Source organism: Oncorhynchus mykiss, chromosome 18 (genome assembly GCF_057628025.1).
Source record: "Oncorhynchus mykiss isolate SJ-2025 chromosome 18, ASM5762802v1, whole genome shotgun sequence".
In the NCBI taxonomy this organism is placed as follows: Eukaryota; Metazoa; Chordata; class Actinopteri; order Salmoniformes; family Salmonidae; genus Oncorhynchus; species Oncorhynchus mykiss.
In genome coordinates, this window is record NC_143039.1 from 49,454,227 (window position 1) to 49,572,224 (window position 117,998).

The 117,998-nt window shown below is 42.7% G+C and overlaps 5 protein-coding genes and 1 long non-coding RNA gene across 14 annotated transcripts; 3 read left to right on the plus strand and 3 right to left on the minus strand.

Moving 5' to 3' along the window:
• Positions 1-4,866: 4,866 nt before the first annotated feature.
• Positions 4,867-21,557, minus strand: LOC110496279 (BCL2/adenovirus E1B 19 kDa protein-interacting protein 2). 3 transcript variants are annotated; one of them, XM_090208698.1, is made up of 11 exons: positions 21,423-21,557; positions 21,051-21,115; positions 20,752-20,879; positions 20,529-20,602; positions 20,192-20,431; positions 19,660-19,866; positions 19,355-19,457; positions 19,118-19,249; positions 6,508-6,594; positions 6,117-6,215; positions 4,867-5,583 (listed from the first exon to the last, which is right to left on the minus strand). In XM_090208698.1, exons 3-11 carry the CDS (start codon positions 20,811-20,813, stop codon positions 5,559-5,561), a joined length of 1,029 nt encoding a protein of 342 aa, XP_090064824.1. In that variant the 5' UTR covers positions 20,814-20,879; positions 21,051-21,115; positions 21,423-21,557; the 3' UTR covers positions 4,867-5,558. The 3 variants fall into 3 exon arrangements, with proteins under 3 accessions (XP_090064824.1, XP_021427755.3, XP_021427759.3); XM_021572080.3 differs by having other exon boundaries at positions 21,051-21,108; positions 21,423-21,549; XM_021572084.3 differs by lacking the exon at positions 21,051-21,115 and having other exon boundaries at positions 21,423-21,555.
• Positions 12,492-18,999, plus strand: LOC110496280 (guanine nucleotide-binding protein G(s) subunit alpha). Its single transcript, XM_090208699.1, has one exon. It carries the CDS (start codon positions 17,937-17,939, stop codon positions 18,759-18,761), a length of 825 nt encoding a protein of 274 aa, XP_090064825.1. The 5' UTR covers positions 12,492-17,936; the 3' UTR covers positions 18,762-18,999.
• Positions 21,558-23,671: 2,114 nt separating the features above from the next.
• LOC110496281 (exopolyphosphatase PRUNE1) lies at positions 23,672-46,588 on the minus strand. 2 transcript variants are annotated; one of them, XM_021572085.3, is made up of 8 exons: positions 45,727-46,588; positions 38,060-38,164; positions 35,766-35,971; positions 34,554-34,738; positions 34,161-34,319; positions 32,263-32,357; positions 28,075-28,233; positions 23,672-27,492 (listed from the first exon to the last, which is right to left on the minus strand). In XM_021572085.3, the coding sequence occupies exons 1-8, from the start codon at positions 45,976-45,978 to the stop codon at positions 27,007-27,009; spliced, it is 1,647 nt and encodes a 548-aa protein (XP_021427760.3). In that variant the 5' UTR covers positions 45,979-46,588; the 3' UTR covers positions 23,672-27,006. The 2 variants fall into 2 exon arrangements, with proteins under 2 accessions (XP_021427760.3, XP_021427761.2); XM_021572086.3 differs by lacking the exon at positions 38,060-38,164 and having other exon boundaries at positions 45,727-46,249.
• Positions 46,589-55,461: 8,873 nt separating this feature from the next.
• On the plus strand, positions 55,462-69,589 carry LOC110496820 (ubiquitin carboxyl-terminal hydrolase MINDY-1). 6 transcript variants are annotated; one of them, XM_036952850.2, is made up of 11 exons: positions 55,714-55,903; positions 56,242-56,578; positions 56,670-57,652; positions 58,321-58,378; positions 60,296-60,360; positions 64,867-65,025; positions 65,133-65,235; positions 65,669-65,811; positions 66,079-66,276; positions 66,590-66,742; positions 67,298-69,589. In XM_036952850.2, the coding sequence occupies exons 3-11, from the start codon at positions 56,966-56,968 to the stop codon at positions 67,376-67,378; spliced, it is 1,647 nt and encodes a 548-aa protein (XP_036808745.2). In that variant the 5' UTR covers positions 55,714-55,903; positions 56,242-56,578; positions 56,670-56,965; the 3' UTR covers positions 67,379-69,589. The 6 variants fall into 6 exon arrangements, with proteins under 6 accessions (XP_036808744.2, XP_036808746.2, XP_036808747.2 ...); XM_090208701.1 differs by having other exon boundaries at positions 55,719-55,903; positions 56,507-56,578; XM_036952849.2 differs by having other exon boundaries at positions 55,462-55,903; positions 56,242-57,652.
• Positions 69,590-73,490: 3,901 nt separating this feature from the next.
• LOC110496283 (phosphatidylinositol 4-kinase beta) lies at positions 73,491-106,232 on the minus strand. Its single transcript, XM_021572087.3, has 12 exons — positions 105,841-106,232; positions 96,782-98,148; positions 80,089-80,316; positions 79,645-79,878; positions 79,411-79,520; positions 77,757-77,861; positions 77,455-77,578; positions 77,224-77,337; positions 76,856-77,007; positions 76,469-76,601; positions 76,113-76,233; positions 73,491-75,974 (listed from the first exon to the last, which is right to left on the minus strand). The coding sequence occupies exons 2-12, from the start codon at positions 98,132-98,134 to the stop codon at positions 75,793-75,795; spliced, it is 2,856 nt and encodes a 951-aa protein (XP_021427762.3). The 5' UTR covers positions 98,135-98,148; positions 105,841-106,232; the 3' UTR covers positions 73,491-75,792.
• Positions 106,233-112,366: 6,134 nt separating this feature from the next.
• Positions 112,367-114,609, plus strand: LOC110496934 (uncharacterized). The gene is made up of 3 exons (XR_002469626.3): positions 112,367-112,501; positions 112,664-112,864; positions 113,093-114,609. It is a non-coding gene; the product is annotated as an uncharacterized LOC110496934 (long non-coding RNA).
• Positions 114,610-117,998: the final 3,389 nt, after the last annotated feature.

Here is a 117,998-nt window from a genome sequence, read left to right on the forward strand (position 1 = left end):
GCTGATTAAACAGCATGATCATTACATAAGTGCACCTTGTGCTGTGGACAAAAGGCCACTCTAAAAGGTGCAGTTTTGTCACACAATACAATGCCACAGATGTCAAGTTTTGAGGGAGTGTGCAATTAGCATGCTGACAGCAGGAATATCCACCAGAGCTTTTGCCAGAGAATTAAATGTTAATTTCTCAACCATAAGCTGCCTCCAACATTGTTTTAGAGACTTTGGCAGTATGTCCAACCGGCCTCACAACCGAAGACCATGTGTAACCATGCCAGCCCAGGACCTCCACATCTGGCTTCTTCACCTGCAGGATCGTCTGAGACCAGCCACCCGGACAGCTGATGAAACAGTGGGTTTGCACAACTAAAGAATTTCTGCACAGACTGTCAAAACCCGTCTCAAAGAAGCTCATCTGTGTGCTCGTCGTCCTCACCAGGATTTTGACCTGACTGGAGTTTACTGGGCAAATGCTCACCTTTGATGGCCACTGTCACGCTGGAGAAGTGTGCTCTTCAAAGATGAACCCTGGTTTCATCTGTACTGGGCAGATGGCTGATGTCAATGTTGTGAACAGTGCCCCATGGTGGCGGTGGGCATAAGCTACGGAAAATGAACAGAATTACAATTTGGCAATTGGAATGCACAGAGATACCGTGATGAGATCCTGAGGCCCATTGTTGTGCCATTCATCCACCGCCATCCATTCATCCAACTCATGTTTCAGCATGATAATGCACAGCCCCATGTTGCAGGGATCTGTACACAATTCCTGGAAGCTGAACATGTCCCAGTTCTTCCTTTCCCTGCATACTCACCAGACATGTCACTATTTGAGCATGTTTGGGGTGCTCTGGATCGACGTGTACAACTGCGTGTTCCAGTTCCCGCCAATATCCATCAACTTCACACAGCAATTGTAGAAGATTGGGGCAACATTCAACAGCCCACAATTAACAGCCTGATCAACTCTATGCAAAGGAGATTTTGTGCCGCATGAGACAAATAGTGGTCACCAGATACTGGCTGGTTTTCTGATTTCTGATTTTCTTTTAAGGTGTCTGTGACCAACAGATGCAGATCTGTATTCCCAGTCATGTGAAAACCATTATTTTTCCTTATATAAACTGTAGCTCAGTCAAATCTTTTAAGTGGTTGCATGTTGCGTTTATATTTTTGTTCAGTGTAATTTAAGCAATAATAGTTAATGATGATTAATATAAAACCGGTTGCTTCCCAGCTAGCACACTTGGTTCCTTGGAAGTTGTGGGAACGCAAGTCTTTGGCTTCTCATTGGTTCTGAGAACAAATCCATAAGTTTCCTGACCAGTAAAACTGATTGTTTAAAAAAAAAAAAATGTGACTGTTCTGGGAGGTTGCAATTAGGTTCTGAGAATGTTTTATTATGGTTCAGTGAAAGTTTTCCTGGGAGGTTTTAACGTTCTGAGAATAGAAACGATAGGTTATTTGCAAGTAATGAAATAACATTCTGAGAATGTTTCAATAATATTTAATAACACAGCTTAGGTTAACTGTTTTGAACTCCAACAACAGATTGGATGCTGAAGTACACGGCTATTCATTTGCTTAACCATGCAAACACATATTTTGTATTGTGGCACGGCATCCGTGAGATTCTGTTCTCTATCCATGGAATTACTCTACTGCACCAGCAGGATGCAGCTAGCATGCCACGTTCATTTTAGTCTGTTCAAACAGACCCCATTTCAAATGAAACAAGCACTCGTTAAGATCAGGTTGGGACAATTTAGTGGGCGCAGTCAACACACCTGAACATACTTAACAATGTACACTGAGCATACCAAACATTAAGAACACCTTCCTAATATTGAGTTGCACCCCCTCCCCAATTTGCCCTCAGAACAGCCTCAATTCGTCGGGATATGGACTTTACAAGGTGTCGAAAGCGTTCCACAGGGATGCTGGTCCATGTTGGCTCCAATGCTTCCCACAGTTGTGTCGAGTTGGCTGGATGTGCTTCGGGTGGTGGCCCATTGTTGATACACACAAACTGTTGAGTGTGAAAAAGCCAGCAGTATGTTGCAGTTCTTGACACAAACCAGCGCGCCTCGCACCTACTACCATACCCCGTTCAAAGGCACGAAAATGTTTTATCTTGCCCATTCACCCTCTGAATGGCACACATACACAATCCATGTCGCAATTGTCTCAAGTGTTAAAAATCCTTCTTTAACCCGTCTCCTACCCTTCATCTACGCTGATTGAAGTGGATTTAACGAGTGACATCAATAAGGGATCATAGTTTTCACTGGGTTCACCTGGTCAGTCTATGTCATGGAATGTTTTGTGTACTCAGTGTATATGTTTTTAAGTAATATTCATAGAAAGTTCTTTGAACAATACTAACATGTTGTGTTTTTAATGGAAAGTTTTTTTTTAATTCTGAGAGCATGACTTTAAATGAAACCATGAGGAAACCTGCAGAAAAAGTTATGCTGAAATACTGAAATTCCCACGGAAGAACGTTGTTTCTTAACGTTCCCTGAGCAATTTGAGAACATTACTTTAAATAGAACCACGAGGAAACCTGTAGGAAAGGTTATGCTGAAGTACTGAAATTCCCACTTAAGAAGCATATGGTTCACAGAACTTGATGTGCTAGCTGGGTTATCTATTCATCCCCGATACACCAGCTTTGTAGGAAATTTGTCTGATACACCCTTTATCTCAGTTAATTTCGTTTTATTGCAAATGGATGAATCAATAAAGACATCATCAGTCAATGATATCATCACCTGTTATTTAAACACACACCCTTATCAGCACTGACAGAGCATTACAATAAAATATATTTTAGATAGTGTATTACAATAATGAACCTCATTGTCTAAATGAACAGTCATCTGGATATGGAAGATAAAAAAAACTAACACAAAGAATTATCCAATAATGTCATATGAGCAGGGATGCAACTTTCAGTGGGGACATGTCCCCCGAACATTCTGAAATTGTATTTTTGTCCCCCCCCCCCAGTTTTATTATTGGAATGTGATACAAAACAAGGAAACGTTGTTCTTTAGGACCATGCGGAATCCTCTGAGCGTCAGGGTAGGCTGGCCTTCTAGGCAGAGTTGATGGCCTTCTAGGCAGAGTTGCAAAGAAAAAGGCATATCTCAGACTGGCCAATAAAAGTAAAAGATTAAGATGGGCAAAAGAACACAGAAACTGGACAGAGGAACACTGCCTAGAAGGCCAGCATCCTGGAGTCGCCTCTTCACTGTTGACGTTGAGACTGGTGTTTTGCGGGTACTATTTAATGAAGCTGCCAGTTGAGGACTTATGAGGTGTCTGTTTCTCAAACTAGACACTCTAATGTACTTGTCCTCTTGCTCAGTTGTGCACCGGGGTTACTGGTTAGAGACAGTTTGCTCTGTTCTGTGAAGGGAGTTGTACACAGCATTGTACAAGATCTTCAGTTTCTTGGCAATTTCTCATATGGAATAGCCTTAATTTCTCAGAACAAGAATAGACTGACCAGGTTCAGAAGAAAGTTATTTGTTTCTGGCCATTTTGAGCCTGTAATCGAACCCACAAATGCTGATGCTCCAGATACTCAACTACTCTAAAGAAGGCCAGTTGTATTACTTTTTAATCAGAACAACAGTTTTCAGCTGTGCTAACATAATTGCAAACCGGTTTTCTAATGATCAATTAGCCTTTTAAAATGATAAACTTGGATTAGCTAACACAACATGCCATTGGAATACAGGAGTGATGGTTGCTGACAATGGGCCTCAGTACGCTGATGTAGATATTCCATAAAGAAATCTGCTGTTTCCAGCTACAATAGTCATTTACAACATTAACAATGTCTACACTGTATTTTTGATCAATAAAGGTGTTATTTTAAAGGACAAAAAATGTGCTTTTCTTTCAAAAACAAGGTCATTTCTAAGTGTCCCCAATCTTTTGAATGGTAGTGTAAGAGAATTTGTCCCAATACTTTGGTCCCCTAATATGGGGGGACTATGTACAGAAAGTGCTGTAGTTTCTAAACGGTTCACCCGATATGGGTGAAAATGCCCTCAAATTAAAGCTGACAGTCGGCACTTTAATAGTCATTGTATCCATATCAAATCCAAGTGCTGGAGTGGAGAGCCAAAACAACAAAACGTGTCACTCGCTAGGTTCCCATCCAACTGGCTACAGAGTTTCATGCTAATACTCTAGAATCGGCATATAGAAAATGTGTTCATTTTCCCACCAGTCACCACTGGTGACACAAAATAGACAGTGGGCGATAACGTAGTGCACACAAAATGTACATTTTCGCTTAAGTTTTCATGTACGCATAAAAATAAAAAATAAATAATATGTTTCCATCGCATTTTCAACTCTGCTGATAGTTTTGTCACAGAAACTGTTGCATTTAATAGCAAATGTGCCCACTCTGGTCTTGGTACGTGCTCTCTAGCCAACAGCTTGCAGAGACAGTGTGGGTAGGTTGTGCTGGGTCTAAAGGCTCTGCATGGTCAATCCGTCATCTGCAGTGGCCGTACAGCATTTACATATTTGCATATGGTCTCTGCAGAAGTCAGGACATTCATACTTCTTTCGCTTTGCGGAAATGTTGTGAACGGAGTTGTCAAGGACGTGAGTTTGTGTTAATACAGGACCCCATCCCGCCCCCATCTACTGTCAACCAATAATGTCAATACGGAGCTATACGGAGCCCCCTGCACTGTCACAAATTTTGGGAGGCTCACGGCGATGCGGTACGGAGATCAGTTTGGCCTCCACAAGCCTTCAGAGGCTCTGCAATTGCTTCACATCCTCTGTAAGAATCACATATGCAGAGCCAGCATAAATTGGCTTTAAGTCTACATGATGAGATTATTATGGATAAGAGGTGAGAATATTTTTATTGGTCAAAAATGGCAGTCAAGCACTGATCATCATGTCACCAGAATAAGACCCTCAAAATGTATTGGAAAGGGGCATAAAGATCACATTGCACTTTCACCACCCTGTAAAATCCATCACTTCATCTGTAGCCTAATAATCTGCATGGTTTCCTGAGTTGTAGCGGGAGAACCACGCCCCATTACATCGCGTGACTCCAAGTTACCTTCGATATGATGGTTATTATATCAATATTTGTGCATGAAGGCGTTTCCACTGCCATTTCTCACATTATTAATTTTACTGACACAAAAATATCCCGACATGTCGAACGAACAAATGATCTGTCTGTATTTATAACATTGCAGCGAAACTTCCTGTTTCCATCAGCTGTTGTTTTTTTGTTTTTTTTATATGGTATGATTTTACTGCATAAAAACTGTGGATGGAAACGTGGTTACAGTCTCGATACCTTTGGAGCTCAGTGTTTCTTCTTGTGGTCCTCCAGTAGATGCTTTGGTTAAAGTTGTCTCATAGGACAACTGACGTGCGATTGGGCAGCCAGGTTCATCCTCCGTGTCAAGTAATTGGTTGACAGATTTGAGCCTTTTTTAGTCCACTGTTTTGTCTTCATGTACCTTTGCACTGTGGTCCAGATCAACCTTTTCAGCATATCACCTGTCCATATTCTCGTCAAACCTGTGTGAATGGAAATATATTGAACCGGACTGAAAAACAATAAATACATAAACGCAGCCAATACATGTTCACGAATCATCATAATAGAAGGGTCTCACTGTTTTCTTTCTGTTTGAAATTAATACTTTTATTTGCTCAATGGTAGCCCAAGAGTGATGAAGAAAAACTAGATATTCGTCACATAATAAACATGTGAGGTGATGGGCTTTCCCATCCCCTTTCATTAATGTAGCTTATTGTGAATGTGTGATGGTGCTTTCAAGAGTACTGGGAACTCTGGAAAAAAAACGAGGTCAAATAATGACGTCAGTGATCTTAAGGTCGGAAAGTAGGAGCTGTAGAAAGAGACCTTAGTTCCCGACTTGGAATTCTGAGTTGACCACTCAAAAATATTTTTCCCAGTCGGAGCAACTTTTTTTTTTTTTTTTTACAAGTTCACAGTTGTCTTAAACGCACTGAGGTCGTAAGTCAGAGATTTCCGAGTTCCCAAGTGTTTTGAATGTGGCATGAGAGAGTCTGATGGTGTCACTCACTGTCTGACGCAGTCGGGGATCTGCACACGCTCAATAGGGATGTGCTGGGACAGCTCCCGAAGGCTGTCGATAAACTGAAGCTTGCGACTGAATTTGGAGCTGTGAGGAGGACGGGATCGGAAGCCATTCGTTTTGTGTGACGACACAGAGCCAACATGTAGAAAAAAATAAAGATACAGTAGTGGGCAGCATCGTTTAAATAAAATAAATATACAATTAAGATTTGTACTATTACAGCTACAAGATCAGGGCGGCTGCTCAAACAGTGCTAAGGCCATTGTTCTATAGATGTCCCTTTTGCTTCATGGAGTAACAGGGCCCATTGACTCAACAACAACAACAGCAACCCTGACCGACTGGACTTGGTGTCTCAGGGGATGGTGGCCCTCACCTGATGAAGGGCTTGATGATGGTGATCAGGGCCTTGATGTACCAGGTTGGGTGTACAATGTACAGACCTTTCAGATTCTTCCTCAACCTACGAGAGAAACAGAATCAAGTTTAAGAGTAAAGGTAACAGTTGTTCATTCAATCTGTCAGTATATCTTCTGTAGATTTACACTACCACTCTCACATCACCATGATTGACAGTTTAAACCTTTCCATAAAACACGTATCTCTACAAAAGGTTACTTTAGTCCCTCCAAAAGGTTATTTGGGGCCCAGTCTCTGTGACTCCCCAGACAGGCGCAAGACAGGGTCTACCAGACAGGGTCTACCTCACTCACCAGTCAAAAGGTTGGACACACTTACTCATTCCAGGGTTTTTATTTATTTCGACTATTTTCTAGATTGTAGAAAAATAGTGAAGACATCAAAACTATGAAATAACACATATAGAATCATGTAGTAACCAAAAAAGTGTTAAACATATAAAAATATATGTTATACTTTAGATTCTTAAAAAATAGCCACCCTTTGCCATGATGACAGCTTTGCACACTCTTGGCATTCTCAACCAGCTTTATTGGTATACAGAAGATAGCCATATTTGGTAAAAGACCAAATCCATACTACAGCTCAAATAAGCAAAGATAAACAACAGTCCATCATTACTTTAAGACATCAAGGTCAATCAATTCGGAAAATTTCAAGAACTTTTTAAAGTTTCTTCAAGTGCAGTCGCAAAAACCATAAAAATCTATGATGAAACTGGCTCTCATGAGGACCGGCACAGGAAAGGAAGACCCAGAATTACCTCTTCTGCAGAGGATAAGTTCAATGGAGTTAACTGCACCTCAGATAAATGATTCACAGAGTTCAAGTAACAGACACATCTCAACATCAACTGTTCAGAGGAGACTGCGTGAATCAGGCCTTCATGGTCGAATTGCTGCAACGACTAAAGGACACCAATAAGAAGAGACTTGCTTGACTTGGGCCAAGAAACTTGAGCAATGGACATTAGACCTGTGGAAATCTGTCCTTTGGTCTGATGAGTCCAAAATTGGGATTTTTGGTTCCAACCGCTGTGTCTTTGTGAGATGCAGAGTAGGTGAACGGATGATCTCTGCATGTGTGGTTCTCACCATGAAGCATGGAGGAGGAAGTGTGATGGTGCTTTGCTGGTGATACTGCCAGTGATTTATTTTGAATTCAAGGCACACTTAACCAGCATGGCTAGCACAGCATTCTGAAGCGATACGCCATCCCATCTGGTTTGCGCTTAGTGGGACTATCATTTGTTTTTCAACAGGACAATGACACCAAACACACATTCAGGCTGTGTAAGGGCTATTTGACCAAGAAGGAGAGTGATGGAGTTCTGCATCAGAAGACCTGGTCACCACAATTCCCCGACCTCAACCCAATTGAGATGGTTTGGGATGAGTTGGACTGCAGAGTGAAGGAAAAGCAGCCAACAAGTGCTTCGCATATGTGGGAACTCATTCAAAACTGTTGGAAAAGCAGTCCTCATGAAGTTGGTTGAGAGAATGCCAAGAGTGTGCAAAGCTGTCATCAAGGCAAAGGCTGGCTACTTTGAAGAATCTCAAATATAAATATATTTTGATTTGTTTAACACTTTTTTGGTTACTAAATGATTCCATATGTGTTATTTCATAGTTTTGATGTAGAAAATAGTCAAAATAGTCATTTTCTACAATGTAGAAAATAGTCAAAATAAAGAAAAACCCTGGAATGAGTCGGTGTCCAAACTTTTGCCTGATACTGTACATGGGCCAAGTCAGACAACAGGAAGTGAGAGGGGAAGTTGGCTAGACACGGTCAGGTGTCAAAACACTAGCTCTATTGGAGAAAACATCACAAAGAATAATGCTGGTTTTCCAGACACAGGTGAGCCCTACTCCTGGACTGAAAAGCATGCTCAATGTAGAACTATTGAAAGAGCTTTTTCATCCACAAACACTTAATCTTGTCTGGAAAACCATCCAATCCTCACCACTCATCCCCTACCCAGATGGTCATATGCCATCGCAATCTTTGCTCTCTCTCCCACTACTATCTCCTCTTCTATCATATCATCTCTCCCTTTGATAAATAGTTCTCTGTCTTCTCTCCTGACTCTGCCTCGACCCTACTATCCTCCCTTTCCGCATCCTATAACTCGCACTGTCCCCATTTCTCCTGGCCGGCTCGGCCCTCCCCTCCTGCTCCGTGGCTGAGTGACTCATTGCGAGCTTACAGAACAGGCCTGTGTGCAGCTGAGCAAATATTGAGGAAAACTAAACTTCTGGAGGACCTATCATCCTGTCACTCCCTCCTCTCTACCTGCTCTTCCTCTGTATCCATTGCTAAAACCACTTTCTATCACTCTACATTTCAGCTTCTGCCTCTAACCCTAGGAAACTCTTTTCCACCTTCTCCTCCCTCCTTAATCCTCAACCCCCTCCCTCCTCCCCCTCTGCGGACGACTTTGTCAACCACTTTGAAAAGAAGGTTGACAATACTGTATATGCTCCTCCTTCACTCAGGCTAATGAGTCAACTGGTCCCACTCACACAGAACTACCCTATGCCTTGACAGCCCGCGACTAGTGTCCGGCCGCCCGACAACCTGCCCGCTCGACCACATCCCCTTCTCCCTTCTCCAGATCATCTCTGGCGACCTTCTCCCATTCCTCACTCCCCTCATCAACTCACTGGCTTCCCTCATCAATCCCTCTGACTTCAAATGGCCGGAGTCGCTCCACTCCGCAAGAAACCAACATTCAACCCCTATGACGTCAAAAACTACAGACCGGTATCCCTTCTTCCTTTTCTTTCCAAAACACTTGAGCCCACTGTCTCAGACCAACTCTCTCGCTATCTCTCTCAGAAAGATGTTCTTGACCCTGACCAGTCAGGCTTCAAGACGGGTCACTCAACCGAGACTGCTCTTCTCTGTGTCATGGTGGCTCTCCGCACTGCCAAAGCTGACTCTCTCTCCTCTGTTCTCCTCTTTCTAGAGCTATCCGCTGCCTTCGACATCATGAACCATCATATCCTCCTCTCCACCCTCTCAGGGCTGGGTGTCTCAGGCTCTGCACACTCTTGGATTACATCCTACCTGGAAGGTCGCTCCTCAGCTTGGATATCTCAGCTTGGAGGTCGGCCCACCATCTCAAGCTCAACCTCAACAAGACAGAGCTGCTCTTCCTCCAGGTGAAGGCCTGCCCGCTCCATGACCTCTCCATCACGGCTGACAACTCCACAGTGTGACCCTCCCAGAGTGCAAAGAACCTTGGTGTGACCCTGGACAACACCCTGTCGTTCTCTGCAAACATCAATGCAGTGACCCGGTCCTGCAGGTTCATGCTCTACAACATCTGTAGAGTACGACCCTTCCTCACACAGGAAGCTGCACAGGTCCTAATCTAGGCACTTGTCATCTCCCGTCTGGACTACTGCAACTTGCTGTTGGTTGGGCTCCCCGCTTATGCCATCAAACCCCTGCAACTTATCTAGAACGCTGCAACCTGCCTCGTGTTAAACTTTCCCAAATTCTCCCATGTTGCCCCGCTCCTTTGCACATTCCACTGGCTTCCATTCCTAAACCCCAACCCGAGTTCTCCGTTCTGCCATCTTTGCTCTTTTGGCCCTCTCACCCCTATGGGGGAAGCCCCTGATATGTTGTTGTTGTCCCACCTAGCTATCTTAAGATTAATGCAGTAACTGTAAGTCCCTCTGAATAAAGGCATCTCCTAAATGACTCAAATGAAAATGTTCAAAGAAAGGGTCCTAAACCATATCACAAAAAAATGAGTGTCTGAACTATAGGCAACCTCTAGAAATCCCTGCAGGGTTTTTCTTGGATAATTCCTTACACATATTTGTATAAAGGGAAATAGGATATAAATAATATAAATATAATAAATAAATATAATAATATAAATATAATACATAAATATAATACTATAAATATAATAAATAAATATAATAAATAAATATAATAATATAAAGGGAAATCAAGTTGAGACGTTAATTTCAACAACATACAAAGGTCAGTGTGATGGTCTTATCAGCTTTTTTCCTCCTGCAGTTCACTTGAGACCTTTACTGGATCCAAACATTTAGCTCAATTATTAGGATTAGACCCAGGTCAAGGTTTACAGCATCAAAGCTTTCTGGAAATATGAGGGATTATGTTAGTAGCCAAGCTGTTCACAAGCCTTTGGACACTGTTGTAACCATCCTGAAAAAAAGAAGACTCTTTCCATTAGGGCACTCAATGTACAACGTTTTAAAAACGTTTTCCAACGGAAAATGACTATGCAAGTGTTTTTTATTGGACAAGTCCATGTAGTCCGTTCTAGTTTCAGTTAATTTTCTTCCGTTTTGTGCCTAATGGAAAAAAAACCTGGAATCTACTACCTCTTAGCCTGAGAACTGTAGGTTGGCTGTGCGGGAAGTAAGGAGGAAACTCAAAATGATGCTTTGGTTTTGATGCCATCCTCTGGCTGAAGAAGGAGTGCCAAAGCAGGCTCTCGTAATCTTGCTAAGGATGCTAATGCCCAATGTGACACTATTATTGCCAGCTACTTGCTGTGGGTTACTTTCTATACTGTATAAGTACATATGGTTGCTATACTGCACATTCAAACTCTCATACACCATTTTTTTAAGTGCTCATGGTATTATTTGGGAATATTTACTGAAGGTTTAACTTTATTTTACTGTCTGCTGTTTTAAGTCATTTATTTATTAAATGTAAAATAGTAATTACATAGCAATTACCTAATGAGGTGCAGACTTGTATTAGATCAAGACGAGTCACAAACGTGATGGCTTGAGACTTGTCTTGGTAGCTTCTATTCTGTTTCACTACACGAGAGCGCAACAGTGGTGGACACGACTAGTCATTCCATGTTTTTTCTTCATTTGTACTATTTTATACATTGTAGAATAATAGTGAAGACATCAAAATTATGAAATAATAAATATGGAATCATGTTGTAACCAGAAAAGTGTTAAAAAAATCTAAAAATATTTTAGATTTTTCAAAGTAGCCAACCAAATCTAAATCAAATCCAAATCAAACTCTATTTCTCATTTCATGTGCCGAATACAACAGGTTACAACCTTACCGTGAAATGCTTACTTACAAGCCCTTGACCAACAATGCAGTTCAAGAAAGAGTTAAGAAAATATTTACCAAATAAACTAAGGTAAAATATAATAAAAAGTAACACAATAAAATAACAATAATGAGGCGATATACAGGGTGTACAGGTTAGTTGAGGTAATTTGTACATGTAGGTAGAGGTAAAGTGACTATGCATAGATAATAAACAGTGAGTAGCAGCAGTGTAAAAACAAATGGGGGGGATGGGGGTGGTGCAGAAATAACAGTCTATGACTTAGGTGACTAGAGTCTTCTACAATTTTTTGTACTTTCCTCTGACACCGCCTAGTATATAGGTCCTGGATGGCAGGAAGCTTGACCCCAGTGATGTACTGGGCCGTACGCACTACCCTCTGTAGTGCCTTACGGTCAGATGCCGAGCAGTTGCCATACCAGGCGGTGATGCACCCAGTCAGAATGCTCTCGATGGTGCAGCTGTAGAACTTTTTGAGGATCTGGGGACCCATGCCAAATCTTTTCAGTCTTGAGGGGGTAAAGGTGTTGTTGTGCACTCTTCACAACTGTCTTGGTGTGTTTGGACCATGATATTTTGTTGGTGATGTGGACACCAAGGAACTTGAAACACTCAACCCGCTTCACTACAGCCCTGTCAATGTTAATGGAGGCCTGTTCGGCCCGTCTTTTCCTATAGTCCACGATAAGCTCCTTTGTCTTGCTCACATTGAGGGATAGATTGTTTTCCTGGCACCACACTGCCAGGTCTCTGACCACCTCCCTATAGGCTGTCTCATCGTTGTGGTAGCACTGTTGTGTCATCAGCAAACTTAATGATGATGTTGGAGTCACATTTTCTTTTTTGCTTATGGCCTTATATAGCTGGTTGAGCGCGGTCTTAGTGCCAGCATCGGTTTGTGGTGGTAAATAGATGGCTACGAATAATATAGATGTCACACCCTGATCTGTTTCACCTGTCCTTGTGATTGTCTCCACCCCCTCCAGGTGTTGTTTATTTTCCCCAGTGTATTTATCCCTGTGTTTCCTGTCTCTCTGTGCCAGTTTGTCTTGTATGTTTGTCAAGTCAACCAGCGTGTTTTTTCCCGTACTCCTTTTTCTCTTCTTTGCTAGTCCTCCCGGTTTTGACCCTTGCCTGTTTTCTGGACTCCATTCCCGCCTGCCTGACCATTCTGCCTGCCCTGACCTCGAGCTTGCCTGCCCTTTGGTACCTACTGGACTCCGAACTGGTTTTGACCTTTTGCCTGCACAATACCATTGTGTCTGCATCTGGGTCTCGCCTTGTGCCCTTATAACAGATGAGAACTCTCTTGGTAGATAGTGTGGTCTACAGCTTATCATAAGGCGTGCAATACCTCAAGACTTCTTTAATATTAGACATCATGCACCAGCTGTTATTGACAAATAGACACACACTCCCAGCCCTCGTCTTACCAGACGTAGCTTCTCTGTCCTGCCCATGCATAGAAAATCCCATCAGCTCCTTATTATCCGTGTTGTCGTTGGCTGAAGATATTACAGTTAGATATTACAGTTTTTAATGTCCCGTTGGTAGGATACTCTTGATTGTATAACATCCATTTTGTTTTCCAATGATTGCACGTTGGCCAATAGAATGGAGGGTAGTGGGGGTTTACTCACTCACCTACGAATTCTCAGAAGGCAGCCTGACCTCCTCTCCCTTTTCCTCCGTCTTTTCTTCATGCAAATAATGGGATTTGGGCCCATTCCTGAGAAAGCAGAATATTCTTCCCGTCTAAATCATTAAATCATTTTTTTGTCCAGTTCGAGGTGAGTAATCACTGTTCTGATGTCCATAAGTTATTTTCGGTCATAAGAGACGGTAGCAGCAACATTATGTATTGTAACATTATGAACGCAAAAAAACTAACACAATGTCACGTGTGCTCCCTCTCCGGCCTCTAGGTCACCAGGCTGCTCATTATGGCGCACACCTGTCACCATCTTTAAGCGCATCTGCACATAATGACACTCACCTGGACTCCATCACCTCCTTGATTATCTGCCCTATATATGTCACTCCCTTTGGTTCCTTCCCCAGGCATCATTGTTTCCTGTTTCCTGTCTGTGCGTTGTTCATGTTTTTTGTTTTGTATTATGTTTCGTTCATTCATTAAATGATTCACTCCCGGAACTTGCATCCCAACTCCTAGCGCACACGTTATAGAATGAAGCCTCATCAAAGCGAAGCATCAGGGAGTGTTTTTTGTTGTTTTGGAGGTGATGTCGGGTCTGTCTGTCAGAACCGAAGCTACCTGGAAGGCCTCAGCCGGTTTGTCGGATTCCCATGCCTCGGCGGGTTCAACAGGTTACCCTGCCTCAGCTGGCTCGACGGGTTTCCATACCTCAGCAGGATCGACAAGCTTCCAAGCCTCTGCAGGTTCGATCGGCTCCCATGCCTCAGCTGGCTCGATAGGTTCCCATGCCTCAGCTGGGTGAACAGGTTCCAGTGACTCGACAGAGGCAACCGGGGAGGTCTCAGCCGGCTCATCAGGCTCTCACGCCTCAGCCGGTTCGTCAGGGTTCTGGACCTCAGCGGAGGTGACCGGTCTGCTCCTGATCCCTGGGATCGTCCCTGTGGTTGGTGTCCTGCGGCTGCAGCCACACGCCAGGGAGGGGGTACTGTCACGTATGTTCTCTCTCCGACGCTCTTGGTCGCCATGCTCCCGCGCCTCAGCCGGATCGACAGGTTCCCGTGCCATAGCAGAGGTGACCGGTCCGCTCCTGATCCCCGGGATCGCCATTTTGGTCGGCGTCCTACGGCTGGAGCCGTGCGTCGGGAGGGGGTACTGTCATGTGTGCGCCCTCTCCGCCCTCTATGTCACCAGGCTGCTCATAATAGCGCACACCTGTCACCATCATTACGCACATCTGTGCATAATGACACTCACCTGGACTCCATCACCTCTTTGATTATCTGCCCTATATTTGTCACTCCCTTTGGTTCCTTCCCCAGGGGTCATTGTTTCTGTTTCAGTTTCCTGTCTGTGCGTTGTTCGTGTTTCTTGTTTTGTGTTATGTTTCGTTCATTCATTAAATTATTCACTCCCTGAACTTGCTTCCCGACTCCCAGTGCACACGTTATACACAATAGCACAGTTGATAATAACCAGCTTCATGAGGTAGTCACCTGGAATGCATTTCAATTAACAGGTGTGCCTTGTTAAACGTTAATTTGCGGAATTTTTTTCCTTCTTAATGCATTTCAGCCAATCAGTTGTGTTGTGACAAGGTAGGTATACATAAGGTATAACATAAGCCCTATTTGGTAAAAGACCAAGTCCATATTATGGCAAGAATTTAAGACTTGAAGGTCAGTCAATTCGGAACATTTCGAGAACTTTTAAAATTGTGCAGTCACCAAAACCATCAAGTGCTATGATGAAACTGGCTCTTGTGAGGACCACCACAGGAAAAGAAGACCCAGAGTTACCTCTGCTGCAGACGATAAATTCATTAGAGTTAACAACCTCAGAAATTGCAGCCCAAATAAATGCTTCACATAGTTCAAGTAACAGACATCTCAACATCAACTGTTCAGAGGAGACTGCATGAATCACCAATAAGAAAAAGAGACTTGTTTGGGCCAAGAAACATGAGCAATGGGTATTAGACCAGTGGAAATCTGTCCTTTGGTCTGATGACTCCAAATTTGAGATTTTTGGTTCCAACCGCTGTGTCTTTGTGTGATGCAGAGTAGGTTAACGGATTATCTCAGCATGTGTAGTTCCCACAGTGAAGCATTGAGGAGGAGGTGTGATGGTGTGGGGGTGCTTTGCTGGTGACACGGTCTGTGATTTATTTTGAATTCAAAGCACACTTAACCAGCATGGCTACCACAGCATTCTGTAGCAATTCACCATCCCATCTGGTTTGCGCTTAGTGGGACTATCATTTGTTTTTCAACAGGACAATGACCCAAAACACACCTCCAGGCTGAGTAAGGGCTATTTGGACCGCAGAGGGAAGAAAAATCAGCCAACAAGCGCTCAGCATATGTGGGAACTCCTTCAAGGCTGATGGAAAAGCATTCCTCATGAAGCTGGTTGAGAGAATGCCAAGAGTGTGCAAAGCTGTCATCAAGGCAAAGGGTGGCTTCTTTGAAGAATATCAAATATAAAATATTTGTTTAACACTTTTTTGCTTAGTACATGATTCCATATGTGCTATTTCATAGTTTTGATGTCTTCACTATTATTCTACAATGTAGAAATGAAGTAGGTGTGTCCAAACTTTTGACTGGTACTGTAGTTAAATAGTTACATAGTAATTACCTAATGAAGTGCAGACTTGAGTTAGATCAGGATCAGTCACAAATGTGATGGCTTGAGACTCGTCTTGGTAGCTTCAATTCTGTTTCACTACACGAGAGCGCAACAGTGGTGGATGGTGGATCAGGCTATCAACTACTAACCTGGCCATGTGACTCACAGCACAGGGAGAGCTGTGACCACACTGGCCTGGATAGGAGGCCATTTGTTAATGCAATATTCGCTCAGAAATTGTGCAATGGATTTCACTCTTTTTTTATTTTATTACAATTTTTTCTCAGGGGTTGAGAGCTCTCGTTGTTTAGATTTGAAAATCCAAACATTGTAATGGAAGGGGGCTGGCTATATGTGGCTGTGCCTGTGGGTGTTTGAGTGAGAAAGACACAGAGGGGGGCCAACCAGAAAAAGCACAGCCTCCTCCATTATCAACGCATTGTGCCAACAACATCAAAGAGCCATTCCCGACTCTGAAGTCAGGAGGACTTCAAGAATTAGGCGTTAACCAGACTAATTAGCAACTGTGCTGACTTGACTTTGAGTAGGGACGCTACTATATCATTAATAAAAACAAATTGCCTAGCTGAATAAAATAAAACATGATGTTATATAATGATGTTGAAGTACTTTGCCTTGGTGACATGAAGGTCCTCTGATGCCACTGTTGTTGTATATTTTTAATGTTCCTGCCAAAACCTCTGCTATGAGGTCCTGTTTGTTCAGTAAGACCCACACAGGAAGGGTCCCAAGTGGCGCAGCAGTCTAAGCCCTGCATCTCAGTGCTAGAGGCTTCACTATAGACCCTGGTTCGATCCCGGGCTGTATCACAACCGGCTGTGATCAGGAGTCCCATAATAGGGTGGTGCAGTGCACAATTGCCCAGCATTGTCTGTTTTTTTATTTTTTATTTTTTTACACCAGGTATATTGACTGAGAACACGTTCTCATTTACAGCAACAACATGGGGAATAGTTACAGAGCAGAGGAGGGGGATGAATGAGCCAATCGTAAACTGGGGATTATTAGGTGACCATGATGGTTTGAGGGCCAGATTGGGAATTTAGCCAGGACCCCGGGGTTAACACCCCTACTCTTATGATAAATTCCATGGGATCTTTAATGACCTCAGAGTTAGGGGAGGGTTTGGCAGGGGAAGGCCATCATTGTAAAATAAGAATTTGTTCTTAATTGACTTGCCTAGTTAAATAAAATGGACCATAGTATACTACAAATCAACAGGTTTTAGGTGGAGTGTTTGCCCTCATTTGTGTACAGCCAGATCTTATCAGAGCAAGATGGACATTAATTAAGCGCCACACCCTGGGTCTATTCATATTCAACACAATAATTCTGCTTCTACACAAACTTCTAACACAAACAACACGTTTCCACAAACAGAGTCATATTTCACCAGATGCTGCGTAGGGGAAATTACAAGGTTGGGAAATAAAGGATATAAATCTACAATTTGCGCAATGCTGCTACAGCAAGACATTCGAATCAGGGAGGAGCTTCGTGTAATGATCGCATGTGCCCATTTTAGTGGAATTGTGTAAATATTGTTTCAGAAGTTTACTTTTTAATGATCTTTCTTCCACTTGCTTTACTGTCGTTGTGGTGAAAGGAAGAGCATATAGCCATGGCTGCACTTTGACAGAACTGCAAAGTTTTGAATTCTGGGCTACTCGTGAAAATCGGTCGGTTCTAGAAAATACCGCTAAAGTTCAGTGTGGCTCCACAGTACGACATCGTGGGAATCTCGATTCGAAAACTCATTGCCTGCATTTAGACTTACTGCTGAATGTTTACATTTACACTACACTTGAGGACTTCATTGCGGATTCACAGTGAAAACGTTCTAGGAATCAACCTTCTGAGAGTGGCAGAGGATGCTTTCAGTGTCAGACCCCCAGAGTGACATTTTACGGGAGGATTATTCTTAATTTCTGGGGTTTTTTCTTAGGCAAGCCTAGGAATCTAGTATTATTGAATTAATATGGGTTGCCTGTGCAGTAAAGACCAACGTATTGAGAAGGCACGTAAAGACTCAAACAAAAGGATTAATAAACAGCTGCAAGAAGACAAGCATAATAACCAAATGACTTGCCCGCGCCAGTTGCTGCTGTTAGGAGCTGATGAATCTGGGCAACGCACGATAGTAAATCAGATGCGCTGTTTACATGTGGAACCCACTGCACAGGAGAAAATGCATTACATACAAAACAACAGTAAAAATGCTTCAGGGATGTCCGAGACATTTTTCGAGATGGATGGTATCCATTTTCATGTATCTAATGTTAGAGGTCAGAGGTACGAAAGCAGAAAGTGGATGCGGTGTTTTGCTGACGTGTGGGATGTTATTTTTGTGGTGGACAGCAGCAGCTATGACATGGTGATTCAGGAGGACAGCCAGACCAACGGGCTGCAGGAGGCCCTGAACCTCTTCAAGATCATCTGGAACAACAGGTGGCTAAGGACCCTTCCAGTCTGGGTCTTACTGAACAAACAGGACCTCCTAGCAGAGAAGATTTTGGAGGGGAAATCAAAAATGGAAGAGTATTTCCCAGAATTTGCACACTACACTATGCCGGAATTTTCAACACCAGTACCAGGGGAGGACCTTCGTGTCACCAGGGCAAAGCACTTCATACATGATGAGTTTCTGAAGATCAGTACAGCAGGCCAACCAGACGAAAGGGACTGTCATCTGGTTTTCACCTGTGCAGTTGACACGGAAAACATCCGGCTCTTCTTCCGTGTCTTGACAGATAGCCAGCTTGGTAGATTTTCGACACTGAGACACTTATTTTTCACCGACTGAGACAAATGTCAATGATTTGATTACTTGAGACTTAATTACCTTGGCATAAAATAAAATAACTTGAGATTTGACTTTGGCAGTGTTCCAGGCCAACTACATTGCAGTTGCCAGATCTCACAATGCCTGAATAGGTGTTGAACATATCCACTAACCACATCATATAATATAGCACTCTGACTGCAATGTTGATGACTGCAATTTATTCGCCCTGGAACATGGCCTACGACTTGTAGACTCCGCTGACATGAGATACTTTTGAGTTCAAATATTTTTGTACTGTTTTGTTACTCACTGTGGCATATAGTTTTCTGAAATAGGACCGCAAACCAAAGCCAATTTGAGTAAACAGAACTAACCTTCTGTCAACGGTGGTGTAACACTCTCTGAGCCAGCCAATGGTGGGGAGCTTGTCACGCTGGGCCATGGCACACAGGTACACAATGACGTAGTTCTCCGCAACCATCAGGTCCAACGTTCCCACAACGTACCTGCAATGTTTAGTGGTGCTGTGGTTAGGAATGTCGACCTGAAAAGTGGCCAATTCAGATAGTGTTTTACTAAGACTGTGGCTTCTCATCGATTAGCTCTCAGACCTGAACAGGTTGTCCATGACATGCTGGTAGTTCTCCATGTTGTTTTCAGGGAGATAGCAGGAAGAGAACACAATGATGTCATTAGACCCTTCTCCATAGTAGCCTGGAAGGAAAACAACATTTGGATGAGGCAAAAATGAACATGCAAAAAATAAGTGAAGATGCTCGTTCTGTCATCTGAGTTGATCGCACAACAAACGGTCACATTATCCGAATTCCACGAGGCTGAGGAAAACTCACATTCTTGCATAATGTCGGTGAGGTAAGTGCGACAGATTAAGTGAGTGCTGGGGTTCTGGACTCACCCCCATGTGACAAGACTCGAAGGAAAGGTTCCAGTACACTCATGTTGACCAGACTCTCCTGAAGCGGATCTCCTGTGCGGAACCGGCGCCACCTAGTGCCCTGGCTGTCCACTTGGTCTTGGTCAAGAGAGCCCACTCCCATCTGCTCTGGTACTGACCCACGGGCCTTATGGCAACGGGATGCCACTCCCAGACGAAGCAGGTCATCTGTGAATGGGAATAATGTTTCAATGGTCAATTTCCCATACCGTACTGTAGATAACAAAATGCATAGATGGAGAGTGGTTGTGTACTGTCTATAATATATAATATCTATGGCGTCAAGATCACCTAATGCAAAGCATATATAAAGGGAATAGCTATATATTATGAATTGCCCAAAATAGCCTATTTGTGTCTATCCCATGGGAAAAATATAATCAAAGTAAAAGTTGTTCAATAAGTTCATTGGCTGATCTTGGACCTGTGAGTGAAGAAACGGACCAAAGATAAAGGCTGTTAGACTGTCCTGTCCACTGCACCCAGTTCTCACCCTCCAAATCCATGTCGTGCACTGGAAAATGGAGGGACTCGCTGTCCGAGGGCGTTTCCATGGCATCCAAGTCGATGTCCAGCCCCAGATCGTCGTCATCAGGGGAGGGAGAGAGGGCAGCTGTGGCATAGTCGTCGGACACCGCCGAGTCACTGCGATCCAGCGTCAGACTTAGGGCGGGAGCCACCAGACGCTTCTTCCTGGATCGGGGCCCTGTCAGAGCCAGGCTGCTGGGCGGGGCTACCATGACATTTAATCATCATGATTTGCATTTATATGGAGCTTTATAACAGTGACTGTGATGTTACAACGTTGCCATTTTGAATTGAAGTGTTACCTGGCCTGTCATCAGCAGCTAATGTGCGGTTCCCCGAGACTGCATCTGTGCCTTGAGCATTCCTGGGAGGTGACCTACAATGTTTAGATAGGTCAACAATTACATTTCTATGGAATTCTTATTAGATATAGGTGTTTCATTGTGAAAAAAAACACTTGTTTGGATATTTGGTATGTTGATAATATAACAAGAACAATTCAGTCTGATGACCATAACCTCTGACCTGGGAATGTAAATGTCCTCCTCCTCCTTCTCCATTTCTTGCTCTTCCTCTCTTGGCTCCATGTTGTTGCTGTGCAGGTTCTCAGTGCCAAGTTTCCTGATTGGATGTTGTCAAGAGTAACAGCAGACCTTTTGGCCCGGAGAAATGAAAAGTCCAAACCGCTATTACAACTCAGGAGCAACTTTAGCTGTGACTTCATATGTTTATTTGAGGAGAATAAAGAGTGTAAAAAAAAGAAATGATGATGAATGTCATGGACATAGGGTAACAAGTAAACAAATAAATACTGTAGCACCTACAGGTTCGTGTCGGATCAGTTCTGCCAAATGATCGTATACTGAGGGATTTGTTCCTGTGCTGGCCTCTAGTGGAAAACACACAGTGTTCATTTGTATTGAGTGCAATCAAAGTAGTGCGGTATAAAAGCCAAGGCTTGGCAACAACCACTGTCTGTCACCATTTTGTACTTTCTTTTTCAAAGCTTGTGTCACAATGAAAAGGTAGAATCACTTGTAGAATGTAAGACCCTTACACCAGTGCGAACACATTCAATTGCACCAATATCACCAAGTTTGTCTTGGTTAGATTCATGTGAATACGTGGTAAACAAAACTTGAGACAGGAACGCATGTGCACAGACACAATACAAAGCAACAAATGTGTAACGTTACCTTGTTGGTGGTGTTTGGTTGACAGGCCGACAAAACTTTTCAATGCCTTTGTTAAGTTAAAAGTACAGCAACTGTACCATGAGTAACCTTTGAGTGAAAGAGGTAAACGTTATGGTTTTGCTGATCTCATGACGGAGCCTCAGATTGCACTGACACAATTGCCACACCTGAGAGTCAAGGTGTGGTGTATTTATTGCCAGTGCAAGCCCATCCCGGTAACCGAGGCAACGGGAATGAACTGCACAAGCTCCGCTTTAGGGTGAAAACATGCATGTACATGCAATGCTTGTTCAGAACTCATGCAGTGTAGGCTATTGGGCTGTATGACATCACAGAGAATCAAACAAAAGAATCAGCACTGAAACTCGTCGTACATGATTGAGGATTTTTTTTTTCATTGTTATTTATACTATAAAACACATACAAACATCCTAATACCTATTCGGAATCTCAAATGTATGGCCTACTGTAGATTTGAAAGGTCCATAGAAAATTGACCTAAGAGATTTTGTACCCAAGGATGTTTCGTGCACCTGGTACTTCCTTGGCTATCTACACATTATTTGCTGGCTCGGCATTGCACCACGAGTACTTATCTTGTAATTTTGAGAAGTTACATTTTTCATAGTAATCACATCCCTCTTCAACATTTCCTCATTCAGTCACCACAAACTGCCTATGTATCTTAAATATGTTTAGAAACAAGAGAAATTGCCAAGCATTCATATACTGATAAACATAGGGGTTGACCTTTGGAGTTGACAAAGCCCGTTTGATAGCTTAGATCTTTGCTTTCCATCTGCAATGTGTGATATAGTGCCTTCAGAAAGTATTCATACCCCTTGACTTATTCAACATTTTGTAGTGTCACAGCCTGAATTCAAAATGGATTACATTGATTTGGTTTCTCACCCATCTACACACAATACCCCATAATGGCAAAGTGAAAACATGTTTTTAGACATTTTTGCAAATGTATTGAAAATAAGTATTCACACCCCTGAGTCAACACGTTGTAGAGGCACCTTTGGCAGCAATTACAGCTGTGAGTCTTTCTGTGTAAGTCTTTAAGAGCTTTCCACACCTGGATTGTACAACATTTGCCCGTTATTAAAACATTCTTCAAGCTCTGTCAAATTGGTTGTTGATCATTGCTAGACAACCATTTTCAGGTCTTGCAATAGATGTTCAAGTAGATTTAAGTCAAAACTGTAACTCAGCCACTCAGGAACATACAATGTCTTCTTCGTAAGCAACTCCAGTGTAGATTTGGCCTTGTGTTTAAGGTTATTGTCCTGCTGAAAGGTGAATTCATCTTCCAGTGTCTGGTAGAAAGCAGACTGAACCAGGTTTTCCTCTAGGATTTTGCCTGTGCTTAGCTCTATTCCTTTTCTTTTTTATCCTGAGCGGTTGTCCTCATGGTGAAACTCCTGAGCGGTTTCCTTCCTCTCCGACAATGGAGTTAGGAAGGGCACCTGTATTTTTGTAGTGACTGGGTGTATTGATACACCATCCAAAAATTAATTACTGCACCATGCATAAAGGCATGTTCAGTGTCTACCAATAGGTGCCCTTCTTTGTGAGGCATTGGAAAAACTCTGGCCTTTGTGGTTGAATCTGTGTTTGAAATTCCCTGCTCGATTGGGGGACCTTACAGATAATTGTATGTGTGGGGTACAGAGATGAGGTAGACATCATGCTAAACACTATTCAATGCAACTTATTATGTGACTTGCTAAGCACATTTTTGCCCCTGAACCTATTTAGGCTTGCCATAACAAAGAGGTTGAATACTTATACTAATTTCAGCTTTCAATTTAAAGTTTATTTTTATTTTTTAAACATAATTCCACTTGACATTATGGGGTATTGTGTGTAGGCCAGTGACAAGAAATCCCAATTGAATCCATTTTAAATTCAGACTTTTAACACAACAAAATGTGGAAGAAGAAAACAATCAGGTGTTGCGATGAATGCTTTCTGAAGGCACTGTCTATGAACACAATGACATGTTGAGACATGACCAGGAATGGGTGGATGCACACACAGCATACGGTGGGGAAATGGTGAGAACACACCCTAAGAGAAATTAGACACTGCTGACTGGTGGAGTTCGAGATAGTTAGTGATAGGCACCAAATATTCCAATAGTGCCTTGTAGAAAGGTTAGCTTTAGGTTAGGATTTTGAATCAGACCAATAACCCAGAATCAGTTAGAAGCCTGAATTAAACCTGACGACAACACAAACTCTTCAAATCCATTTTTTTTAATAAAAGTGCATAGTTGAACATTTTCTCTTATAATCTTGTCATACATGTGGTTTCGCATTCAGGAACCACATAGCAAACACTTTTTTCACATTGCGTACTTGAATAAAAGAGAAGTTGAATCCCGATTGTCCTGCATAAAATTCACAAAACTACAGAAAGGAACTGCATGTAGAGGGGTTGAGGAGGGCATCTTTGGATTAAAGTCGTGAGAAACTGGAAAAGGGAACCAGTTTGGGTTAAAGAAACAACATTGTGAATTACTTGTTGTCATTCAACCTGTTGAGAAGCTAAACAAGTCCAGCAAGCTAACATTTCCAACCTTAATTAAAGGCCTGTAAAAATTAGAACACCGCAGTGACAAGAGTGTTTACTAAAACATGTAATCATGACAAATGGTGTGGGAGAAACAAACTCGTTTTAGTGTTCACATGAATCTGCAGAGTCACTGAGCCATTACACTGTCCACCACATAAGCTACATTTCCCATGAAGCATTTCAACAAAAAGTATATTTGGAGATAAAGAAGAAGGACAAAACATAATTAGCACAAGGGATCTTTTTACAAGCCAAGCATTGCCAGATCCTTAATACCTGAGGCTCAATATAATAATCTTTCAGAGTATGTTTTATAGAAAACTCACTATCAATACCATTCTAGCCTAGACACAACATATTCTTTTACTATAAACTATGTGACAGAACACACCTTCTCGCTGTGATGTAGAGAATAAATCAATGAAACTACATGGTTGACTTATATAATCAAGTGGTATAATCAACTATGCTATCTTCATTAAAGGGTTCAGCACAGGGCTAGTCAACATTCTCAGATGTTTTCTGCTGTCAAATACATATTAAATCAAATCTGGGAATTCTAACAAAGCAGAAGTTCCAGCTAGACTAGCAGGATTCCAATTTAGTCCGTGCCGCCCTCCATAGTTCTCAGAGTTTGAAGTTCCACGATGCAAAAGGACTGGATAGGTGAGTGTATGGTAGAACCTTCACATACCCTATCGAACGAGGTAGGAACCATCATCTTATCACTTACTTAGACCTATCGAATCCTTGTGATCTGGGAACACTGAAATGGTAGAGCTAAAGAAAGAGACTAGTGACTGAAATGGAATCGGGCCACTGTCTAATGTGTTTGTGTCTATGCATTCATCTGTATGTGGGTTTTCCTAGGGGTGTTTGCACATCTCTGTGGTACAGTAAGTTCAAACCTACTCCTCGGGCCCAACTACAGACAGCGAATGAAGCAGACATCTGCACTAATGCAGTAATGTTTCCTCAAATGAACCGCCACAAGGCTCTCTGGGGTATGCGACACAGATTCCAGATCAGATACCATCATCAGAGCAATTCATCACTAGCCCAGATCTGTTGATGCTGTATAGTCAACTCTGATGATAAGAGTTGGCAAGAGCACAAACAGATCTGGGAACAGGCAAATGTCGGGTAACTCAAAAATACAAAGGGGGGTATTAATAGAAACGTATCACCGTTTTTTGTAATGCAGGAATAACATGCTGAACAAAATTCAGCAAAAGATTGTATGCATGAAGTCAACCTCTGCATTACTTAATTTGTTCTCAAAATGTTATGATGTCATTAGGACGACATAATCAATGGTAATTCCCTGAATAAATCTAGACGATAAGCTAGACGATAAGTTCCACATAAGATTTGTGTATATTTGGGCAGCTGAAGTAGCTTTGAGATCTAAATCTCAGAAAAACCCGCGAGAGCGAGAGAGAGAGAGAGAGAGAGAGTAAATTTAGCACAGGTAAACGTTTATTGGGATGAGTCTTGTCCTTGAGGCAAAACTATGTGATTTCCGGTAGATGGGCTAGCCTCACACTCAAAAATGTCTATATTGTACAAATTCATGAAAACAAAAAGGGTTTTGGTCTTAATTTAAGTTTAGGTTTATGCATTAGGGTTAGCAGTGTGGTTAAGGTTAGGTATGACTTTGTGGCTGTGCCAGCTAGTGACCACTCTGCAGAGATGCCTCCAGAACAAGATTCATGACGGGAAAAAAAGGAAACCTGCAATTTTCGAAGATCTGACTGGGGGCAGGCAGTTCATATGCATGAATGAACAGCAGTTGCATCCGGCATCTGGTATGTATCTCTCCACCTCTCTCTCTTTGTGGGGAGGGTGTGTGTTCTTCCCTTCGTTCTTTTCCAGATGGATGCCGACAATGAGGAGAACTATGGACTGAAACAACCCTGATAATAATGTCATCATGACATCACGCTAACCAAGAACTCCAGACACACACACACACACACACACACACACACACACACACACACACACACACACACACACACACACACACACACACACACACACAGACGGACGGACGGACGGACAGACAGACTGACAGACACACACGCGCTCACACACACATGCCAGTAGATATCACGTGCTCAATCATCAGCTCAATAACTCCCTACTGAAGCTGTACATAGATAAGTTGCACTAAAAAACAGCAAACTCTGCAGTTTTCAAGGACCAGGACTACTGAAACACATGCTGCAAAAATGGATAAAGTCATTCTCCAGGGCAATATTCTCCTCAAAATAAAGCTTCACTCAAATGCCTGTGACATTGAAATAGGCCTTTCAAAGATTCATTACATTAGTCCATCATGTATTCTCCAAATGTCCAATCTACTCCCCCTACACTTGGAGATGGCACTAACCAATGAGGCAGTCCCATGTACTCAGATGGGATACAGAGAGAAAACACAATTGAACCTTCATTGTTGTCTGGAGTCTTCGAAGGTACAAGTCATGCTTTTTTCATCCGGTTGCCAGTCTTTTAGAAGGATGTTCTATCCTTCGTAATGGTGTTATTAGTCCTGACTTGAGTAAAGCATCCATAAGAACTTGGTGATCAGTTTGATGGCCACAGCAGTCCAGGGTTGTGTTCATTTGGGCACACCGTAGCAAAACGTTTTGCAACGGAAAACAAAAACAAGCATTTCTTATTAGATAAATTAAGATGGTACCTCCCTGCTTCACTCCGTTTTGGGCGGTTTTGTTCCTCCTGAACACAACCCTGTTTCCAGTCAATCACCGGAGCTGCTGATATAAAACCTTGGATTGCTATATAACCAGTGAGTGAGTTACTGTACATGGCCCCTTGGATTGTCATTATAATCCGCTATGAGATGTCCCTTATGAAACATACAATTGATTGATATGCTTCTGAGTTTGAACACTCCTTATAGTCTTTTGGTTGGGTTGCAGTGCACGCGGACAGAGAGCCTGGGGCACTAGGATTTAAAGGCATCAACAGAAGGTTATTGATCACCTGGCCAGCTGACATCTTTATTACCCCCTGCTTCCCCTACCATGCAGCTGAACTTCTCCAAAATGGCTTCCGCGCTGATCTGGGGCAGGCCGGCGTCCAGTGGACAGCCCTCCACCAGACTGTTCATGGGTGTGGCCGGCACCTGGAAGTCTTCCTCCATCCCAGAGTCCTCGGCGCCCAACAGGCGGCGACGGTGGTGCCGAGAGGCCGAGAAGCAGTGGGGGCGGGAGTCTCCGTCGATACCAGGCGACCCCGTGGGGTCAAAGTGGTTGTCCAGCTCCTCAAAGTCCTCCGTCTCCCCGCAATGCACTTGCTTCTTGTCCCACTCCTTCAGGAAGTCCTTGAGGATAGGTAGCACTTTCTTGCGGGAGGCCAGCGCATTGCCTTGGAGATAGGACTTGATGTCATTGAAGGGGCTGCTCATTGGAGAGGTGCACAGAGAGGGGTTCCGGGCCTTTTCTAATGCTTGGCTCACCTACAGCAGAATGTGAAACACACTTAAAGGTGTATTGCTATTTCATAGTTGCTGTTTTAACATGGACTAATAATCTGAAATTGTCGTGCCTGCATATGCCTGAGAGGAAAAACACACTAATAAGTAACAGCAACAGGCAGCCTTGAATACTTTGATTTATCTCACTTACAGACATGCTTCATATCACATAATAATACTATTTCTTTTCACACCAAGGAATAGTTTCTGAAGGCCAAAATTAAACTAACAAGGTAGGTAGGTAGGTTGGCACACAAAGTAGACCAATTTGTTAAGTATATTTAAGCAACAGGGAGGAAAGATTCACACCAATAATCAAATGGACACTTTACAATACACTGAACTTATATAAAATACTTTTCAGGGTCAGGAACAGAAATGTGCCGCACAAAATTGGTAAATTCTGCAAAGTCTATTAGAGGGCTAGGTGGAACTATTACCTATTATAAAACCTACCCCTATCAAATCTTTACTATTATATTACTAACCCTATAAATATAAAATCATCTCACATCGTAGGGGTCTAGGGATTAATATAAGTTGGCATGGCAGTGCAATTCATACCTCCTCCCTATAGAGGGTGCTGGAGCTGTAGACCGCCAGCTGCCGATGGGGCTCGCTGCGTTCATTGAAAGAGATCGTCATGGCGACCACCGCACCAAAACGATGTTTGTGACAGAACTCACAAAGCTCCCGTTGAAGGCTCTTCCGCTGTAGGAACATCTGTTGAACGCACGGGACGACATACCACAGTAAACAACAAAACTATACCATATAGAAAACAGGCATGGGTTCAAATACTATTCAAAGTCTTTCAAATATTTGGAGCGTTTGCTTGGTTCCATTCTAAAAGGCAAGCTCAATCAAGTACAGATACAGTATAAATGACTTCAAATAGTATTTGATCCCAGGTCGGTTATGGCATTTTGGGTCATGTTTACTTGTCATGCAAATAGCCATGGTTATTGTCATAATTGTAATTTTTGTAAAAAATATATATATTTTGACCTTGTAATGCATCTTTGAAAATAAGCTACGACATACATAATGAATACAACAGCTTTGGTGACACACCTGTCTTAAAAACAAATGGTTTTGACCGCTTGGAACCTTCGCAAATTAAGTTTCTCCCCCTGACCAGTGGTGGCAAAAGTACCCAAGTGTCATACTTGAGTAAAAGTAAAGATACCTTAATAGAAAATGACACAAGTAAAAGGGAAAATCCCCCAGTAAAATACTACTTGAGAAAAGTAGAAAAGTATTTGGCTTTAAATATATAAATGTATCAAAAGGAAATATAATTGATAAAATATACTTAAATAATTTCAAATTACTTATATTAAGCAAACCAGACGGCACCATTTTCTTGCTTTTTTAATTTCCGGATAGCCAGGGGCACGCTCCAACACTCAGACATAATTTACAGATAGCCAGGGGCACACTCCAACACTCAGACGTAATTTACAGATGGCCAGGGGAACACTCCAACACTCAGACGTAATTTACAGATAGCCAGGGGCACGCTCCAACACTCAGACATCATTTACAGATAGCCAGGGGCACACTCCAACACTCAGACATCCTTTACAGATAGCCAGGAGCACGCTCCAACACTCAGACATCATTTACAGATAGCCAGGGGCACACTCCAACACTCAGACGTAATTTACAGATGGCCAGGGGAACACTCCAACACTCAGACGTAATTTACAGATAGCCAGGGGCACGCTCCAACACTCAGACATATTTTCAGATTGCCAGGGGAACACTCCAACCTTCAGACATCATTTACAGATAGCCAGGGGAACTCTCCAACACTCAGACGTAATTTACAGATAGCCAGGGGCACGCTCCAACACTCAGACATCATTTACAGATAGCCAGGGGAACCCTCCAACACTCAGACATAATTTACAGATAGCCAGGGGCACGCTCCAACACTCAGACATAATTTACAGATAACCAGGGGCACACTCCAACACTCAGACGTAATTTACAGATAGCCAGGGGCACACTCCAACACTCAGACATAATTTACAGATAGCCAGGAGCACGCTCCAACACTCAGACATCATTTACAGATAGCCAGGGGCACACTCCAACACTCAGACATCATTTACAGATAGCCAGGGGCACACTCCAACACTCAGAAGTAATTTACAGATGGACAGGGGCACACTCCAACACTCAGACGTAATTTACAGATAGCCAGGGGCACGCTCCAACACTCAGATGTAATTTACAGATGGCCAGGGGAACACTCCAACACTCAGACATCATTTACAGATAGCCAGGGGCACACTCCAACACTCAGACGTAATTTACAGATGGCCAGGGGAACACTCCAACACTCAGACGTAATTTACAGATAGCCAGGGGCACGCTCCAACACTCAGACATATTTACAGATAGCCAGGGGAACACTCCAACCTTCAGACATCATTTACAGATAGCCAGGGGAACTCTCCAACACTCAGACGTAATTTACAGATAGCCAGGGGCACGCTCCAACACTCAGACATAATTTACAGATAGCCAGGGGAACACTCCAACACTCAGACGTAATTTACAGATAGCCAGGGGCACGCTCCAACACTCAGACATAATTTACAGATAGCCAGGGGCACACTCCAACACTCAGACGTAATTTACAGATGGCCAGGGGAACACTCCAACCTTCAGACATCATTTACAGATAGCCAGGGGCACGCTCCAACACTCAGACATCATTTACAGATAGCCAGGGGCACACTCCAACACTCAGACATCATTTACAGATAGCCAGGGGCACACTCCAACACTCAGACGTAATTTACAGATGGCCAGGGGAACACTCCAACCTTCAGACATCATTTACAGATAGCCAGGGGCACACTCCAACACTCAGACATCATTTACAGATAGCCAGGGGCACACTCCAACACTCAGAAATCATTTACAGATAGCCAGGAGCACGCTCCAACACTCAGACATCATTTACAGATAGCCAGGGGCACACTCCAACACTCAGACATCATTTACAGATAGCCAGGGGCACACTCCAACACTCAGACGTAATTTACAGATAGCCAGGGGCACACTCCAACACTCAGACGTAATTTACAGATGGCCAGGGGAACACTCCAACCTTCAGACATCATTAACTGATAGCCAGGGGCACGCTCCAACACTTAGACATCATTTACAGATAGCCAGGGGCACACTCCAACACTCAGACATCATTTACAGATAGCCAGGGGCACGCTCCAACACTCAGACATCATTTACAGATAGCCAGGGGCACACTCCAACACTCAGACATCATTTACAGATAGCCAGGAGCACGCTCCAACACTCAGACATCATTTACAGATAGCCAGGGGCACACTCCAACACTCAGACGTAATTTACAGATGGCCAGGGGAACACTCCAACCTTCAGACATCATTTACAGATAGCCAGGGGCACACTCCAACACTCAGACATCATTTACAGATAGCCAGGGGCACACTCCAACACTCAGACATCATTTACAGATAGCCAGGAGCACGCTCCAACACTCAGACATCATTTACAGATAGCCAGGGGCACACTCCAACACTCAGACGTAATTTACAGATGGCCAGGGGAACACTCCAACACTCAGACGTAATTTACAGATAGCCAGGGGCACGCTCCAACACTCAGACGTAATTTACAGATAGCCAGGGGCACGCTCCAACACTCAGACATATTTACAGATAGCCAGGGGAACACTCCAACCTTCAGACATCATGTACAGATCGCCAGGGGAACTCTCCAACACTCAGACGTAATTTACAGATAGCCAGGGGCACGCTCCAACACTCAGACATCATTTACAGATAGCCAGGGGAACACTCCAACACTCAGACATAATTTACAGATAGCCAGGGGCACACTCCAACACTCAGACGTAATTTACAGATGGCCAGGGGAACACTCCAACCTTCAGACATCATGTACAGATAGCCAGGGGAACTCTCCAACACTCAGACGTAATTTACAGATAGCCAGGGGCACGCTCCAACACTCAGACATAATTTACAGATAGCCAGGGGAACACTCCAACACTCAGACATAATTTACAGATAGCCAGGGGCACGCTCCAACACGAGTCTGGTGACATTGTAGAGTGACTGAAGAGTATGACTGAAAAGGAAAGATTCTAATAGTGGAATAGAATTTTCCCAAAGGAGTCGGAATTATGACTTGGGGAATGATCTGCAAACCCAAATTTGTTAAAGAGTTAGTTACTCAAAGGCAAAGTCGGCCATTTTAACGCATCGCTGTTAACGGGGAAGAGTAAAGGTACACACACACACACACACACACACACACACACACACACACACACACACACACACACACACACACACACACACACACACACACACACACACACACACACACACAGTATGATGCTGAGAGGGTGATGTTAAAGGTAGACTCAGCAATATTAATTTACCATGAGGAGCACGGCAACGTCCGACACAAACAAAGACTGCGCGAAGCAAGAGGCTGCAATGGTCAGCATTTGTTGTCACGCAGCTATCACACTGCATTAGAAAGATGCAAACTCCTGTGCAGATGTTTAACAGTGTATGTGTTGGTGCTGACGAGTGCAGCCCCTTGCCTCACACTCTCTGGCTGCACCTGCTCTTATGGTGACCTAATATCGCTGAGTATCAGTTTAAAGCAAGGTGGTGACAGAGTGGATTAATTCAAGTATCGGCATGGTTAGACAGTACGTACATCTAGTGTCATGTACACAGAGCTGACTGCCAGTCTCAGGTCGCCTCCGGAGACAGCCTTCATGTCCTTCAGCAGGATCTGCTCTGTAGAAAGACCTGTAACACAAGCCAATGTGACACACAGTATTACAATGGCAGCATGTAATTGGGTAATGAATGACACTTTGTGGTTCAATCTGTGTTTGAAATTCACTGCTAGACTGAGGGACCTTACAGATACTTTTGAGGTAGTTATTAAAAATCATGTTAAACACTATTATTGCACACAGAGTGAGGCCGTGCAACTTATTATGTGACTTGTTAAGCAAATGTGTACTACTGAACTTATTTAGGCTTGCCATAACCAAGTTGAATACTTATTGACTTAAGACATTTCAGCTTTTCATTTTTAATGAATTAGTACAAATATTTAAAAAAACATAATTCCAATTTGACATTATGGGATATTGCGTGTAGGCCAGTGATAAAATCTCAATCTAAATGTAATACATTTAAAATTCTGGCTGTAACACAATGTGGGGGGAAAAGTCCAGGGGTGTGAATCCTTTCTGAAGGCAAACAGCCCTGAACCCTCCATGGTAGAAGTTAACCAGACACGCACACACAGAGCAGATACGTCAGACTGTGGTACAATTATCAACAACCTCGACTAACCTGCACCCCCTGCACACTGACTCAGTACCGGTACCCCCTGTATATAGCCTCGTTATTCTTATTGTGTTACTTTAAAAAAATATATATTTTTTAAACTTTCGTTTATTTGATAAATATTTTCTTAACTCTTCTCGAACTACATTGTTGGTTAAGGGCTTGTAAGTAAGCATTTCACGGTAAGGTCTACACTTGTATTCGGCACAAGTGACAAATAAAGTTTGATTTGATTTGGTTGTATAAGTGATAAACAACAACACTCTATTTCTATGGTAAATTACCACAACGCGGGGTGTAAATGTAGTCAAATACAGTCAAGTATTGGATGTGGTCAAGTATTTGATTTTTTAAAAATCTCTGACACAATGTATGTAATGGCGTCGAAATAAGGACGCATAAAAAGAACCCAATACCTACTTTAAAATATGGTGGTGGATCTTTCATGTTATGGGGCTATTTTGTTTCCACTGGTCCTGGGGCTCTCGTTAAGGTCAACGTCATCATGAACATTACCCAGTACCAGTATAACATAACACATAGTAAGATAAACCTGGAATGAGGTCAACACAAGGGAGAATGACTGTCCCCTTTCATTGAAGCCCTGGAAAGTCCAAGGCCGACCGAGGTACTGCAGGAATTGTTAGCAGAAAACAGGATGCCCCATTAAAGTGAATTGAAAAATGGCAATCGTCATGGTCAATCTTTGTGTAAAGAAAACATTACTTAGAAGACAATCATGGTACCAATATCACGGTACGCAGGTTGGCCTTCAGCTTGAGAAGGGGCAACGCTGAGCTAGCCTGCAACGTCTCTTCTTGGAGTAGCTCAAACTGCACATGTTATGTCTCCATTAGACGCCATCTTAACCGACTTCATTTGGCCTGAATGCGCTATTGAGTCTGCACATAGGAATGAATGGTGTCACGTGATCGATGGCTTTGTCCAGTCATTGGGTCAAGAGAGCAGAGGTTCCTACCTAAAGGGTTTGACATATTTTTCTTTTTTTACTTCTAGATGGACACTCCACAACATTCTTTTGACGTTGTGTAATTTCTCACACTTACTCTACAATACTCTTTAAAATACGGGTAACACTTTATTTGAATGGTATGTCCTAACAGCGTCATAATACTGACATAATAATGTCATATTGTCATGACAACCTATGTCCCTGAATGTCAAGTAACAAGGCAGTGTCATTTTGTCCACCTGTCAACACTTTTCCCATGGCGGGTTTTTCTTTGTTACCTGAGATGTCAAACTTGGCGCTCTGTAGGGACTGGAAGAGGGCACCCCTGGGTGGCAGGTCTGGGAAGCGCGACTCCAGTAGGCAGGCCAGAAGGCTGTCCTTGGGTGTGACCTTGCCCGCCTCTGGGGCCATGTTGACACAATCCAGCACAATGGCCCCTGTGTGGGCACACTGCCAAGTATAGGTGAACTGAGCTAATGGTTACCGCTGGCAATGACAAACAAGCGCAACTACCATTTTAGTCCAAATTCCTCCTGCCATATTTCCACTGCCTAGTTCTGAGGTATGCATTGTTTAAAGACCTGGAGACATTGTGACCCTCAAGTACTGGAGTTTGGCACGTGTTATAGAGAATGCTGGACATGAGAGAATTATTGCTGTGGCAACCTTACCGTATAATAATTGGGCCACCTGTCTGTCTAGCACTTCAGGTGCCTTGTGGTGAATGTACTCTGTCACCAAGGTGGCACAGGAACCCACGGTTTCCATGGTGACTGAACAGGAAGTGGAGGGTGTCCTCTCGAGGTGGTGGTGATCAATGACTTCCACAACTGCCTCCTCCAAGTCAATGTCGGCACTACGGGGAAAAGTTGGAGTTGAGTGAATATTGTGAAATACATTGTGTCATATATCCTTAACTATGTGTTTTCTGCCTCCCGAGTGGCGCAGCCGTCTAAGGCACTGCATCACAATGCTTGAGGTGTCACTACAGACTCGGGTTCGATCCCAGGCTGTGTTACAGCCGGCTGTGACCAGGAGACCCATGAGGCGGCGCACAATTGGCCCAGCGTCGTCCGGGTTAGGGGAGGGTTTGGCCGACCAGTGTTTCCTCCGACACATTGGTGCGGCTGGCTTCCGGGTTAAGCGAGCAGTGTGTCAAGAAGTAGTGTGGCTTGGCTGGGTCGTGTTTCAAAGCACGCACAGCTCTCAACCTTCGCCTCCCCCAAGTCCGTAGGGGAGTTGCAGCGATGAGACAAGACTGTCATGAAATTGGGGAGAAAAATGGGTAAAAGGTATCACAAAAAAAACACGTTTTCTTAATCTGGGTCCGGGAAACTGGCCCTCCACATATCAGGCACTTTCCCACAAAGTTATCCTGTGTTGTCAAAACTATTTGATACTGTAGGTATCATTGGTAGAAAGTCTGAGTGAGAAAAAGGCAGAGATAGCAAGGGAGAGAATGTCAGAAAAGAGAGTGTGTGTAATGATTGTCTTCCTCTTCTGATGAGGAATAAGATGGATCGGACCAATGCGCAGCGTGGTAAGTGTTCATGTTATATTTATTAGAATAGAAACACGAACATGAAAACGAAACAGTCCTGTAAGGTGCAGCAACACAAAACAGAAAACAACTACCCACAAATCATAGTGGGAAAACAGGCTGCCTAAGTATGGTTCTCAATCAGAGACAACGATAAACAGCTGCCTCTGATTGGGAACCATACCAGGCCAAACACAGAAATACAAAAACATAGAACAACAAAAAGAATGCCCACCCCAACTCACGCCCTGACCAAACTAAAATAGAGACATAAAAAAGGAATAAGGTCAGGACGTGACAGTGTGAGAAAATAAATAGGAAGAGTCATGTTGCAACCCCTGACCTAGGAAGCACGTTGTGGTCCACTAGGGAGAGAACCAGCCTCTTGGCTCTATGGAGCCCTGCCAGGTCCACCTCGTCACGGAACACCAGAGCCTCTGATGGAACCCCGCTCTCCTTCAGCAGGAACACGTTGTCTAAACGTAGGGGGAACTCGGCCCTCGGGATGTTCAGCACTGGCACCACAGTCTTACACGAGCTGCCAGACGTCTGGGAACAAAGGGGGATGGAAGAAGAGGAAGGGAAAAGGAGGATAGGAGGAAAGGATGGAAGAGGGAGACCAGTTCAAAACAGACATCTGACACCAACACACCTTCCTGCTGAGGTTAGCTGGGATTCCTCTGCAATGTTTTTGTCCACCTTCTCAGACCTTTGGCGTATCTTGAATATCTGAGGCTGTGTGAATATTTCATGAGTAGCGGGGGCGTATAGGCTAGCGAGCAGCTATAGGCACGGGTTAGGGAGGGCAGATGGATCAATGCAGTAACGAAAGATAAGGAGAGACCGGTGGCTGGTGGCCAGGGCACAGACACTGTTTTTATGCTTGAGTATGAACCGAGTGACTCTGAAGGTTGTCTGGTCCTATTTTGGAGAATTCTGGGAATTTTGATTACGCTTGGTCAAGCTATTCATGGACCTCAGACCTAGAAATTAGTCACTCTGAGCTGGGGATGCTTCAGGACTTGGCCCAGCTCTCTCAACACTATTAACAAGTTAAATTAGGAGATATATGAATTACTGCATAGCAGGACATATTAATTTACAAATTTGATTTCAAACAACCACAACATAGAGTCTATGGGTCTTCATACTAGAAGATTTCCAGAAGGTACAGTACATCACCAAAAGTATGTGGATACCCCTTGCAATCTCCATAGACAAACATTTGCAGTGAAATGGCCTTACTGAAGAGCTCCATAACTTTCAACGTGGCACTGTCATAGGATGCCACCTTCCCAACAAGTCAGGTCGTAAAATTTCTGCCATGCTAGAGCTGCACCGGTCAACTGTAAGTGCTCTTATTGTGAAGTGGAAACATCTAAGAGCAATAACACTCACTACCAAGTTCCAAACTGCCTCTGGAAGCAACGTCAGCACAATAATTGTTTGTTGGGAGCTTCATGAAATGGGTTTCCATAGCAGAGCAGCCACTCACAAGCCTAAGACCACCATGGCAATGCCAAACATTGACTGGAGTGGTGTAAAGCTCTCAGCAATTGGACTCTGGAGCAGTGGAAACGCGTTCTCTGAAGAGATAAATCACGCTTCACCATCTGGCAGTCCAACGGATTAATCTAGGTTTGGCGGATGCCAGGAGAACGCTACCTCTCCCAATACATAGTGCCAACTGTAAAGTTTGGTGGAGGAGTAATAATGGTTTGGGGCTGTTTTTCATGGTTTGGGCTAGGCCCCTTAGTTCCAGTGAAGGGAAATTGTAACGCTACAGCATACAATGACATTCTAGATGACTCTGTGCTTCCAACTTTGTGGAAACAGTTTGGGGAAGGCCCACGTGCTCAAAGTGAGGTCCATACAGAAATGGTTTGTCGAGATTGGTGTGGAACTTGACTGGCCTGCTAAGAGCCCTGATCTCAACCCCATCAAACACCTTTGGGGTGAATTGGAACGCCGACTGCGAGCCAGGCCTAATCGTCCAACATCAGTTCCTGACCTCACTAATGCTCTTTTGGCTGAATGGAAGAAAGTCCCCGCAGCAATGTTCCAACATCTAGTGGAAAGCCTTCCCAGAAGAGTGGAGGCTGTTATAGCAGCAAAGGGGGCACCAACTCCATATTAATTCCCATGATTTTGGAATGAGATGTTTGACGAGCAGACATACTTTTGGCCATGTAGTGAATGTATTTGTGGGTAACAATTTACTAAAACCCCCTGTTATATAAGGGCTACATAACACGGTCATAATCATGGCATAACTGGTGTCAGCTTATGATAACTGACGTTATGTCGTGATTATGAGTGTTATGTAGTCCTTATGACTCAAGTAAAGCAGGGGTGCCGAAACAAAATGAAATCTCAGTAGTGAGACACCCCAAAAATACATGGCTGATAATTGCATAAGATCATTCTGGAAGCCTCTTGCGAGGGCCAAGTTTGTCAAGGGCACTAGGACCCCACTTCCAGCGGCCCCGAAGTAAAGTGTCAATTACTTGTTACCGTATAAAAAACCTAAACATATGAGAAGGGGAATAGATACTTCAGGTATGGTAACTCATTTTCGACCTGGGTTGAGGGATTCACTAATGAGAGGCGGCACAGGCTAGAAGCTAGCTGACTCACTGTGGACAGAAAGTAGGCGAAGGCGAGGGACGACACCATGGAGTCGAGGTCACAGGCCTCGTTGCCAAGGACAACGTGGATCCCAGAGCTGCCCTCTGAACTGCCCTAAGGAAGTAAGGAAGTAAGGAAGTAAGGAAGTAAGGAAGGAAGGAAGGAAGGAAGGAAGGAAGGAAGGAAGGAAGGAAGGAAGGAAGGAAGGAAGGAAGGAAGGAAGGAAAAGAGAGGGGGAAGTAAAGAGAGTGGGAAAATTCCTTGTCAGATTTATACATTGTAGATTTCTAAACCGTTTTTTTTTTACACAGCCAAGGCTACACTAGTCAAAATGTAAAAAGCATTGGCATTGGCAAACCATCGCCAGAATGCTAGATACCTGCCTGCAGTCAGTTAATGAATAGCCAAGAATAGCCTAGTGAAACAAATCCCATGTTGACAGACTGGAATGGTAGACCTATATTTAATTCCGGCTCACAGTAGTTAGTTAGCATCTTGCCTATGCTATCATTTTTGGACTGCTGTTTTTAATCTACTTAGGCTATGATAATCAAAGAACATCACCTACTTTAAAGTGGCACTCCAGTCCACTTTTGACCTAATTTAACAACTGATTTACTTAACAATAGGCACATCTCAATAGGCTGTCCAGATAAGTTGTGACATAGCACAAGACATGCTCCTCTATTGCTCCTCAAGAAGGAGGGCCGATGACATCACAGATTCCCATCAAACCAACTCTTTGAACGGCCCACTCCTTGAAGTTTGCTGTCGTGTCAAAAAAACAAAAAAACAATTTTGCTCAAAACGTATTTCTTTACCCTTTTGTGTGTGTGTGCTGCATTGTATTTATACCTGGGACATAGCTTTTCAACAGTAAATGTTCAAAAACCGCTGAGGTACGTCTTTAATAACAATGAGTGAATGTGCAGCTACAACTATGACACAGCCTTGTTGGACTCAGCGAGATCATTTTGCCATCGACTGGTAGACCCACTGTGATAAGGAGTGTGATTAGTATCGCTTTATCTGGGACATAATGATAGAAACGATATTATGACTGACACCGGGGAGACGGCCTTGCTGTGATGGGATGATGGCAAAGCTGTGACAGCACTAATTACCCGTGTGTGTGTGTGTGGCAGTATGGCAGGACACAAAAAGCTAAATCAACCGTCTGGCTTTAGCTAAGTTCTTCTGAAGCACTCTGCTATACATTGATGAACACTTTCATTAGCTAGTTCCGTTAGTTTATGGACCTAACTGCTGGAAACCTGTCATTTATCTGTAAACCAGGAGAAGAAGTCCAAACACTAACTATTTGGTAGGGATTTATATGCTAACAACTACTTGGTCCTTTAGGGCCACCTTCCTGTTCGGGTGGCGCTCGGTGGTCGTCGTCACCGGCCTTCTAGCTGCCACTGATCCTTTTTTCCCCCTTGTCTGTTTGTTAGATGTGCATCCTATTGACTTCAATGGTAAATCAAGAAATATGTCCAGGTCTGCCTTCTGGACAGATTTTACTCTCCATCAGTATGGGCTGTAGCTTAGTGTGTGGATGGAGAGAGAGCCATTTCGCCCCATGTTAAGTGCCCAATGTAAGTGCCCCGAGGGCGGCACTAACGGGAAGCCAGTGTGAGTGTACGACAACATGGCATCATGGGCGCCCAGCCTCCCCTTCCCTCTTATCTCCCTCTTACCAGCGTGCACGGCACCTCCCATCAGGCGTAGCAGTGGACAGACCCCAGCAGGCAAACAGGAGCCAAGGGAGGCTATATTTAACAACAGTGTGTGTGTGTGTGTGTGTGTGTGTGTGTGTGTGTGTGTGTGTGTGTGTGTGTGTGTGTGTGTGTGTGTGTGTGTGTGTGTGTGTGTGTGTGTGTGTGTGTGTGTGTGTGTGTGTGTGTGTGTGTGTGTGTGTGTGTGTGTGTAGAGCTCTTCAACCGTGAATCCACAACAGCCACATGGTAAACAGAACGATTCAGGTCGACATCTACTACAGCTGTAGTAATCCACTATTGCCGTATCCATTCAAAGACGAGGCTAGAAATATAAACAAGGGTTAGATAAGAGGTGAACAACTTGGTTGGTGGGAAAACTTAGGCCTGACACAAATACGGAGGTGTAGAGGAGGAATGTTATGATAGTACCATGATTATGACAGGATGCTCTGATTCTGCTCTTCATGCATGTCCTTGTGCACCTGTCTTGTGTGCCATTCGCAGATCAAGTGTAGCCAACGGTGTTAATGGGAAACGCAAACTGTTTTGCAACGGGCTTCATATTCAACTCACTCTGTTGCCGAGAAATGTCAATTACTGTTACATAATAGGGCAGTTTTCGAACAGTTATCCCCATATCCCATGCTAATGTGAATTCGACCACGTTCACAGAGCAATCCATTTAGGCCTGCATTTGAGTGCAGCATTCAAGCCAGGGATCACTTTGAGCCAGGTTGCGTGCTTCATTGGGTTGATATCGATGAGCCAATAGTGTTCCATTACTGCTGAAACACAAATCAAATGCAGTAAGGCACGCTGGCTACTCTCACCCGTTCCCCTTTCTGAGAGCCCCATCATAGCTCTCATTCCATCTGGTTAATGTAAAACCGCACCACACTGAGGCGTTCTCTCTCCAATCCACTTAGCACAGGCCTCAGGGACTCAGAGAGATAAGGCTGAACCGTGGAATTGGTGGATGGAGTAGCAAGTTGTTTGGAGAGAGGGAAGAGAGACAAACCCCTAGTTTTCCTCATTCTATGCTTCTTTTCTCATCCTCATCATCAGTATAACTTTTCAGCTAAATAAATTCCACCTTGATTCCCCTTTTGTTGGGAATAGTGTTATTTTAGGTAGGAAATGGGTATGGTTTAACTTTAGGCAACGGTTATGAACTTGGGCAGGTTGACATTCCTTAGATAGGCAAAACAAAAAACATGTATAAACAAAATGCTAAACAGGGTGGTTCGAGCCCTGAATGCTCATTGGCTGACAGCTGTGGTATATCAGACCGTATACCACAGGTATGACAAAACATTTATTTTTACTGCTCTAATTACGTTGGTAACCAGTTTATAATAGCAATAAGGCACCTCAGGGGTTTGTGGTATATGGCCAATATACCATGGCTAAGGGCTGTATACAGGCACTCCACGTTACGTCGTGCTTAAGAACAGCCCTTCCTTAGATAGGCAACTCCCGTACGGGAGTTGTAGCGATGAGACAAGATAGTAGCTACTACAACAATTGGATACCACGAAATTGGGGAGAAAAAGGGGTAAAAAAAAACGTAGACTTAAAAACTGCAAATCAACCAATGGAAAAGTAAAATGCTTTATTATCTAAAACTGTAAAGTGTGTGGGCCACGCAGAGAGTGCAATTTGAGGCCTTGTGGCGGAAAGTGATACAGGCGCTGGAGATGGGGGTGTGTTCTAGTGGGCAGGTGTGATGTAGTTGTTTGTATGTGTATGTTTTGTATTGTTTATAAGAGATAAATTAAATCACAACAACATAATTATGGCACACACAGTCAAGGAAGGAACTACCTGACAGATATGTACTGTTAAGGTCGACCGATTAATCGGAATGGCCGATTAACTGGGGCCGATATCAAGTTTTCATAACAATCGGTAATCGGCATTTACATTGCACTCCACGAGGAGACTGCGTGGCAGGCTGACAACCTGTTACGCAAGTGCAGCAAGGAGCCAAGGTAAGATGCTAGCTAGCAATAAACTTATCTTATAAAAAACAATCAATCTAAACATAATCACTAGTTAACTACACATGGTTGATGATATTACTAGTTTATCTAGCTTGTCCTGCGTTGCATATAATCAATGCGGTGCCTGTTATCTTATCATTGAATCACAGCCTACTTCGCCAAATGGGTGATTTAACAAGCGCATTCGTGAAAAAAGCACTGTCGTTGCACCAATGTGTACCTAACCATAAACATCAACGCCTTTCTTAAAATCAATACAAAAGTATATCTTTTTAAACCTGCATATTTAGTTAATATTGTCTGCTAACATGAGTTTATTTTAACTAGGGAACTTGTGTCACTTCTCTTGCGTTCTGTGCAACAGAGTCAGGGTATATGCAGCAGTTTGGGCCGCCTGGTTCGTTGACAACTGTCCTCAAAAAGACAGCCAACTTTGCCAAACAAGGGATGATTTAACAAAAGCGCATTTGCGAAAAAAGCACAAATGTACAGGTACCTAACCATAAACATCAATGCCTTTCTTAAAATCAATGCACAGAAGTATATATATTTTTTAAACCTGCATATTTAGTTAAAAGAAATTAATGTTAGCAGGCAATATTAAACTAGGGAAATTGTGTCACTTCTCTTGCGTTTATTGCTCGCAGAGTCAGGGTATATGCAACAGTTTGGGCATCCTGGCTCATTGCGAACTACTTTTCCAGAATTTTACGTAATTATGACATAACATTGAAGGTTGTGCAATGTAACAGCAATATTTAGACTTATGGATGCCACCCGTTAGATAAAATACGGAACGGTTCCGTATTTCACTGAAAGAATAAATGTTTTGTTTTCGAAATGATAGTTTCCGGATTCGACCATATTAATGACCTAAGGCTCGTATTTCTGTGTATTATTATATTATAATTAAGTCTATGATTTGATAGAGCACTGAGCGGTGGTAGGCAGCAGTAGGCTCGTAAGCATTCATTCAAACAGCACTTTACTGCATTTGCCAGCAGCTCTTCGCAATGCTTCAACCATTGCGCTGTTTATGACTTTAAGCTTGTCAACTCCCGAGATTAGGCTGGCAATACTAAAGTACCTATTAGAACATTCAATAGTCAAAGGTATATGAAATACAAATGGTATAGAGAGAAATAGTCCTATAATAACTACAACCTAAAACTTCTTACCTGGGAATATTGAAGACTCATGTTAAAAGGAACCACCAGCTTTCATACTTTCTCATACTCTGAGCAAGGAACTTAAACGTTAGCTTTTTTACATGGCACATATTGCACTTTTACTTTCTCCTCCAACACTTTGTTTTTGCATTATTTAAACCAAATTGAACATGTTTCATTATTTATTTGAGACTAAATTGATTTTATTGATGTATTATATTAAGTTAAAATAAAAGTGTTCATTGTTCATTCAGTATTGTTGTAATTGTCATTATTACAAATATATATATAAAAATCGTCCGATTAATCGGTATCGGCTTTTCTTAGTCCTCCAATAATCGATATCGAAAAATCCTAATCGGTTGACCTCTAATCTACTGTCTCGGTCTATTGAACATACCGGTAGCCTTGTCCCACCACTGAAAACGAAAGACTGCTGCAACCAATAACATTAAATTGTCTTCAAGTGTTTGATTATGGAAAAGATGAGCATGTTGAGGGCCCCCCAACCTGTGAGTGTGTGGGCGTGAGACAGGACAGGCATACAAAGTGTTAAGCTCCCCAGGTAGAGTAGTCAGGGACAACCCCAGACATAAACATCAACACTTAGTCTCGAGCCATGTGAGGAGGCCATAATGTGAAGTGACAGTGGCTAAACTAAGGCTGCCCAGTGCCCATCAGAACAGAGACCTTCTGTGTGGCAGTATTCAGATATAACCTGGCCTAAGTGGTTGATGTGGACCAAACAGAAGCATCTGACCAGAGGGCAGGAACATTAAATCTAACAGACGACAAGAGCCAGGAAGTATGCCACGAAGCTTTGATTACGCCCATTTAAAATGGGAACTCATACTTAGAGAAGGGGGGAGGATGCTGGGAAAGAATAACTTTTAAGTGAATGAATCAAAAGACCACTACAAACTACAACTAGGACACTACAAACTACAACTAGGCCCCTACAAACAACAACTAGGCCACTACATACTACAACTAGGCCACTACAAACAACAACTAGGCCACTACAAACTACAACTAGGACACTACAAACTACAACTAGGCCCCTACAAACTACAACTAGGCCCCTACAAACCACAACTAGGACTCTACAAACTACAACTAGGCCCCTACAAACTACAACTAGGCCCCTACAAACCACAACTAGGACTCTACAAACTACAACTAGGCCACTACAAACTACAACTAGGCCACTACAAACTACAACTAGGCCACTACAAACTACAAGTAGGCCACTACATACTACAAGTAGGCCACTACAAACTACAACTAGGCCACTACAAACTACAACTAGCCCACTACAAACTACAACTAGCCCACTACAAACTACAACTAAGCCTACATCCAGGCTGTATCACAACCGTCCGTGATTGGGAGTCCCATAGGGCGGCTCACAATTGGCCCAGCGTCGTCTGGGTTTGGCTGGTGTAGGCTGTCACTGTAAATACGAATTTGTTCTTAACTGACTTGCCTAGTGAAATAAAGGTTAAATAAAAAATGTACAGTGTCTTACGGAGAGGGTTTTAAGAAGGAAATTCAATTCAGCCCATTACATGTTTTGATTAGTCTCACGTTATGTCCCGAATGTGTTCTCTGATTCTCTCTCGGGCCATATGATATCCCACCACAGCTGTTCTCTGACGGAAGGAGAAAAAAACTAAAGTAAAGCAGGTTAATGGTGACTCCTCAAGAGTAATCGCCCGACCCCTTGAAATTAGACACATTCTCTTTAAATCTTTGCTGTGCCTGACAGCCATAGACAGCAGCATTCCATACCAAGGCTGCAGGGGAAGGAGGGAGGAGGGATGAGATGTCTGCCATTCAGGCATAGTGACAGAGGTGTCACCTAATATCACTATTAATAATGTCACATGCACAAGAGTCAAGCTGTTGGACCACAGGAATTTGGAAGTGAGAGCTTTAGCCCAGACTCCAGCCGGAGAAAGAGAGATGTGTGCGTGTGCCCACATAGCCTATATAAACAAGGGGTACCCACCAGACATGGCAACTTTAGTCTTGAATGTACACACAGGCAATACAGTGTGCAGGAGATGCCAGGGTGGGACAAAAAAGGGAATAGCTTAAGAGGGTTTTCCCCACTATGTCAGGTTCTTTGCACTTGACTAAAATGTCATATAAATCATTAACCCTCTCATGGCATTGGTCATCTGACTCTACTGTGGCAACCCCTTGCAAAATATGCTGAAAACATACCAACGATGCAATATGTGACAATGGCTGTTAATGAAGTTTCAGTGGGCAGTATTCTTTCTACCTCCTCTTGCTCTCTGACAATTCTAGCTCTTCATCCACACACCACCTCCTTATGAGTCATGGCGCTCTGTGTTTTGTGTGTCAGACCTTTTACAAGAAAAGATTCATCATCTTCAGGAAAAAATGATTTTTGGAATCTTGAACCATACTGCAATTAGTCTCTTTTCAATTCAGCTATGTTGTAACTTGAGAGAATGAATCAGTAAACTCTCAATTTTAGTTGACAGGTTGTTAGGATATCCATACATTATGAATAATATAATAGTAATAAAGTAGTAATAGGCTAGCTAATTCAATTGTAAAAGCAGCAAAGTCTTGGAAAAAAGTGACCAGCCTCTGTGACAGTAATTTAGACAATTGGAATATGTAAATTAATTGCATGACAGACAGCAGAGAGCACGCGATGAACAAGGCTAGTCATTAAACAGAGGAAATGAAACATTTGTAAAATATGCAATGCAATGTATAATAAACGTATTCGTATGTGTGCCTACCTTTAATGCAGCGCTACATCTCTGTAGAAACCCCTCCATTTTCACCAGCGTTGTGCACTCCCGGGATATTCTGCCAAACAGAATGTTTACAAACCCGTGTCCTCTGCATATACAATTTGACGAATATTCATACACCACGTTTTGAAAAGCAGAAGCTCCTGGAGGGTACACAGTGTCAGTGATGGGTCGTTCGCGAACGAACGGCTCTTTTTGAACGGCTCTTTTTGGTGAACGTCGGGGACCGAATCGCATCTGTGAAAGAGCCGTTCATTTGGCTCCCTGATTTGAATAATGTTTATACTTCTTTTTGAGCTCCAGACAACGATTATCTGCGGATGATAGGTTATAAAAACATGATTTGAAGATTGTAATTCATCACTGCAGAAACAATTGATAGTGAGGAGAGAGACTTTTTCTGGCCCACACATTGTTGCATTGCGTTCCTTTTTTTCTTATATTTTTTTGCAGGCCTTGTAATAATTTGGAAAGGTAAAAATGTAATTGGTCTCGCATGTCATGGACTGACATAATGGCAGGCAACGTTGTCGGCTTCACATTAGAGATTTTCAGAGGAGGGACCAAGTGACTATTATTTGAGTCACAAGCAAGTCTCAACTCACAAGGTCCGAGTCTCAAATCGAGTCACAAGAATAACTGGTCAAGACTCTAGTAAAGTCTAATTCGTGCATTCTAAGAGCAAGTCAAGTCGAGTGGTCATGTTTTCAAGTCAAGCCTCAAGTCAAGTAAAAAAAAAAGACATGCATACATGCAAAGAATTGTTCAACTATAAATATTTGTGTATTTATTGAGGCTAGCAGACAGCCCTTTTCATTATTTGGTCAACTTTCGACTAGCCTATGTAATTGTAAAATAGGGACCTTGTAGCCAGGGGCGGAGCCAGAAGGGTGTCCGGGGTGGCACTGGACACCCCTGACATCTGATTGGCCACCCCAATATTTAATTCGCTACTGGCAGTAGCATTTGACATCTCATTTCACCTCTTGTTGAAAGAAGCATTATTTTGCCGTTTTTAAATTGAGGAGAATATTAACGTTGGTTGCAAGATACAAAATAATAAGAAGAATAAGAACATACAGAATAAGAAGAGGGAATATTTCCACAGCTCCACAAGCTCTTTTCGCGATTGGCGAAAGCATCATATTTGAAGTACATTTTAAGGTTTAGCATCGGGTTTAGGTTTCCTCAACAACTTTTACGAAAGTTGAGTCGCTGTGTAAGTTAACGGTAGACCTTTGGTTCCATTAACAGACAGTTAATCAGATAGGTTAAATTGGGAACCGATCTCTCTTAACATTATGTTTACATCTGTGCTAGTAATACACAGATACACAGAATACAGTACAGTATACAAATGTTTAGCTAATATGGGGTAACTAGTAGGCTACAGCTGTCAGTGTTCAGCAAGTTAGCATTCAGTAATTTGAAATCCATTAACTCAGTTAGATTTTCGTACTTGAACTCAAAACAAACATGTGTTATTATCAATCTGTTAACGTTACTCAAAAGAGTACCACAATTTGCAGATAGCCTGTTTGCTATCGTAAAGGTATAAGAAATTATAGCTAGCTAAGTTACTTACTGCAAAGTAGGGCTAGCCATGATCAAACTAGTCATTTGGGCGGGTAGTTCATTTTAAGGTACAGTTATGATAATGGTGATTTGTAATTAAGATTGAGATTGGACTAAAATGTGGAAAATTGGATTATAATTATGTAGCCGATGTGAAATCAAATCAAATCAAATTTATTTATATAGCCCTTCGTACATCAGCTGATATCTCAAAGTGCTGTACAGAAACCCAGCCTAAAACCCCAAACAGCAAGCAATGCAGGTGTAGAAGCACGGTGGCTAGGAAAAACTCCCTAGAAAGGCCAAAACCTAGGAAGAAACCTAGAGAGGAACCAGGCTATGTGGGGTGGCCAGTCCTCTTCTGGCTGTGCCGGGTGGAGATTATAACAGAACATGGCCAAGATGTTCAAATGTTGGCCTCCCGGGTGGCGCAGTGGTTAAGGGCGCTGTACAGTGTGCAGCGCCAGCTGTGCCATCAGAGTTCCTGGGTTCGCGCCTAGGCTCTGTCGTAACCGGCCGCGACCGGGAGGTCCGTGGGGCGACGCACAATTGGCCTAGCGTCGCCCGGGTTAGGGAGGGCTTGGTCGGTAGGGGTGTCCTTGTCTCATCGTGCACCAGCGACTCCTGTGGCGGGCTGGGCGCAGTGTGCGCTAACCAAGGTGGCCAGGTGCACGGTGTTTCCTCCGGCGCATTGGTGCGGCTGGCTTCCGGGTTGGATGCGTGCTGTGTTAAGAAGCAGGCTTGGTTGGGTTGTGTATCGGAGGACGCATGACTTTCAACCTTCATCTCTCCCGAGCCCGTACGGGAGTTGTAGCGATGAGACAAGATAATAGCTACTACACGATACCACGAAATTGGGGAGAAAAAGGGGTAAAATAAATAAATTAAATAAAATTCAAATTAAAAAAAAAAAAAAGATGTTCAAATGTTCATAAATGACCAGCATGGTCGAATAATAATAAGGCAGAACAGTTGAAACTGGAGCAGCAGCACGGTCAGGTGGACTGGGGACAGCAAGGAGTCATCATGTCAGGTAGTCCTGGGGCATGGTCCTAGGGCTCAGGTCAGTTGAAACTGGAGCAGCGGCACGGCCAGGTGGACTGGGAGTCGTCATGTCAGGTAGTCCTGGGGCATGGTCCTAGGACTACCAGAAAGAAAGAGAGAAGGAGAGAATTAGAGAACGCACACTTAGATTCACACAGGACACCGAATAGGACAGGAGAAGTACTCCAGATATAACAAACTGACACAAACTACTGCAGCATAAATACTGGAGGCTGAGACAGGAGGGGTCAGGAGACACTGGGGCCCCATCCGAGGACACCCCCGGACAGGGCCAAACAGGAAGGATATAACCCCACCCACTTTGCCAAAGCACAGCCCCCACACCACTAGAGGGATATCTTCAACCACCAACTTACCATCCTGAGACAAGGCCGAGTATAGCCCACAAAGACCTCCGCCACGGCACAACCCAAGGGGGGGGGGGCAACCCAGACAGGATGACCACATCAGTGAATCAACCCACTCAGGTGACGCACCCCCTCCAGGGACGGCATGAGAGAGCCCCAGTAAGCCAGTGACTCAGCCCCTGTAATAGCTTTAGAGGCAGAGAATCCCAGTGGAAAGAGTGAAATGGCTAGCTAGTTAGCGGTGGTGCGCGCTAGTGGCGTTTCAATCGGTGACGTCACTTGCTCTGAGACCTTGAAGTAGTGGTTCCCCTTGCTCTGCAAGGGCCGCGGCTTTTGTGGAGCGATGGGTAACGATGCTTCGAGGGTGACTGTTGATGTGTGCAGAGCGTCCCTGGTTCGTGCCCAGGTCGGGGCGAGGGGACGGACGTAAAGTCTATACTGTTACACTTAGATGTAACCATAAACAGCCTTATTTTTGCATAGGGTCAATTAAACATGATAAGAAAGGGAGAGATATCAGATTCATTTTTAAAGAAGCACAAACAGGCAGATCAGGTGCAAACAGACTCCATCCCTTGCATCACCACCGGACACGAGAGCAGCTCCCTACCTGAGGCTAGTCAGAGTGGTCAGACTTCACAAGGACCCAGTCTACCACCACCAGGTCAGAGCATCTACCAGGCAGTCAGTCACATGCCCAGTTCAGAATTTAAGTTTAGCTTCAGCTTGTAATAGATGATTTTGTCAGATTTAAGCCTCACTTTAAAATGTTGGTTGTTGATTCATGTGTGTTCTTGTTTTGATGGCTGTGACATTTTTATGTTGATTATACACTAATGGTTCTCGTGTTATTTTAATGTAATAGATGTATCAAGGGATGACACAGAGACCTCTCACTCTGAGCAAGACAGTGAGCCAGAGCTGCCAGGTGATGTCATCGAGCCCCTCCCAACTGCATCAAGCACCACATGTGCTGTTCCAAAAGGACCCAATGGTAGGCCAGGTCTATACTTTAAACTACACATTTTAGTTAGCAGCTGTTCGTATCTAATCTTGTGGATCCCATAACTATTCATTTCCATAGAGATATGACACATTATTTAACGTGTATTTCAGACACTTCAAGATCCAGAGAAGAGGGTCCTGTACAGCCGTGTTTGAAAACATTTGCCAAAACTCAGCATGGTACTAGGAAAAGGGCTTTCAACAGCTCCTGGTATAAGGACAGTTTATGGCTTGAATATTCTGTAAATCAAGATTCAACTTGTTGTTTCGCCTGTAGGCATTTTTCTCGGCCCAATACACCTGAATCTGCCTTCACATCACAGTCATGTTTCTCTGTTCAATACACCTGAATCTGCCTTCACATCACAGTCATGTTTCTCTGTTCAATACACCTGAATCTGCCTTCACATCACAGTCAGGTTTTTGTAACTGGAAAAAGGCGCTGTTTAAAGATTCTGGGTTTAAGCTCCATTCGAAGGCAAAGCATCATATCAACGCTATGTATGCTTGGAATCAGCTTAAAAGGGCTATTGACAGCAACTCATCAATGTTAGATGTCATAAATGAGGAAAGGAAAAAGAAAGTGGAGGAAATCTGTACTTACATTAAAACAATTGCAGATGTGCTCCTATTAACTGCCACTCAAAATAAAGCGCAGAGAGGTCACAACAAGGGTAATGTTTTGACAATCTTAGAAGAAATAGCAAAGCATGACCCTCTCATAGAGAAAAGGATGAATGCATGTGGCAATGCTAAGTACACAAGCCACCAAATCCAGAACAAAGTTCTTGAGGGCTTAGCTGAGATGGTACAAAGTGAAATAATAAGAGAAGTAAATGAAAGGGAAGTTTTCAGTGTAATTGCAGATGAAACCAAATATTTCAAGAAAAAATAAAGTCTTTATTTGTGAGGTACTATCCATGAAAGCTTTTTACATTTTCAGTCAGCTGAAAGCTTAGATGCAGCAGGTCTCACAAAAATTATAATTGATTGCCTTGAAAAACATGGCCTGGACTACAGAAATAATCTTGTGGGGCAAGGCTATGACGGTGCCGTCATGAGCGGAAAGCATTCTGGTGTGTCTGCACGGATTAAAAACAGTGCAAGGTTTGCATTTTATGTGCACTGTAATGCACATTGTTTGAATTTGGTTATTGTCGATGCTGTAAAATCAGTGCCTGAAGCAGTTAACTTTTTTGCTCTCCTGCAGAAGCTTTATAACTTTGTATCTGGCTCGTACGTTTATCTCAAGTGGCTTGCAGTTCAGAAAGAGCTGTACCCACAGCAGCAGCCCAGGGAACTACAGAGACTTACGGTGGGCATGCAGATGTAACAGTATAGACTTTACGTCCGTCCCCTCGCCTCGACCTCGGCGCGAACCAGGGACGCTCTGCACACGTCAACAGTCACCCTCGAAGCATCGTTACCCATCACTCCACAAAAGCCGCGGCCCTTGCAGAGCAAGGGGAACCACTACTTCAAGGTCTCAGAGCAAGTGACGTCATCGATTGAAACGTCACATTGGCTACACAGATACATGGAATGCCATAATCTGAAGGACAGGCTTCCAGCAGTTCTGAGAGTGCTACAGGATATCACACTTGAAAATTGTGTTGATAGATCAGTGGAGGCAAGGGGCCTTCTTTCTCAGATAGATTTACTTTTCATAGGGCTTTTGGTTACCTTTTGTAAAGTGCTTGGTGATGCCAAATGTCTTTCTGACATGCTCCAATCAAGCTCTCTTGACCTAGCAAGGGCTGTGGATCTAGTAGGTGCCTTTACATACACATTACAGGACTACAGAAGTGAGGGTTACTTTGGAGAACTATGGAAAGAGGTTGAAGAGATTGCAGAGCACTGCAAAGTAAGTGTACAAACAGTGTGTAAAAGACAGCCTAAAACAAGCTTAGGATTTCACGACTCACTGATGATGAGCACTGTAGGACAGAAAAATAGAGACCAAAGTGATGGTGAGAGCTTCCAAAGAGCTATCTTTTATCAGGCGCTTGACAGTCTCACAGCTGAGCTGAAGAGGTGTTTTTCAAAGAACAATTGCGAGATAATGCAAGGGGTCCAGTCTCTCAACCCAAAGAGTACAACATTATTGAATGAGAAGCCTCTGTTTGCCTTTGCTCAGACCTTTGAGTCAGATTTAGAGGACCTCAAAACATGAGGTTCATCAAACCAAGCGGCTTCTTGATAGGAGAGAGAAAAGTGGAAGGGACAGACCGTCTACTCTCTATGACTTTGTTGTATTTCTACTTTGTAAGATTTCTCTTGTTACACCAGTCAGCAGTGCTTCTTGCGAGAGAAGCTTCTCAGCTTTAAAACGGATTAAAACCCACCTTTGGACAACAATGGTTGATGACAGGTTAAGTCACCTCGGAATTCTCAGTGTTGAGTCAAGGAGGGCACACTCCCTCAAAATGGATGGAGTTTGTGAATTTTTTTTGCCAGTTCTCATCAGAACCTCAGAAATATGCTGTTTTAAATCTACCTAGGATCATTTGGCTCTTAGGAGGTCCCTCTGGTCATGATTAAAACCCAGACTGTGTACTAACTAGTACACTGACATTCTTAAATTATAAATCCAAAGGGTATCATGTCACACAGATTTAATTTGGTCTTGATTAGGCCAATTCCAAAACTTTTCTTTGCTATTCGTTAACATAATACACTGCTCAAAAAGGGAACACTTAAACAAAGGGAACACTTAAACAACACAATGTAACTCCAAGTCAATCACACTTCTGTGAAATCAAACTGTCCACAACACTGATTGACAATAAATTTCACATGCTGTTGTGCAAATGGAAAAGACAACAGGTGGAAATTATAGGAAATTAGCAAGACACCCCCAATAAAGGAGTGGTTCTGCAGGTGGTGACCACAGACCACTTCTCAGTTCCTATTCTTCCGGGCTGATGTTTTGGTCACTTTTGAATGCTGGCGGTACTTTCACTCTAGTGGTAGCATGAGACAGAGTCTACAACCCACACAAGTGGCTCAGGTAGTGCAGCTCATCCAGGATGGGACATCAATGCGAGCTGTGGCAAGAAGATTTGCTGTGTCTGTCAGCGTAGTGTCCAGAGCATGGAGGCACTACCAGGAGACAGGCCAGTACATCAGGAGACGTGGAGGAGGCCGTAGGAGGGCAACAACCAAGCAGCAGGACCGCTACCTCCACCTTTGTGCAAGGAGGAGCAGGAGGAGCACTGCCAGAGCCCTGCAAAATTACCTCCAGCAGGCCACAAATGTGCATGTGTCTGCTCAAACGGTCAGAAACAGATTCCATGAGGGTGGTATGAGGGCCCGACGTCCACAGGTGGGGGTTGTGCTTACAGCCCAACACCGTGCAGGACGTTTGGCATTTGCCAGAGAACACCAAGATTGGCAAATTCGCCACTGGCGCCCTGTGCTCTTCACAGATGAAAGCAGGTTCACACTGAGCACATGTGACAGACCTGACAGAGTCTGGAGACGCCATGGAGAACGTTCTGCTGCCTGCAACATCCTCCAGCATGACCGGTTTGGCGTTGGGTCAGTCATGGTGTGAGGTGGCATTTCTTTGGGGGGCCGCACAGCCCTCCATGTGCTCGCCAGAGGTAGCCTGACTGCCATTAGGTACCGAGATGAGATCCTCAGACCCCTTGTGAGACCATATGCTGGTGCGGTTGGCCCTGGGTTCCTCCTAATGCAAGACAATGCTAGACCTCATGTGGCTGGAGTGTGTCAGCAGTTCCTGCAAGAGGAAGGCATTGATGCTATTGACTGGCCCGCCCGTTCCCCAGACCTGAATCCAATTGAGCACATCTGGGACATCATGTCTCGCTCCATCCACCAACGCCACATTGCACCACAGACTGTCCAGGAGTTGGCGGATGCTTTATTCCAGGTCTGGGAGGAGATCCCTCAGGAGACCATCCACCACCTCATCAGGAGCATGCCCAGGCGTTGTAGGGAGGTCATACAGGCACTTGGAGGCCACACACACTACTGAGCCTCATTTTGACTTGTTTTAAGGACATTACATCAAAGTTGGATCAGCCTGTAGTGTGGTTTTCCACTTTAATTTTGAGTGTGACTCCAAATCCAGACCTCCATGGGTTGATAAATTTGATTTCCATTGATAATTTTTGTGTGATTTTGTTGTCAGCACATTCAACTATGTAAAGAAAAAATGATTTAATAAGAATATTTCATTCATTCAGATCTAGGATTTGTTATTTTAGTATTTCATTTTTTTTGAGCAGTGTATATATAAGCATAAATATGATACTGTAAGTTTGTAATATTGATGGGCACCAAAATATTTTTGTATTTTCAAGTCCATTTGTGCTTGATACCTGGTATGTCAAATTGCAGTGTTTTTTTGTCAATTATTTTTTTTGTAAATAAACTATGCAATTTATGTAACACACAAATGCTATCTTATCTCCTTGTTGCTTGAGCTTTATTTTCTGAAAATATTTTAGATGTTCAACACTTATAGACCCAGATTATATATTCATGAAAACAGAGTGACCCAAGTCTCTCCTAGGTAGGTGTGTGTGTGTGTGTGTGTGTGTGTGTGTGTGTGTGTGTGTGTGTGTGTGTGTGTGTGTGTGTGTGTGTGTGTGTGTGTGTGTGTGTGTGTGTGTGTGTGTGTGTTTGTGTGTAAGAAATTTAGCTGCAATTCCGAGGTAGACACACTGACTATTCATAGTATGATATAGAATTCTAATGAAGTGTGGTCCAAAAGGGTTACTATCTGCAACATTACATTACTGACAAAAGTTTGTACTTATAAAAAATATATGTAACCGAGTAAAGGGAGATGTTAAGTAAGAATTGAACGTGTAAATGTTCATTCACAGTCATAACATAGGGTTTGCACATTTACACTTCTAATTTAACATTTACTTTTCATGTTTCACGCTGGCTTTTCTTACAATCCTAACAATTTACATATAGATTTTCTTACAATCCTAACGCTATGTAAATTCAACCTATTGGCAGCTATCTCGCTCCATACATCAGTCTCAAGTGAAAGTCTAGTCCAGAGTATTGAGGCTCCAATTCAAGTTTCAAGTTATTTTATTTTCTATCAAGTCTAGTCTCAAGCCATCAATTTGTGGCTGGAGTCAGACTCGAGTCCAAGTCATGTGAATCGAGTCTACAACTCTGGAGATTAGCATTTTTTTAAATGGTTTTAGGTACGTTTTTAAGCGCTACTGACGGAAGAGTCGTTTAGGAGCTAAATGAATGGCTCTTTTAGTTGAACTGAGCCAAATGAGCCGGCTCACTGAAAATACTTGGAATCCACATCACTCGAAAGTGGTTGTGTTTACGCCGGTAAATTCATGACGTCACATGTGTAGTAGTCCCAATAAGCATGTCCCTCCAGGGCTGTGTGCCATACTTTTCACCTCATGACAATATCAACACAACATATTTCCACAACACAAATCCTACTTTTAGAATCAGAATGATGGTCAAGACAAGACATGGAAGAAATGAAGCTGTGTGGGAATTGGACGATTCTATTATTTTATTTAGTTCCTTCATTAATGAGAGCAGGCGTTCGTCGTCTTTATATATCACAGATGAGTAGACGAGTCACACACAGTGTGTGACATATCGTCCATTACACAATAAACACACATTTTAGACTTTCGTCTCTGCAATACTACACCGCAAGGAGATATGACGCTCATGAACACGACCAGTGCAGTTCTCTCCTCCAACCACTCGTGTCCCCATGAAGATTACATTCACAATCATTTCATGTAGCTAGTGTTGGATTAATTCGCATATTTGCTGAGTATTTTCTTATTTTTTTCCCCCGAAATATTTTTGGTTTGCATATTATACTAAATGTATTTTATGTTTGTAGCTTGGTGCATGACATCTACAAAGGAGTTTCCCCCCTGTGGTTAATGCAGCTCGTGACGTCATTGTTTACAGACTGGTCACAGATATACAAATATTTTGCTGTGGTAGTACAAGAGGAAGTGAAGTGGAGGAAGCGAATTCAAGATAGCGAACGAGGAGACAGTGGAATGTAAATAGTATGGCTGTCAGCCAGCGAAGCTCGTTAAACGTTTTCTGTTGATTGGACCAACAACAGTCTAAATTTCACTACTTTTTTGTTGTTGTTGTTGCCATTCACGCAGTCAACTGGCTTCGTGGTAAGTTATTTTATTTTCTGCTGGTCAGCTAACGTTAGCTAGCAAGCAAGCAAGCAAGCAAGCTGCCAACAGCAGCAAGATACTCATTGCCGGGTAATGTTAGTGATGGGCGCTATCAACTTCTGAGCGTCACCACGAGGCTATAGCCAGCTGTAGTCCGGACAGTAGTCAGTTCTGGTGCTACTTGGCAGATGCAACATTTTCTAGACCGGCTTTATAGTTAGCGTTACCTTCTCAGTATTTTGTCAACCCCCAGGGTCAGTCCTATAACATAGTTAGAATAAGAATTTGTGTTGTTAGAGAATACATTTTTCCCCTGACTGATATTTTTCTTGCAGGTATGGTACAATTTTTTAAAAGAATATGGTTACTCGAATTCACCAGCTGATATTTTCAGACGAAGCTAAGAAGTCAACCATACCGCATTTGATATCCTAGAAACATACTGAGTCATCCATGTCACGAGGCAAGGGACAAGCTTGACCAGCTCCATCTCCCTTATCACTTGTCCATCTCTCTGGTGTATTCCATTGTATAGTCAGGAAAAGCACAACTTTTATAACCAGATAAGTTGTGCCTCCCCCAAAAATAACTATGCTCTAGTTTGCAGCTGTAGCTGCAATGGACAGAGGCAGTGCTGAAAATTATCTGTAAGATAATTGTACTTTTGTTAAGGTTAAATTTCTATATATATATATATATTGTGTAAAGATCTTTTGTTAGAGGAAATCTTGTAGAGTTTTGTGAAATCCACTCTGTCTTACAGTCTGAATGACATAAAACCGACAGAGTGACTGTGGATTCTGCTGTAGCCGTCCATCAACCCTGTTTTGCAAACTAAGGACACTGTTACTCAGGAATACCAGGGAACTGATTGTCGAGTAGATTTCCCTCAAGATTCACCTAGAAGGTCACTGCCAACTTTTAAAGCCTTGAATATTCTTAATGTAAAGGGCTGAGTTTGTTTTTCTATGCTTATACAGCCTAAGCCTGAAGTAGTCTTTACCGACGACTTGGCCTTATTTTCTATTGATTAAGTGCTACATTGAACATTACCCGGCTATGGCGGATTCTGGCACTGAGATAGTCGGAGGAGATCTCCTGAGCGTTGTCAAAGATGACTGCTCTCTGACAGCCATTTCTGAGGAGGGTGGCCATGCAGCAGGGTCCTCTGTGGCTAAAGAAAGCCACAAAGCAGAGCCCTTGGACCGTGAAGATTCCACCAAAGTCCCATCAGTCAAGACCCCAATTTTGGAAGCAGAAGGTTCTGACAAACACAGTGGAACCGCACTCACGCCAGCAGTCATGTCTGAAAACGGCACAACAGAAGACGCTCAATCCACCCCGCAGAGCCAAACTCTGACCGAAGTGAACGGGGAGAGCTCAGAGGCCATGTTTGGAAGGTCGGACGAGAATAGCCAGTCGGCTACAAGCGACTCTCCCTCCTTCTCCATCCGCAGCCTGGAGTTCTTCGAGGGCAACACCGGGAATGACGAGCCATTGTCGTCCTACTCTGCCCTGGGCGACGAGGGCCGCTCCCCCTCTGCTGAAGTCCCCGGCCTGGCCACTGACGTCCTGGCTGCCGCAGCCACGGGAGGGGCCACCGCCGCCCCAGAGCCCATGATGCCGGCCTACTACTTTGTGAAATGGATCACCTGGAAGGAGAAGAAGACACCCATCATCACGCAGAGTGAGAACGGGCCCTGTCCCCTGCTGGCCATCATGAACACCCTGTTTCTGCGCTGGAAGGTATTGTTGGACTGTAGAAACAGCTATATAGGACTAATGGGGTCCATGATTACGCATCTCAATTGTCTTAAGTGGTTTTAGGCCTACTTCATCTGCACTGATCTCAAAACATATGATAGGGTAAAGCAGTATATTATAGGACTATTGGGGGATTTTGCATTCACTGGTCTATTTCTTTTCAGATCAGTGAAGATCAATGGAAAGAGCCCAAAAAAGGAGGCTACTTTAGACTATTGAGACGCACATTGCAAAATCCCCCAATAGTCCTAAAATATACTGCTTTACCCTGTCATATGTTTTGAGATCAATGCAGATGAAGTACTTAAGACAATTTGAGATGTGTAATTGGCCTTAAGGTGACTGAGAATAAGGGTGAGGATGACACACTGAGGATGATATCCGAGGTGTGTATGCAATACTGAATTAGTGACCTGACACAAGCATGAGGGAAGTTTCTAGAAGCAGGAATTACAGGTTCACGTTAGGGTGTGATGAGCCGTAGTTTAAGAGAACACCAAAGCCTTCTGAATCCTATAATCTTGTTTGTACCATCAACATCTTTCAAAATCGACGCAACACAGAATTTACGTTTATAAATGTCAGGATGGCAGTGAACATTGGTCAAGAAAAGTGCTTACAAATTATAATCATGTGTGATTTGTCTTCAGGCCAAGCTACCCGCCCAGACAGAAGTAGTCACCACAGAGGACCTGATGGCTCACCTTGGTAAGAAACAAGGAAGTGTATTGACTGTGCTTCCATACAGACTTTGTTACACTGAAGTTATTGCTTTGTAACGTCCAGTAAACAACACATTTTCTTACATTATTCTGAGGTTGTCATGAACACATGAAAATGCAACCAATGCATGAAAATATGAGTAACTAAAGAGACTGCATATTATCAGGCAGTATATTAAAGATCATCACAGGCCCTATGTTCCAGGAGCCAAGGGCTTAAGTCATTGAAATATCTAGCAAATTGAACAAGCAGTCAACTTTGACCATTACCATGGAGAAATACAGTGCCTTCAGAAAATATTCACGCTCCTTGACTTTTTGTGTTACTGCCTGAATTTGAAGTGGATTAAATTGAGATTTTGTTTCACTGGCCTACACACAATACCATGTCAAAGTGGAATTGTGTGTTTTTAGAAATGTTTACAACTGAATTAAAGGGGAAAATGCCTTGAGTCAACAAGTATTCAACCCTTTTGTTATGGCAAGCCTAAATAAGTTCAGGAGTAAAAATGTGCTTAACAAGTCACATAAGTTGCATGGACTCACTGTGTGCAGTAATAGTGTTTAACATGATTTTTTTTATGACTACCTCTTCTCTGTACCCCACACATACAATTACAGTGCATTCAGAACCCTTTTACTTTTTCTACATTTTGTTACCTTACAGCCTTATTCAAAAATTTATTAAATCACAGATGGGGGGGGGGGGGGGGGGGGGGGGGGCGCGCGATTTAATACATTACAGCCTTATTCTAAAATGTAACAAGTCCAAGGGGTCTGAATACTTTCCTAATGCACTGTATTGGTAAGGTCGAGAAGTGAAGTTCAAACAGATTCATCCATGTAGACCAATGCCGTGCGAAGATGGGCACCTATTGGTAGATGGGTACAAAAAAAAACGCTCAGTCACTACAAAGATACAAGTGTCCCTCAACTCAGTTGCCGTAGATGAAGGAAACCACTCAGGGATTTCACCATGAGGTCAATAGTCACTTTAAAACAGTTTAATTGCTGTGATAGGAGAAAACTGAGGATGGATCAACAACATTGTAGTTACTCCACCATACTAACCTAAATGACAGTGTGAAATGAAGCCTGTACAGAATCAAAATATTACAAAACATGCATCCTGTTTGCAATAAGGCACTAAAGTAAAACTGCAAAAAAAGTAAACTTTATGTCCTGAATACAAACGTTATGTTCAGGGCAAACACAACACATCACTGAGTATAACTCCATATTTTCAAGCATGGTGGTGGCTGCATCATATTATGGCTATGCTTGTCAGCGGCAAAGACGAGGGAGATTTTTGGGATAAAAAGAAACGGAATAGAGCTAAGCACAGGCCAAATCCAAGAGGAAAACCGGAAGACAAGTTCACCTTTCAGTTGGTCAGTAACCTAAGACACAAGGCCAAATATACACTGGAGTTGCTTACCAAGATGACATTGAATATTCCTGAGTGGCCTAGTTACAGTTTTGCCTTAAATCGGTTTGAAAATCTATGGCAAGACTTGGCTATCTAACAATGCTCAACAACCAACTTACCCAGAAAGACTGTACAGCTGTAATCACTGCCAAAGGTAAATATAACATTTATTGACACCGGTTTGAATTGTTATGTAAATGAAATCTTTATTTAATTTAATACATTTGCAAACATTTCTAAAAACATGTTTTCATTTTCTCCTTATGGGGTATTGTGTGTGTGTAGATGGGTGAGAACCTATAATCAATTTAGAATTCAGGCTGTAACACAACGAAGTGGAATAAGTCAAGGAGTATGAATTCTTTCTGAACGCACTGTATATCATAACACGCATTTCTGTTTGGTCACTCACTGTCTGAGAACCACAGTACCCATTTTGTTTTCATACTCCTGTACTTTGCGTTTCTGCCACAGGAGAGTGCGTATTGTCCATCAAACCCAGGGAGAAGGCTGAGGGAATGGAGCTCAACTTTCAGCAGGTAAACACACATCTGTCCACTTGGCTTATTTGTGACACTGTCGGTCTGTGTCTGAATGTTTTTCGGAAGCTGCGCTAGCGTGTGTGTATTTGTGTTTGGATGTGTGCGTCTGCAGGTGCAGCTCTGTCTGTGTTGTCTACCTCACAGGAGGTTGGTGGCACCTTTTTAATTGGGTGGGGACGGGCTCGTGGTAATTGCTGGTGCGGAATAAGTTAAATGGGTTCAAATAAATCAAACAAATGGTTTCCGTGTGTTTGCCATTCCATTTACTCCGTTCTGGCCCTTATTATGAGCTGTCCTCCCCTCAGCAGCCGCCACTGGTCTATCTGTTTGTAGCTGTGTGCACAAAATTCTGTGTGTGGGTGTGGTTGGGTGTATGTTTGACACATTTTTAAGGAGAAGTGGAGTTCACAGCAGAGGCAGAAGCCTGTGTCATCAGTGCTAAGTCACACCAGCTGCCACTAGAGAGTACCACAATAAGGAGTTTAGGGAACAACAAGGATTCAAAATTACTGTACCAAAAATGTACAGTAAAGTGTAAGCATCAAACAAATTGGTGGCAAGGTAGCACCTCTTTAATTAGCAGCTTTTAATACAAAGTGACTTCTGAGTCAACCCATCTGTTTGGTATGTGTGGCTCATGCAGGAATCAAACCCATGTTTTTGATGTTGTAAGCACCATGATCCAACCACCTGGCTCTGACATACATGCAGTTCAGAGCTAATCAATCTGGTTCCTTTACGGGTGAACCCAATTATTCGACTGGTCTATAGGCTGTTTTTTTTTTTTGTCGCAGTAGTGTGTGTATGTATGTACAGTTGAAGTCAGAAGTTTACATGCACTTAGGTTGGAGTTATTAACTAGTTTTTCAACCACTCCACAAATTTCTTGTTAACAAACTATAGTTTTGGCAAGTCGGTTAGGACATCTACTTTGTGCATGACACAAGTAATTTTTCCAACAATTGTTTACAGACAGATTATTTCACTTGTAATTATAATTCCAGTGGGTCAGAAGTTTACATACACTAAGTTGACTGTGCCTTTAAACAGCTTGGAAAATTCCATAAAATGATGTCATGGCTTTAGAAGCTTCTGATAGGCTAATTGACATCATTTGAGTCAATTGGAGGTGTACCTGTGGATTTATTTCAAGGCCTACCTTCAAACCCAGTGCCTCTTTGCTTGACATTATGGGAATATCAAAAGAAATGAACCAAGACCTCAGAAAATAAATTGTAGACCTCCACAAGTCTGGTTCATTCTTGGGAGCAATTTCCAAACGCTTGAAGGTACCACGTTCATCTGTACAAACAATAGTACACAGGTATAAACACCATGGGACCACGCAGCCGTCATACTGCTCAGAAAGGAGATGCGTTCTGTCTCCTAGAGATGTACGTACTTTGGTGTGAAAAGTGCAAATCAATCCCAGAACAACAGCAAAGGACCCTGTGAAGATGCTGGAGGAAACAGTTGCAAAAGTATCTATATCCACAGTAAAATGAGTCCTATATCGACATAACCTGAAAGGCCGCTCAGCAAGGAAGAAGCCACTGCTCCAAAACCGCCATAAAAAAGCCAGACTACGGTTTGCAACTGCACATGGGGATGGGGACAAAGATCATACTTTTTGGAGAAATGTCCTCTGGTCTGATGAAACAAAAATAGACTATAATGACCATCGTTATGTTTGGAGGAAAAGGGGGGAGGCTTGCAAGCCGAAGAACACCATCCCAACCTTGAAGCACGGGGCTGGCAGCATCATGTTGTGGGGGTGCTTTGCTGCAGGAGGGACTGGTGCACTTCACAAAATAAATGGCATAATGATGAAGGAAAATTATGTGAATATATTGAAGCAACATCTCAAGACATCAATCAGGAAGTTAAAGCTTGGTCGCAAATGAGTCTTCCAAATGGACAATGACCCCAAGCATACTTCCAAAGTTGTGGCAAAATGGCTTAAGGGCAACAAAGTCGAGGTATTGGAGTGGCCATCGCAAAGCCCTGACCTCAATCCCATAGAAAATTTGTGGGCAGAACTGAAAAAGCATGTGCTAGCAAGGAGGCGTACAAACCTGACTCAGTTACACCAGCTCTGTCAGGAATGGGCCAAACTTCTGTGGAAGGCTACCCAAAACATTTGACCCAAGTTAAGCAATTTAAAGGTAATGCTACCAAATACTAATTGAGCGTATGTAAACTTCTGACCCACTGGGAATGTGATGAAAGAAATAAAAGCTGAAATAAATCACACTCTACTATTATTCTGCCATTTCACATTCTTAAAATAAAGTGGTTATCCTAACTGACCTAAGACGAGGAATGTTTACTAGGATTAAATGTCAGGAATTGTGAAAAACTGAGTTTAAATGTATTTGGCTAAGGTGTATGTAAACTTCTGACTTCAACTGGTATGTATGTATGTATGTATGGTATGTATACATACATAAAGTTATGGCTTAAGGACAACAAAGTCAAGGTATTGGAGTGGCCATCACAAAGCCCTGACCTCAATCCCATAGAAAATTTGTGGGCAGATCTGAAAAAGCATACAATCATACACACACTTATTTATTTTGCACGAGAAACCGGTCTTCTTTGCCCCCATCTCAGTGAACTAGTCCATTGCGGAGGCCGCAAGTCCAAAAAGAAAGGGAGTGTGGCTGCACAATGCACAGCTCTCTCCCACCCATTTGTGCACATTAATTGTTTCATAACTTCATTGTGTGAATTGTTTGCATTTGATTGTTAGTGCATCAATTCCCCATTTACATATGGTATATCACCTGTAGTTAATTTACCAGTAATTGCTTACATTTCTAATCTACAATGTTTGTTTGGTTACGTTAATACATTCAATATATTATTATTATTATTCCAGTATTTTACTGTTCTCATTGTTGGAGTGGACACATTGTTTGCGGAGTTCACAACCTATGCTACACTTGAGAAACAAGTTATGGTTTATTTCATTCAATTTACGAGTTCTGTCAATTTTGTCATTGTCTTTTGTTTGGAGCACTCCTGTCAATGTTGAATAAGGACACTCACCTGATTACGCATAGAAGTAGGTCTATATGCTACATGGCCTGCTTGCAAATGTAGGCATATAAATGTGCCCATTTGGTGTTAGTATTTCTGATTGGTTTAATGCACCACCACCTGTGGAGGTTCTCATGTGAATGTTCTCCTCAAACAGCAAGCAAACAAAGTCTATTTTTACATCCATTGAGTGACAATTCCTCAATGTATTTTCAAAATCTTTCCAGCTCTCTCCCTTTTGATAACCACTCGGCGAGAAAGGGAAAAATGTCATGCTCTGATCCAGTGGAAACGTCTTAAAATAGGCCTAACTGATAACTTCTTATCCCCTGCGCAAATTGCCTACAGCTGTGTCTGTCCGAGCTCACTGGTACACTAAACTCCTAAGGGCCCAGAATATTTTCTACAATGTTGCAAGGAGCTTCAGGCCCAACCCAAGCTAATAGTTGATACAATGTTTCAAGTTCATTGCCTATTTTTGTCAGGATATTTTCTACCTGCAGGCTGCAATGTTTTTATTTGTTGGCTTTTATAGGCATTTTTTTACATAGCCCAGTTGGGAGTATAAGTAACTTTTTAGGTTTGTTTAATTTAGATTTGGATATAATTTTCATTAACCACATGAATGATTTTGAGATACGAAGACGTTTTTAGTATAAATGAAAACCATAACTGGCACGCAGATCGGTAGAAATGGTAAGAAGATAAATTGGCATTCCACATGAGAGTTTCCTGACTCCTCGTGTAGCCTATTACCAGCAACTTCAGGAGAGTAACGGCAGAATCGGAGAAAGACGTAATGGGAGGAGGATTTTTTTTTTCTTTTTCTGGTTATCTTGATCTCTGTTTCCCTGTTGAGTCTGTGTCATATTTCATCAGTGATCTTGAAGCATCAGACAAGCTAAATACATATAGTTGATTTTATTAAACACAGGGTGTGTATACATATGGAAAAATACACGTTTTAAAATTGACTAATCGATTGGTCAAAAGAACTGACTTCTTTCGGTCGACCAATATTTTCTTTAGTAAGGGAAAACCCTAGGCTCATTTTTCATTGCTAAACTTTGCTCAGTTTCACTCAAACACCATATTGTAGGAGTCGACAGTGACAGACATTTTTAGGTATGGTTGAGAGTGCAGGTATCTTGGAAACATTAACCTGCACATCCACTTAGCTTTATCCTTCAGCATTCTCATACCTTACATGTCAATGGAACTGAGGTGTAAACCATATGAGAAAATGATTTAGGAACAGGTGATACTGGACTTCTGTGCAACCAACTCTACATTGTGTGCAAGTACGATTCCATCTCAACACAAAATATTAATTCAAATGACTCTTAGAAAATGGTCTGATCTTCAATTCTAGACGTTAATCTCGAAATCGACTGTAATCGACTCAGTTTCCAACATCTGTAGTTTTCTAATATGCATCATGTTCTATCTTTGAATCCGCAGAACATGAGCGATGCCATGGCAGTTCTGCCAAAGCTGTCCACGGGCCTTGACGTCAACGTGCGCTTCACAGGCGTGTCGGACTTTGAGTACACACCAGAGTGTATCGCCTTTGACCTGCTGGACATCCCGCTCTACCATGGCTGGCTGGTGGACCCTCAGGTAAGTGACATTTTGTAGAACATGTGAAGGTGAAGCCCTCCTTTCAAAATTAATGCCCCAAATCCCTTTGTTTTGGGCTTCAGTTTCAAAGTATTTTCTTTCTCCAGAGCCCTGAGATGGTGGCAGCGGTGGGAAAGCTAAGCTACAACCAGCTGGTAGAGAAGATCATCGGCTACAAGCATTCGGAAGACAGCAGCCGTGTCAGTGAAGGTACAGGACCTTCTGAATCCTTACTTGACATGAATCCTTACTTGGGGCGGCAGGGTAGCCTAGTAACCGGAAGTTCAAAGTTCAAACCCCGGAGCTGACAAGGTACAACAAATCTGTCGTTCTGCCCCTGAACATGCAGTTAACCCACTGTTCCTAAGCCGTCATTGAAAATAAGAATTTGTTCTTAACTGACTTGCCTAGTTAAATAAAGGTAAAATAAAAATACATTTGAGTTGTCACCAACCCTTGTCCTGGTGAGCTACAGGTGGTGAAGACTTATGTTCAAGCCCAGCTCTAATAAACTGGTTTTATTGATGAGGGTGTTGATGGGAAGTTGATCATTTAATCCCAATTGCATTCTGTTCACTTGGCCGTTTCCTTTGTAATGCACCTATTCCCCTTACTCTCTTATGCTGGTACTTCTCTGTCTCAGGTTTGGTGGCAGAGCAGTTTCTGGAGTGCACAGCGACCCAGCTATCGTACCACGGACTTTGTGAGCTCAACACTAAAGTCAAGGAGGGCGAGCTGTCCGTATTCTTCAGAAACAACCACTTTAGCACCATGATAAAGCACAAGGTGCGTGTGTGTGTGCGTGCGTGTTGGTAAGGGAATTTACCAATGGCTCAATCTATAGAGTGCAACATATAGAACCTTGCAGATAGAAATGGCATATATAGATAAGACTGTATTCTACATGACAGCGGCATGTAGCACATTCTGTAACGCTCCCTCAAGCGCCCTGCAGTAGCACAACATTAAAAACATTAAAAAACATCAAAAACGCTGCTTACCACCCCCTTCCCCAGTGAATGACTTCTAACCTTTGACCTTGTGACCCCGCAGGGCCACCTGTACCTGCTGGTGACAGACCAGGGCTTCCTGCAGGAGGAGGGGCTAGTGTGGGAGAGCCTACACAACGTGGAGGGCGACGGCAACTTCTGCAACTCAGACTTCCGCCTGTGCCACCCGCCCCAGAGGAGCGTCCTCGTGACACAGCCCGACAGTCTCACGCCCCAGCAGCAGCAGAGACAGATCGACCAGGTCAGTGACCCCCCCCCCCAGCTCCACAACACACCGCCACCAATGTCAGTTTGAGGATACCTGTTATTTGAGAAGTACCCAGATACAGTGGGCAGTATCTAATGCGCCACAGAGACAACCTCCATGTCTTCTGCTGCAGCTAGATAGTTAAGGTTTTTTTATGTGTAAAACTGCCACGCTGTCTGTGTCTAACGTGATCCTAACTTGAGATCTGTATGTACTGTAAATCATGCATGGACGTTAAGGATTTCAGCCTCTATGCACATTTCCATTACCACATTCACTCACCCCGTGGTGTATGCTTGGTTGCCAGGACTACCTAGTGGCCATGTCTCTGCAGCAGCAGCAGCAGGGGGTGGCCCCGGGGCCCCTCAGTGACCTGGACCTGGCCAGACGGCTGCAGGAGGAGGAGTACCAGAAGCAGCAGCAGCAGCAACAAGGTCCCTCCCAGGCCCCAGCACAGCAGGTAACCAACCACACTATCAAGACATTTACTAGAAGGAAAGATGGTGCCCTCTCTAGGCTTTACTTCAACAGTATGAAAGATTAACACAATACAACAGTATAGACCTGTGATATTCAAAAGTCGAAGGGGAACTGCAGTTGACTTCCCCATTAATATTTTTTTTTTTAAACAGTTTTGAGTAAATGTATTTTCTTTTAATTTGGATAAGAGATGAATGTTATGAATTTAAGGTTATTTTTAAGATTGTCGTTAGATGTGGGTTTGCAAAAAAAGAGGTCCCCTAGAAATTCTGGCTGAGAAAATGGAGTCCCCGCTGAAAATGTTTGACTACTGGTATAGACAATTGGTAAAGAAAGTGTCCCCTGGTGCTTTTTCCATCACACTACAATTTATTTGAGCAGAAAATGTGGAGGACTCATTGCATTCTTTCACCACGGTGCAGTGCTGTACTTTTCTGGTACTAGGTTAAAAGGCAACTTTCTGCTATCTTTGATTCACAAACGTCCTACATAGCAGCTTGTCCATTTCCTGTATGAATGTTTGTTTTGCTTCCAGGTGAGACGTCAACTGGCAGCCAAGCCGGGAGGTCAGAGGAGACGGGAGAAAAAGGATGATTCCGACTGTGCCATATTATAGCGACACCTAAACTTACCCTATTCCCCCATGAGCCTGCACTTCATTGCATTAAGCCAACCCCTAACACATACACACACACAGTTAGGGGATTGTGCCCCTGCCATCTCAATGCCAAACTCACCCTTCACACTAAACCTCGAGGTTGTACCTCCCCATCTCTCACCCTTGTTCTTCTTTGAACATCCAGGCCAGAAGGTGGCAGTACTAGTCCCGCTTTGCTAGACCCTCAGAACAGAATCTAAACGTGAATTGAGGCTGCAGAGAGGAAATCCAATGCAGTTGGTTGGTTACAGCAGCTGAGAATCATCCAAGACACGTCACAACCCAGGTAGAGTCACACATCAGGGGTCGTCTTCTAGTCAGCTATCACTGCCCCTCTTGAGAAATATGAGCGAAGTTTGTAACTGCGGTCTGGTTTGGTTTCTATGGCAACGAGGCAGACAGTGGTCTGATTTTGTAAGCTAAGGGGACAGAAAGTGAAGGTCTAAATTAAAGGGAAGTCACTACAGCTCTGACCAACTGATGCATCTTAATGGATGATGCAACTTTTGAAATTGCAAAAAAAAAAAAGTTAAATTAAGAGCACTCTGCTACCTTCTCGCCCTAGAAAGATCTGTTTTTAAGCAAACTGTAGGGTAGTTGTCATCTGACTCATTTAAGCCATGATGGAAACTCGAGTACATTCCTGTCCTATACAGAACAATGCACAATTATGCCTGGGTCGAGAAGCGGACTCTGCAAGCCCGACGAACGAACGAAGAGATGGCCGTTTTCCCCAAAGTTCTATCTGCTAGAGTAAGCATGGGCTTTTCTTTCCCTGTCATATAGTGTACTATGCTGTAGTTAGTAGCAGGGAGGAATTATGCAGAAGTAGAATGGTATGGGCAGTGAAGGGGATCTGCTGGAGCATCTTTTGTGGATGACTTTTGAGATCATTGGAGGGTTAAAGATGACTATATGGGAATAAGAATCGCATTAAAGGTCCAATGCAGCTGTTTTTATCTACATTTTAAATAATTGAAAGGTAAGAATTTTAAATGGTCAAAAATAATCAAATAGCTTCTTAGGAAAGAGCAATTTCTGGAGCAAGAATTTTGATAGGACCGTCTATCTGCGAGTGTTCTGAGTGGGGAGGGGAAACCTGAAAATTAGCTGAGAGGTTTGGAACTCTTTCTTATTGGTCTATTAACCCATTTCAGGTAGGCCCAAATGTCATCCCAAAACCACAGGCTAACATTTCTGAATTTAACAGTATTATTCCAACATCAGTGTGGAAATATATATACTGAACAAAAATATAAAGCAACAATTTCAATCATTTTAAAGAGTTACAGTTCATGTAACGAAATCAGTCAATTGAAAGAAAGAAAGAAATTAGGCCCTAATCTATGTATTTCACATGACCGGGCAGGGGTGCAGCCATGGTTGGACCAGGGAGGGCATAGGCCCAGCCACTTGGCAGCCAATCGAAATGATTTTTTTCCCAACAAACGGGCATTATTACAGACAGAAATTCTCTAAAATGACATTATTGTAGAGAAATTAACATAAAATTATCTGGCAACAGCTCTGGTGGACATCTCTGCAGTCAGCATGCCACTCAACTTGATACCTCTGTGGCATTGTGTGAAAAAATGCACATTTTAGTGGCCTTTAATTGTCCCCAGCACAAGGTGCACCTGTGTAATGATTATGCTGTTTAATCAGCTTCTTGATATGCCACACCTGTCAGATGGATGGGATTATCTTGGCAAAGGAGAAATGCTCACTAACAGGGATGTAAACTAATTTGTGCACAAAATCTGAGAGCAATACGCTTTTTGTGCGAATGGAACATTTCTGGGATCTTTTACTTCAGCTCATGAAACATGGGACCAACACTTTACATGTTGCGTTTATATTTTTGTTCAGTCTACATTTGTTCAGACAGGTAAATCACATTTTTGACTGCACTGGGTCTTCAAGCAAATCTGGTGCTTGAACCAACTATGATAAGTCTGCATTTGATTTACATTACTTAGGAATAAAGTTCTGGCAGTTTAATTCAGTTTTGAGACAGTTGGTTATACAGGGCCTTTTGAAGTAGCTTTAGGGGGAGGGGCTTTCAGCAACACTACAGAAATAGGCCACACCTTGACGCCAAGTGTTAATCGTCACCACTTCTTGCTTTGAATTTAATTTGTCATGTCAGTAAAGGAAAATCTAAACAAATTATCATGGTGTTCAATGACTCATTTGTTGTCTGGTAAATATCATTAATTACTTCACATAATCGACTCATACAACCAATCCTTCGAGTCCTTCTAGGCCGCCTTGAAACACCATATCTTTGATGCCTCTTTTTGTTCTCCTGCCTCTTGCTTTATTCTGTCTTTTCCATATTGTTAACTTTTTCTGCTCCACCTTTGAGAGAGCGAGATATACTGTGTACAAAACATTAAGAACTCTTCATGACAGACTGACCAGGTGAATCCAGTTGAAAGTTATCCCTTGTTGATGTCACTTGTTAAATCCACTTCAATCAGAGTAGATGAAGGGGAGGAGACAGGCTAAAGAAGGATTTTTAAGCCTTGAGACATGGATTGTGTATCTCAAATCAAAGTCTATTTGTCACGTGTGCTGAACACAACAGGTTTTGCCCTTACAGTGAAATGAATACTTACAGGCTCTAACCAATAGTGCAAAAAAGGTATTAGGTGAACAATAGGTAAGTAAAGAAATAAAAACAACCGTAGCGAGGCTACATACAGATGCCGGTTAGTCGGGCTGATGGAAATATTATGTACATGTAGATATGGTTAAAGTGACTGCATATATGATGAACAGAGAGTAGCAGTAGCGTAAAAGGGGTTGGTGGGTGGCGGGACACAATTTGGTTAGCCAATGTGCAGGAGCACTGGTTGATCGGGACAATTGAGGTAGTCTGTACATGAAATTATAGTTAAAGTGACTATGCATATATGATAAACAGAGTAGCAGCAGCATAAAAAAGGGGTTGGGGGGGCACACAGTGCAAATAGTCCGGGTAGCCATTTGATTACCTGTTCAGGAGTCTTATGGCTTGGGGGTAAAAACTGGTGAGAAGCCTTTTTGTCCTAGACTTGGCACTCTGGTACCACTTGCCATGCGGTAGTAGAGAGAACAGTCTGACTGGGGTGGCTGGGGTCTTTGACAATTTTTAGGGCCTTCTTCTGACACTGCCTGGTGTAGAGGTCCTGGATTGCAGGCAGCTTAGCCCCAGTGATGTACTGGGCCGTACGCACTACCCTCTGTAGTGCCTTGCGGTTGGAGGGTGAGCAGTTGCCCTACCAGGCAGTGATGCAACCATGCTCTCGATGTTGCAGCTGTGCCATTTCAGAAGGTGAATGGGCAAGGCAAAAGATTTAGGTTCCTTTGAACAGGGTATGGTAGTAGGTGCCAGGTGCACCAGTTTGAGTGTCAAGAACTGCAACTCTGCTGGGTTTTTCACACTTGACAGTTTCAATGTGTCTTTCAGGGTTTCTAAGGCGGACATCTGTAAATAGGATGTATATGGAGACGCTGTAAACTCTCAACAGTAGCTCTTAAACATTGTACAACAACGAACAATATTTGATTAGCCAGACTGGGAGTGTGGGAAAAGGTCTAGAGAAGTTTCTGAGCAGTAAGAGAGATGCTTGTGGATTTAACACATTGAACTGTACGGATTAGAATGTATTTATAACTTGTTTATAAAGAAGTCTATTACCTCAGAACAGATCTTGCGCCGTGTGGCCTCCGGCTCTCTTTGTTGCTCGTCTCTCTTGAGGAGCCAATCATTAGTGGCACTCCTCATGGAGATCTCTATCTTCCTCGCCATGTCTAATTTCTATTTTTTTGGATTCTCAACTCTTCCTTGTTCTGGCTTACAGTCCAACTCATGGGTTAGCCTCTGATTCTTTTCTTCCATTGTCAGGGTCCAATGTAGAAATTGTGATAAATCTTGGAGGTCCTTCTGTAGCATCATTTGGGGATTATGCCAGTTCTCCATCTGGTTTTGGACCTCTTTCTTGCTTCTGGCTCTCCAACTTCGATCTCGCTGATTTCAGCTCTGTTTGCAATGTCTTCCTCCATCCTCTCAGAACTTCAGGTGGTAATACATTTCTTCTCCCTCTATCGCCAAGCTCGTTATCTTTGCACACTACATGTCGTTCTCCTTCTCGGCGATCTTCATTGTTGGCGCGCTCTCCTCTCCACCCTTCATGTTCTTTCTCTTCATCGCCTCTTTTAGAGCAGTTCTGTCTATCTTCTGCTCTCCCTGAGAAGGGAGTTAGGCCATCGTAGTGAGAGAATCTTACTTTCATCCCTGTTGTTTTGTATCCATCTGAGAGGGATTGTGCCACCATGGAGAATATTTGATGTCCTGAGTCTGACACCTGACAAACCTGAAATACATACTTACACACACATGACCACCCTCATTTACAGCCTCGGGCACATAACACACTCACACAAGACCAAGTCATTCAGTAATGTAGCCTATTCCTATTATCACACATTTACATGCTGTATTAACACACAGAGTACAGACTCCGTTTGTTTTACCAGGTGATGCAGCTCTGCGGACAGGTCAGGGTTCTCAAGTCTGTCTCGTTGTCCACAACCACATTTTCAAAGTCAAGAGAAGTTTATATTGCTGTGTTTTCTGAAAATCTATTGAAAAGTGATTTGTCGGTTGTTCAGTTAAAGGCTACTTACACGTGGCCGTCTGGTCCGAGAACCTTTTTTAAAATGATTTTTATTTATCGGACTTATTTGCCTATTTAAAGGTTAAGAACAAATTCTTATTTTACAATGACGGCCTACCCCAGCCAAACCCTCCCCTAACCCAGATGACAATGGGCCAATTGTGCGCCATCCTACGGGACTCCCGATCACGGCCGGTTGTGATACAGCCCGGGTTCGAACCAGGGTCTGTAATGACACAGCAGTGCCTTGCGCCACTCGGGAGCCCTGGTGTGTTCTCACCAATGGCGTTCTGTATAGAGGGGCCATTTGAGGAATTTTGTAGGGATATTACGGCAGAATTGTTCCTTACAGTGCGCCTACATGGCTCTCCGCCGGTCTCTTATTTTCATCATGAGTGGAGATCTGGGCCACCGTAGTAACAGAATTGTTTACCCCTCCTGACCCTCACACACCTAAAACACACATAACACCCTCATTTATAGACTCGGGCACATACACACTTGTAATATCCATATATCATCATGTTATAGTAGTTCACCCGGTTAGTGTGTTAACTGTTGTAGCCCTGTGGCCTTCAGGGCTCAGTCTCAGGGTTAGCCTTGCTTTCCACAACCACATTCTGAAAGCCAAGGAAAGTTTTAGATTTACAGGTCTTTCAAAATATATTTGCAGTTTGTCTGTCATTCTCCCTCATCATTTGATGAATTTTGTACAGAGTGGAATTTAATTTAAATCTATTCCAGTTTACATTTTTTTTTTTTTTTTTACTTACAGTAGGCCTAGATATACACAGCACGATGCTCGTCTCTGATATTGGACTCAAATCAAGAAAAACAGCTCCTATTAATGAAAGAAACACTTCAGGTAGCCAAAAATGTCCAAGTCCAATCAAGACCGTGTTTGTTGGAAGAATGCTGAACTTTGACAAAGTAGTTACAACCGTAGAATTAAAGTCATTGGCCGAGTTTACACAGGCAGCCAAATTCTGATTTGTTCACGAATTGGTCTTTTGACCAAAGATATTTTCACATCAGATCTTTTTCAGAGCAGATTTGGTTGGTCAGAAGACCAATTAATGAAAGATCAGAATTAGTCTGTGTGTAAAACAGCCATAGTAGCATCAGCACTGCAAATGATTAGAATCACTGTAAAAGAGCTGTAGAGGACAGGTTGTCATTAAATTTGCTACAATTCATATTCAGTTGATTACAATATAGCCTGCCATAGCATCACTCCATATTAAAAACAGAATTAACAAAGTCTATCCTTGATGCAACTGAAAACAGAAATCTATTGCAATACATTACTAGTTTACTGGGTGTATATGTAATCACGTGACTCGCATTTTATTCAATTATATATCCAAAATTCCCCCTACAATTTATCAACACATGTTAAGAAAATATACAAGAAAACAACTTTCCAATTTATTGAAGGAGTCATGCATTTAGGCAACATGATACAAGGTTCATCTCTGTACCATGTGTATGAAAAGCGAAACATAGAATTAGGAAGATTAAAGTGTTAGCGTTCTGATACAAAAGTGGGCAATATTTCTTCCCCTGTACATTCTAAAATGTCTTTAGTATCAAGGACTTGTTAATTTAGTCGAATAAATGCTTTGCTTGGTGTTAGCGGTGGACCAGTTCCGTCTAAAACCACGTCTTTCTGTTCAGAACAATAGTGTGATCTATACATTATCTGGAGCAGTCTGGACAAGCATTTAGCTGGTGTGACACTGGACAAGGGCACAATTCTGCTTCTCCATGGTTCAGAATGGGAGAGAACATCAACGGGGGTTTGACAGAACCCACTCCGGTAAAGATAAAAATGCACTTGAGTTATTTACATCATTTTACAGAATGTTAGGGTTGGAATAAATGAAAGGGAAAGGCAATGAAAGTAGTAGTTTACTGAAGTGTTTAAAACTTATCAAATAAACTTCCTGGGTACATGACCTGCACACCTTTGTCCCAACTGTTGCATTGATAAAAGTTGTATGTGTCAAGGCATTGGTTTGCTCACAGGAATGACTCATTTGAGTTCTCTGTCATTTTTGCTATACACAAAAGCCACCCACCGACAATACAGCTTTGAAACATAAGCAGGTAATATAAGTTATAGGCTATCCCAGCATGTAGCTTTTTCAAACAGCTCTCTTCAATACTGAATACATGTTTGTGTTTGAGAGAGCAAAAAACTAAAATCGGTTTAGTAGAGTATCATATAAAAAAAAATTAAAAAATCACATAAAGGAAATAATGAGCTCATACTGTTCAAAATAAGGAGAAATAAAAACAGACAGAGGAATGAAATCATCACTCCCATTATTTACATCGTCTGCTCAAGGACAACCCTCTCTCTGGATTGGCCCGAGTTAGTCACAGGAATGCATCCGAGAGCCAACAAGAGAGGGACGTGTTGAGCATTCGTTAAATATGCAACCTTAGTTAACATAACATACAATAATAATGCGTTAACATACACATTTAGTTAGAGATGAAAGACAAACAGTGGAACATCAATGTTGAGTTTTTTTTGCATAAATCCATTGCAATTGTTTTATATATATGTAACCACAGGTAGCCATTTTGGTTCAACGTCAAGTGCATGAGGCTCAGCATGACGCTAGCGTTCCTTCAAGTATGGTGGCTTTAAGAGTGACACTAGCAAAGCAAAGCCCTACATGATGTATGTTGGCATGACACAGTCTGTTGAATATACAGACTGTCATGTGACGATAGAGAACAGTCCTTTTTATTCATGGTATTTCTATCTGTAACAGTAAGTACAGATGTGCTTTACTGGATGAGAACCAGTTGTCTTAAACCCAGATTGAAATGAAACTGCTCCTTTTAAGGATGGGAAGAAAAACACAACCAGCAGCTTTGCTGCATGCTTGGACCCCTAAGAAGAGACGTGTTGGTCCTAGTTCAAACTTCCAGTTCAAAACAAATCAAACTCTTGGAATAAAGTTGTTTTCCTGACAGATAACACTCATACACCCATGGTTTTTAAATAGTCCTTCCCCCCTCTCTTTGGGCTGGCTCATTCTTGATGACCACAGAATTTTCAGAGAAGAAGGGAAAATGTCCATTAGAAAACCTGTCTTGTGCTTTCTTTGTCGTTACATAGTGGCTTCTCAAAGTCCATTTTGCTCTAAGAACAATGGGAAAATAAGTACATATTCGATATGTACCTCTGATTTGCTCTTGCAGTTGTCCAATCTGAGAAAACGCTTCTTGGCTCCTCTGAATTTAGACCACGCCCTCTCCCACAGTACCTCCTCCAATATTGATACTTAATCGTTTTCGTGTGTGATTTGAACTGTGCGTTATGCCTCTTTTTAAGCCGTCAATGAGGTAAAAGTCCTATGGACAGGAGGGAGGAGGTGCAGTCTCCCCCTCCACAAGGCCAAAACAAGGAGGGGGGCAGAAGTCTGTCTAAGACAAAGAACATATCAAGTTTGCAAACAAGTCCTGTAGTACTAGTCTATACAAGTCCTGTAGTACTAGTCTATACAAGTCCTGTAGTACTAGTCTATACAAGTCCTGTAGTACTAGTCTATACAAGAGTCCATTTTTGTAGATGTGCTGCTATGGCAAGCACATGTTTGAGTCCATATGCACATGTTCACCACCATCTGTGTGTGTGTGTGTACACGATTGCTTGCTCTCCCATGTGGTTGTGTCCCGGTGTTGAACTGTTCACATGATACCGTTGGTGAAGTACTGGAAGCCGTCGTAAAGCTTGGTGGTGATGGAACGCATGGAGCCATCCACCATCTGCTCCACCAGCACCTGTAGCTGCTCCTCCGTCAGGCTCATGTGGAAACGTTCCTTCAGGTAGCGGATGGTGCTGGAGCCATGGAAGCAGGGCAGGTGAGAGCCTGGTGGGGGAGGAGAGAGTGGAGACGGGAGTTGTAATAGCAAGACCATAAAAGAAACCAGACACAGGGCAGAAAGATCATGTACATGGAAACGGCGACACACTGACCATGCTCATATACCGTTTTAGCAAACAGTACCTTGCTGCATGATCTCCACTATTTGGACCACCTTCTCCATGTGTTTGCGAGCAGCTATCAGGCCCTGGAGCATCAGCACCTTGTAGTAGTTGAACATGTCTCCATCCAGGCCTCCCATCACCTGAGAGAGAACCGCGGACAACAGAGTTGACTTTTTACACATGCAAAACCGACAGGTTATGCAGATAACCAGCAAACTCAATGTCGCTAATAGCATCTTTTAACACACCAACAAATGCATTTATGCAGTGAACATTGTGAGATTGCTAACTCAATTGTTAGGCAGCTAGCTGTATGAGCAATTCCGGTTTACAGTTTTATGTGACAACGCACATTCACTAATTTATTTGACTCACATCCACAAATTCGCTGGTGAGCTTAAAAGCAGAGGTCTCAAAGCCCAGGTTTCTGGGTGAGCTGGACAGGATGAAACCAAAGTCAATGTGGATGATGTGGCCCTCAGAGTCCAGGAGGATGTTGCCATTGTGTCTGGAGAAAGGAGACGAGAGAAGGGGGAGTGAGTAAAACATATAGGAATACAGGAGAGGGTGGGATGTGGTAGTTTATCACACCACAAAAGCGGTGTTTATACAGGCAGCCCAATTATCGGCAAAAGATCAGAATTGGGCTGCCTGTGTAAACGCAGCCAAACATCCTCAACGATGCAGGAAGTGGAGAAATAGAACAGGGGAGTAATAGTACTAGTGAAACTAAAGGAGGAATGAGAAGGGAGGGCTGCCCACCTGTCTTTGACCTGCAGCAGGTAGCAGATGAGGCTGTACCCGGCGCAGCTCTCCACAAAGTTGCGCTGGGCGGTGAGGAAGGCCTCGGTGGTGTAGCTGCCGTGCTCCTGCAGGAAGTAGTCCAGCAGAGACAGCTGGCTCTGCTTCCTCACCTGGAGCACAGACACAGCACTCCATTAGAAATGGCAACCAACACGGTATTCTGTACAAAATAGCTATTGATAATAGTGCATTATCAAACTTGTTACTTATATTATCAGAATCTTCATCTCAAGAGGGCAGTCGTACTGCATCACAGCTAAACAACTTGGGCAGCTTTGTCATGACATTTCAAGTGGGGTCCATTTAATTAATAAAAATGCGCTCACCTGGTGCAGAGAGACAGCGTTCAGCACGGGCTCAATCATCCCGCTGTCCGATGACATCACCAGGATTTTATAGGGCTTGATCCACAGGGGGACGCGCTCCTGCTCCCAGATGGACTGGAGAAGAAGGGGGAGAAGTGGAGCGCATTAGCCGGGGAATGCTAATAATAATCCATTATTAGTATTATTATAGCATTTCTGTGGAATGGGACTTGACTGTGGAGGGTCACGTACCTGCAGCTGGCTGAGCACCTGGAAGGCCAGTAGCTCCTGCCTCAGGTCGTCCCCACACTTCACGATGACCGACAGCAGCCGCCAGTTTGGCAGGTGACCGTAAGGAGAGCCCTCCCTTATCCGCCTGAGGGATGGAGAGAGAGAGCGGGAGGAAATAGTGAGACACAGCCAATTACTTGACAATGCCACAATGTGCCGTTCTTCGCTGCACCTAAGTGGGATAGACATGTATCGTCCGGTGGGATTGTGTACGCCCATCCATGCGTGTCCCTTCTATTCATTCTGATCTGCCAATCACCCACCTGACTTTCTCCTGCCAGGGCTCCTTGAGCGCCACAGCGGACGGGTCCTCCGGATCTTTCCGGAACGTGGTGGGGGTGTGGGCCAGGTTCTCTGACAGACGTCGCCTAAGAAAGAAACATGCTGTTGTAAAACCTCTATCCAGACCATAGCGATGGACCCAAATACATGAAACTATAACAAGCATTGCTTGGGCTTGGGCCGGAGCTGTCCTGAGAGCCATACCGGATCCTCAAATTTTTGGGGAACTGTCGTCTCCTTCAGAAAACAAAGTGTGGGGGGGGGGGGGGAAGCAGCAAATCACACAGAAGCGGCAAAAAAACGGTTGATCAAAGTGAAGGATCGGCATTGAATAGTAATGGAGAGTGTGCTTTCATATCCTGACTCCTCTTTGTTCAAGCTTATTTGACACTAGTCTCTGAATCCGGTGTGTGTGTGTGCCAGAGTTTGAGAATGCGCCAGCCTGAACGCCAGGATGCGATGTTCCAAGATGTCAAATCAGGGTTCTTATGTTCATAAATCATTACATTTACATATCAGCCCTGATCAGAATTATGCCTACCGTTCAGCGCGTATGTGTGCTGCGGATCATCTCTCTGTGTGTGTGTGGAAGTGGGCCATTGACCAAGGAGAGATAGACATTTAGGCAGCAGTAGGCCTATAAAATAAGGATAGACTAACGGAACAGCCAATTCAAAACATAATTAGCCACGCTACAAGCTATTTCGCTAGTCTTCGCATGATCTATAGCTAAAAAGTTAGTCGTTGACTCAGCCTTTCCACCAGCAACGTTGAGAAATAAATCTAACACCGTTATTTAAAAGCTGCGATTCCCCCCTCTATTAAAACAGTAGGCTATGTAATTCTGACGTTAAAAATATTCTAAGAATAGCCTAATTGACAAATAGCTCCCCGGAAACAAACATTTTAGCCTCAAGGTTATAGATAAACATGTGTTAGTTAGCTACCTTGCATTGAAGTAGCCTACATGATCCATTTTAATGAGGGAATCATTCTAACAAGATAAAAGTATCTGGTTGTAACGTTGCAATATTTGATATCAAGGGTGGTCAACCATCCTCCAAGAGCGCTTCTGGGCGCGCAGGCTTTTGTTCAAGCCCTGCTCTAACACACCACATTGTAGCCTAAACATCAGCTGCTCAACAGGACCTTGTTAGGCAGACTCGTGTGTTTCAGGGCTGAATCAAAAGCCTGAACAGCCAGTAGCTCTCCAGATGGAGGGTTGATCACATGCGTTTAATACAGTAGCCGTACAGTGCAGTTATTTTACTTTGTGGGGGGGGGGTTAAGTGCCTTGATCCAACAGCACAGCGGTAGGAGATAAGTCTACATGGGATCACAGACCAGCAGCCTTCTAGTGTCAATGCCACATTTATGCCGACTTCTTTCCATGTAGGCTACAGCGACGCATGGAAATTTGGTTAAAAAGGCATGAAATTCCATCAGTCAAAATGTATATGAACTCTTAACAGTGAATAATCAGAGGTCTCTATAACAATGTAATTTGTGGATTTCTGTGAACTAATATAATGGACTGACTTGGAAAAAAAAAAAGACAGCCCCCCAAGTCAAGCAAGTCTTGAAAGAGAAACTACAAGCTAGCAGAGCAATTCTAGCTGACAGTGACCCCTGTACCTGATGTCGCCGGCGGCGATGAAGATGGGCTCCTTGCTCTCCGTGCTAGTGATGCTGTCCACAGAGAACTGGGAGATGTTGTCGCTGCTACTGGTGTGGCCTTCTGGGAGCTGGAACCATAGAAGGACCCCAGGGTTCTAGTACATTCAAATCTGATTCACTCCTTCACCCTTGTCATCAAAATGTGATGGAAAGTCACACGGTGCCACCATGTGGTTCCCCACGGGTACCTACCTCCACTTGCAGCTCGCCGATGTCGTCCACGGCCCAGGCCTCGTCGTCGTTGTCGTAGTTGGGCACGGTGGAGAAGCTGCCGGCGCGCTGCTCGGCTGTGATGCCAACGCACTCTGGGAGGAGGTTGTCCGCAGAGCGGGCACTGCGGATGCGGGTCTCATGAATGCGCACGGGAATGGCAGACGTCTCGAAACTCCCGCACTCCAGCACCTCCACATAGATGATGTACGGGGCCTGAGAGGAAGGGGAGAATGAAGGAGGTCAGAGGTCATACTTAGGGAATGGAATTCTAGAGCTTTTATTTGAATTTTTAAAGGTACATTTAACCAGTTAGTCCCATGGAAAGAGCATTGGGGCACGTTCCATTTAAACTCCAGGCACCTCAGAAAATAACTAAATGAGTTAACTAAAAAAAGGTTTTAAACTACTAGGCCTTCTGGTCACCTTGTCTTTGGAGTTGAGCACCACGGCCTGTGTGTGGGGCACGCGCACCACGTGATGGTCGAAGGCTGCAGTGGGCAGCCAGACGCGGGCGGGCAGCTTGTGGTTGAGCACTAACAGCTCTGAGGTGAGCTGCTTGGTCTTCTGCTCCTTGGTGGGCAGCGTGGCCAGCCGCTTGCCGATGCCCATCAGAGACTTGATGAACTCCCTCTGTGGCGTCAGGCGCAGCGGCTACAGAGAGGAGGAGAGCGGTTAGAATCTAGATCAAAGACATTTCTTTTTGTGTTTTGAAGAAAATGTACAGCGAGTTACAGCACATGACAAGTGGCACAACTTTTTCCCAGGTCCTTCCTTCAATGACTACTCCAATGAGAGGCTGAGAAAGGAGAGAGGACAAAGATGGTATGATGAGACATGAAAGAGGGATGTTTCAGGAGCAGAATCAGAAGAAAGAAAACCAAGGGAGTTATAAGACTAAGAATATATGGCCACAGGGAGAAGAAACAAGCAGATAATGGAGAATTTATGTCAACCTGTTGCAGTACCACATACTGGCACCAGGTGTCAGTATAGCATTGGTTAAAATTAGAGGGTTGAGAGAAACGCATATGCCAAACAAGCTCTGGGGCCTTTGGAATGTTTAGTCACCACTTATGGTGTCCAATATCTTCATATCTCGAGTATGAACGATGTTCAATACCATTACAGTAGGTCAAAGAACAAATCTAGGAAGTCCTTTGTTCTACAGTCCACTATTAAAGTGGAACAAACAGACATATCAAATTCCCAGTTAATGCTACAAAACCAATTTCATAGAGGTTATAAAAATAGGTTATATTTGAATCAACATTCCATTATTGTACACTAAGGCATTGTTGGCAGAATAGATAGATGCAATTCAATGCATGATAAATATCATTTCACCAATGCATTTCTTGCTATCGGGTTAGAAATCACAGCTGACCAGGTACATTGTTTGGTGCCGCCATTCGGGATACACCGTTTCAACGACTCAATATTTTGGACAAACACAGTGGCTCCACACAGATGCAAGTGTCATTTGGTTAGCGAGCAAGAACTAGAACGACTGTTATCCAGTTAGCCAGAGTAAAGTTGCGAACGCAAGAGATATGCCACCCTCGCCGATTTCGTATGTGTCCCAGAGCGCAGAATAACTGATGAATTTACGAACGCACTACGACCGTGTCAGTAATAGTCACGAATGCACTGGATCAGGGTTTCCTGAGGCCCCCCCCCCCAGTGCATGTTTAGTTTTTTGCCCTAGCACTACACAGCTGTTTCAAATAACCAACATCATCAAGCTTTGATTATTTGAAACAGCTGTGTAGTGCTAGGGAAAAGCCCAAAATGTGCAGCCAGGGGGGGCCCTAGGACAGATTTTGGGAAACCCTGCTCTAGATAACATGTAAACAATGTCTGGAAGTAGCTATACTAGAGCTAGCCAACTTTAGCCAGTTAGCTTAGGTGCTTGGTTGGGACAAGTACGAATCATAGGCAGACAAGCTGCAGAAGGATGAGTAGGCTACAATTCCCCATCTCGCATTAGTTGATGATCTTGTTGTGCAAACCATCGAGAGAGGGAGAGATTTCCTTTTTATGACTATTTGATCAATAGGACTGTAAATGTCACAAATGTAAAAGGACTCCCGTGGTATAGACATAGTGGCAGAAATCCACTATAACGTTATTTTGTGGCTTTTGGCGAATGCGTTCTACTGATCTGAAGTTACACGGTTGTAACTGCCTGTAAACACACAGTCCAGTTCAAAGTGAATTATATCAGGCCTGATTGGAAATGCCTTTACATAAAAGGTCTACTGGCGCAACGGTCTGCATATACTCCGGTCCTGGACAAGACATGTTTTTATTAGGTTTCATTTACTGCAGTTTCTATTAACTGTCCAAAACACACAAATTCTATATTGCTATAGCATTTTCATAAATGCCTTACTCTACGTAATTCCCAAACATTCTAAGAATGAATGAAAACATGAAACTGACCATAAGTGCTTGATGTCAGAAAATGTTTTGAAAAGTGTCATTCTTCCTGGGAGGGTGTATATGAACAGATTAAGATTTCATGTTGCTAAAATGCTGTCAGTTCCACTTTAAGGCTACTTTGGAATTAGATAACATCTCAAACACAAGGTTACTATTTTAAAAAAATAGTTAATTATTAGTTTTATGGAAACAATGAATCAAGCTCCAATTAAGTAGTCTAACATATAGGACAGTTACATTTTTTGTTAAGAAAAAAAAAAGATAAGCTTAATTTGTCAATTCTTAGTTAAAGGGGCACTCAGCAAAATCATGTTGCCACCAGAGATATTGAGATGAGTGAGAGGCAAGACTTTGCTCTCACAGTTATATCGTGGTAGCCAGGCGATCAAAACCGTGGAGAAGTTGATCCTCGCGCTTTAATGTGCTTAGATGTTCCGGAAATTGACCCACTATGCTGTTTAAATTTCTGCATATACATCATATCAACAACAACAAGCAGGACTCACACGATATTCTCCAAACACCCCACAGGGCAGACATCCCAATTATTCACAAAAGGAAGCGATGCAGAGGACGAAGAGCCGGATGCCTCGTCCGGACCCAAAGAAGACAACTAGGAAAGCTGCCGTTACCGTCAATATTACTCACCAACGTGCAATCATTGACAATAAACTAGAGGAGGTACGATCACAAATATATCCTACCAACGGGACATCAAAAACTGTAATACCCTATGCTTCACAGAATCGTGGCTGAATGACGACATGGATATTCAGCTAGCGGGATACACGCTGCACCGGCAGGATAGAACAGCACACTCCTGCGTTCGTGATTGTAAGACGAGGGGGGCGGTCTGTGCATATTTGTAAACAACAGCTGGTGCACGAAATCTCTCTAGATTTTGCTCGCCTGATGTAGAGTATATTGTGATAAACTGCAGGCCACACTACTTGCCTAGAGAGTTCTCAGCTACACTTTTCATGGCTGTTTATTTACCACCACAGACAGATGCTGGCACTAAGACCGCACTCAGTCAGCTGTATAAGGAAATAAGCAAACAGGAAACCACTCACCCAGAGGCGGCGCTCCTAGTGGCCGGAGACTTTAATGCAGGGAAACTTAAATCAGTTCTACCAAACCTCTATCAACATGTTAAATGTGCAACCAGAGGAAAAACAATTCTAGATCACCTGTACTCCACACAGAGATACGTACAAAGCTCTCCCTCGCCCTCCATTTGGTAAAGCCAACCACAACTCTATCCTCCCGATTCCTGCTTACAAGCCAATATTAAAGCAGGAAGCACCAGTGACTCGGTCTATAAAAAAAATATCAGATGAAGCAGATGCTAAACTACAGGACTGCTTTGCTATCACAGACTGGAAGATGTTCTGGGATTCTTCCGATGACATTGAGGAATACACCACATCAGTCACTGGCTTTATCAATGAGTGCATTGAGGACGTCGTCCCCACAGTGACTGTACGTACATACCCCAACCAGAAGCCATGGATTACAGGCAACATTCGCACTGAGCTAAAAGGGTAGAGCTGCCGCTTTCAAGGTGCAGGACTCTAACCCGGAAGCTTACAAGAAATCCTGCTATGCCCTGTGATGAACCATCAAACAGGCAAAGCGTCAATACGGATCCTGGACTTCCTTACAGGCCGCCCACAGGTGGTGAGGGTAGGTAGCAACACATCTGCCACGCTGATCCTCAACACTGGAGCTCCCCAGGGGTGTGTGCTCAGTCCCCTCCTGTACTCCCCGTTCACCCACGACTGCATGGCCAGGCACGACTCCAACACCATCAAGTTTGCAGATGACACAACAGTTTGCTAATCACCGACAACGACGAGACGGTCAGAGACCTGGCCGGGTGGTGCCAGAATAACAACCTATCCCTCAACGTAACCAAGACTAAGGAGATGATTGTGGACTACAGGAAAGGAGCACCGAGCACGTCCCCATTATCACCAACAGACTAGGATGGTCCAAACACACCAAGACAGTCGTGAAGAGGGCACGACAAAGCCTATTCCCCCTCAGGAAACTAAAAAGATTTGGCATGGGTCCTGAGATCCTCAAAAGGTTCTACAGCTGCAACAGAGAGCATCCTGACCGGATGCATCATAGTCTGGTACGGCTATTGCTCCGCATCCGACCACAAAGCACTTCAGAGGCCCAGTACATCACTGGGGCTAAGCTGCCTGCAATCCAGGACCTCTACAGCAGGCGGTGTCAGAGGAAGACCCTAAAAATTGTCAAAGACCCCAGCCACCCCAGTCATAGACTGTTCGATCTACTACTGCATGGAAAGCGGTACCGGAGTGCCAAGTCTAGGAGAAAAAGGCTTCAACAGTTTTTACCCCCAAGCAATAAGACTCCTGAACAGGTAACCAAATGGTTACCCGGACTATTTGCATTGTGTGCCACCCCCCCAACCCAACCCCTCTTTTACGCTGCTGCTACTCTCTGTTTATCTTATTTGCATATTTACTTCAACTATACAATCATGTACATACTACCTAAATGGCCAGACCAACCAGTGCTCCCGCACATTGGCTAACCGGGCTATCTGCATTGTGTCCCACCACCCGCCAACCCCTCTTTACGCTTCTGCTACTCTGTTCATCATATATGCAGTCACTTTAACGATACCCACATGTTCATACCATCTCAATAAGCCGACTAACAGGTGTCTGTATATAGCCTTGCTACTCTTTTTTTCAAATGTCTTTTTACTGTTGTTTTATTTCTTTACTTACACACACACACACACACACACACACACACACACTCTTTTTCGCACCATTGGTTAGAGCCTGCAAGTAAGCATTTCACTGTTGAATATGCATGTGACAAATAAACTGATTTGATATCTACCTTAAAATACCAGGTAGGCCTATTTTGCCACATGAACTACTACCAGATTGGCATGATTGTTGCCTAGAACTACCAAGTAAAATGTGTAATTATGACTGACCTTGCATGTGACACTGGAGCTTTCCACTCAAAATCTTCCTATACTATCCTCTCATTCAGGATAGAGACTTTACATTTAGCAGTGTCTCAAATTTTTTGTTGGGGGAAAACCTGAAGCAAGTTATCCAATTAGAGGGAAAACAACCCAAGGGGTTGAGAGACCGTTGCACTACATTCCAATGTCCATATTAGTATACCACAAAGAAATCATGCCCAATACATACACTAGGTGGTATGCTGGTTGGTGTGGACATTGAAACAGAGCCTAGAGGTGGCATTGGTTAGGCCTATTCAAAACAGATTTTCCAGGATGAGGAACCCGTGTTTCATTGCATTTCCTTAGGTCTTTTTGTGTTGACACGCAAACCAAATAGCTTCCTTTGTGTTCTACTTTTGTAGTCAAATATCAAACGCCTTTCCTGTGAAATGTCGTTTTCTGGACCATGACCAAACGTCATGACTTCCTGAACATCACTTCCGGAGTGGACAGGACAGTCTATTGAGGAAGGGTCCCTGAGAGATCTAATTTCTAGAAAACACTCTACTCTCCAAAACTGTTAAAATAATGTCTGAGTATAACAGAACTGATATGGCAGGCGAAAACCTGAGGAAAATCCATCCAGGAAGTGCTATTATTTTTTAAATGCCTGTTGTGGACGCAGTTCACGATCCCTATGGATTCCACTACATGTGGCCAGTCTTTAGGCATAGTTTCAGGCTTTTACTCTGAAAAATGGAGGGAGAAACACCACTTGCAATGAGACGACAGTGGAAATTTCCAGACATGAGTCCTGCGCGTAACCTGGACCGTGCCTTTCTTGTTTTTCCTTTTCTATTGACGAAGCCATTGTCCGGTTGAAATATGATTGATTATTTATGACAAAAACAACCTGAGGATTGATTATAAACATTGTTTGACATGTTTCTACGAACTTTTATGGTACTTTTTAGATTTTGTGTCTGTTGTGACCGCGCTTTGTTCAATGGATTACTGGGGGGGGAAAAAATACACCAACAAAACTGAGGTTTTTGAATATAAAAAGAGGGACATTATCGAACAAAATGAACATTTGTGTAACATGGAGTCTTGGGAGTGCAATCTTATGAAGGTCAAAAGTAAGTGATACACATTTTAAATCGCCATTTCTGACTTTTGTTACTCCTCTTCTTGGCTGCTAACTGTTTGTAATGATTTGTCTGCTGGGCGCTGTTGTCAGATAATCGCATGGTTTGCTTTCGCCGTAAAGTCTTTTTGAAATCTGACACCGTGGTTGGATTAACACAAAGTTAATTTTTAAACCAATGTATGTTTCATGAATTTTTATGAGTATTTCTGTTTTTGAATTTTGCGCTCTACAATTTCACTGGATGTTGGCCAGGAGGGACGGTAGCATCCCACACCCCGTAGAGAGGTTATCTTCACCTTCTAGTGGGTCTAACGTTAATCATTTGATTCTTATTCCATTGGTTACCTCAAGGCAGATGCCCCAGGGACAGAAAATGAATATGGCACTTTCAATTTTTTTTAAAGCAATCACAAGTAAAACCTCCCTCGTGAATGACCTCATTACCGAGCAAAGTTGATTGCATGTTCCTCACTGAAACATGGCTGTAATCATACTGTAGTGCCGCTCTTATTGAAGCCTCCCCCGTACTATCCGGTGAATTCTAATTAAATTACTAAAAATATTTCATTTTCTTCGTGAAATCACAAGTGCAATACACCGCTGAACTTGTTGTTAATGCAGCCGGCGTGTCAGATTTCAAAAAGGCTTTACAGTGAAAGCAAACCATGCGATTATGTGAGGCCAGCTCTCAGCAGACAAAACATTAAACAGCTAGCAGCAAATTAGATTGGTCATGAAGCTCAGAAAAGCAATAAAATGAATGACTTACCTTTGATGATCTTCATATGTTTGCACTCACGAGACTCCCAGTTACACAATAAATGTTTTGTTCGATAAAGATTCTCTTAATATCCCAAAACCTCCATTTGGTTGGCGCGTTTTGTTCAGTAATCCACAGGCTCGTGCGGTCACGAAGGGCAGATGAAAATTCCAAATAGTATCCGTAAAGTTCGTAGAAACATGTCAAATATTTTTTATAAATCAATCCTCAGGTTGTTTTTACAATAAATAATCGATAATATTTCAACCGGAGGGTAGCCTTTTCAATAGAAGAGGAGAAGGAAAAGGTCTCGCTCCCGGCGCGCGTGCATGCACAAATCTGAGGACATCTGGCTATCCACTGACACGATGTGATCATTCTCGCTCATTATTTAGAATAAAAGCCTGAAACTGTGTCTAAAGACTGTTCACACCTTGTGGAAGCCATAGGGAAAGGAGTCTGGTTGATATCCCTTTAAAATGGAGGATTGCAATGGAAAAGAGTAGTTTCAGAAAAACAGCACTTCCTGGATGGACTTTCCTCAGGTTTTTGCCTGCCATTCAATTCTGTTATACTCAGACAATATTTTTGACAGTTTTGGAAACTTTAGTGTTTTCTATCCTAATCTGCCAATTATATGCATTTTCTAGCTTCTGGTCTTGAGAAATAGGCAGTTTACTTTGGGCACGTGTTTCATCCAAACATCAAAATACTGCCCCCTAGCCTAGAGGTTTAAACTGAACTTTTGTCTATTGTCCTTGAGAACTATGATAAAATCATTGTGTTGGGCGATTTTAATATTCATGTTGACAAAAGAGACCGACTCCAAGGCCATTGAATTTATTAATCTTTTGAGCTCTATGGACTTTATCCAACATGTTACTGGGCCCACCCATAACCACAGCCATACTCTGGACCTGGTTAATACCAAGGGGCTTTATATTGACATATCCTTTATTGTTGATGTATCTGATCCCCACTGTGCATTTTTTACTACCTTGTTGCCCATAGCACAGTGTAATACCTAACGCATTATTAAGAAATGCTTCCCTCTCTGAAGTTGCTACAGACTTTGAGTGTATGAACAATACTTCACCACTTATTCTGCCTTCCTCGTGATGATTTAGTTGATCACTTTAATAGCAAATTAAGAGCAACCATTGATGCCATAGCTGAAAGAGGCCACACCAAACAGAGAGCTCATTGGATGAGTGAAGAAACTAAATTAAAAGAGAAATTGCAGAAAGGCAGAGCAGAAGTGAAGAAAGTCAGGTCCATTATGATATTATGAGAGAGCAACTTGGCATACAGTACAAGTCAAAAGTTTGGACACCTACTCATTCCAGGGTTTATTTTTTTTAAACTATTTTCTACATTGTAGAATAATAGTGAAGACATCAAAACACACACATATGGAAGGAATCATGTAGTAACCAAAAAAATATATTAAAATAAAATATTTTCAAGATTCCAAGTAGCCACCCTTTACACACTCTTGGCATTCTCTCATTCTTTTTATTGAATTTTTTTGTGTAGTAAATATTTAAGCTTTTATTTATTGTATGTAAACACATTGCGTTGCAAGCCATGTCTGAAATGTGCTGTAGAAATAAAGCTGGATTTGAAACAAACAGCTGACTGAAGACGGGACAGCCTGATGCATCATGAAACTTTGTTGCTGCTTGCTGAAACAAGCAATATGTTCTAGCAACGCCTCCCTCCCTGCAGCACCAGCACATACAGTCAAACAAGAAAAATGAACAAAAATGAAATACAAAATTGTTGGCTGACCAAGTAATTTGACCAACCAATAACAGTCATTCAAAAGTCTATGACCTTCACAGTCCTAGTCGTTGTTGTTCTACAGTTGGGGTCAAATATATTGGCACCTATGCACAGAACCAAGAAAGTACTTTTTTTTAATGAAATGAAGATTTTTCACTTCAAATTTGTTTGGAGGCAGGTGATTCTCAGTTAGTGTAACTTCCCACCTGTGGTAAATTGCAGGTGCCTACACAGTATAAATACTAATTCAATCCGTTTTGAAAAGAGAAACAGAACATTCTGCACCATTGCAAAGTGCAAGGGTGGTAAAATATTTTGACTGCAGTTGGACACATTTTAAAGAACTGAAAAAAATGTCACGCTGATTGTTTCAGTGCTTAATGACACAAAAGATTGTAGTGGAAAAAAACAACGCAATGCATTTCAGGAGTTTAGCCTAAATGAGAAATTAGTGGCAGGATACCTTCTGGAATGTACCTGTACAGTCAGTAACTGCTCACCCAATATAGACCTGTAACCAAAGGACACATTGCTGATGACTTGGGGATAGAGTTGACAGGGAGGCTTGGTTACCTGCAGAACACAAGGTGCGGCAGAAATGCATCATCTATATGCATGGACGTCAGCAGTAGAGCAGACGTCCTTTGCACCTGTAGTCCAGGTGATTGTTGAACATATGGCCACGTGTTAGAATACCATTGCGCAAGGCAGAGCTAACCTGGTGACAACACATAGCTTCTCTGTACTAGTTTATCTTACAAGGAAGTCAGTCTAAAAATGTACAACTGATTTTACAGCAGTCAAACAAATCAATGTTGAAGCATGTCTGCCACCAAAATGTCTATTTTTAATGCAACCAATCCAACTACACTGAACAAAAATAAAAGCAACACGTAAAGTGTAGGTCCCATATTTCATGAGCTGAAATAAAAGATTCCCTAAAATGTGCACAAACGTGTTCACATCCCTGTGAGCATTTCTCCTTTGCCAAGATAATCCATTCACCTGACAGGTGTGGCATACCTTGTGCTGGGGACAATAAAAGGGGAGGTTTTGTGGAAGTGTGCAATTGGTAGCTACTTTGAAGAAACTCAAATATATTTTGATATGTTTAACAATTTTTTGGTTACTACATGATTCCATGTGTTATATCATAGTTTGTCTTCACTATTATTCTACATTTTAGAAAAATAGTAAAATAAAGAAAAACCCTTGAATGAGGTGGTGTCCAAACTTGTACACACACACACAGCGCATTCGGAAAGTATTCAGACTCCTTGACGCCCCGCCCCATTTTGTTACATTACAGCCTTATTCTAAAATGGATTAGATCGTTTATTTCCCCAATGATGGCAAAGCAAAAACAGGTTTGTACAAATGTTTGCACATTTATTTTTAAAAAATTACTGAAATATCACATTTACATAATTATTCAGACTCTTTACGCGGTACTTTGTTGAAGCACCTTTGGCAGCGATTACAGCCTAGAGGCTTCTTGGGTAAGACGCTACAAGCTTGGCACACCTGTATTTGGGGAGTTTCTCCCATTTGTCTCTGCAGATCCTCTCAAGCTCTGTCAGGTTAGATGGGGAGTGTCACTGCACAGCTATTTTCAGGTCTCTCCAGAGATGTTCGATTGAGTTCAATTCCGGACTCTGGCTGGGTCACTCAAGAACATTCAGAGACTTGTCCCAAAGCCACTCCTGCATTGTCTTGGCTGTGTGCTTAGGGTCGTTGTCCTGTTGGAAGGTGAATCGTCGCCCTAGTCAGGTCCCGAGTGCTCTGGAGGCGGTTTTCATCAAGGGTCTCTCTGTACTTTGCTCAGTTCAGCTTTCCCCTCGATCCCGTCTAGTCGCCCAGTCCCTGCCGCTGAAACATCCCTACAGCATGATATTGCGACCATGGTTCACCGTAGGGATGGTGCCAGGTTTCCTCCAGACGCTTGGCATTCAGGCCAAAGAGTTCAATCTTGGTTTCATCAGACCAGAGAATCTAGTTTCTCATGGTCTGCGAGTCTTTAGGTGCCTTTTGGCAAACTCCAAGTGGGCTGTCATGTGCCTTTACTGAGAAGTGGTTTCCATCTGTCCACTCTACCATAAAGGCCTGATTGGTGGAGCGCTGCAGAGATGGTTTTTCTTCTGGAAGGTTCTGCCATCTCCACAGAGGAACTCTGTAGCTCTGTCAGAGTAAATTTATTTTTTAAATTTTTTAATATATTTGCTAATATTTCTAAAAATCTGTATTTGCTCTGTCATTGTGGGGTATTGTGTGTAGATTGATGAGGAAAAACATTTAATTAATCAATTTTAGAATAAAGAATGTAACGTAACAAAACGTGGAAAAAGTCAAGGGGTCTGAAAACTTTCCGAATGCACTGTTTGTTCAGTACCAGTCAAAAGTTAGGACACACCTACTCATTCATTTGTATTATTTTCTACATTATAGAATAACAGTGAAGACATCAACACTATGAAATAACAAATATGGAATAATGTAGTAACCAAAAAGGTGTTAAACTAATCAAAAATCTATTTTATATTCTTCAAAGTAGCCACCCTTTGCCTTGATGACAGCTTTGCACACTCTTGGCATTCTCTCAAACAGCTTCACCTGGAATGCTTTTCCAACAGTCTTGAAGGAGCTCCCGCATATACTGAGCACTTGTTGGCTGCTTTTCCTTCACTCTGCAGTCCAACTCATCTCAATTGGGTTGAGGTTGGGTGATTATTAAATTATTTTAAGAATTGTGGAGGCCAGGCCATCTGTTGCAGCCCTCCATCACTCTCCTTCTTGGTCAAATAGCCATTACACAGCCTGGAGGTGTGTTGGGTCATTGTCCTGTTGAAAAACAAATAGTCCCACTAAGCGCAAACCAGATGGGATGGCGTATCGCTGCAGAATGCCTGTTAATTTAAACTCATTCCAGGTGACTACCTCATGAAGCTGGTTGAGAGAATGCTAAGTGTACAAAATTGTCAAGGCAAAGAGTGGCTCCTTTAAAGAATCTCAAATATAAAATCTATTTTGATTACTACATGATTCCATGTGTGCAATTTCATAGTTTTGATGTCTTCACTATTATTATACATTGTTCTATGTAAAGAGTAAAAATAAAGAACCTGGAATGAGTAGGTGTCCAAAGTTTTTACTGGTACTTGTATATATAAACTACAATAATTTGTGTAAAGCGACAGTTGCATCTATAGTTAAACTTCTAATGTATTTTACATTTAATACCACTCTGAATAAAAAATGTAAAAAGGAGCCATCCTAATCCACCACAGTGCCCCAGCCCAGCAGCTTTGTTGCCAAGACTACGTGGGGGGCAGGAAGAGGGAAGTAGTGAAGCGGAGGGGGCCTGCTGGACACTGACAGCTAAACCCAGACTTTAAACAAAAGCACCTTTATGCAACACCCACCCAAACTGCACTGCGGAGGCGTCCCACTCACATTAAAGCGCGGCTCAAAATGGTGGACATACCCTGAGTGTACAAAACATTAAGAACACCTTCCTAATATTGCGTTGCACCCCCAATTTGTGTCTCAATTCATCTGCAATGCTTGCTGTTTGGGGTTTTATGTTGAGTTTCTGTATAGCACTTTGTGACATCGACTGACGTAAAAAAGGGCTTTATAAATACATTTGATTTGAATTCGTCAGGGCATGGACTCTACAAGGTGTCGAAAAGGGATGCTGGTCCATGTTGACGCCAATGCTTCCCAGAGTTGTCAAGTTAGCTGGATGTCCTTTGGGTGGTGGACCATTCCTGATACACATTGGAAACAGTTGAGTGTAGAAAAAACCCAGCAGTGTTGCAGTTCTTGACACAAACCGGTGTGCCTGGCACCTACTACCATACCCCGTTCAAAGGCACTTAAATCTTGTCTTGCCCATTCACCCTCTGAATGGCACACATAATCCCTGTCTCAATTGTCTCAGGGCTTAAAAATCCTTCTTTAACCCGTCTCCTACCCTTCATCTACACTGATTGAAGTGGATTTAACAAGTGACATCAATAAGGGATCGAAGCTTTCAACTGGGTTCCCCTGGTCAGTTTGTCATGGAAAGAACAGGTTCATAATGTTTTGTACGCTCAGTGTATTTCACAGCATTCGTGACTTCTCACTGTGCTTTGTGTCCTGATGTTTTTTTTCCCCCTCACTGATGCAATCCAGCCAGAGGCCAAGTAAAAAGAGAAAAGAGAAAAACCTAGTTATTCAATTAGGCCTATAACCAGAGCTGTGTTTGAATACCCATACAAACATACTGTATACTACATACTCAATTAGTACACACACCACATATTATTAGTTCATTTTAGCATCCTATAAACAAAAGGTATCCTTTCAGCTACTGTAATGATATGTGGTTTGTAAGGATAGCGCAGCTAACAAATTGTCAGCCAACATAACATGTAACGCAACTTATTTGAAAAGTCATTACCTTATTACATTGCTCAACATTTTCTTAAAAGCAGCCAATGTATCCGCTCTCGTCGTACTTCACTGTATATTTTCTGCCATTTTCTTCTAATCTGAAATTGTTGTAAAGCCACGCCCATTTCCTGGAGAATTGCATTATTAATTAATAATTGCACTGCTTGTATACTTTGAATTTTCGCAATTGTAGTACGACATATCCGGGAACTTTTGGAATACTAACTATATCCATACTATGACCAATAAGCATATTACATACTCATTTTGTCACAAATAGTGCGGTTAGCATGAGTATTTGAACACAGCTCAGGACTAACAAGATGGCGAGTGAAGCCTTATCAATAAGGACTATCAGTACAGTATTTATCATCAAAGCAAAATGGACTGCTTGCATTACATCTCGTGATCAGTTTCTAAACCCAGAGGCCCAACATTGCGAGACTTCCGGGAACGATTGCGAAGCAGACCGGGGTTTGGCAAGTCAATGGGAGAAGTAAAAAAAAAAAATGTATCCTTAATTATTAATTTTCTCAAATGCAAAACATGGTTTTGAGACAATGTCTTAAGTAGCAGAAACTGTCATTAATATAACCTTGTGAAAGGGAGACTGACACGTTTTTATTTTCATCAAAAACGTTATATCGAAGGAGTGCCTTTGACAAGCACGGCCTGCACAAGCACAGTTCAGCACGACAGGGATTTCTATTGGAGATGCAGTTTCTGCCCATCTTTGCTCATACATCTTAAAGACCAGAGTCAATAGAGTGGTGTGCCCTTAAACTCCTTTGTGGTGTTGGTTGTGTTCTGTGGATCGTTATTGGGCTCCACCTGCCCTACAGGAGTCTTCACAGAGCACCGACATGGATCACTAAGCACCCAAAATCCCAGCGGGGAGGTTTGATGCAGGCACAACTGGCGAAGGGAGAGGAGGAAAACAGAGTGAGGGACAGTGAAAGAAGGAGAGGATATTAGCCGAGAGAAGGCGGGTTAGGGGATATTAAAAAAGGATGACAAAAACGGGAACAAAAAAACAGAATGAAAAAAGGCAGCAGAGCGAAAGAGACTAGAGGTAAAAGAGGGAACATTGGAAGTAGGGAGAAGATATAACACAGCAAGATGTCGGAGAGTCCACTTGCCTAAAAAGTATATAAAAAAAACATTTAAAAGAAGGGGTGGAAGTGAGATGAGAGTCAAATATATAAAACGAGAGGAGAGGGAATGTGACCATCTCTCTGCTCTGGTTCAGGACATTGTTCTGTCTTTCTCATAAAATAACAGATCCCCTGATGAGATGGAAGAAGGCTGCAAGCCAGATTTAAGTTCAGACAGTCAGCGAGACAGAAAGGCCAGAAAGGGGAAGCAGATAAACACTATCCCTGACATTCTTTCCCTGTGCACTCACAAGGAAACCACACTGTTTGAAAGTGTCTCTTCCAACCAAGAGGCATGGATTTCATGTGGTTTACCACAAGGCCCATATCCCTGGCCAACACTGACAAATCCTGCCTCAACAAAAAAAACATACTCACAATAGCATCTGGTAAACAATTGAATATCAGCAACAATAGAAAGTGACCCATTTTTACAACAAGCGCTCCAGTCGAGAGGGACTCAAACTCACTCCGACCTCTGACACCAGCTGCAGAGCAATCTGGCTGAGAAGTCCAGCCAAAAAGAAGAGGGAGTAAACTGCACATCCAAAACAATAGGGAGGGAACTCTGGAGATGTGGGACAGATGCTACCTAACCCCACCCCCTTCTTTATTAGTTGGTCTAGCCAGACTAGCCTCAGTCTATAGAAAGAGCTGGAATAGTGCTCCTGAAGATCCTAAATGTGTAATCCTGTGCTCCCAAAGAATGTTCCATTTTGACAGAACAGTTTTTCCACAAGTAATATTATTGTGAGACAATGCCATAAGTCGCAAGCAATCACTGCACCTGCGAAGAAAAGTCTTGCTGACCTGCCACGATCCAGTGTAGTTGAAAAAATGTAACTTGCTGAATCCCAGTGTTATGTAGGACACGCATTTACTACTGACACACAAATAGAGAAAAACTTGGTAATCAGAGTAGGGGCTCAGATTCCTCAACTAAAATCCACACAGGGTTTACTCTGCTCGATCATCTACAGTGACTATTAACAAAGAGAACATGTATGCAACAGGCCTATTGAAGACATGATTAAAAATAACATATTCTATACTCTACAACTCAGATAACACTCGCCCCTCTTTTTGTATGACAAAAGATGTTAACTTCTTTGGGGTGGGGTGGGGGGGAAACACTGAAGTTTCTAAAACTGTTTGAATGATGTCTGTGAGTATAACAGAACTCATTTGGCAGGCAAAAACCTGAGAAGAAAATCCAACCCAGAAGTGGGAAAACTGAGGTTTGTAGGTTTTCAAGTCTTAGCCTATCCAATAAACACTGTCTGTGGGGTCATATTGCACTTCCTAAGGCTTCCACTAGATGTCAACAGTAGATGTCAACAGTCTTTAGAACCTTGTTTCAGGCTTCTACTGTGAAGTGGGAGAGAATGAGAGCTGATTGTGTCATGGGTCTGCCAGAAGGCCATGTGCTCAGTCACGCTCGCCCGTGAGAGTTAGCTCCGTTCCCGAAATTCTCCGGTTGAAACAGATTTATGATAAAAACATCCTAAAGATTGATTATATACTTCGTATGACATGTTTTGACGAACTTTAATATAACTATTTTGACTTTGTCTGGACCTATTGCCTGCGTATTTGTATTACTGTACTAAATGCGCAAACAAAAAAAGGAGGTATTTGGACATAAATTATGGACTTTATCGAACAAAACTAACATTTATTGTGGAACTTGGATTCCTGGGAGTGCATTCTGATGAAGATCAAAAGGTAAGTGAATATTTATAATGCTATTTCTGACTTTTGTTGACTCCATAACATGGCGGGTATCTGTATTGCTTGTTTTGGTCTCTGAGTGCTGTATTCAGATTATTCCATGGTGTGCTTTTTCCGTAAAGCTTTTTTGAAATCTGACACAGCGGTTGCATTAAGGAGAAGTAGATCTTTAATTCCATGCATAAGTTGTATTTTCATCAACATTTATGATGAGTATTTCTGTAAATTGACGTGGCTCTCTGCACTTTTTATGTTTTATAGGCAAAATATAACGTGCCAATGTAAACAGAGATTTTTGGATATAAATATGAACTTTGTTGAAAAAAACATACATATACTGTGTAACATGGAGTCCTCTGAGTGCCATCTGATGAAGATCAAAGGTTAGTGATTAATTTCCTCTCTATTTCTGCTTTTTGTGACTCCTCTCTTTGGCTGGAAAAATGGCTGCGTTTTTTTGTGACTGGGTACTGACCTAACAATCGCATGGTATGCTTTTGTCGTAAAGCCTTTTTGAAATTGGACACTGTGGTGGGATTAACATGTTTATCTTTAAAATGGTGTATAAGACATGTATGTTTGAGGAATTTTAATTATGAGATTTGTGTTTGAATTTGGCGCCCTGCACTTTCACTGGATGTTGGTCAGGTGGGACGTTAGCGTCCCACGTACCCTAGAGAGGTTAAGGCACTCACCTCATCGTAGCCCCTTTCCACCTTGGGGTTGCTGGCTGTTCTCTTGAGGCTAGTCGCCAGGCTCGTGCAATGCGTGGCGTCCGACTTGGACCGCTGGTGTGTCCGCTTGGAAGGCGAGAGGTAGGCATCGGCAGGGATGATTTGGCTGTCGGGAGCCGGGGACAGCTCCACGGCGTGCCGCTGGTGAATCCGAGCACCGTCCCGCAGCCCAGGGCTGGCGGCTGCAGCACTAGCTGGATCTACACCTTTAGAAGCCGAGTGGGGCTTTAGTTCGTCGGAGAGGATTAGCTTGCGCAGCTTGGTGCCGCGCGAGTGGCGCTGGGTAGAGATGTGCATGTCGGAGGAGTAGGCGCCGAGCAGCCATGCCGTCTGCAGGGAGAAGGCAATGCTCTGGCGGCAGCGGTGCACCACGTAGGGCCGGATGGCGTCGCCCATATCCTCGTCCATGTGGACGTACATGTTGAGCAGCTGGGGTAGGTGGAAGTCCACGTCGTCGTCAGAGAAGCTGAAGAGGCGGTTGCCAATGTAGGCCTGGACGCCAGGCTCTTTGGACTTGTACAGGTAGGAGATGGCCATGGAGACGTCGAAGAGCTTAGACTCAAATAACCGTAAAAGCAAGGACTGCTTGGCTGCTGCTGAGGACTGGTCGCCATTCTGTTGTTGCGACTGAGGGCATGTGGGAGTAATTTGTCGGGGAGGATCACGCTTTTCTTCCTCCTCTTCATCCTCCTCTTTAATCGAACCGGTGTCACAAGGAATATGTCGAAGAGCATCACTTTCTTCCTCCTCTTTAATGGAACCTGTGTCACAAGGCTGTTGTGACAGAGGACATGGTAGCGTTATTTGTTGTAGAGGATCATGCTGTTCTTCCTCCTCTTTAATCGAACCCGTGTCGAAAGGCTCCAAGTATACTGTTCCATTGGGCAGTCGCCTTTGCGGGCTGCACTTTTCCAACAACTCTGGTTCTTCCTCAACCTTCAGAAGTTTGACATTCTGCAGGACCTCCTGGCAAGCCTTCAGGGCCACTTCAGGGTCGATGACCAGGTCCAGCTCCATAGCGTCCTCAGATATGATGTCCAAAGGAGGGCTGCAGCCCCGCATGCCATCGCTGCCGCTGCTGCAGCCACTGGGGCTGGAGCTTCTGGGACTGGAGCTTCTGGGACTGGAGCTTCTGGGACTGGAAGAGGACTGGTGCTGGTTGGGGCAGTCCGAGGAGCAGTCCGAGCAGGAGGATGAGGAAGAAGAGGATCCAGGTGAGGAAGGGCAGGAAAATGTAGAGGTGGAGGACAGCGAGGGGCTGAGATGAAGTGTCTCGATCTGGGCAGGAGAGATAGCCACTTCCATTTCAGCCATGGTGGCAGTTGAACCTGGGAGAAGGAGAGATGAGTCAGTGGAGCATGAGAGACCAGTGTACAGACAGGGGAAAAGTAGCATGTATTCATAACATCAGATTGATTCTTGAAGTTATATGACTTCAAGGGTTAGTCTAAAGCATATATTCATTTTTTTTAAATTAAATATTTAACTGAATGGCTCAATTAACATTTACCAAAAGAGCAAACTACCATCTGGAATATATACTGAACAAAAATATAAAAAACAACAACATTTACAACTATTTTACTGTTACAATTCATATAAAAGGAAGTCATCAATTGAAATACATTCAGCAGGCACTAATCTATGGATTTTACATGACTGAAAATGGGCACAGTCATAAGTGGGCCTGGGAGGGCATAGGCCCACCCACTGGGGAGCCAGACCCAGCCAATAAGAATGAATTTTTCACCACAAAAGGGCTTTATTAACAACTCCTCAGTACTCCCCCCACCCCTTCCCTCAGACGATCCCACAGGGGAAGAAGCCGGATGTGGAGGTCCTGGGCTGGCATGGTTACATGTGGTCTGCGGTTGTGAGGCCAGTTGGACGTACTGCCAAATTCTCTAAAAGCAACATTGGAAGCGGCTTATAGTAGAGATATGAACATAAAATTATCTGGCAACATCTCTGGTGGACATTCCTGCAGTCAGCATGCCAATTGCACGCTCCCTCAACTTGAGATATCTGTGGCATTGTGTTGACAAAACTGCACATTTTAGTTGCCTTTTGTTCTCAGCACAAGGTGCACCTGTGTATTGATCATGCCGTTTAATCAGTTTCTTGATAAACCACACCTGTCAGGTGGATGGATTATCTTGGCAAAGGAGAAATGCTCACTAACAGTGATGTAAACAAATTTGTGCACAAAATGAGAGAAATACGTTTTTTTTTTTGCATATGGAAAAATACTAGGATCTTTTATTTCAGCTCATGAAACCAATGCTTTACATGTTGCGTTTATATTTTTGTTCAGTATGACCAAGTATTAAACATTTTAATCTATTCCAGTACCTTTACCAAAATCAATTCACAAAGCATGCATTTCCAATCAGCATTAGATCTGGGTCACAAGGTCGGTTCTCCAGACATCCATGATCACACTCCTGCCATAACCAAGTCCAAAGATGTGACAAACACAGTACTCCACGCAGCTGCACTCCCAAGATTTCCTAGAACAAGTCTGAGCCAATGACACAAGCCTCACAGATGTGCTTGAGGCCCTTTCCAATTCCCTCAAGAACGGAAAGGATTAGAGCGTTACAAAACCAGGCAGATTCCCCTCATTGCTTGAAGGGGACGAGATTAATGCTTTATTGCACTGATGTGATAGTGTCCACGACAGCATTTCCATTCAAAAGGTCTGGAAAAGTATTTGATAGCTCAAGATTTCACATTCATTGTGTGTCCATCATTCATGTATAGAAATGTCATGACAAAATGCTGGTCATTTTCAGGAAACAGAGGGAGATTGGCACTTTTCATAGAAGTCCTCTACAAAAACTAAGGTTTCGCTTTTAAAAACTAGCTAATAGGCAAGTATTTTTGGGGATTCATGAGGGGGGGGGGGGGCTATTAAAGCATGAGAACCACTTGAGGGACCAAAGTAAACATATTTCCAGAAAGAAACCATCAGGCTAAAACTAGGCCTTTTAGACAGATTTCGGTAATGAGAACTTGGCGTGAAGCATCCAAAATTCAGGCGAAAATGTCAAATGTGTTTGCCTTATTTTAAAGTGCCATAAACTAAGCATCTGGTCTTACAGTGGATTGTTGCAGATATCATGGTTTTCTAACTGAATTTGCTACTGCCATGGTTAAAACTGGTTTCATGAGAATCTATCACATGCGTGTCATTCAACAGGTTTCAGCATGCAGTCAGCGACCGGGCTTTAAATTACATGTGCGCGATAGTCCCCTATGTCCACAGGCTTGAGCAACAACAGTGAAACAGAAGATACAGCCCTGCATGTTTGCCTTTATCAGTACCTTTAAGGTTTCGCAAATGTTCACATCACCAACTCAAAGTGGACCTCTCACTTCCACAATCACCCAAACCTCTGGAGTATATCTTCGGTTGGATTAAAGGTTTGATCAAGTAGACTTGAAGCACGTTTCACTTTCTAGAATAAAAATGCATTTGGAGTCCTCTACCTCCCGAGTCCCTTTTAGAATACATGTTGCGTAGCTTAGCTGGCTCTTTCAGCTGAACAATCCTCCTTAAAAGCATGTAGCCCTGACTACATATGTGTATTGCTCTCTATAAAAAATGTTTTTTTAAAGGCAGTCACTGAAGACCTAGGCTTACCAATACAAACAGCGTATGGCTCAGGTTCCTACACCTATTAAAATGAGCATATGCTGTAGCTCTCATAGGTTTCATTGGGTTGTGGACCTATTAATATTGAGCATGTGGCCTTGCTCTCTCTCAGGTACAGTTCACTTTGTAAGACATCCTGATCCTCTGACTGTCACCAGATCTGATTATGTTGTGGAGAGGTCCCGCCCCTGCTGTGTCAGAGAATCGGGCACTGATGCTGAACAGTTTGTAGAATACACATTGCCATTCCAGCCTCAACTTTGAGAGAACAAAACACTCAAGTAATCTACTTCCCTCTCGGTGTGTGTTTAGCATACACATTAAAACACAGACCACGATACAATATTCTGATCTGCTGCTTCTGACACCCATTCCAGGCCCCAAAAGCACATTGTGCTATTACGCTAAGCCTGTTCCTATTAACACAGCTTTAGAGTCAAAGGTATAGTCTAGGCCAAGACTAATTAATTAACTCCACAAATGTTGTTTTAGAAGCTGATCTGAGATTAGCACACAATGGAGATTAGGCCTTTATACAAGGGAAAGTCAGAGTATCAATTAACGGTGACACGTGCCCAAAGCACTGATATGATATCACTGGAGGTCAATGTGTACCCACAAATGTTATTATAGCAAGGAAAGCTCTTAAAATGTTTTAAATGGCTAAGAGACATGATAGGCCTACCTAATATTTATTCAGATAAATGTTTAACTGACTTTACAAGCTGTAACCTAGAACATGACTCATTCTTGTGGGATGTGCTTGATGTTCCGATTTCATTACCGATACGCCAGTTGACACCACCAGAAATTCTTTAGGTGGAATTTCAGGAAGTAAATGTTTCAAGCAATTGAAAAAAAATGATTAGCACTTTGACAAGGCTCTGTGTGGTTGTAATGATTGCAAACTCAGCCAACTGTAAAACACAACCCAGACGAGACACGGTCGCGATTAATAAAACACAGGTGACTGACGTAATGGAGCCTGTGCCGGCTCCTCCAGGCCCTGTCAGGCAGGGGTGGGACGATGGCTTCCAGGTGTGGGGTTTGAGGCTGTAGGGGTGGGCGCCTGCCACCTCTCTTCCTCCACACAGCTGCTGCTCCACAGAGCGAGTCATACAGCACAGACACGAACAGTCAACAACTTCTCCCTTTATGGCATCAAGTCTGTGTGTGTGTGTGACATAGTTAATTAAGGCAGTGAGAAGGTTATTTACCAGACCAAGGGTTTGAGGCAAATGTGCACTTGATAATTGAGTATTTGTGCTGGCATCTCCATATCTTTTAAGGAAAATATGACAACTGCCAACTGGGCTTGAGATATTTGCAGGACAGACCATGGCAGTACAGCCTGGCCTTCAAGCTTATTTAATGTGGCCTCTTAACGTGGTTGTGCACAAATAGTCACTGTGTACTGGCCTGAATGGCCTTTATCATTGTTGTGGTTGGATGGTAAAGTCTGGAGTGAAATGTGGGATGTTCCCTAAAATGTTTGCATGTCACTGTTACCAATTAGATCAATGGTGAAAAATCTCTCACTCCAAACACTAACGACATCTGACCTAATTGGACTGACCAACCAGCGATGTAGCAACAGGAGTCCATTTGCCGTCCTTGCCTCCTGAACTCCGACCCTCGGTTATCAGAAATCTAGAGCTGTACACAGAATTATCACCCCTTAAACAAACAGCATATAAAAACTTGCTGGTAAATGACCCTTCCACTGTCCACATAACATACGTACGTGTATATACTCTAAAATGTCATTACCACAAGTGAAGGCATTGTCAGCAGGTGTGACAGGATATCAGCCTGCATTTCCATCTTTAATTTGTTTCCCTATTTAATTTCTATAGAGAAGCTACTGGACAGTGAAAACAACAGGAAGGGCAGTCAGTGTGTCAGTGGGGTGGAATATCAAGCGCACAAAGCCCTACCTCTCCCCTCTCCCGATGTATTATTTAATGGGGTAGTGGCACAATGAGCTACTCAGGCGGAATAACACTGATTGGCGTCTCGCTCGCTCTCCGAAACTGTGACGAGCAGGATCAGTTGCACACTTCAGTCTTTCCATCACAGCACAGACGGTAAAGTTTCTCTGCTATAGCGGGGGAGTGAGTAATCTGGCACTGGTTCAAATCACGATCTCTCACACATTATGACTTCACCAAGAACATCCCCCAGCTTTTAAAATACGTACATTGAATAAACAATGATACATCATGCTCTTTTAGAGTTGGAATGTGTGGTTGTGTCGTCAAATCAACAAAGACCCTCCAACACACATCTCCAGAAGGCAGCTTGTCCATATACAGTGCATTCAAAATATTCAGACCCCTTGACTTTTTCCACATTGTTACATTACAGTCTTATTCTGAAATGGATTCAATTGTTTGTCCTTACCAATCTACACACAATACACCACAATGACAAAGTGAAAACAGGTTTAGAAATGTTAGCAAATGCATTAAAAAAATAAAAACAGACCCTTTGCTATGAGACTAGAAATTGCACATCCTGTTTCCATTGATCATCCTTGAGTTGTTTCTAAAACTTGACTGGAGTCCACCTGTGGTAAATTCAATTGATTGGACATGACTTGGAAAGGCACACTTGTCCATATAAAGTCCCACAGTTGACAGTGCAAGTCAGAGCAAAAACCAAGTCGTGAGGTTGAAGGAATTGTCCATAGAGCTCCGAGACAGGATTGTGTCGAGGAACAGATATAGGGAAGGGTACCAAAAAATGTCTACAGCATTAAAGGTCCCCAACAACACAGTGGCCTCCAGCATTCTTAAATGGACATTTGGAACCAACAAGACTATTCCTAGAGCTGGCAGCCCAGCCAAACAGCAATCGGGAAGAAGGGCCTTGGTCAGGTGGGTGACCAAGAACCCGATGGTCTCTCAGAGAGCTCGAGTGTTCCTCTGTGAAGATGGGAGAACCTTCCAGAAGGACAACCATCTCTGCAGCACTCCACCAATCAGACCTTTATGGTAGAGTGGCCAGACAGAAGCCACTCCTCATGACAGCCCGCTTGGAATTTGCCAAAGGCACCTAAAGGACTCTCAGACCATTGGTCTGATGAAACCAATATTTAACTCTTTGGCCTGAATACCAGGCATCAAGTACAGAGAGATCCTTGAGGAAAACCTGCTTCACAGCACCTCAGACTGAGGCAAAGGTTTACGTTCCAACAGGACAACGACCATAACGCAGGAGTGGCTTCGGGACAAGTCTCTGAATATCCTTGAGTGGCTCAGCCAGAGCCCGGACTTGAACCCGATCTAACATCTCTGGAGAGACCTGAAAATAGCTGTGCAGCGACACTCTCCATCCAACCTGACAGAGCTTGAGAGGATTTGCACAGAACTGGAGAAACTCCCCAAATACAGAAGTGACAAGCTGGCAGCGTCATACCCAAGAAGACTTGAGGTGGTAATCGCTGGAAAGGGTACTTCAACAAAGTACTGAGTAAAGGGTCTGAATACTTATGTAAATGTGATGTTTTTTATAAATTTGCAAAAATGTTGAAACCTGTTTTTGCTTTGTCACCATGGGGTATTGTGTGTGGACTGAGGGGGGACTATAATTTAATACATTTTAGAATAAGGCTGTAATGTAACAAAATGTAGATAAAGTCAAGGGGTCTGAATACTTTCCAAATACACTGTAGGTCTAGCCCAGTAAGAATTTATTCAAGAGAAAAAAAGCAACTGAACAGGAAGAGAACTGGGTGGCTTATTATTTTAAATGACGGTAAATATCCATACTGAAGACTGACTTGCTATGGTCTTGCCGGTATACAGCACTTCCTTATACTTACGCTCTGGAATAGCTCTTGAAATTCAGTGTCAGGTTGAACACAGATGAGAAGGTCTACAATGCCTGAACTAAATGTTACATTGTCACCATATATTAGACTAATACAAGTAATGTCTGCAGTGAACTTGAGGTCCTGTCTGGATAAAACACAATCCTGATGATGCTCCTTTTCAGTTTATCTTTTAGGGGACAGAAATGTTTGGTGCACTGAAAGATAATCCACCTGGAAGTGAATCAGTTTGTTTGGACATGACAAATGGAAATGAGTGCATTCTTCTATATTCTTCAGTTACAAATGACCAGACAAATCACAAATTTACCTAGCTACGAGGAACGACGGCATCAAATGACGACGTCTATGAAACGGGTGTATGCAGCGGTTTCCGATTAGGAATTCCGAGTTCGATTAACGTTCAATCGACTTTTCCCAGTCGGGGCTAGTTTTTTTAAGTTCCCAGTTGTTTTGAACACACTGAGGTCAGAGATTTCCGAGTTCGGATGTTTTGAACGCGACAAGTCAATTCTCGAGCGTTAATGATAAACATCGGTGTGACGTTTCAAATTGTACAAAGTGTCAAGAGGCACGTGCAGTTCAAAACAATCCGCAAAGGTAACCATCAGTCATGAGACTCAACTGGCATCAGCTCGTCGGGAACCCCCCGGCAAACCCACTCGTTTCATTCTCAACGACTCGAACGTGGGTAACCCTAGAGTAACGTTAAGTGGTATCATGCACACTTTTCATCACCACTTGAATCCTACGGTGGTTAGTCATGATGCTGGTTAGGAGCACTTCCCAAACGGCATGCCTAACTACTTCGCACAGTTGTTTTTGAAGTACATACACCAACGATATGGCTTTTTAACTAAAGTCAGTTGGCTATAGCCATGGAGGAATAGGCGAAACCAATTAACTAATATTTTACTATGGCTAACTACTGTAGCTAGTATACCAGAACCTATTGGCTTTCAAGGAGTGCCAACACTCCACCGTTACAGTCAAAACGCTTAGTTAGCTATCAACCCCCCCCCCCCCCAAAAAAAAACTGCCCAGTGCCCACCTGAGAATGACTAGCATCCTAGCTGTAGTTAATACTCCGTCTCAATCGTGCTTTACATTTTTAGCTAATGCTTTCATAGACAACCAGAAACTGGGTCACGTGAGTTATTGTTTGCCATCTACTTAGCTAGCAGCGCGAACCAGGCTAGCTAGCCGCCTAGCCCAGCAGCTAGTAAACTAACACTTGAAGATCCTAAATGCTACAACAAGCGTTACAGGAAATTCTTCACATCACTGACTTCAACCTCCAATCGTTAAAAAGGACAAATACATTAATACTGCTAAACTCAATAAATAAAGCATAGCTTCTGACTGATTTTCTCGCTAACTAGTAGCTAGTATTGTTAGATAGCTACTGCGTCGATTGGAAGAGGAAGCATTCCTTAAAACGACTAGCCACAGCTGGGACCGGGAGCAACACATATCAATTGAACCCTGTAACGTTAGGTAAATTAGTTATATAAATAAACAACTTACCCTCTTGACAATATTTTTTGATTTTAGGGTCTCAATCTATCCATTGGATTTCTAATTCCATTTGGAAAGACTCTAGCACCCCAGCTCAAATCTCATTCTGATGCTGCGCAAATCCGAAACCTCTAGCCAACGGATCCGCCTCAAAATATTTAAAAGGACCGATGACGCCAGCATTATCACAGTGAATCTGATGCCGCGTTGAAAACAACTGGGAACTCGGAAAACGAGGTCAAATAATGACGTCAGTGATCTTCAGAATTCTGAGTTGGATGACCGTTTAAAACTATTTTTTCCAGTCGGAGCTCATTTTTCCTTTGTTCCCAGTTGTCGTGAACGCGGCATAAATGAACACATCCCTTTCCACCAATATAAGGTACAGTGTGATGCGTTCTATCTGTTCATTACCAAAACCAACCATACATATACCCAAATGATGGTTTATGGTCTGTACTTTATATTGTGTGATTTGAAAAGAGGAAGCTCAGAATAACTAATGTTGGAAATAGATTACATTGGAATATTAACTTGATATGTCCCATTTTCTCGTAGATCATGAGTCTTTGGATTCTTCCTAACTGAGTTGACTTCTCGGTGTGTTTCTGGAAGATTTTATATTTGCCTTGTGCACTCACTGCATTGATTTGCATTAACTAAATGTATGTCTGTGGATAGTATGCCACCCGGTGGCCAATGTGTGAAAATACACCAGTCCCTGAACCCTGGGTCTATTTAATTAGGGAAACGGTCTACCATTTAAGAACGAAACGGAAGCAAACAGAATGAAACGGAGAGGGCCCTACCTGCAATGGTCAAGTACAAACTCAACGGGTGTAGGTAGACCTTACAGTGAAATGCTTACTTACAAGATCTTAACTAACAATGCAGTTAAGAAAATAAGTGTTAAGAAAGTAATTACTAAAATAAACTGAAGTAAAAAATATATATAAATAATACAAATTAAAAATAAGAAAAATGAAAAAATAACAAATAATCAAAGAGCAACAATGAAATAACAATAACAAAGCTATATACAATGAGCACCGGTACAGAGTAAATGTGCGGGAGCACAAGTTAGTTCGAGGTAATATGTAGGTAGAGGTAAAGTGACTATGCATAGATAATAAACAGAGCGTAGCATCCGTGTAAAAATGCGGGGGGCAATGCAAATAGTCCGGGTAGCCATTTGATTAGCTGTTAAGGAGTCTTATGGCTTGGGGATAGAAGCTGTTAAGAATCCTTTTGGGCAAAGACTTGACGCTTCGGTACCGCTTACCGTGCGGTAGCAGAGAGAACATTCTATGACTAGGGTGGCTGGAGTCTTTGGCAATTTTTAGGGCCTTTCTCTGACACTGCCTGCTATAGAGGTCCTGGATGGCAGGAAGCTTTGTCCCAGTGGTGTACTGGGCCGTACAAACTACCCTCTGTAGTGCATTGCAGTCGGAGGCCGAGCAGTTGTCATACCAGGCGGTGATGCAACCAGTCAGGATGCTCTCGATGGTGCAGCTGAATAACTTTTAGAGGAGTTGAGGACCCATGCCAAATCTTTTCAGTCTCCTGAGGGGGAATAGGCGCTGTCGTGCCCTCTACTACTGTCTTGGTGCTTTTGGACCACCATAGTTAGTTGGTGATGTGGACGCCAAGGAACTTTTACCTCTTGACCCACTCCACTACAGCCCCATCGATAAAAATGGGGGCGGGCTCTGTCCTCCTTTTCCTGAAGTCCACGATCGTCTCCTTTGTCTTGATCACATTGAGGGAGAGGTTGTTATCCTGGCACCACACTGCCAGGTCTCTGATCCCCTCCCTATAGGCTGTCTCATCGTTGTCGGTGTCATCTGCAAACTTAATGATGGTGTTGGAGTTATGCTTGGCCATGCAGTCATGGGTGAACAGGGAGTACAGGAGGGGACTGAGCACGCACCCGAGGGGCTCCCGTGTTGAGGATAATCGTGGCAGATGTGTTGTTACCTACCCGTACCACCTGGGGGCGGCCTGTCAGGAAGTCCAGGATCCAGTTGCAGAGGGAGGTGTTTAGTCCAAGGGTCCTTAGCAAGTAGTCAGTTGTCTAACCTACACACACAAACAAACAACATTTGGATATCTTACTGCATATTGGAAATATAGATCTGTAAACACACAGATACAATGGGTTGAAATATCAACTATGATTAGTCATGATGAATGTAAACTTCACTTTTTGGTAGCTGTTCAATAGACAACCTTCCAAGTCAAATTTGCTTTCATTCACAAATTTGATTTCATGCCATCCTGAATCTCCCAAAACATCCTTGATAGGCCCAGTCCACCATCAGTCCTCCTCTCAGACAGTTACTAGAGACAGAGAAACCATGGAACTGGACTGCCACATGTCAGGAGGCCATTCAACAGCAAAAATGCACTGGAAATGGCTGCTGTGCATTGCTCTAATATGTAACTATTTTGCTACCAACTATGGCTGGCCAGCCCATATGATAACTGAACTGGACTCGCAATGAGAAGAATGGGCATTCATGCTGGGGTGACTCATGCATTGGTCTGAGAAACTGCAGCCATCCCAACATCCTCCCGAGTGGCGTAGTGGTCTAAGGCACTGCAACGCAATGCTAGCTGTGCCACTAGAGATTCTGGGTCGTGACCGGGAGACCCATGGGGCGGCGCACAATTGGCCCAGCGTCGTCCGGGTTAGGGGAGGGTTTGGTTGGGAGGGATGTTCGTGTCCCATCACGCACTAGCGACTCCTGTGTCGGGCCGGGCGCAGTGCACGCTGACACGGTCGCCAGGTGTACTGTGTTTCTTCTGACACATTGGTGTGGCTGGCTTCTGGGTTAAGTGGGCATTGTGTCAAGAAGCAGTGTGGCTTGGTTGGGTTGTGTTTCGGAGGACTCCCAGCTCTCGACCTCATCAGGAGTTGCAGCGATGAGACAAGACTGTAACTACCAATGGGATACCACGAACTTTGGTAGAAAAAGGGCTTAAAAAAAAAAAAAAAAGGAATCCCAACATCTCTATAAGGACATATGGACTCACAATATGAAGAATAAGCATTCACAATGTGAAGAATGAGCATTCACACTGGACTCGCAATGTGAAGAATGAGCATTCATGCTGGGGTGACTTTAGGATGGTAAAACTAGATGTATGTGAACATTTATGGTGGCCAGGGAGTACAGGAGGGGACTGAGCACGCATGAAAGCACATTTGTGAGTTAGTGGTCTTTGTGTACAATGCTTGATCAGAAATAACACATATGGAATCATGTAGTAACCAAAAAAGTGTTAAACAAATCAAAATATATTTTTTATTTGAGATTCTTTGAAGTAGCCACCCTTTGTCTTGATGACAGCTTTGCACACTCTTGGCATTCTCTCAACCAGCTTCATGAGGCAGTCACCTGGAATGCATTTCAATTAACAGGTGAGCCTTGTTAAAAGTTAAATTGTGGAATTTATTTTCAACTTAATGCGTTTGAGCCAAACAGTTGTGTTGTGACAAGGAAGGGTTGGTATACAGAAGATCGCCCTATTTGGTAAAAGACCAAGTCCATATTATGGCAAGAACAGCTCAAATAGGCAAAGAGAAACAACAGTCCATCATTACTTTAAGACATGAGGGTCAGTCAGTCAGCACACATAATCCAAAATGAACAAGAACTACTTATATGCATGCATAGATGTTTGAGTGTAATCATGTTTGCCATATTGGATTCAGAATCAAATTGATTTACACAAACGCTTTATAGGCATGAGTGTTGTACACAATTCTGAATAAGATAATCTGTGATGGCCCCTTGATTTAGGGCTCTATTTAATCACGGAAAATCATTGTTACAGCGAGAGTGAAATTAAAAAGGCAGTTCTCCCGTGTTAGCGGAGACTGCATTCACAGCTCAAATGGAAATGATCTTTACATGTATTTCTCACAAACTGTAACGCTTCAGCAATACAGATTGAATAGAGCCCTTAATTGCACGTCTGGTGTCCTTTGACAGCTCTTTGGTCTTGGCCATAGTGGAGTTTGGAGTGTGACTGTTTGAGGTTGTGGACAGGTGTCTTTTATACTGATAACAAGTTCAAACAGGTGCCATTAATACAAGTAATGAGTGGAGGACAGAGGAGCCTCTTAAACAAGAAGTTACAGGTCTGTGAGAGCCAGAAATCTTGCTTGTTTGTAGGTGACCAAATACTTATTTTCCACCATAATTTGCAAATAAATTCATACAAAATCCTACAATGTGATTTTCTGGATTTTCTTTTCTCATTTTGTCTGTCATAGTTGAAGTGTACCTATGATGAAAATTACAGGCCACTCTCGTCTTTTTAAGTGGGAGAACTTGCACAATTGGTGGCTGACTAAATACTTTTTTGCCCCACTGTAGGCTTGTTCTGTTCAATGTTCTCTATCGATATAGTAATCTTAATACCCCAATTCATGAATACAATATAAAAAGAATACAATAAAAAATATATAAAAAAATAATAATATAAAAAGAATTCAAAAGAATACAATATAAAAATTACTGACACCATTCAAACCAACGAGGGTTCGGAAACTTAAAGCCAATTATCTCAGAATCCGATTTTTGCAGATAGAACCTTATTGCATTTCTAGCATAGTCAAATTGCCAGGGTTAGAGGTTCCAAAAGCATATCCGCGGGAAGTTGGGGTGCTGCAGCACCTGAAAAATCTGAATTTAAAAAATATATTTATAAAAATATATATATTCTTCTCACAAAATGATGATATAAACATCAGTAGAGCGGGCAAAATTGTTTTCAGCATATATACCTTGGCAAAAAGGTAGTTGTATAATTAAAAACAATAGTTGCAATTGTAAGAGTTCTTTCCCTGTCCCTTTCTCTGCAATTGTCGTTCTAATGGAATCCAGAAAGAACAAAACCCTTTTTTACTATGTATGTAACGTTAGCTTTCTACCAGCGAAACAATTTTCATAGCTACTTATTTAGCTAGCCGGCACAAGGTTAGCTCGCTAGGTGACGTTAACGTGTTCTAACTAGCTCAATGCGATGGCCAAAAATCAGCTGCATTTGGTAGTCAAACCTATGATGGGAGAAATGTGCATTATTGTAACGACTGTTTTTTGATAACATATTTTGTCTGCGCATTTGTTGGATCATATGTGACAGATGGTTTGCTATCATTTGACAATGTGTTACTAGCTACGTAAACTATGCTAGCTAACTTGTAAGGTTTTATTTCTTATTTCTTGCTAACTTTAGCTAGTAAGTAGCTAGCTAACATAAGAGAGCTTATGCTAGCTAGATAACATTCTAAGCTAGGCTAACGTTAGCTAATTTACTTTTGTCTGCCCATATCCATTATAGGAAGCTAGCTAGTGTATCCACAACTCCAAACTGGTGGGGTGTAGTCATGTGTCAGCCGTTGATTACTAACTGACGTTAGCTAATAGCTAACGTCTATGTTTGCTCGCGGTGCTCGCTCTGACAGTAGACCAATGTGATGGCCTGAGTTTTTCTAACCCAGCTTTGCTTTCTTTTCTATGTCTACATTTGACTTTTTGGTATATATCTAGCTAGCTAGCTTATAAAACCAACGATGTAGCGAAATGATGAATGCTTGTTACGTGAGGTCCATGTAGCCGAGTCTTTGGCATGGAAGGATATGGAAACAATTTAGTGACACACACTTTGTAGCTACTTGTTGTAGTTGCAGGGTCTTGATAACATGTGTTAATGGTTAATCATCTATATTCTTCTTGTGCCTCGTGGCTGATTCATATTATCTCAAAACATAAAGGTATGTACATCTCAGCATATTGCATTCAATTATTGCACTTGTGTGGGCTAATTACAAACATTTCATGACATATACCATCTTACTGTTGGATCATGATTATAAAAGGGATTTATGCCGACCGCAATGTTAGCAATTTCATTTTTTTTAAAAAACCTTTCGCTTTAGTTGTAATTCGTCAATAAGAATTCAATACATGCATAAATACTGTTTTTCCTCAATTAGCTACAATCTTTAGTTGAATTAATAATTTTGTGGTAAGCCATTTTGGATACAAGAAACACTGATTTTCTGTTTTGTGAGCCAGACTAATTAGAATAATGCAGTGCCCAGCATTACCGCCTGCAGAAGTGTGTTGAGTTGACATTTGCCCTAGCAGTTTTCAATTGGGTGGGGCACCGCTCAGTTTGCAAGGCAGGCTCAATGACTCCGGGGGAGAGCAAAAAGAGAGAGATAGCAAAGATGTGGTGCACATGTGTGATGTAGTACTCCATTTTCGGGTGCCACGTTTGGCTTGTGAGTACCACTTTCTGAACCAGTGGCCAAACCGGTGGCATCATTATGTCACGTGTGCTCCCTCTCTGGCCTCTAGGTCACCAGGCTGCTCGTTATGGCTCACACCTGTCACCATCGTTACGCGCACCTGCGAGTCATCAGACTCATCTGGACTCCATCACCTCCCTGATTACCTTCCCTATATATATATATATATATATATATATATAACTCCCTTTGGTTCATTCCCCCAGGCGCTATTGTTTCTTTTTCATGTCTGTGCTTCGTTGTTCTGTATTATGTTTTCATTTATTTATGAAATTATTCCAACCCCAAACCTGCTTCCCGACTCCCAGCGCACACGTTGCACTTTAAAAGTAGCGTTTGACTAATGTAGGCAGAGCTTAGTCAAAATTAGACTAGCTACTATGGTGGAAAATTACAAATTCTTATATACATGTGATGTATAAGCCTCAACCTTTACTTTTCCACATTCTGTTTGAAGGTCATGTACGAAGCTAGTAACTTTTCCACTCGTGTCTTTGTGTTACTTAGTCATGCGATGGAGGGCCGTTTAAGGGGGACCATGGTTTTGGTACATCCTGTTCTTTTGGTATCTGTCAAGGACACAGCTGTGTGGAGCCAAGGTTTATGGCCATGCTGGACCAGTACACCCCTAAGCTGTTGTCCTTATTCCATTCCAAGGGAGTATCACTTGGACACAGATTGCAGGTCATGCTGGATGTCCTACTCCAGGTACAGTATTTTCAGAAAAAATTAACTTTTATATTTAGCTGGCTGATGTTTGGTGCTACAATTTAAGCCACAGGCCCTGCTCTGCTACCCAAGCATTGTACGTCTTTTAGTAATATTATACTTCGATTGGTGAATGGATAGATTTCACTCCTTCACATGCACAGATTCAATCTGTAGTGTTACTGAGCAGTTAATGGTATGTGGTTTGTGTTGAATACCTCATTTCAGGACCGAAGCAGTACCTCCATTGAGAAGACCAGTGGATTTGTTAACCACCTGGCTGAAGATGAACCCTGAATTACAGAAAATACTAAATGAAAGCAGAAAGTCAAAATGACTCATCAGTAAACGGGATCCTCTAAGCATTCTGAATTGCCCTAGAGGCACCAAAACATTACATTTCTGAACATTTAAGATTGTTCCACTGATGTCAAAAAGCTGATTTACCTAAGTTGGAGACCAAAAGGTGTGGTAACTCGTATGTTTAAAGTTTAGTAATGTTAGGTACAGTGGAACTTTTTGTAAAAGTATCAACCTACGTGACAGAGGGCCAACCAACTTTCTGGTCGAGAATGCAGTGATGAGTGCTAAAACTGTTGCCTGTAATAAAGTGCATCTAACGGCTTTAATGAAGTAGCCGCTGCGTTCATATAGTCTAGGACCAATAGGCACGTTAATTGAGTGTTTACCGAGGCAGGACCTAGTTCTAGAGAAGAATCCCATTTTTATTCTCCGCTTCTTAACTAACCCAATATGCTTTTTAAAAGACAGCATTTTATTTGCCCAGATACTTGTAAGCAGGGACATGATCAATATGGATACTATCCAAAGTACATATGCTTAAATCAGACTTTATGCACTCTCGAGAACATATACTTAGTTTACAAGGGGCTCCTGAGTGACGCAGCAGTTTAAGGCACCACTAGAGACCATGGTTCAATTCCAGGCTGTATCACAACCGGCCGTGATTGGGAGTCATAAGGGGGCTAGGGTTAGGCCATCATTGAAAATAAGAATTTGTTCTTAACAGACTTGCCTAGCTAAATAAAATAGAAAACCTGCATTCAATACTAATTTCAAGTCTTTCTGTAATGCAATGAAAGACTGTAGTTGGAGCCTGGCCAACCGTGGAGGGACTAGCAAACAGTTTCATCAGTATACAAGTGCAGGTTACAGACAAGTCGATATTGTTAATGTAAAAAAGTACAAGACTCAACAACCCCTGCAGCACACCTTTCATAATATCCGGGAAACCTGATTTAACACCATCAGCAGATACATAGTTCTGTCAAGTAATTTCTAAAACAGTTACATGCAGCTAGGTCTAGGCCAATTGAGGGAAGCCTCTAAATTAGAGGTGCATGAGCAACAGTATCGATAGCCTTTGACAGGTCAATGAAGAGGGCAGCACAATGTTGCCTTTTAGCCATACAATGAACCACATTTATGACTACGGATGCAGCAGAGATAGTGCTATGACCTGGTCTAAAACCCAACTGATGTGCATTTATAATACATTTCAAAGATAAAGAGCAAAGCTGATAATTTAATCAAGGAATCTAATATTTTAGCTAGGCAAGAGGATTTAGAAATAGGGCAATAATTATTTAGCACCTTTTGAAGGGGGATTACATGGGCCGCCTTCCAAACCTTGGGGATAGTACCAGATATGATCTTCAGGTAAAAAGGAGTTAATGATTCAGCAAATCGGGAGGCAGAGAGCTGCAGCAAAAATAGATCAAGCATATCAGCCCCAGTGGATTTTTTAAATATCAATATTAAGGCATCTAGCACATCAGATAGTAAATTGTTGAAATTAAAACAAAGATTCACCAGATATAACTCAACGCGAAACCCAGATGCAGACACAGGAGGCCGATGGTTGAAGTCATTGATGTTTAAGAATCCAAAAAGGAGTAGGCATGAGAATGGTCGCGGAAGGGCTAAAGGTCAAAACCAGATCAGAGTCCAGGAGGTACAGAATGGCAGGCAGGCTCGAGGTCAAGGCAGGCAGAATGGTTAGGCAGGCAAGTACAGAGTCCAGAAACAGGCAAGGGTAAAAATCCAGGAGGACTAGCAAAAGCAGAAGAACAGGAAAAGCGACTGGTTGACTTGGACATACAAGACGAACTGGCACAGAGAGCCAGGAAACACAGGGATAAATACACTGGGGAAAACAAGCATTTCATTTTCCATTTGTTTTGTCTTGTCTTCCTACACACCTGGTTTCAATCCCATTCATTACCTGTTGTGTATTTAACCCTCTGTTTCCCCTCATGTCTTTTTTCAGATTGTTTGTTATTTCAGTGTTGTGTTGGTGCGTGATCGGGTCCTCGTACCCACTTTGTTTTATTTGTTACATTTAGTGTTGGAGTTCTGTTTTCGTCTGTTATTAAATACTCCATTACACTCAGTTTGATTCTCCTGCGCCTGACTTCCCTGCCACCTATACACACGACTCTGACAGAAACTGTAACGGCTGTCGTCTGTGGAAGAAGGAGAGGACCAAAGCGCAGCATGGTTAGTGTTCATCTTTTTAATAAGAAACTGAACACTTCAAAAATACAAAACAACAAAGTGACAACCGAAACAGTTCTATTTGGTGCAGACACACAAAGACTGAAAATAACCACCCACAAAACACAATTGAAAACAGGCTACCTAAATATGGTTCTCAATCAGGGACAACGATAGACAGCTGCCTCTGATTGAGAACCATATCAGGCCAAACACAGAAATAGAAAATCATAGAAAAACTAACATAGACAACCCACCCAACTCACGCCCTGACCATACTAAAACAGACAAAACAAAGGAACTAAGGTCAGAACGTGACAAACTTTTTGAGCAGCCCCCTGAACAACTTGTACAAGTACAACATTAATCCTAGATTAATTAAATTGTACCTCATGTGTCAGTTAAACTATGTTGCATAGTAAAACCTATGTTCTTTATGTGTGTGGTGTATGGTTCATTTCTCTCTCTTTCTCTAGTATGGAAGCGATCTAAGTTCAGCTAGCCTGCACATTTTAAACATCTTATCCTGTTTTTTAGTTTTATTACTTAAAAAATAGCTGAAAGAATAATACTATTGCTGCTACTAATAATAGTTCATATGATCGTTATTGCTGAAGGAATTACATTTAAGGGATGTCATTCAGGGTAACAAAATATTGTCATACAGTATAACACCAGGATTTTATATTAAAATACAACTTATCTGTTGACTCGGAGAGACAAACAAATCTCAAAGAATAAAATGGAAGATATTTTCATAGATGTTTGCATTTTGTTCAGTGTAAGGCAGGAAGTTTTTGTAAAAAAATGTAAACATATTTTTAGTTGTACCCGTGACACATCAAATATGTGGTATTCAAATGAAAAGGTTTTTTTTCTGGGTAGTTATATTTCTGCCAGTCTAAGCATGGATATACAGTCGTGGCCAGAAGTTTTGAGAATGACACAAATATTAATTTCCACAAAGTTTGCTGCTTCAGTATCTTTAGATATTATTGTCAGATGTTACTATGGAATACTGAAGTATAATTACAAGCATTTCATGAGTGTCAAAGGCTTTAATTGACAATTACATGAAGTCGATGCAGAGTCAATATTTGCAGTGTTGACCCTTCTTTTGCAAGACCTCTGCAATCCGCCCTGGCATGCTGTCAATTAACTTCTGGGCCACATCCTGACTGATGGCACCCCATTCTTGCATAATCAATGCTTGGAGTTTGTCATCATTTGTGGGTTTTTGTTTGTCCAACTGCTTCTTGAGGATTGACCACAAGTTCTCAATGGGATTAAGGTCTGGAGAGTTTCCTGGCCATGGACCTAAAATTTCAATGTTTTGTTCCACGAGCCACTTAGTTATCACTCTTGCCTTATGGCAAGGTGTTCCATCATGCTGGAAAAGGCATTGTTCGTCACCAAACTGTTCCTGGATGGTTGGGAGAAGTTGCTTCTTCACAACAATTGAACCGCTCTCCTTGAAGTTTGTTGTCCATTTTGCCACAACTTTGGAAATATGCTTGGGGTCATTGTCCATTATGAAAAATGGTCATAACATTTGTATTATTTTAAAACACTTAATGTTATCCTGAATTACATTTTACTAGGGTACATTCATATGAATCAGATCATATGCAATACTAGACAAGTATTTATGGGGGTTATTAGTAAGAATTAAATCAATTAATGCCGGGGATATATCAAGCAAGTATTTTTATATTCCATAAGTATTATCAGATTAACTGTTTTGCACAGATAATTATCAGATTCAAGTTACAAATGCTGGTAAACACTCAAATACATTTAGTTGAAATGTTTTCACAAAAGTAGTGCACCGGGCATTTACTAGTCCTGTATTAGCGGACTGATATAGATCTCTTCAGTACAGTCGTTTTTTTTTCTCCAGTTCGTTCATACAATGTTTGAATATTCTCATAAACACCTTGTTGATGCAATGCTTCAATATACGCAGAATGTTTCCCTTCCCTGGCGAATAATGCAGACAGGCAAATACAAAAATGAGCTGGGCGCACACTTTCATAAACATTATAGGCTATCTCAACTGTGCCCACAAACGGAATATCCTAATTCTACCTGGCTACGAGACAGAGGCTGTCCATTCATCCACACCGCACGGAGCTCCCTGGTGCTGAATCATCGGCGCGGCCTTAATGTGTAGATTCTTCTTTATTCCTTGGTCGAGTTTGTTTGTCTTTATGCGTCCTTGTCGATTGTAAGCGAATTGCAAACGAATTATTTTGATGTATGCCTTTTATTTCAATGCATGTGTAGGATTTATCTGACATAGTTTGCATTCGCAGTCAGCTGTTTTATGTTCTGGTTACTTTCACATTGATGTCGGTATTTGAAGTCGTCCTTGATACCGTGTATTATGCATCTATTTCATGTTGCACTGTAGTGATGGGTCGTTCGCGAACGAGCCGGTTCTTGTAGGTGAACGTTGGGAGCCGGCTCGCATATCAGAAGAGCCGAATCTATTTATAAATTATTTATTTTTTAAATGAAGATATGAATAATCAAAATATTTACATGAATATAATTAACTAATTCAAAGAACGAAAAAATAAATTAAATAATATAGGCTTAAATGCTCAACCGCACA

Bases quoted from the DNA above. Each gene is read 5' to 3' on its own strand.
- LOC110496280 (XM_090208699.1), top strand. From the start codon at position 17,937: ATGGGTTGCCTGTGCAGTAAAGACCAACGTATTGAGAAGGCACGTAAA.
- LOC110496279 (XM_090208698.1), bottom strand. From the start codon at position 20,813: ATGGAGCCAAGAGAGGAAGAGCAAGAAATGGAGAAGGAGGAGGAGGAC. The intron at 19,867-20,191 runs GTGAGAACTGGG...TCCCATTCACAG, and splicing joins GCACGACATGGATTTGGAGG to ATGACCTGCTTCGTCTGGGA. The intron at 5,584-6,116 runs GTGAGTGACACC...CCATTCACACAG, and splicing joins ATCCCCGACTGCGTCAGACA to GTTTGACGAGAATATGGACA.
- LOC110496281 (XM_021572085.3), bottom strand. From the start codon at position 45,978: ATGCGATTCGGTCCCCGACGTTCACCAAAAAGAGCCGTTCAAAAAGAG. The intron at 38,165-45,726 runs GTAGGCACACAT...TTACTTCCTTAG, and splicing joins GATGTAGCGCTGCATTAAAG to GGCAGTTCAGAGGGCAGCTC. The intron at 32,358-34,160 runs GTAACAAAGAAA...CTTGTGTTACAG, and splicing joins CGCCAAGTTTGACATCTCAG to GTCTTTCTACAGAGCAGATC.
- LOC110496820 (XM_036952849.2), top strand. From the start codon at position 56,966: ATGGCGGATTCTGGCACTGAGATAGTCGGAGGAGATCTCCTGAGCGTT. The intron at 65,026-65,132 runs GTAAGTGACATT...TTCTTTCTCCAG, and splicing joins GCTGGCTGGTGGACCCTCAG to AGCCCTGAGATGGTGGCAGC. The intron at 66,743-67,297 runs GTAACCAACCAC...TTTTGCTTCCAG, and splicing joins CCCAGGCCCCAGCACAGCAG to GTGAGACGTCAACTGGCAGC.
- LOC110496283 (XM_021572087.3), bottom strand. From the start codon at position 98,134: ATGGCTGAAATGGAAGTGGCTATCTCTCCTGCCCAGATCGAGACACTT. The intron at 77,579-77,756 runs GTGGGTGATTGG...TCCATCCCTCAG, and splicing joins CCCTGGCAGGAGAAAGTCAG to GCGGATAAGGGAGGGCTCTC. The intron at 77,338-77,454 runs GTACGTGACCCT...CTTCTTCTCCAG, and splicing joins AGGTGCTCAGCCAGCTGCAG to TCCATCTGGGAGCAGGAGCG.